The 144,179-nt window shown below is 45.9% G+C and overlaps 3 protein-coding genes and 2 long non-coding RNA genes across 7 annotated transcripts in view; 3 read left to right on the top strand and 2 right to left on the bottom strand.

Moving 5' to 3' along the window:
- LOC140460916 (uncharacterized) overlaps positions 1 to 4,590 on the top strand; it is an 8,568-nt gene extending 3,978 nt beyond the window's left edge. For both annotated transcript variants that reach the window (XM_072555637.1, XM_072555638.1), the window contains exon 2: positions 3,300 to 4,590. In XM_072555637.1, coding sequence (XP_072411738.1) covers positions 3,625 to 4,524 — 900 coding nt within the window. In that variant the 5' untranslated portion in view covers positions 3,300 to 3,624 and the 3' untranslated portion in view covers positions 4,525 to 4,590. The remainder of the gene's footprint in view (positions 1 to 3,299) is intronic.
- Positions 4,591 to 45,680: 41,090 nt separating this feature from the next.
- LOC140460930 (uncharacterized) lies at positions 45,681 to 56,428 on the bottom strand. The gene is made up of 3 exons (XR_011954397.1): positions 56,102 to 56,428; positions 54,580 to 55,356; positions 45,681 to 48,136 (listed from the first exon to the last, which is right to left on the bottom strand). It is a non-coding gene; the product is annotated as an uncharacterized lncRNA (long non-coding RNA).
- Positions 47,941 to 91,425, top strand: LOC140460924 (uncharacterized). The gene is made up of 4 exons (XM_072555653.1): positions 47,941 to 48,095; positions 49,166 to 50,565; positions 87,334 to 87,362; positions 90,003 to 91,425. Exons 2-4 carry the CDS (start codon positions 49,450 to 49,452, stop codon positions 90,781 to 90,783), a joined length of 1,926 nt encoding a protein of 641 aa, XP_072411754.1. The 5' UTR covers positions 47,941 to 48,095; positions 49,166 to 49,449; the 3' UTR covers positions 90,784 to 91,425.
- Positions 91,426 to 103,688: 12,263 nt separating this feature from the next.
- LOC140460911 (uncharacterized) lies at positions 103,689 to 109,513 on the bottom strand. 2 transcript variants are annotated; one of them, XM_072555620.1, is made up of 3 exons: positions 109,369 to 109,506; positions 106,055 to 106,166; positions 103,689 to 105,363 (listed from the first exon to the last, which is right to left on the bottom strand). In XM_072555620.1, the coding sequence occupies exon 3, from the start codon at positions 104,973 to 104,975 to the stop codon at positions 103,884 to 103,886; it is 1,092 nt and encodes a 363-aa protein (XP_072411721.1). In that variant the 5' UTR covers positions 104,976 to 105,363; positions 106,055 to 106,166; positions 109,369 to 109,506; the 3' UTR covers positions 103,689 to 103,883. The 2 variants fall into 2 exon arrangements, with proteins under 2 accessions (XP_072411721.1, XP_072411720.1); XM_072555619.1 differs by lacking the exon at positions 106,055 to 106,166 and having other exon boundaries at positions 109,369 to 109,513.
- Positions 109,514 to 109,596: 83 nt separating this feature from the next.
- Positions 109,597 to 143,251, top strand: LOC140460931 (uncharacterized). Its single transcript, XR_011954398.1, has 3 exons — positions 109,597 to 109,673; positions 112,663 to 112,792; positions 142,157 to 143,251. It is a non-coding gene; the product is annotated as an uncharacterized lncRNA (long non-coding RNA).
- Positions 143,252 to 144,179: the final 928 nt, after the last annotated feature.

The raw sequence follows: 144,179 nt of genomic DNA, 5'->3' as shown, positions 1-144,179 counted from the left end.
AACACCACCTTCACTATCCTGTCCACCTGCGACTCCACTGTCAAGAACTATGAACTTGCGATAGAGTCATGCAGCATGGAAACAGACCTTCGGTCTAACCAATCCATGCCAACAATAATCCCAAATTAAACTACTCTCCTGCCTGCTCCTGGCCTGTATCCCTCCAAACCTTTCCTATTCATGTACTTAAACAAAAGTCTTTTAACTGTACCTGCATCCACCACTTTCTCAGCAAGTCTATTCCACATGTGAACCACCCTCTGTGTAAAATTAGTATTTGAATGGCAAGGATTGAAAGGTTAGAAAAGATTTACAAGGACGTTTCCAGGGTTGAAGGGTTTGAGATACAGGGAGAGGCAGATTAGATTGGGCTGTTTTCCCTGGAGCATTGGAGGCTTATAGAAGTTTATAAAATCATGAGGTCTTTTCCCTGTTGTAGGGGAATCCATAACTCGAAAGCAGAGGTTGAGGATTAGAGGGGAAAGATTTAAGATTACCTAAGGGGCAACTTTTTCACGCAGAGGGTGGTGCGTATGTTGAATGAGCTGCCAGAGGGAAGTGGTGGAGGCTGGTACAATGACAACATTGAAAAGGCCTCTGTATAGGTGTTTGAATAGGAAGGGTTTAGAGGGACATGGGCCAAGTGCTGGTAAATGCGGCTAGATTAATTTTGCATATCAGGTCGGCATGGGTGAGTTGAACCGAAGGATCTGTTTCCGTGCTGTACATCTCTATGACACTGAGGTTGAATAAGTCCTGATCTGATTTGTATTTCCAAAATACAGCACCTTACATTTATCTGCCTTAAACTCCATCTGCCACTTTTCGGTACATTGGCCCATCTGGTCAAGATCCTGTTTTAATCAGAGGTAACCTTCTTCACTGTCCACTACCCTCAAAATTCGGTGTCATCTGCAAACTTACTAACTGTACCCACTGTGTTCACATCCAAATCAGTTATATAAATGATGAAAAGTAGAGGACCCAGCACCGGTCCTTGTGGCACTCCACTGGTCACAGGCCTCCAGTCTGAAAAGCAACTGTCCGGTACCCACGCTCTTTCCTCTACCTTCAAGCCAGTTCTGTATCCGGTTGACTAGTTCTCCTTGTATTTTGAGATCTTGCTAACTAATCTTCCACGAGGAACTTTGTTGAATGCCTTGAAGTCCATATAGATGACACCCACCACTCTGCTTCATCAATCCTCTTTGTTACTTCTTCAAAAAACTCAGTCAAATTTGTGAGATATGATTTCCCATGCACAAAGCCATGCTGACTATCCCTAATCAAACCTTGCCTTTTGAAATACATGGAAATCCTGTTTCACAGGATTCCCCCAACAACTTGCCTATCACCGGTGTCAGGCTCACTGGTCTATAGTTCCTTGGCTTTTCCTTACCACCTTTCTTAAATAGTGGCACCACATGAGCCAACCTCCAGTCTTTCGGAACCACTCCTGTGACCTTGTTTCCCTAGCTCAGGTCTTGGGGATTTATCCACTTTTCTGGTGTTTCAAGACATCCAGCACCACCACCTCTGTAATATGGACATTTTCCAAGATGTCACCATCTATGTCCCTGAATTCTATATCTTCCATGCCCTTCTCCATAGTAAACACAGTGATGCAAAATACTCATTTAGTATCTTCCCCCATCTCCTCTGGCTGCCTTGCTGATCTTTAAAGGGCCCTATTCTCTTCCTAGTTACCCTTTTGTCCTTAATGTATTTATAAAAACTCTTCTAATTCTCCTTTACCCTATTTGCCAAAGTTATTTCATGACCCCCTTTCACTCCTGATTTCCCTCTTAAGTATACTCCTACTGCCTTTATACTTTACTAAGGATTTATTTAATTTCTCCTATCCATACTTGTCATATGCTTCCATCTTTTTGTTAGCCAAAACCACAATTTTCTCTGGTCATCCAGTATTCCCTACACCTATCAGCCTTTTCTTTCACCCTAACAGGAATATACTGTCTCTGAACTCTCGTTATCTCATTTCTGAAAGCTTCCCATTTTCCAGCCGTCCTTTTACCTGTGAACATTTGCCCCAAATCAGCTTTTGGATGTTCTTGCCTAATACCATCAAAATTAGCCTTCCTCCAATTTAGAACTTCGACTTTTAGACCCTTTGTCATCACTATTTTAAATACAGTACAATTATGGTCACTGACCCCAAAGTGCTCCTGCATTGACACCTCAGTCACCTGCCCTGCCTTATTTCTCAACAGTAGATCAGGTTTTGCACCTTCTGTAGTAGGAACATCCACACAATGACTCGGAAAATTTTCTTGTCCACACTTAACAAATTCCACTTGATCTAAACCCTGAACTCTGGCAGTCTCAATCAATGTTTGTAAAGTTAAAATCCCCTACCATGACCATCCTATTATTCTTACAGATAGCGGAAATCTCCTTACAAGTTTGTTTCTCAATTTCCTGCTGACTATTAGAGGGCCTATATTATAATCCCATTAAAGTAATTATCCCTTTCTTATTTCTCAGTTCCACCCAAATAACTCCTCTGGATATATTCCTAAGAATATCCTCCCTAAGTACAGCAGTAATACTATCCCTTATCAAAACGCCACTCCCCCACCTCTCTTGCCCTCCCTCCCCCCTCCCCCCTCCCCCGACCTATCACCTTCATCCCCTCCCCCACTCACCCATTGTACTCTATGCTACTTTCTCCCCAGCCCCACCCTCCTCTCACTTATCTCTCCACGCTTCAGGCTCTCTGCCTGTATTCCTGATGATGGGCTTTTGCCCGAAACGTCGATTTTCCTGCTCCTCTGATGCTGCCTGAACTGCTGTGCTCTTCCAGCACCACTAATCCAGAACCTGGTTTCCAGCATCTGCAGTCATTGTTTTTACCTCGTTTAATTGGTCAGTCCTACCTTGTTCTCTGCTTTATTCCTTCCTGCCCTGACTGTTTGACTCACTCCCTTTCCCAACTGTAGGTTGATCTCTTTCCTCACTATTTTCCTGGGACCCATTCCCCAACTTGCTCATTCAGCAACTTTACTGGCTTTCTTTCTGCAAGCAGTCTTGATATTTTATTTTCATACCTTGTTTCAGCACCTTTGTAGGCAGCTTATTCCAGGTTATTGTCACCTAAATAAAATTTTCCTCCATACGCACTTAAGGCCATTTGGCTGCATGAGGGTTATCAGGCTTCTATGTCTTGGATAATGTGTGATCAGCAGGCAACTGGCTGCTGATCTACAGGAATTGCCACCAATGCTGTTTATTTAACTGTGTTGACAGTGATCACTTATTTTGTGAGTTTATTTTTGCAGGAAGCCATGTAGAAAGAAATTTGAAAGCACTTGATACATCAACTTCTGACAGAGCCCCTTGATTCATTGGGACTTGAATATCAGCAGCCATTCAGATTGAGAAGAAATGTTTGCTTTTGGCTGCTTGAGAGATTTTGAACACTGGTGTGGCAGGAAAAATACTGAGACAACTGAGTGAGAGAGATTCAGTGCACTGACTGGAAAGTACTTCAAACCATTTTGTCAGCTTGGGAGATCAAAATCTCCCCCCTCATGGTGGGGAAAGACCGTGTACCTGTTCTGTTTGTAATTTCAAACCCAGACTGACACAAGGAAAGCTCTCCCCATGGGGAAACCGTGGAAATGTGGGGACTGTGGGAAAGGATTCCCTTCCCCTTCGGTGCTGGAAATTCACAGGCGTGTTCACACCGGGGAGAGGCCGTTTGTCTGCCACCGTTGCGGGAAAGGATTCATTCAGTTGTCTCAGCTGCAGACACACCAGCGTGTTCACACCGGGGAGAAGCCGTTCACCTGCTCGGTGTGCGGGAAGGGGTTCGCGAATTCTTCCAACCTGCGGGCGCACCAGCGGGTCCACACGGGAGAGAAGCCCTTCACGTGCTTGGTGTGTGGGAAGGAATTTGCTCATTCATCTGCACTGCTGAGGCACCAGCGGATCCACACTGGGGAGAGGCCATTCACTTGCTCCGAGTGCGGGAAGGCTTTCCGTCGTACAAGCAACTTGCGGAGGCACGAGCGGGTCCACACGGGGGAGAGGCCCTTCAGGTGCTCTGAATGCGGGCAGGGGTTCAGTCAGATGAGTGACCTGCGTAATCACGAGCGGGTCCACACGGGGGAGAGGCCCTTCACCTGCCCAGAGTGCGGGAAGACCTTCGGTCGTGTTGGTAACCTGCGAATGCACCAGCGGGTTCACACCGGGGAGAGGCCATTCACCTGCCCCAAGTGTGAGAAGGCCTTCCGTCATGTGGGTGACCTGCGGAGGCACCAGCGGGTCCACACGGGGGAGAGGCTGTTCACCTGCACTGAGTGTGGGATTAGATTCCAACATGAACGCAACATACAGAATCACGAGTGGGAGAGGCCATTCACCTGCCCAGAGTGCGAGAAGGGATTCATTGATTCTTCCGGCCTGCTGACCCACCAGCAGGTCCACAAGGGGGAAGAGGCCGTTCACCTGCCCAGAGTGTGGGAAGGGACTCAGTCATGTGAGCAATTTACAGCAGCATGAGTGGGTCCATACGGGTGACTGAAGCTGTAATGAGGTTGGGTTGCAATAAAGGTTACCTGAATTCACCATCAGACTTGGACTCTCATTGAGAGCCGAGAGATCCAATGGGTTTTTGCTTTAAAGCTGCTCATTTCTTTCAACCTCCAGCACTAAGTTTCCAATGTCATGTGTCAGAAGTAGCAGAATTGTGAGGAATTATAAATTTTTCAGGAGTGTGGGTTCATTGATTCATCAGCATTGTAAGGTTTACTAGCAGCAGTGGGAGGTGTGGGCTGTATTCACTAGAAACAAAGATTAAAAGTCACACAACACCAAGTTATAGTTCAACAGGTTTATTTGGAAGTACTGCTCCTTCATCGCGTAGCTGTGGAACAGGATCATAAGACACGGAATTAAAACTTAAGTTTTTCATTTCTGCAGATACTGCATTGTTCCATCAGCATTATAAAGGTTACTGGCAGCAGCAGGAGGTGTAGGCTGTGTTCATGAGAAAAAAGTTAAAAATCACACAAAGGTTTTGGAATATAATCCAGTGTTGTTTGGAAGGACTAGCTTTTGGAGCGCTGCCGTGGAGTGCGATCACAAGACATTGTAATTTTTTGCTACAAATTCTGACATACAACTGAATTGAACAAACCTAGATTGCTGTTAAGTCTTTTATCTTTTAGAATGGGTTGCAGGTTTCAGCTCATTAATATGTAAATCCCAGAACTACATGTAAGGAATGTTCTCAATGTAACTTAAAGGTGACATCTCAGCTCTGACAATGTATTAAAGGTGTGAGGTCAGAGTCTGTCTGTATGCCAATCTTGAGTCAGACTGGTTCTACTTCTAAAATAGGAATTTATAAAATATTACATGGATTGACTCCATCTGCAAAATTTCTGCAAGTTCTGGCTTGAAGGTAGAAGACAGAGGGTGGTGGTGGAAGGGTACTTTTCATCATTTATGTAAATGGTTTGGCTGTGAACATAGGTATAGTAAGTTTGTAGTGGACAGCGAAGAAGGTTACTTCTGCTTAAAACAGGATCTTGGTCACATGGGCTAATCGGCTGAGGAGTGGTAGATGGAGTTTAGTTTAGATAAATGAGAGGCACTGCATTTTTGAAAAACAAATCCGAGCAGGACTTGGAGTTTTGCTGAACAAAGAGACCTTGAAGTACAGATTCATAATTCCTTCAGAGTCGTAGGTAGAGAGGATAGAGGTGGTGTTTGGTACACTTTCATTTATTTCCTTTCCGAATGAATCAAGTTGACCTATCATTTGGTTTCAGATTTCTTTCCCCATGTCTTCCTGCAAAGAAATTCACAAAATAAGTGATCGTGGTCAGTACAGTCAAATAAGTATAATGGAGATGACAATTCCTGTAGGTTGCTAGATACCTACTGATCACAGGTATGATTTAAAACAATATTTACATCAATGGAAATAAAGCATCTGTTATCAAATAGACTTATTTGACACACAAACCTGAAAACCCTCAGGCAGCTAGATAGCATTAAGTGTGTATGGAGGAAAACTTCATTTGGTGACAATGACCTGGAACAAGCTGCTGGAAATGAAGCTGAATCAAGGATATGAAAATAAAACATCAAGAATGCTTGAGAAAAGGAAGCTAGTAAAGTTGCTGAATGACTTCCTGCTGACCTGTTAAATTAAAACAATGACAAGAGATACAGCATGTTATTTCATTGCATAGCTATGATTTTTCACCTAATATAGCAGCTTGTACAACAGTGAATATCAGACTTACACCATATGAAGCAACTTATATTTTATATAAATCTATATTTTACATCAATTAAAATCAAAATCCCTGCAATGCAGAAAGAAGCCATTTGAGAAAGATTGAGAAGAATGAGAGACTGAAGAGGATGGGACTGTTGCCCTTGGACCATTACAGACTGAGAGTAAACTTGTAGAGATTCATAAAATCATGAGTGGCACAGATAGGGGAAATAGGTAAGGTCTTTTCCCCAGGGCAGAGGTAGAGGTTGAGAGGGGCAAGATCTAAAAGACATCTAAAGGTCAATGTTTTCACAGAGGGTGGTGCATGTATGGAATGAGCTGCCAGAGGAAGTGGCTGGTACAATTACATTTAAAAGGCATCTGGGTGGGTACGTGAATAGGAAGGACTTGGAGGGATATGGGCAAAATGCTGGAACTAGATTTACATAGGATATCTTGTCAGCTTGGATGTGTTAGATCAAAAGGTCTATTTCCGTGAAGTATATCTATGTCTATTTGATAACAGATGCTTTATTTTCATTGATGTAAATATTGTTATAAATCATACCTGGATACTAATACTTAGATAAATGAGAGAGAGCATTCTTCAATTAGGGTACCATAAGAATCTGGGAATACCCCTATTTCTGGAGGGGGGGTGGGTGATCAAGGCTTCAGCAGAAATCCAGTAGAGCTGAGAACAGATGACATCTTACTCCATGGGGGCAGGGAGATCAACAGAGGGCAGAGAAATCCGGACCTGAAATCCGAGCTGACACCAGACTACCATGTTATCAGTGCTTTGATTAGCAGTGCCAACCCTCTGCCTTTACCTAGCTTCCCATTGGACTTGACTGGCATGTACCCCCTAGTCCTGCTCTCACCCACCAGCAGAAATGACTGGATAGGGTAGGGAGGATCTGTGTGGCACTCTCTGAGGAGGAGCTGGCATGGACTTGATTGTCTGAATGGCTGATATAACCTCCCTGCTTTTAAACTCAATTCCTTTAGTAATGATGGACAAAATTCCATTTGTTGTCTGAATTGCCCGTTGCACCTACAGGCCAACCCTCTGATTCATGCACAAGCACACCCAGGTCCCTCTGCACAGCAGCATGCTGCAATATCTTACCATCAAGTCATTGTCCTTTTTACTGTTATTACTACAAAAATGGATGACTTCACATTTATTAATCTCTGATCGTGTTTTCCGGGTCCTTAAGGGGGAGGGGGAGCAGCCCGAAGTCGTGGTCCACATTGGCACCAATGACATAGGTAGGAGGAGTGCTGAGGATGTTAGACAGGCTTTTAGGGAGCTAGGTTGGAAGCTCAGAGTTAGAACGAACAGAGTTGTTGTCTCTGGTTTGTTACCCGTGCCACGTGATAGAGAGTCGAGGAATAGGGAGAGAGAAGAGTTAAATGCGTGGCTACAGGGATGGTGCAGGAGGGAGGGATTTCGGTACTTGGATAACTGGGGTTCTTTCTGGGGAAGGTGGGACCTCTATAAACAGGATGGTCTGCACCTGAACCTGAGGGGCACCAGTATCCTTGGGGGGAGGTTTGCTAGTGCTCTTGGGGGGAGTTTAAACTAACTCTGCAGGGGCATGGGAACCCAGACTGTAGCTTTAGGGTGCAGGACCTGGAGTGTAGGGAGGTTAGGAATATGGCATCAATCTTAAAGGAGGGTGCCTGTAAACAGAAGAGTGGCTTGAAGTGTGTGTACTTTAATGCCAGAAGTATACGAAATAAGGTAGGTGAACTCGCAGCGTGGGTTGGTACCTGGGACTTTGATGTTGTGGCTATTACGGAGACATGGCTAGATCAGGGACAGGATTGGCTGTTGCAGGTTCCAGGGTTTAAATGTTTTAGTAGGGTCAGAGGTGGGGGCAAAAGAGGGGGGGGGGGTGTGGCTTTGCTTGTCAAAGATAGTATTACAGCAGTGGAAAGGAAGATGGACGAAGATTTGCCATCTGAGGTAGTTTGGGTTGAGGTTAGGAATAGGAGAGGTGAGGTCACCCTGTTAGGAGTCTTTTACAGGCCTCCTAATAGTCCTAGAATCGTTGAAGAAAGGATTGCGTAGATGATTCAGGAGAAGAGTGACAGTAATAGGGTGATTGTTATGGGAGACTTTAACTTTCCTGATATTGATTGGGAAAGCTATAGCTCAAGTTCGTTAGATGGGTCAGTGTTTGTGCAATGTGTGCAGGAGAGTTTCCTGACACAATATGTAGATAAGCCAACAAGAGGTGAGGCCATACTGGATTTGGTTCTGGGTAACAAACCAGGCCAGGTATTAGAACTAGAGGTAGGTGAGCACTTTGGGGACAGTGACCACAATTCGGTGATTTTTACTCTAGTGATGGAGAGGGATAAGTGTGTACTACAGGGCAAGAGTTATAGCTGGGGGCAGGGAAATTATGATGCGTTGAGGCATGACTTAGGATGTGTGGATTGGAAAAGTAGATTCCAAGGCAAGAGCGTAATTGATATGTGGAACTTGTTCAAGGAGCAACTATTGAGTGTCCTTGATAAGTACGTACCTATCAGGCAGGGAGGAAAGGGTCGTGTGAGGGAGCCGTGGTTTAATAAGGAGTTGGAATCCCTGGTTAAATGGAAGAGGGCGGCCTTTGTAAAGATGAGGCGTGAAGGTTCAATAGGGGCGATTGAGGGTTATAAGGTAGCCCGGAAGGACCTGAAGAGAGAGCTAAGAGCAGCAAGGAGGGGACATGAAAGGTCCTTAGTTGGTAGGATTAGGGAAAACCCTAAGGCTTTCTATAGGTATGTTAGGAATAAAAGAATGACTAGGGAAGGAATAGGTCCAATCAAGGATAGTAATGGGAAGTTGCGTGTGGAGGCTGAAGAGATTGGGGAGGCGCTGAATGAATACTTTTCGTCAGTATTCACTCAGGAACAGGACATTGTTGTCGATATAAATACTGAGGCACGAATAAGTAGAATGGATGGCTTTGAGATATGTAGAGAAGAGGTGTTGGAAATTCTGGCAAGGGTGAAAATAGATAAGTCCCCTGGGCCTGATGGCATTTATCCTAGGATTCTCTGGGAAGCAAGGGAGGAGATTGCAGAGCCATTGGCCTTGATTTTTGTGTCCTCTTTGTCGACAGGAGTAGTGCCAGAGGACTGGAGGCTAGCAAACGTGGTTCCCTTGTTCAAGAAGGGGAGTAGGGATAATCCTAGTAACTATAGGCCAGTGAGTCTCACTTCTGTTGTGGGCAAAGTCTTAGAGAGAATTGTAAGGGATAGGATTTATGCACATCTGGATAAGAATGATGTGATCAAGGATAGTCAGCATGGTTTTGTGAAGGGCAGGTCGTGCCTCACAAACCTTATTGAATTCTTTGAAAAGGTGACTAAGGAGGTAGATGAGGGGAAAGCGGTAGATGTGGTATATATGGATTTTAGTAAGGCGTTTGATAAGGTCCCCCATGGTAGGCTACTGCAGAAAATACAGAGATATGGCATTGAGGGTGAGTTGGAGGTTTGGATTAGGAATTGGCTCTCTGGAAGAAGACAGAGGGTAGTAGTTGATGGCAAAGGTTCATCTTGGAGTGCCGTCACTAGCGGTGTTCCGCAAGGATCTGTTTTGGGACCATTGCTGTTTGTCATTTTTATAAATGACCTGGAGGAAGGGTTAGAAGGTTGGGTGAGCAAGTTTGCGGATGATACGAAAGTCGGAGGAGTTGTAGACAGTGAGGAAGGATATGGCAGGTTACAGCGGGATATAGAGAAGCTGCAGAGCTGGGCAGAAAGGTGGCAAATGGAGTTCAATGTAGCTAAGTGTGAAGTGATTCACTTTGGTAAGAGTAATAAAAAGATGGATTACTGGGCTAATGGTAGACTACTTGGTAGTGTGGAAGAGCAGAGGGATCTTGGTGTCCATGTACACAGATCTCTGAAAGTTGCCACCCAGGTAAATAGTGCAGTGAAGAAGGCATATGGCGTACTGGCTTTTATTGGTAGAGGAATTGAGTTCCGGAGTCCTGAGGTTATGCTGCAGTTGTATAAGACTCTGGTGCGGCCGCATCTGGAATATTGTGTGCAGTTTTGGTCGCCATACTATAGGAAGGATGTGGAGGCACTGGAACGGGTGCAGAGGAAGTTTACCAGGATGTTGCCTGGTATGGTAGGAAAATCCTATGAGGAAAGGCTGAGGCACTTGGGGTTGTTTTCATTGGAGAAAAGAAGGTTTAGGGGTGATTTGATAGAGGTGTACAAGATGATTAGGGGGTTAGATCGGGTTGACAGTGAGAACCTTTTTCCACGTATGGAGTCAGCTATTACAAGGGGGCATAGCTTTAAATTAAGGGGGGGTAGATATAGGACTGATGTTAGGGGTAGGTTCTTCACTCAGCGAGTCGTAAGTTCATGGAATGCCCTGCCAGTAGCAGTAGTGGACTCTCCCTCTTTATGGGTATTTAAGCGGGCATTGAATAGGTATATGGAGGATAGTGGGTTAGTGTAGGTTAGGTGGGCTTTGATCGGCGCAACATCGAGGGCTGAAGGGCCTGTACTGCGCTGTATTCTTCTATGTTCTATAACTTTCCATCTGCCAGACCGTTGCCCACTCACTCAAAATATTTAAATTCCTCTGCACACTTTGCTCTGCCCTCATCTTAGTGTCGTCTACAAACTTTGACCTGTGACCCATGGTCCCCTACTCCAAACCATCAGTATAAATTGTGAATAATAATACAACCAATGGGCAGCACGGTGGCACAGTGGTTAGCACTGCTGCCTCACAGCGCCAGAGACCCGGGTTCAATTCCTGCCTCAGGCGACTGACTGTGTGGAGTTTGCACATTCTCCCCGTGTCTGCATGGGTTCCCTCCGGGTGCTCCGGTTTCCTCCCACAGTCCAAAAATGTGCAGGTCAGGTGAATTGGCCATCCTAAATTGTCCGTAGTGTAGGTAAGGGGTAGACATAGGGGTATGGGTGGGTTGCGCTTCGGCGGGGCGGTGTGGACTTGTTGGGCCGAAGGGCCTGTTTCCACACTGTAAGTAATCTAATCTAATCTAATCTAATCTCTACAGTCCTGCCTAATCCAGTTGTGAATGGTGGTGGGCAATTAACAAACTCATTGGAGGTGGCGGCTCCACCAATATCCCCATCCTCACTGATGGAAGAGCCCAGCACATCAGCACAAAAGATCAGGCTGAAGCACTCACAGCAATCTTCAGCCAGAAATGCCAAGTGGATAGTCTATCTCCGCCTCTTCCAGTGATCCCCAGCATCACAGATACCAGTCTTCAGACAATTCCAGAAGATTATAAAATGATGAGGGGCACAGATAGGGTGGATAGCTAATGTTCTGACTGCCCATGACTGAGCAGGACACAGACAGCTAGCCATGGTTAATGCAGTGGAACATAGCTGACAGGAGTTAGACACCTTGGGAAAAATATTTGTTTAATATTATCCTGACAAGTAAAACAATAATAACTGTCGACTCTTGCATTATTTAATCAATCTGTTCTAATATTTAGGAGTAGGTTTTAGTTAGATCCTTCAAATAATTATAGAAATAGATTCTTTAGTAGTTACAGATCTAGCCCCACACAAAAGAAAATTAAAACATTAGAAGAAAAGATTCCAACCAGTTTCGGATAGTGAAAGCAGCCCTGTATCATTAGAGAGAGGAATGAATCATTGACACAGAAATTAGCAGACATTGGAATGTGAGGTGAATTAACACATTATAAGACACCAAAGGATTAAGATAGAGGTGTCTAGTAAATATGGGAAGCAACAAATTATTAGCTAAAGAATTCTAACAGTAGGTGTAACCATAAATTTGATGGAAATGATCAAAATTCATTTGGATCACCTTTAATGAGGAATTTAAAAGGTTCCCAAAGCAATGGGCAAGTATCCAATGAATTGGCAGTTAACACAGTGCAGCTGGTAAATGTTACTTGAATACAGGATCCATTGTGGAACAGCCTCAAGGAGGGAGATAAGATAGTCTGGGAAACGTCACAAAGGTCCTGGGGTGGATCACAAGCCTGTCCACCTGTCGTTCAGTGAAACGATTAGCTTCATTGGAAATACACTGAGGTCAGCTGAAACTGTACAAGATGCTGCACCAGAATCATAGAGGATTTGAGCTGCAGGGAGAGGCTGAATATGCTGGGGCTGTTTTCCCTGGAGCATCAGAGGCTGAGGGGTCACCTCATGGATAGGGTAAATAGACAAGGTCAGCAAGTCCAGAACTACAGGGCATAGGTATAGGGTGAGAGGGGAAAGGGACCAGAGGGGCAACTTTATCAAGCAGAGAGTGGTGAATGTATGGAATGAGCTGCCAGAGGAAGTGATGGAGGCTGATACAAGTGAAGCATTTAAAAGATGGGTATATGAATATAGGAAGGGCTTATAGGGATATAGGCTAAGTGCTGGCAAATGGGACGAGATTAGGTTAGGATATTTGGTCAGTATGGATGAGATAGACCAAAGGGTCTATTTCTGTGCTGTATATCTATATGACTCGAATTGGAACTAGCTGGATGGGCACCATGGACCAGTTTAGACTGAAGGACCTGGTGGGTCAAACCAGGGCAGGACGTACATGTCAATTGTAAGTGACCTAGAGGTGCAGGTGCATAGTTCTTTGAAAGTGGACTCATAGGTAGACAACAGACAATAGATGCAGGAGTAGGCCATTCTGCCCTTCGAGCCTGCACCGCCATTCAATATGATCATGGCTGATCATCCTTAATCAGTATCCTGTTCCTGCCTTATCTCCATAACCCTTGATTCCACTATCCTGGAGAGCTCTATCCAACTCTTTCTTAAATGAATCCAGAGACTGGGCCTCCACTGCCCTCTAGGGCAGAGCATTCCACACAGCCACCATTCTCTGGGTGAAAAAGTTTCTCCTCATCTCTGTCCTAAATGGTCTACCCCGTATTTTTAAGCTGTGTCCTCTGGTTCGGCACTCACCCATCAGCGGAAACATGTTTCCTGCCTCCAGAGTGTCCAATCCTTTTAATAATTTTATATGTCTCAATCAGATCCCCTCTCAGTCTTCTAAACTCAAGGATATACAAGCCCAGTCACTCCAGTCTATCAACGTAAGGTAGTCCCGCCATTCCAGGAATTGACCTCGTGAACCTACGCTGCACTCCCTCAATAGCCAGAATGTCTTTCCTCAAAGTTGGAGACCAGAACTGCACACAGTACTCCAGGTGTGGTCTCACCAGGGCCCTGTACAGCTGAAGAACCTCTTTGCTTCTATACCCAATCCCTCTTGTTATGAAGGCCAGCATGCTATTAGCCTTCTTCACTACCTGCTGTACCTGCATGCTTACCTTCATTGACTGGTGTACAAGAACACCCAGATCTCTTTGTACTGCCCCTTTACTTAAATTGATTCCATTTCGGTAGTAATCTGCTTTCCTGTTCTTGCCACCAAAGTGGATAACCATACATTTATCCACATTAAACTGCATCTGCCATGCATCTGACCACTCACCTAACCTGTCCAGGTCACCCTGTAATCTCCTAAAATCCTCCTCACATTTCACTCTGCCACCCAGCTTAGTATCATCAGCAAATTTGCTAATGTTATTACTAATAACATCTTCTTTATCATTAATATATATTGTAAAAAGCTGCGGTCCCAGCACTGATCCCTGCGGTACCCCACTGGTCACTGCCTGCCATTCCGAAATGGAGCCGTTTATCACTACTTTGTTTCCTGTCAGCCAACCAACTTTCAATCCAAGTTAGTACTTTGCCCCCGATACCATGCGCCCTAATGTTGCTCACTAACCTCCTATGTGGGACTTTATCATAAGCTTTCTGAAAGTCCAGGTCCACTACATCTACTGGATCTCCCTCATCCATCTTCAGAGTTACATCCACAAAAAATTCCAGAAGATTAGTCAAGCATGATTTCCCCTTCATAAATCCATACTGTCATGTTACTACTATCCAGATGTGTTGTAATTTCATTCTTTATAATACACTCCAGCATCTTTCCCACCACTGAGGTCAGACTAACTGGTCTATAATTTCCTGCACTTGGGACAGGAGAATGGCCTCTCCCCGGTGTGACTGCGCCGATGAATCTCCAGGTCAGACGGAGTACGGAAGCCTTTCCCACAGTTACCACACTTCCATGGTTTCTTCATGTCCGAAGCTTCAGCCACAAACACATGTACTGCCCCTCACTGCTGTGAATTCCTCTTTCCAGGCCGTATAGCTGTTTCAGGCTCCACAGTCAGTGCGCTGCAACAGTAGGGTCTCTCATCCAGTCCCACTGATACTGAAAACGTACTCAAACAGGAACCAAAAAGCTTTGCTCCTTCTCACAGAATTGTAGTCAAAAATCGTTGCGCTCCCAATCGACTGAGTGACTGTCAGATAGTGACGTGAAATTGAGGACCACAGACGTGGGAGAGTCAGTGTCGAAAAGTGCAGTGCTGGAAAAGCACAGCAGGTCAGGCAGCATCCGAGGAGCAGGAGAGTCATTGTTTCAGATCTTCAAATACTCTGTAGGAAGGGATTACAGAAGTCACCACTGTCAGTGCAGGGTAGAAATTCAGAACAAGCAATTCTACTTTCTACAGAATATTCTTTTCTTTTGTTAGTCGACAAAACTGAAAGCACCATCCCGCTCTCCCCCCTGTTCTCTCTCCATTCCAACTAATTCTCCTGAAGGTGCTGATTCAGCAGGGGCAGAAAAGCAAAAACGTCAAGACTGACATCTCTCTGCATATTGGATAGCTCCACCTGAAAGTTAATCTCTTTCACAACATTGGAATACTGCTGAGAATGAGCAGGTCTGATTTTGGGAAGCAAAACAAAATGCGTCAAGTCAGGATGAATTGGGAATGCAGCTTGAGGAATAACCCGACACATCAAGCCATTAACACAGACACAAGAGAGAAACTGCAGATAGAGACATGGCAAACGTTAGTGGAAAGCCAGAGTCATTGAGATATACTGCACAGAATTGGTACAATTCATCCATGCTGACCAGATATTGTAAATCAATTTAGTCCCATTTGCCAGCACTTAGCCCATATTCCTTGGCCAATCCACCCTAACTTGCTCATCCCTGGGCACTATGCATAATTTTCGAGGAGAAAGTGAGGACTGCAGATGCTGGAGATCAGAGCTGAAAATGTGTTGCTGGAAAAGCGCAGCAGGTCAGGCAGCATCCAAGGAACAGGAGAATCGACGTTTCGGCCTGAAGAAGGGCTTATGCCCGAAACGTCGATTCTCCTGTTCCTTGGATGCTGCCTGACCTGCTGTGCTTTTCCAGCAACACATTTTCAGCTCCACTATGCATAATTTAGCATGGTCAATCCACCCTCACCTGGACAAAGTTAAAAGTCACACAAACCTGGGTTATAGTCCAACAGGTTTATTTGGAAGGACTATCGTTCGGAGCACTGCTCCTTCATCAGGTGGTTGTGGAGAATAAAGATCATAAAGCACAGAATTTATGGAAAGACATTTGTGTCCTGCCACTGAAATGATAGATCGAACAAACCTGGATTGTTAAGTCTCTCATCTTTTAGAATGGATTGCAAGCATCAGAACTAAATCCCAGAACGTCCTGTAAGGCACCCTCTCAAGATAACATAAGGCTTTATAACAAAAGGTGACATCTCAGCTCAGACAATGCATTAAAGGTATGAGGTCAGCATTTGTCTGTATCCCAATCTGGAGTCAGACTGGTTCTATTTCCAAAGCAGGAATTTATAAAATATTATCTGGATTGACTGCCTGCATGAACTGCCGAGTCTCATCCACCAGCTGAAATGACTGGATAGGGAGGGCTTGATCCCCACAGTGCAATGAATTCCCACTTTCCACCAAAATCCCAAATGTCCACACTCACTCAGTTGCTGTCTCACAAATCAAAGATCTCATTGTAACTTCTTCTGCTCCCAGGAAGGGCAAAACATCTTTGAATGCTGCTGTGAAAGTTCAGTCTTCACAACCACACTTCTGCTTTCACCGAAGATGATTAGAGTCATACAGCACGGATACAGACTCTTTGGTCAAACAAGTCTGTGCCAAACAGATATCCGAAATTAATCTAGTCCCATTAGCCAGCATATGATTCTTATGGGTCTAAACCATAAGAATGTATCCAGCCACGTGCATTTTAAATATAATTGTACCAACCTCACCACTTCCTCTGGCAGCTCATTTCATACACGCACAACCCTCTGCGTGAAAAAGTTCTTTTAAATCATTCCTCTCTTACTTCAAACATATGCCCTCTAGTTTTGGACTCCCCTACCCCAGGATATTCACCCTCTCCATGCCCATTATAAACCTCTATAAGGCTGCCTCTCACCTCCGATGCTCCAGGGAAAATTTCCCTGATCTACTCAGCCTTTCCCTGTAGTCCTAACCCTCCAAGTCTAGCAACATCCTCACACATCCTTTCCGACCCCTCTCAAAGTTTCACAAGTTCTTTCCTGAAGCAGGGAGACCAGAGAACTGGTTGCACTATTCCAAAAGAGGCCTAACCAACGTACAGCCACAACATGACCTCCCAACACCTATACTCAATGCTCTGAACAATTAAGGAAAGCGTACCAAACACCTTCTTCAATGTCCTGTCTACACTTTCAAGGAACTATGGACCTGCACTCCAAGGTCTCTTTGTTCTGCAACACTCCCCCTAACTGTGCCAGTCCTGCCAGGATTGCTTGACCAAAATGCAAACCACACATTTCTGTAAATTAAACTCCATCTACCAGTCCTCAGCCCATTGGCCCATCTGATCAATATAGTGAATTATCCTTCCTCTTATTCCCTTGAAGCTAAAATCTCCATTCCACACACTTAATCCCTGCTGCACCTCGTCCTGAAGGGTCTGGTTCATGCTGATGAACAGGCCCACACTCAGGGGAGATCTAGATTAGATTAGATTACATTACAGTGTGGAAGCAGGCCCTTCGGCCCACACCACCCCACCGAAGCACAACCCACCCATTTACCCCTTACCTAACACTACGGGCAATTTAGCATGGCCAATTCACCTGACCTGCACATCTTTGGACTGTGGGAGGAAACCTGAGCACCCGGAGGAAACCCACGCAGACACGGGGAGAACGTGCAAACTCCACACAGTCAGTCGCCTGAGGCGAGAATTGAACCCAGGTCTCTGGTGCTGTGAGGCAGCAGTGCTAACCACTGTGCCACCGTGCCACCCACAAATTGAATCTAATTGAAACATACAGAATACTGAACAGCCTGGACAGAGTGGATGTTGGAAAGGTGTTTCCATTGGGAGGGGAGAGTAGGACCCGGAGGCACAGTCTTTAGAGTAAAGGGAAGACCCTTTAAAATGGAGATAAGGAGAATTATTTTCAGCCAGAGAGTGACGAATGTATGGAATTAACTGCTACAGAAGGCTGTGGAGGTCAGGTAACTGACGATATTTAAGACTGAGATAGATTAGTTCGAGTACAAGGGGATCGAGGATTAGGAGGAGAATGTGGTTGAGAAACTTATTAGACACAATTGAATGGTATGAGCAGATCAGATGGGCTGAATGGCCTAATTTCTGCTCCTATATCTGATGGTCGCTTGCTGTCCTGCACACAAAACTGTATGAATCCAGGTAAGATTTTGTTAATCCGTTTTTTAGATTAGAATCAGTCTGACCATTGTGGCACAGACAGCCTCACACAGGGAAACTCATACCTTCAATACGTTATCTGGGCTGATGTGACACCAATTGGGAATGTAACTTTTAAAAAAAAGGTCTTGCTATTTACATAAGAAAGAACTGAAACCATTCTAAAAGATGAGAGACTTAACAAACAATCCAGGTCATTTTCAATATGTAATTTTAGTTACATTACACTGTAAACGTTTGCTATAAATTGTGTCTTACAATCTTATTCTCCACAACCACCTGTGGAAGGAGCATTGGTCTGAAAGCTCGTGCTTCCAAATAAACATATTGGACTATGACCTGGTGTTGTGTGATTTTTAACTTTGGACACAGCTTGAGAATTGGCAGCAGGAGCTGGCCAATTGGTCTTTCGAGCCTGCACCAGCATATGGCAGACTTGAACTGGATATGAATCTACCGACATCTAGGTGGATAGGCTGGGACTTCCTTCACTGGAGCACAGGAGGTTGGGAGGTGACCTTATAGAGGTTTATAAATTCATGGCAGCTATACATGAGGCAGGTGTCGTTTCCCTCGGATGGGTGTTCCAAGATTAGGCAGCAACCTTTGAAAGGTGAGAGGAGAAAGGTTTTTAAAAGACAGGAGGGGCACCTTTTTATTTTATACAGTGGTTCATGTGTGGAATGAATGTCCAGAGGAAGTGGTGGATGCAGGTATAGCTACTTTTAATAGACATTTGGATACGTACAGGAATAGGAAAGGTTCAGAGGGATATGGACCAAACACTGGCAGGTGGGACTAGTTTAGTTTGTGAATATAGTCAGCATGGACTAGTTGGACTGAAGTGTCTGTTTCTGTGCTGTATGACTCTGTAACTGTTCTGTACTTATCTTAAAACCATTTTCTTGCTTTCCCCTATAAACATCCACTTCATTCTTGCTCAAAAATAAGATGAATTCAGCCTTTAATATATTTAATGACCCAAAACATTGACTGTCATACACCTCGGATACTGTCTGGCCTGCAGTGCTTTTCCAGCGCCTTTCCAGCGCCACACTTTTTGACTCTAATCTCCAGCATAGATAGTTCTCACTTTCTCCACATCCCAACATATCACAATTTAAATAACTGCTTTTTTCCACAGCAAAGGCCAGAACTTCACGTGGTGGTACTCTATTTCCCACGTGTTTTCCAATTGTGGTCTTCTCAACATTGGGAAGACCGAGCATTAACTTGGGGAACGGTTCGCCGAGCGTCGCAGGCGGGTCCACCCACAGAGGCTGACGGGACCTCACAGCCACCACCCATTCTCATTCCCCTTCCCAGTCCCTTTCTGACATGACCATCTTTGGCCTCCTCCATTGCCACAACGGACCAAACTGCAAATTGAAGGAACGGCACCCCATCTTTCGCCTGGGCGGCCTACCGCTCAGAGAACTCAACATTGAGTTCTCCAATTTCAAGTAACCTCACTTTCCATCCCCCGACTTCCTTCTCAGCCCCTCCCCCTCATTTCCACTCCTCCCTGCCACCCACCAGATCCATTCCTCCCATTGACCAACCAGGTAGTACACTCTACCTGTCTTCACCTATCCCCACTTTACCATCCTGCCTCCTTCTTTGGAAGGTCAAATTTGAATGCAGAATACAGTGTTAAAGGCAGGATTCTTGACACTGTGGAGGAACAGAGACATCTTGGGATCCATGTCCACAGATCCCTCAAAGTTGCCACCCAAGTTGATAGGGTTGTTCAGAAGCATATTGGCTTTCATTAGCAGGGGGATTGAGTTCAAGAGCCATGAGGTCTTGCTGCAACTCAATAGCATCTTGGTTAGACCACATTTGGAATATTGTGTTCAGTTCTTGTTGCCTCATTGTAGGAAAGATATGGAAGCCGAGACAGGGTGCAGAGATTTATCCGGATGCTGCCTGGACTGGAGGGCATGTCTTATGAAGAAAGGTTAAGGGAGCTAGGGCTTTTCTCATTGGAGCAAAGAAGGATGACTTGATAGAGGTGTACAATACGTTGCGAGGCATAGATAGAGTGGATAGCCTTGGCAGAAATGAGGGGATATACCTTTAAGGTAATTGGATGAAGGTTTAGGAGAGATGTCAGAGAGTGGTGGGTGAATAGAACGCACTGCTAGCAGTGGTAGTAGAGTCAGATATATTAGGGACATTTAAGCAACTCTTGGATGGGTACATGGAAGTTAGTACAATGAAGGGTATGGAGGTTAGTCTGATCTTAGGATAAAGGGCCGGCACAACATCAAGGGCCAACAGGCCTGTACAGTGCTGTTCTGTTCTATGTTCTATGTACCAGTACAGTCAAAGGTTATTTTGTGTACAGTCAGATCCTAGCAAACAAGGACATGCTTAGATGAATGAGGCATCTTGGGTTACGGCTGCACAGGCGGTGCACAAAAGCAAGGTCAGGATCAGATCTCAAATTGGAGAGGTGCATTCAGCAGTCTAATAATGGCAGGGAAGAAGCTATTCTCGAACCTGTTGGTGTTGTGTTCAAGCTTCTGTATCTTTTACCGGACGGGAGAGGGTGTAGGAGATCACTCCCGGGGTGGGAGGGGACTTTGTTGGCAGCCTTTCCACAACAACGAGATGTGTGGATGGATTCCACGGGTGGGAGGTTGGCTTCCGTGATGGACTGTGCTGTGCACACAACCTTCTGTAGTTTCTTCCGGTCCTGGACAGAGCAGTTGTTGTAGCAGGCCATGATGCACCCGGATACAATACTTTCTATGTAAATGTTGGTGAGGGTCCTTACGGACATGCCGAATTTCCTAAGCCTCCTGAGGAAGAAAAGGCATTGCTGTGCCTTCTTGACTGTTGCATGGGTAGGTTTAGATATTTAGCTGCTCCTTTCTCATTCTTACTAACTCCTTCATTTGATGCAGTCACACAGTCAGTTTCATACCTTGTGCTAATTTTTTTGAAGGTCTTCTTCAGAAGGAGGGGCAAAGATAGTGCACATACATAATATGAAATCTTTAAACTTGATTACATTTTAATGAACAGAAGAGCTTATTTATGATAAAATGAGTAAATTGAATAGACATTATGAAGGGTGAGAGTGCAGAGTATTTGTTGCATGGTAAAACAGAACTGAGTCTGCACAGCTTTGACAAGAAGAGGTCATGGCTGGCAAACCTGTGAGCAGGTAAAGAGTAAGTTAATCAAAGAGAGAGCCAGTGGGCATAGCGATAGCTCCTTGAAAGTGGAGTCGCAGGTAGATAGGATAGTGAAGAAGGCGTTTTGTATGCTTTGCTTTATTGGTCAAAGTATTGAGTACAGGTGTTGGGAGGTCATGTTGCTGCTGTACAGGACATTGGGTAGGCCTCTGTTGGAATAGAGGTTTACAAAACTGAGGGGCATGGATAGGGTAAATATGCAAAGTCTTTTCCCTGGGGTCGGGGAATCAGAACTAGAGGGCATAGATCTAGGGTGAGAGGGGAGAGATATAAAAGAGAGCCACGGGACAACCTTTTCACGCAGAGGGTGGTACGTGAATGGAATGAGCTGCCAGAGGAAGTGATGGAGGCTGGTACAATTGCAACATTTAAAAGGCATTTGGATGGCATATGAGTGGGAAGGGTTTGGAGGGATATGGGCCGGGTGCTGGCAAGTGGGACTAGATTGGGTTGGGATATCTGGTTGGCATGGACTGGTTGGACTGAAGGGTCTGTTTCCATGCTGTACATCTCTATCACTCTCTGACTCTAAGTGTTATTGACAAGGCATCGTGCAGGAAGCTGCAAAATAAGAGACCCCGGTGTTAGGCACAGAGGATTGGCTGACTGGCAGAAGGCAGAGAGTTGGCATAAAGGTGTCTTTTTCAGGACGGGGCAGGTGGAGTTCCAGAAGGGGCCCATGCTGGGAATGCTTGGACAGGCCAGGAGAATGGCCATGCTGGGAACACAAAGTGACTTGGGAGTCCCAGCTCAGGATTCCCAGGGGGAGGATTGTACCATTCTGGTGGGAATGGGGTCTGAGAAGGATCCTACCATTCATGGGGGTGGGTTGTGGGGGCTAGAAGGATTGTACAATTCGCATGGGAAGGGGACAATTATACAATTCAGACAGCAAGGGTTGTACCATTCATGCAGGAAGTGGGTAGGGGAGGAGTTTACCATTGAGAGAAGAGAGGATGGTAAAGAGAGGTGTTTGGGAAGATAGGATTGTGCCATTTAGTGTGGCAGGGAATGGGAGGATTCTACCATTCACATCAGAGGGTGTGGATTTTACGATTCACAGGGAGGATTACTTACTTTTACTTTCCAGAATTTCCAGGATACAGGACATATGCCAATTTTACCCACCAGAAATCTCCTGAAACTGGGTGAATTTTTTTTTTAAATCCAGCAGGAAGATTATCAGTTAAAAAGGTCTAGTTTTGGTCATAGAGTTATAGACTTACAGAGTCATACTGCACAGAAACAGACCCTTCGGTTCAACTCATTCATGCCGATCTGATGTCCCAATCTGACCCAGTTCCAAGTTCCAAAGTTTGGTCCATATCCCTCTAAATTCCAACCTTTTATCCAGACACCTTTTAAACATTGTAATTGTACCAGCCTGCACCATTTCCTCTGGCAGCTCATTCCATACATGCATCACCCTCTGTGTGAAAATGTTGCTGCTTAGGTCCTTTTTAAATCTTTCTCCTTCTCACCTTAAACTTCTGCCCACTAGTTTTGGACTCCCCACCCTGGGGAAAAAAAGACTTTGGTTATTTGCCTTATCCATGCCCCTCATGATTTTATAAACCTCATCCCTCAGGCTCTGACGCTCCAGGGTAAAAAAGGCCCCTGTAACTCAAACCTCCAGTCCCAGCAACATCCCTGTAAATCTTGTCTGCAGCCTCTCAAGTTTAACAGGGTCCTTCCAAATGAATGGCGATCAGACTTCTATGCCATGTTCTAAAAGTGGTCTCACCAATGTCCTGTACAGCCACAACATGACGTCTTATGTCCTGTACTCAATACTGTGAGCCATGAAAGCAATCACTTTCTTCACCACCCTGTCTACCCATGACTCTACTTTCAAGGAATTATGCGCCTGCACTCCTGGGAGTATTTGTTCAGCAACACTCCCCAGGGCGCTACCATTCACACCTCCATCCACCATGACCAGGGCCTCTAAGCCCTCCGTTTTTTCCTCTCCAGACGTCCCCAACAGTACCCTTCCACCGACACTCTCATTCGTTTGGCCGAACTGGTCCTCACCCTTAACAATTTCTCCTTTGAATCCTCCCACTTCCTCCAGACCAAAGGCGTAGCCATGGGCACACATATGGGCCCCAGCTATGCCCGTCTCTTTGTTGGCTATGTAGAACAGTTGATCTTCCGTAATTACACCGGCACCACTCCCCACCTCTTCCTCCGCTACATTGATGACTGCATTGGCTCCACCTCGTGCTCCCGCGAGGAGGTTGAGCAATTCATCAACTTCACCAACACATTCCACCCTGACCTTAAATTTACCTGGACCATCTCTGACACCTCCCTCCCCTTCCTGGACCTCTCCATCTCCATTAATGATGACTGACTTGACACTGACATTTTTTACAAACCCACCGACTCCCACAGCTACCTGGATTACACCTCTTCCCACCCTACCTCTTGCAAAAATGCCATCCCGTATTCCCAATTCCTCCACCTCCGCCGGATCTGCTCCCAGGAGGACCAGTTCCACCACAGAACACACCAGATGGCCTCCTTCTTTAGAGACCACAATTTCCCTTCCCACGTGGTTAAAGATGCCCTCCAATGCATCTCATCCACATCACGCACGTCCACCCTCAGACCCCACCCCTCCAACTGTAACAAGGACAGAACACCCCTGGTGCTCACCTTCCACCTTCGCATAAACCAAATCATCCGCCGACATTTCCACTACCTCCAAACAGACCCCACTACCAGGGATATATTTCCCTCCCCACCCCTTTCCGCCTTCCGCAAAGACCGTTCCCTCCGTGACTACCTGGTCAGGTCCACGCCCCCAAACAACCCACCCTCCAATCCTGGCACTTTCCCCTGCCACCGCAGGAACTGTAAAACCTGCGCCTACACCTCCTCCCTCACCTCTATCCAAGGCCCTAAAGGAGCCTTCCACATCCATCAAAGTTTTACTTGCACATCCACTAATAACATTTATTGTATCCGTTGCTCCCGATGCGGTCTCCTCTACATTGGGGAGACTGGGCGCCTCCTAGCAGAGCGCTTTAGGGAACATCTCCGGGACACCCGCACCAATCAACCACACCGCCCCGTGGCCCAACATTTCAACTCCCCCTCCCACTCTGCCGAGGACATGGAGGTCCTGGGCCTCCTTCACCGCCGCTCCCTCACCACCAGACGCCTGGAGGAAGAACGCCTCATCTTCCGCCTCGGAACACTTCAACCCCAGGGCATCAATGTGGACTTCAACAGCTTCCTCATTTCCCCTTCCCCCACCTCACCCTCGTTCTAAACTTCCAGCTCAGTAACTGTCCCCATGACTTGTCCTACCTGCCTATCTCCTTTTCCACCTATCCACTCCACCCTCTCCTCCTTGACCTATCACCTTCATCCCCTCCCCCACTCACCCATTGTACTCTATGCTACTCTCTCCCCACCCCCACCCTCCTCTAGCTTATATCTCCACGCTTCAGGCTCACTGCCTTTATTCCTGATGAAGGGCTTTTGCCCAAAACGTCGATTTCGAAGCTACTTGGATGCTGCCTGAACTGCTGTGCCCTTCCAGCACCACTAATCCAGAATCTGGTTTCCAGCATCTGCAGTAATTGTTTTTACCTCATTCACTGTATCAATCTGCCCTGCTTAGTCATCTTCAAGTTTGTTCCATTTGCCCACACAGGCGTTTCTTGTTGACTTTGTTCTGAGCAGTGTGGTTGCTTTCTCCCTTTCACAGCTTCATTAACACCCACATGATATCTCAATCGCTCCTTCACCATTGTTAACAATCTATGCTTTATGCTCTGGGAACTCTCACTGTGTGTTCCCCTTGCTCTTACTCTCCCCTCTGTCTATGACACAAAAATCAGCATTTTCCAGCCCCTTTCAGTTCTGAACAAGAGTGAAATCAGACTCTAGACATTAACTGTTTCTCACTCCACACATGTTTCTTGATATGAAAACTTCCTCCAGCACACACAAAGACAGAAATGCCAACACCTATTTCTCCATGTGATGTTTCATTTGCTCATGACACATTCCTTTGACTTGGAGAGTTCTAATGCAGCATTTAATAGGGATCCATCAAAAGCAACATCCAGTCTTGTCTGAGAACTGAATCAACTCAACTGACTGTACAAGCTGCACAATTCTTCTATATGCTGCGTAAGTGCGACATCCTCTCTCTTGTTAACCCAACAGGATTAGAGAGGCTTGGAGTACTATTCTCTCTAAACACGATTCCTAATCCACTGTTATTCCAGACTTCTATGCGTAACATCTAAACCTAAATAATTAAAGCTCCTCAGCCTGATCTCCCACAAACAACAGAATGGTTTCAGTACAGAAGGAGCCTGCTGTAATGAAACAATGTCTGTTCTTAAATTCCATGTTAAGGTTATTATTGCATTAATCTGTTATAAATGGTGTCTGTTTCTGAAAGGCACAAAATGCCTTTTGTGGAACCCTACTACGGGAGTTTTCTGATCACAGAATCATACAGTACAGAAAAGGCCCTTTGGCCCATCAAGTGTTTACCACCAATATAGTATCACTTACACTAGATTCATACAGCTGTACAGCATGGAACCAGACCCGTTGGTGTCCAAAACTAGAGGGCAGAGGTTTAAGGTGAGAGGGGAAGGGGGATCTAAGGGGTAATCGTTTCACACAGAAGGTGATGCATGTATGGAATGAGCTGCCAGAGGGAGTGGTGGGAATGGTACAATTATAATATTTCAAAGGCATCTGGATGGATACATTGGTTGAGAGAGATATGGGTCAAATGCTGGCAAATGGGACAAGATTAATTTCGGATATCTGGTCAGCATGGCCAAGTTGGATGGAAAGGTCAGTTTCCGTACTCTCCAGCTCAATGGTGGGGACATAACCTGTGTCCACATTCCCCCCTCCACCCTGCCACTTGTTCCCAGGCTCTGAGCTACACAACATCATTGGGTCACCCAGACCCTGACAATTTCCACATAGCTCCGGGCATTTCTCACAAGCACCACTCAGATTGTCAGCCGCTGTCAGAAACTTTAGTTTTCCTTTCTGTCCAACCTTCAGCACTGGGCGAGCATTCTCTGTTCCCGTTGTGGGATCGTGTTCAAATAGCGATCAAAATCAGCGACTGATGAAATTAGTCTCTTTATTCAGCAACTATAAATTGCACAAGTTTGAGGTGGTGATGGAATCCTGAAATACCGTCCTTACAGCAGCCTCTTTACACACAGTTCTTACAGAGATTAACACTCCGTCACTATGGTGTCTCATTGTTTTATCTATTGGACACAAACGCTGGCTGCTACTCCCAATGGGATTGAGATTGTTTGTATGGTCTGCTTGCAGAATTAACAGGTGACAGTCCTTTTGTCTTTTAAGTTAGCAAATGTCAGTAAAAATACTAGGCCTGTATGCCCCAAATAAGTTGGACATAGTACCTGCACTGAATAAAAGAATAAAGGATATTAAACTGCTTACCGCAGCTGGGTCGTGAGATTTCTTTAGTATTTGCCGGCGTGAGTTTCATTTATTCCTGCAATTTCACAGAAAAGCAGTCTAGATAGTCAGTTTCTTAAAGGGACAGTGGCTGCGAGTTGAGGAAACTGTTTGATTCTCTGTATCTGTGCAGGTCCCGAGAGGTGGTTGGTAAGGACTGATTAATATCATAATTTTTCATGGAGACAAGATGGCATGGGATGGTATTGTTTTGAATACATTACTGCGTTCAGAGTTAGCTTTTGATGTAGAAATAAGCCTAAACACTGCTTGTAACAAGAGCTGTTAAGGGTTGAAGGTGTGAAAAAGCAGGAATGACTTGAAAGGTGTTTTAATTTAGTCTATCTTGTAATAGTAAAATAGACTACAAAACCACGGTTTTATGAATGAATGAAGCCGCATTATAGGAAGGAATTATGAATGAATCAAACGGGAATGCAGTATTATTAGATATTAACAGGTTAGAAAAGATTTATGAATGAGTTGTGAGTGGGTTAGTAAAGAGACCACTTTATAATACAACATCTCACACCATATTATCGTCCTCACAGCCTCATGGAAAGGGAGAAAGCGGAGCCAATCTTTACACAGAGTAAACTTCTTCACAGAGATAAACATGACGCGTTTGCACCTCCCAACTCTACTGCATGTGTCTTAAATAGGTGTTCAATTCACCAAGGAATGTATGTCCTCTTGAATATTAATAGAAGTCACACCCACAAAGCTTCCAAACGTTCTCTACTCGGTGTGACTGGATCGGTCAGATCGACCGACGTCAAGCCGGTGTTCTTCTCTGACCACTGCCTCCTGCTGGCTGACTGTCACTTACAGGACGAGCAGCGGGCTGGTAAGGGAACGTGGAAGCTGAACACAAAGCTGTTGACCCCGGGAAACATTGAGGAGCTCAGGAGGCACTACGCAGGTTGGAGAACCGTGAAGCCCCTCTTTGAGTCCCCAGCGGACTGGTGGGAAACAGTAAAAGGGAACATCAAGAAGTTCTTCATCCTCAAAGGTGTCCAGGAGGCGAGAGAGAGGCGGGGAAAACTGTCCCAGCTCTAGGAAAGTATGCAGAACCTGCTCCTGCTGCAGACGATGGGGGTGGATGTCACGGAGGACCTCAAGGAGGTGAAGGGCCAGCAAGCCTCGCTCTTTGCCTCGGAGGCCTCCAGGATAATCTTCCGGTGCAGGGTCCGCTCGGTGGAGCAGGACGAGACATGCTCACGTTTCTTCTTCCAGAAGGTGCACAAAGAGAGCTCCGTGCTCAGCAGCCTGAAGGAAGAAGATGGCTCGGTAACGTCATCTCAGGCTGACGTCATGAAGATCAGCAAATCCTTCTACGCCAGTCTGTATGACTCGAAACCAACCGACAGCGCGGCCTCCCAGTCGTTCCTGTCCTCTATCACGGAGGTCCTAGATGACGGAACACGAGAGAGGCTGGACCAGCCACTATCTCTGGACGAGCTGACCAAGGCCCTCGAGTCCTTCGAAAAGAATAAAACTCCCGGAAGCGACGGCTTACCAGTCGAGCTCTATTCCGCTCGGTTGGGACTTGATTGGCCAGGACCTGCTGGAGGTGTATGTCAGTATGATTCGGGCAGGTACCGTGAGTGAATCCATGAGGAAAGGCATCATCACCCTCGTCTACAAGCGGAAGGGGGAGAGGGAGGAACTCAGAAATTGGAGACCAATCTCACTGTTGAATGTGGATTACAAGATTCTGTCAAAGGTCATTGCCAACCGGGTCAGGTCTGCTCTGGGATCGGTGATTCACCCTGACCAAACCTGTGCTGTACCAGGCAGGAAGATCGCTGAGAGTCTCGCACTCCTCAGGGATACGATCACCTACGTGCAGGACAGAGGGTTGGACACCTGCCTGATCAGCCTGGACCAGGAGAAAGCCTTTGACAGGATATCACACAGGTATATGAGAGATGTTCTCTCCAAAATGGGCTTTGGGGAGGGAATCTGCAACTGGATCAGACTGCTCTACACCAACATTGTCAGTGCAGTCTCAATCAATGGGTGGGAATCAGATAGCTTCCCTGTAAGATCTGGAGTCAGGCAGGGATGCCCCCTCTCACCCGCCTTGTTTGTGTGCTGCATAGAGCCATTTGCCGAGTCCATCAGGAAGGATGTGAGCCTGAGAGGGGTGACTATTCCTGGCAGCGGGGGCCTGCAGGTTAAGGCCTCCCTGTATATGGATGATGTCGCCATTTTCTGCTCGGATCCGCTGTCCATGCGCAGACTCGTGCAGATGTGACCAGTTCGAACGGGCCTCGGGGGCCAAGGTAAACCAAGGCAAGAGCGAGGCCATGCTCTTCGGGAACTGGGCCGACCAATCCTCGATCCCCTTCACCGTCAGGACCGACCACCTGAAGGTGCTGGGTATTTGGTTCGGGGAGGCTGGGGCATGCGCCAAGTCTTGGGAGGAGCGTATCAGCAAAGCGAGGCAGAAACTGGGCAGATGGAAGCTACGGTCGCTCTCCATCGCGGGAAAAAACCTGGTCATCAGGTGTGAGGCACTGTCATTGCTATTATACGTGGCACAGGTCTGGCCTATTCCCAGAATCTGTGCCACTGCAGTCACCCGGGCCATCTTCCAGTTTATATGGAGGTCAAAGATGGACCGGGTCCGAAGGGACTCACTGTACAAAGATCTGGGCAACGGGGGAAAAAAATACATCCAATGCCACCCTCACCCTGATGACCACCTTTGTGTGTGGCTGCATCAAGCTGTGCGTGGATCCCCGGTACGCGAACACCAAGTGTCACTACGTACTGAGGTTCTACCTGTCCCCGGTGTTGTGAAGGATGGACCTGACCGCGCTGCCGCGGAACGCTCCGAATAGTTGGACTGTTCCGTATCACCTGTCCTTCGTGGAGAAGTTTATGAAGAAAAACACCTTTGACCACAAGTCTATCAGGAAGTGGTCAGCACGTAGTGTCCTTGAGACCCTTTGGGAAAAGGAGAGGGCGGATCCTGTCGAGCGGTTCCCTGAGCAGACTGTCAAAGCCATTTGGCAGAATGCCTCATCGCCAGAACTTTCCAACAAGCACCAAGACGTGGCTTGGCTGGTGGTGAGAAGGGCTCTGTCTGTGAGATCCTTTATGCACGCCCGGACTCTCTGCCGCACCGCACGCTGCCCTCGAAGCGGCTGCGGGGAGGATGAGACTGTCACACACCTCCTTCTGGAATGTGCACACGCAGAGGAAGTCTGGAGAGGAAAGCAGTGGTGCTTGTCGAGGTTTGTCCCGAGCAGCGCCGTGACGTGGGACTCCGTGCTCTACGGCCTGTTCCCCGGGACTCACACCGAGATGAACATCAACAGTGCCTGGAGGATCATCACCTCAGTGAAAGACGCTCTCTGGGTGGTCCGAAACCTGTTGGTCTTCCAGCTGAAGGAGTTGACCCCAACTGAGTGTTGCAGACTGGCACATTCCAAGGTCCAGGACTACGTTTTGAAAGACCCGCTGAAGGTTGGGGAAGCTGCCGCCAAGGCGCGGTGGGGAAAGACCACCGTGTAACATCTGCCTGACTAAAGAAGAACAGGGGGCCCGCGCAGTCATTTGGGCTCTGCTAACACCTCAGCTAAAAATGTAATCGTACAGACCTGTAAATAGGAATGATTACTCTGTTTTCGGTATGCAAACAAACTGAATGTTTACATATGTATGGCATGTCCAACAGTACAGACCATTAAAGTATTTTATGAATAAAGTATATTTTTTTGAAATAAAAAAAACTGTGTGACTGGATCGGTGCCACCTTTGTGTGTGGCTGCATCAAGCTGCGCGTGGATCCCCGGTACGCAAACACTGAGTGTCACTACGTACTGAGGTTCTACCTGTCCCCGGTGTTGCGAAGGATGGGCCTGGCCTCACTGCTGCGGAACGCTCTGAGTAGTTGGACTGTTCCGTATCACCTGTCCTTCGTGGAGAAGTTTATGAAGAAAAACACCATTGACCACAAGTCCATCAGGAAGTGGTCAGCATGTAGTGTCCTTGAGACCCTTCGGGAAAAGGAGAGGGCGGATCCTGTCGAGCGGTTCCCTGAGCAGACTGTCAAAGCCATTTGGCAGAATGTCTCATCGCCAGAACTTTCCAACAAGCACCAAGACGTGGCTTGGCTGGTGGTGAGAAGGGCTCTGCCTGTGAGATCCTTTATGCATGCCCGGACTCTCAGCCGCACTGCACGCTGTCCTCAAAGCGACTGCAGGGGGGGGGACACGAACTGTCACACACCACCTTCTGGAATGCGCCTACGCAGAAGAAGTCTGGAGAGGAATGCAGTCGTGTTTGTCGAGGTTTGTCCCAAGTAGCTCCGTGACGCGAGACTCCGTGCTCTACGGTCTGTTCCCCGGGACGCACACCGAGACGAACATCAACTGTGCCTGGAGGATCATCAACTCAGTGAAAGACGCTCTCTGGGCAGTCCGAAACCTGTTGGTCTTCCAGCTGAAGGAGTTGACCCTGACTGAGTGTTGCAGACTGACACATTCCAAGGTCCAGGACTACGTGTTGAAGGACGCGCTGAAGGTTGGGGCAGCTGCCGCCAAGGCGCGGTGGGGAAAGACCACCGTGTAACAGCTGCCTGACTAAAGAAGGACAGGGGGCCCACGCAATCTTTTGGGCTCTGCTAACGCCTCAGCTAAATATATTGATAAACATACAGATCTGTATATACATATGATAAATTCTGATCTCTGTAAATGTTTATGTAAGTATGGCATGACCAATTGTACAGACCATCAAATTATTTTGTGAATAAAGTATATTTTTGAAATTAAAAAAAAGTGTGACTGGATTGTTGTCTGAACAGATGGGATGACTGACTGAATACCTTCCCGCACTCGGGGCAGGTGAACGGTCTCTTTCCCAGTGTGGACAGGCTGGTGTCTCCGCAGGGAAGACCAATCAGTGAATCCCTTCCCGCACACGGAGCAGGTGAATGGCCTCTCCCTGGTGTGGACCTGCTCCGTCACATGAAAGAAAACTAGATTTGCAATTTAAGGCCAAACATGCTATTCTGCTAAATTACTCCAATTAATTGTTTAAAAATGTGAAAACTTAGTGTACAGTTCTTCCATTTATTCTGGGTATTCAAATTTCTCTTCAGAATTAAATATCATAACAAAGCGGTGTCACTGTGGGATTTTAAATCTGTAGGGTGTGCTTAGTAAAGTTTGAATGAATAATATTTCAAATTGAATTTTATCGTGTTAAGTACCAATACTTTCTGGAGAGGAAAGATTTGCCCACAAAATAAGTGTTGGTTCTGTAGAAAATGAGTCTGGGGACTCAATAACAGAGAATAAAGAGATGACAGATGAATTGAAAAGAGCTTGAATGTCTTTACTAAAGAGGATACAAGAAACACCCTGGTACAAGCTGTAAATCAGGAATTGAAAGGGAGGGAGGAACTGAAGAAAAGTACAATTACCAGGGAAGTAGTACTGAGTAAACTGTTGGAACTACGGGTTGACAAGTTCCAGGTACGAAAGATTTCATCCTAGAATCTTACAGAAAAACTGGCTAGTGAAATAGTTAATGCATTGGTTTTAATTTTCCAAACCACATTAGTTTCAGGGAAGGTTTCTTTAGATTGGTAAACTGCTTTCTTCAAAAAGGGAGACCAAGAACAGGAAACTGTTTACCTATGTCATAGGGAAAATGTTCAAAGCTATTATTAAAGATGTTATGAACAGGGCACTTGTATAAGTTCAAGGTAATCAGGCAGCGTGAATGACAAAAACACAATGAGAAATAATGTTTTGAAGAACGGCCCCCGTACTGCGACTGAACTGTTGAATCTCCAGGACCGGCAGGGAATGGAATCCCTTCCCACAGTCCCCACATTTCCACGACTTCTCCGCAGTTCTGGTATCCTTTTGGCTCTCTGTTTCCGATTAACAATGGAAACTGTGATCACACTCAGGAAGCAAGCACTCCCTCCTGCGAAGAGTGTAAGGGCTCTTCAGTCTGTGTAACTGGTTGCAGCTCCTTCCCACAGTCAGCTCACTGGGACACTCTCTCTCAACAAGAGGAAAAGACATACAAACGTTGAGCAACGAGACAAAATGCAAAATGTCGAACCACTGGGGAAAAAATTGTGGCTCTGCCCCTTTTAATTCCTTTTGGTATTTACACTCTTAAAATTTGCCAGTAACACCATCCACACGTAGAGCATACTGCGCATGTTTGCCGGTGTCAGCAAAGCTGTGCGCATGCCCGCCGGTGTCAGCAAAACACTGGGCATGCTCATCGCTGTCAGGTTAAAATAAAGGCGCACGAACCTTTTCTTGATTGACCAATAGAGAAACCTGGAGGACCGGAAGGCGTCTGGTCCTCCTGCCAATCAGAGCCACCTAATTGTCTGAATGCGGACATTGGTCCATGAGCTTTTGAAGCTTCTACTCCTGTTCCTCTCTCTGAGTAAAGATTGAGCGTCACCCAGACGGCAAATTCCTTCCTCTGTTCAAGATCTATGAGCACGGCACTCTCTTTTCCATTCTGGGATTCAATTATTGACTTGCAGCAATTGAAAGGAAAAGGAGTGAATCCTGGAGGGGACAGACTCTGGAAACGTTGGTGCAGGTCTGTGTCTCAATTAGCAAAATAGACAGGCAGGAGACTTGAAGAACACACCAAGCCAGGCAGTATCAGGAGGTGGAGAAGTCGACATTTCGGGTGTAATCCTTCTTCAGGACTGGGGGCAGGTGTAGGGGGAGATGCAGATAAAGGGAGTGCAAGGGGCAGTGTGGTGAAGTGTGGATAGGTGAAGGCAGGCCGAGGGCACGATCTGGTTGGTGGCATGGACCAGTGGAAATGAGTGGTCCAGGCTCAGGAATGGGTAGGGAGATTATTTGAAAGTGGCGATAACAATGTTGAGTCCTCCGAGCTGTAGCTGCTCAGACGGAGGATGAAGTGTTGTTCCTCCAATGTGCGGTTTGGTTCGTTGTGACAATGGAGGAGACCAAAGATGGTCATGTCAGAAAGAGAGTGGGAAGGGGAATTAAAATGGGTGGTGACTGGGAGGTCTGTTCAGCCTCTGTGGATCCAGCTGCTACGCTCAGCGAATCGTTCCCCAAGTTTACGCTTAGTCTCCCCTTTGTACAGAAGACCACAATTTGCAAACACGTGGCAAATGCAGTACCACCATGTGAAGGTTTAGCCTTTGCTGTGGAAAAAAAAAACAAAAAGGAGGTGTATTATTTAAATGGTGATGTATTGGGATGTGGAGAAAGTGAGAATTGCAGATACTGGAGATCGGAGTCAAAAAGTGTGGTACTGGAAAAGCACAGTGGGTTAGGCAGAAGAGTCAACATTTTGGGCACGGGCCCTTCTTCAGGAATGATGTGCAGATGTACAAAGGGACCTCAGCGTCCTTTCTACACCAGTCAATGTCAGTTGTCAGACAGGTGCAGCAAGCAATCTGCAAGGCAAGTGATATATTAGCAAGAGGAGTTGAGTTCAGAAGTGGGGATGCCTTCCTGCAGTTAGGGGGTTGTTGAATATATTCAAGACCGTGTTCATCTGGTTTTTGAACAGCAAGGAAGTGGATGGTTATAGGGGAAGGCAAGAAAATGATTTTAAGACCAGTCTTGAACAGTTATAGTGTCAGACAGCACAGAAACAGACCCTTCAGTCCAACTGGTCCATGCTGAATATATTCATAAATTCAACTAATCCCACCTAGTGTGTGGCCCATATCCCTCTGAACCTTTCCTGTTCATGTACTTATCCAAATGTCTTTTAAATGTTGTTACTGGACCTGCATCCATCACTTCCTCTGGATATTCATTCCACACATCAACTATTCTCTGTGTAAAGAAATAAAGGTGCCTCTCATGTCTTTTAAAAATCTTTCTCCTCTCTCCTTCAAATTTGCTGCATGATCTTGATGCCCCCCCTCCTCTTGGGAAAGGATACCCGGTGGTCACCTCCTCGATGTCCCTCATGATTTTATACACCTCTGTAAGGTCACCTCTCAACCTCCTGTGCTCCAGTGAAAAAGTCCCAGCCTATCCACCGAGATGTTGGTTAATATCCCATTATGATCTGTTCAATGCTGGGGCAAGTTCAAAAGACCAAATGACCTACTCCTGCTCCCAATTCTCTCACTGTGTCCAGGACAGCAAGCGATCATAAGACATAGGAGCAGAAATTAGTCCATTCATCCCATCGGCTGTCATAGAGTCATAGAGATGTACAGCATGGAAACAGACACTTCGGTCCAACCCGTCCATGCCGACCAGATATCCCAACCCAATCTAGTCCCACCTGCTAGCACCCGGCCCATATCCCTCCAAACCCTTCCTATTCATATACCCATCCAAATGCCTCTTAAATGTTGCAATTGTACCAGCCTCCACCACATCCTCTGGCAGCTCATTCTATACAAGCACCACCCTCTGTGTGAAAAGGTTGCCCCTTCGGTCTCTTTTATATCTTTCCCCTCTCATCCTAAACCTATGCCCTCTAGTTCTGGACTCCCTGACCCCAGGGAAAAGACTTTGCCTATTTATCCTATCCATGCCCCTCATAATTTTGTAAACCTCTATAAGGCCACCCCTCAGCCTCCGATGCTCCAGGGAAAACAGCCCCAGCCTGTTCAACCACTCCCTATAGCTCAAATCCTCCAACACTGGCAACATCCTTGTAAATCTTTTCTGAAGCCTTTCAAATTTCATAACATCCTGCTGATAGGAAGGAGACCAGAATTGCACGCAATGCTCCAACTGTGGTCTAACCAATGTCCTGTTTGGCTGCAACATGACCCCCAACTCCTATACCTCAATACTCTGACCAATAAAGGAAAGCACCAAAGCCCTTCTTCACTATCCTATCTATCTGCAACTCCACTTTCAAGGAGCTATGAACCTGCACTCCAAGGTCTCTTAGTTCAGCAACATACCCGAGGACCTTACCGTTAAGTGTATAAGTCCTGCTAAGATTTGCTTTCCCAAAATGCAGCATCTCGCAACATCTGAATTAAACTCCATCTGCCACTTCTCAGCCCATTGGCCCATCTGGTCCAGATCCTGTTGTAATCTGAGGCAACCCTCTTCGCTGTCCACTACACCTCCAATTTTGGTGTCATCTGCAAACTTACTAACTGTACCTTTTATGCTCGCATCCAAATCATTTTTGTAAATGACAAAAAGTAGAGGACCCAGCACCAATCCTTGTGGCACTCCACTGGTCAAAGGCCTCCAGTCTGAAAAACAACCATCCTCCACCACCCTCTGTCTTCTACCTTTGAGCCAGTTCTGTATCCAAATGGCTAGTTCTCCCTGTATTCCATGAGATCTAACCTTGCTAATCAGTCTCCCATGGGGAACCTTGTCGAACGCCTTACTGAAGTCCATATAGATCACATCTACTGCTCTGCCCTCATCAATCTTCTTTGTTACTTCTTCAAAAAACTCAATCAAGTTTGTGAGACATGATTTCCCATGCACAAAGCCATGTTGACTATCCCTAATCAGTCTTTGCCTTTCCAAATACATGTACATCCTGTCCCTCAGGATTTCCCTCCAACAACTTACCCACCACCGAGGTCAGGCTCACTGGTCTATAGTTCCCTGGCTTGTCCTTACCACCCTTCTTAAACAGTGGCACCACGTTTACCAACCTCCCATCTTCTGGCACTCCACCTGTGACTATCGATGATACAAATATCTCAGCAAGAGGCCCAGCAATCACTTCTCTCTTAGATGTAACTGTTAGTGCTGTTGGGGCAAAGGAACTCGTGTGCCAAATCGTTTAAAGCAAAGTAGTCAGGAGAGGAGACCTTGAGCAATTAACTAGCTTTATTCATTGCTATGGGGAAGCCTTTTTTGTTCAAAACAGTGTTACAAGTTTTATGGTAAAACACAAGCCCGGTCTCTATTGATTATGCAACTGAGGGGCAGTCGTAAGGTTCACATACATTGCCCAAACCTACATTTCTTCATGTCTACAAAACTGAATGTTATCTCATACTACAGGTTTAGCTCAGCTCGAATTACTGATAAGGAACAGAGAGAAACAATACATCATTCTGAAGCAGCACAGTCTAATGGCCTGAGGAGCAGAGACAGCCTGCAGCTGCAAGGTCAGGCTATCAAAACAGAATTCCTTAGCCAGGGCTCAGACAGCATTACGTTAGCAGGCTACATTTTACTGCTAACATTGCTTTGTGACAAAATAACTTCCACAGAGTTTTGTCAACTTTGGTCAAATTCTCCCACATTCCCTCCTTTTTCATATATTAAAAAAAAGGAGATTGAGGGTGTCAGCAAAAGGGAGATTATATACCCAGAGCCAGGGGGTGGTGGTTGGAGATCGGACAGATAGTCTCCGGGTTCAGTAAGGACAGGGGCAGATGGTTCCAGGGATTGGGAATCATCATCAGGGAAAATCTCGGCATCTGGGAGATTGCCGGAGAGGAGGGCCACAACAGTGAACTGAACTGTCTGTGGGGTGACTTTGATTTTCAGTTGAGCAGTTCCAAAGGCAGGGGAAAGAAAGCTGCAAGTCGGTCAAATTCTATAAGGGCTCGCTTAGTGTGAGTTTGGGATGGATGGGGATATGGGCACATACCCAGCAGCAAGAGTGGTTGACCTTCTGTGTGTGAGAAATGCCACTCACTCTTCAATAATTTCAGTCTGAGTCAAGTTCCAAAGCAGATATTTATTAAAGCATTCTTATAAGAATGGGTGTCCTACAAGTAGGCACCACGATCAAAAGTTTACATCGCAGTTATACAGTTCAGCTGACTCTCTCAGTACTCCTCTTTTACCTTATTGGCTTACCATGCAAAGTGTCAAACCTATCACAAGTTACTCACTTCACTCCTCCTCTGTTGACTTCTCCCACTACTCTAAGCCTGTCACCCCCTTACTCTTGTTTGTTTCTTGTCTTATTTGGCCTATCCAATTCCTTGTTGTGACAAATTCCAGGTGTTAGCTTGACCGTTTTACCACATTCCTCTGTGGTCTGTTGTTAGCGTGCACGACTTCTGCATTAAGGCTTCTGCTAAAGCAGCTTTTCCTCCCTGGTAGCCCACACTGAATCTTATGACCGTTGATTGTGGTTTCTGCAGCACTGAGTCTTACATTTTCACAAACCTATTTTCCACAATTTTTCTGTAGAAGCAACACTTATATTTTTCACAAACATATTTTCCACATGTGTAAAAGAAAAGTATTAAACAGTAATTCCTGTTTACTAGAGGTTATCAGGCCCAATCAAACATAGTTCATGAAAGAAAGATAAGAGTTCAGTGAAAGGCAGAACGATCAAATTAAACACGCTTCAGCTTTTTAAAATTTGCTCGCTGCTTTCTGAAAATCTGGGTGCCACCAGTTTGTAACAGAGTATTAACCATTCCCTCTTTGCTCAAGTGTGTACAATAATGCGTATAATCATCTAAAATAGGCATCAGAAAGAACGAACACAAACCAGTCCATCAGGGGTCACCACATTTTGGTTTGGGTGTGGAGGGAGTACCGTATTTGAGGCCATAGTTTGTGCTGTTCTTCAGGGGCTTCCCCTGTGATTTCAGCCCCATACCCAGGCAAATGTGCATTCAAACCAGATTATGAAGTGTTAACCTTTCTGCAGGCTGCAGGCGCTGAGTCAGTCTCTCTCTCTGCCTGCCTGCGCACCACCCCACCCCTCTTTCTCTCTGTGCACCCCCCCCCTCGACCTGCCTGCACGCCCCCATCTCTCGACCTTCCTGCGCGCCCCCCTCTCTCTGTACCTGCCTGCACACCCCCTCAACCTGCTTGCGCACCCTCCTGCCTGTCTGCACGCCCCCTCTCTCTCTCCTCTCTCTTATTTTGGACTGACAAAAGCAGCAACCACCCTCTATATTTCATCTCTCAAAGGATATTGGCCAGTGACCTGGCAGGACCAGGGTGTCTCCTGCCTGACTCGCCAACTGTGGAGGATGGAAATAAAGTCCCATGCAAGGAAAGAATTTGTTTATCAGGGAGCAGCACAGCTGCAAGGCCAACAGTCTCCTCTGAGCCTGGGAAACATAAGCTTTAGCAAGTAGGCCCTAAGAAGAGATTCAAAATGGTTTCCAGGCTTTTAATATGTGACAAAACGGCTGACCCAAATCTAACAATTCTCCCACATCATCCCAGGGAATAAAACGAGAAAATTGTGAGAAACTAAACTCGCATATTAATAAATTTCAGTCCGAGTCAAATTCTGAAGCAGCGAATGTTATTGATACCTACTTGCAAGAATGGGTGTCTAATGAGTAAGCACCCTGATCTGAGGGTTACATTCTGATTTATTCTGTTCAGCTCCGTCTCTCGGTCCTCCCCTTTCACCTCATTGGCTACACGCTACAGCAAAAGTAACCAATCACAAGCTCTAGCTTCTCTCCGCCTCTGTTTACTTCTACCATTACTCTAAGCCTGTCTCCCCTTACTCTTTTTTTTATCTCATTCCTTATGTGTGACTATCCTGGCATAGTTTGCTGTCTTCATGCAGCAGAGAACAGCGGGTGCTGGGCGAAAGTGAAGTCGGAGCGCAAAGCCGGTCGGGAAGGTAAGTGATTGTTATTTGAGTGGGACATTGCACAGGGCTGTGGTAATAGGGGACTCCATAGTGAGAGGAACTGACTGGGGTTTTTGTGGCAGCAGGCAGGACTTAAGGATGGTGTGTTGCCTTCCTGGTGCTAGGGTTAAAGACATTACAGACAGAGTGCAGGAAATCCTCAAGGACGAAGGTGAAGAGCCAGAGGTGGTGGTACATGTCGGCACAAATGATGTCGGGGAGTTGAGGAGGAACATACTACAGCAGGACTTCGGAGAACTAGGAAGAAGGCTGAAAAGCAGGACATCCAGGGTGGTTATCTCCGGTTTGCTTCCAGTTCCTCAGGCTGGTGAGACCAGAAACAGGGGAATAATGGACTTGAACATGTGGATGGGGAACTGGTGCAGGAATCAAGGATTTAAATTCTGAAGGTTGATAAGTCCTCGGGGCCTGATGGTCTACATCCCAGGGTACTGAAGGAGGTGGCTCAAGAAATCGTAGATGCATTGGTGATTATTTTCCAGAGCTCGATAGATTCGAGATCAGTTCCTGCGGATTGGAGGGTGGCTAATGTTATCCCACTTTTTAAGAAAGTTGAGAGAGAGAAAGCAGGAAATTCTAGACCCGTTAGTCTGACCTCAGTGGTGGGAAAGATGCTGGAGTCTGTTATAAAGGATGAAATTACGACACATCTGGATAGTAGTAACAGGATAGGTCAGAGTCAGCATGGATTTATGAAGGGGAAATCATGCTTGACTAATCTTCTGGAATTTTTTGTGGATGTAACTCTGAAGATGAATGAGGGCGATCCAGTAGATGTAGTGGACCTGGACTTTCAGAAAGCTTTTGATAAAGTCCCACATAGGAGGTTAGTGAGCAACATTAGGGCGCATGGTATCGGGGGCAAAGTACTAACTTGGATTGAAAGTTGGTTGGCTGACAGGAAACAGAGTAGTGATAAACGGCTCCATTTCGGAATGGCAGGCTGTGACCAGTGGGGTACCGCAGGGATCAGTGCTGGGACCGCAGCTTTTTACAATATATGTTAATGATATAGAAGATGGTATCAGCAATAACATTAGCAAATTTGTTGATGAGACTAAGCTGGGTGGCAGGGTGAAATGTGAGGAGGATGTTAGGAGATTACAGGGTGACCTGGACAGGTTAGATGAGTGGACAGATGCATGGCAGATGCAGTTTAATGTGAATAAATGTATGGCTATCCACTTTGGTGGCAAGAACAGGAAGGCAGATTACTACCTAAATGGAATCAATTTAAGTAAAGGGGCAGTACAAAGAGATCTGGGTGTTCTTGTACACCAGTCAATGAAGGTAAGCATGCAGGTACAGCAGGTAGTGAAGAAGGCTAATAGCATGCTGGCCTTCATAACAAGAGGAATTGAGTATAGAAGCAAAGAGGTTCTTCTGCAGCTGTACAGGGCCCTGGTGAGACCATATTTGGAGAATTGTGTGCAGTTCTGGTCTCCGACTTTGAGGAAAGACATTCTGGCTATTGAGGGAGTGCAGCGTAGGTTCACAAGGTCAATTCCTGGAATGGCGGGACTACCTTACGCTGATAGACTGGAGTGACTGGGCTTGTATACCCTTGAGTTTGGAAGACTGAGAGGGGATCTGATTGAGACATATAAGATTATTAAAGGATTGGACACTCTCTGGAGGCAGGAAACATGTTTCCGCTGATGGGTGAGTCCCGAACCAGAGGACACAGCTTAAAAATACGGGTAGACCATTTAGGACAGAGATGAGGCGAAACTTCTTCACCCAGAGAATGGTGGCTGTGTGGAATGCTCTGCCCCAGAGGGCAGTGGAGGCCCAGTCTCTGGATTCATTTAAGAAAGAGTTGGATAGAGCTCTCGAGGATAAAACCATGTTGACTATCCCCAATCAGTCCTTGCCTTTCCAAATACGTGTACGTCCTGTCCCTCTGGATTCCCTCCAACAACTTGCCCACCACCGAGGTCAGGCTCACCGGTCTATAGTTCCCTGGCTTGTCTTTACCGCCCTTGTTAAAGAGCGGCACCACGTTTGTCAACCTCCAGTCTTCCGGCATCTCACCTTTGACTACCGATGATAAAAATATCTCAGCAAGAGGCGCAGCAATCACTTCTCTGGCTTCCCACAGAGTCCTCGGGTACACCTGATCAGGTCCTGGGGATTTATCCACCTTTAACCATTTCAAGATATCCAGCACTTCCTCCTCTGTAATCTGGACATTTTGCAAGATGTCACCATCTATTTCCCTACAGTCTATATCTTCCATATCCTTTTCCACAGTAAATACTGATGCAAAATATTCATTTAGTATCTCCCCCATTTTGTGTGAATCCACACAAAGGCTGCCTTGCTGATCTTTGAGGGGCCCTATTCTCTCCCTAGTTACCCTTTTGTCTTTAATATATTTGTAAAAACCCTTTGGATTCTCCTTAACTCTATTTGCCAAAGCCATCTCATGTCCCCTTTTTTCCCTCCTGATTTCCCTCTTCAGTTTACTCCTACTTCACTCGATCTATCCTATCTATACCTGACATATGCTTTTTTCTTAACCAAACCCTCAATTTCTTTAGACATCCAGCATTCCCTTTATCTACCAGCCTTTCCTTTCATCCTGACAGGAATATACTTTCTCTGGATTCTCGTTATCTCATTTCTGAAGGCTTCCCATTTTCCAGCCGTCCCTTTACCTGCGAACATCTGCCTCCAATCAGCTCTCGAAGGTTCTTGCCTAATACCATCAAAATTGGCCTTTCTCCAATTTAGAACTTTAACTTTTAGATCTGGTCCATCCTTTTCCATCACTATTTTAAAACGAATAGAATTATGGTCACTTGCCCCAAAGTGCTCCCCCACTGACCCTTCAGTTACCTGCCCTGCCTTATTTCCCAAGAGTAAGTCAAGTTTTGCACCTTCTCTAGTAGGTACATCCACACACTGAATCAGAAAATTGTCTTGTACACACTTAAGAAATTCCTCTCCATCTAAACCTTTAACACTACGGCAGTCCCAGTTGATGTTTGGAAAGTTAAAATCCCCTACCATAACTACCCTATTATTCTTACAGATAACTGAGATTTGTGAGCGGCACGGTGGCACAGTGGTTAGCACTGCTGCCTCACAGCGCCAGAGACCCGGGTTCAACTCCCACCTCAGGTGACTCTCTGTGTGGAGTTTGCATGTTCTCCCCGTGTGCGTGGGTTTCCTCTGGGTGCTCCGTTTTCCTCCCACAATCCAAAAATGTGCAGGTTAGGTGAATTGGCCATGCTAAATTCCTCGTAGTGTTAGGCGTAGGGGAATGGGTCTGGGTGGGTTGCGCTTCGGCAGGTCGGTTGGGCCAATGGGCCTGTTTCCACACTGTAAGTAAGTAAGTAATCTCCTTACAAGTTTGTTTCTCAATTTCCCTCTGACTATTAGGGGGTCTATAATATAATCCCAATAAGGTGATCGTCCCTTTCTTATTTCTCAGTTCCACCCAAATAACTTCCCTGGATGTATTTCGGGGAATATCCTCCCTCAGCACAGCTGTAATGCTATCCTTATCAAAAACACCACTCCCCCTCCTCTCTTGCCTCCCTTTCTATCCTTCCTGTAGCATTTGTATCCTGGAACATTAAGCTGTCAGTCCTGCCCATCCCTGAGCCATGTTTCTGTAATTGCTATTATCTCGAGAGGTTCTGGGGTTTATATTGTAATGATACCTGCAACCCATTCAAAACGGTGAAAGACTTAACGATCCAGGTTTGTTCAATATACCATTTCAGTGGCGGGACGCTGAAATGTTTTGCTATAAATCCTATGCCTTATGATACTTGATCTTGGGCGGCACAGTGGTTAGCACTGCTGCCTCACAGTGCCAGAGACCTGGGTTCAATTCCCGCCTCAGGCAATTGTCTGTGTGGAGTTTGCACATTCTCCCCGTGTCTGCGTGGGTTTCCTGCGGGTGCTCCAGTTTCCTCCCACAGTCCAGAAATGTGCAGGTTAGGTGAATTGGCCATGCTAAATTGCCCATAGTGTTAGGTGACGGGGTAAATGTAGGGGAATGGGTCTGGGTGGGTTGCTCTTCAGAGGGTTGGTGTGGACTTGTTGAGCTGAAGTCAGTAATGTAAGTATACTCCACAACCACCTGATGAAGAAGCAGCACTCCAGAAGTCACTGCTTCCAAAAAGCCTGTGGGACTACCACTTGGTAGTGTGTGATTTTAAACTTTTGTGCAAGTTAGGGTGGATTGGCCATGCTAAATTATGCATGATGTGCAGGTAAGGTGTATTACTCAGGGTTAAATGTCGAGCAATGGTGGTAGGGGATAGGTGGGTAACCCATTGGAGGGTCGGTGTGCACTTGTGGGGCTGAAGGGAAGAGGTTTTTGAAAAGTGTCATTTGCGCCCCTTGCGCTGTAGCACATGCGCAGTGCGGGCCCCGTTGACAGTGTCGCCCCGCCCCCTTTAGCATCACTTGGTTTCGCCCCACCCCTCGTTTCTTTATTAACGCCACAACGCGGAAGTGGCCATGTCAGTTTCAAAGTGAATCTCCCTCTCTCAGGGCAACTCTTCATAGAGTCATAAAGATGTACAGCATGGAAACAGACCCTTTGGTACAACCCGTCCCTGCCGACCAGATATCCCAACCCAATCTAGTCCCACCTGCCAGCACCTGGCCCATATCCCTCCAAACCCTTCCTATTCATATACCCATTGATGGCAATGACCAGGTGAGCGGCGAAGATGATGGTGCCACCCTAGAGGATGTTGATGGCTGGAACATCTTGAAGGGCATTCGTTTGGATCAGCCTTTCCTTTTAGTGATCGCGCTGCAATCAAAGGGGGAATGAGGAGGTGCGCATCTGGGAAATGTTGCAATTATACCAGCCCCCACCACTTCCTCTGGCAGCTCATTTGACACACGTACCACCCTGTGTGTGAAAAAGTTGCCCCTGAGACCTCTTTTATATCTTTGCCCTCTCACCCTCAACCGATGCCCTCTAGTTCTGGACTCCCTGACCCCAGGGGAAAGACTTTGTCTATTTATTTTATCCATGCCCCTCATGATTTTGTAAACTTCTATAAGGTCACCCCTCAACCTCCAATGCTCCAGGGAAAACAGTCCTAGCGTGTTCAGCCTCTCCCTAGAGCTCAAATCCTCCAACCCTGGCAACATCCTTGTACATCTTTTCTGAACTCTTTCAAGTTTCACAACATCTTTCCGATAGGAAGGAGACCAGATGCCATGCTAAATTGCCCGTAGTGTTTGATGAAGGGGTAAACGTAGGGGAATGGATTTGGTTGGGTTGCGCTTCGGTGGGTCGGTGTGGACTTGTTGGACTGAAGGACCTGTTTCCACACTGTAAGTAATCTAATCTAATTTAATCTAAACTGCACGCAATATTCCAACAGTGGCCTAACCAATGTCCTGTACAGCTGCAATAGCACTCAATACTCCGACCAATAAAAGAAAGCATACTACCTTCTGTCTTCTACTTTTGAGCCAGTTCTGTATCCAAATGGCTAGTTCTCCCTGTATTCCAAGAAAGGTTGGGAAGGGGGACAGTTAGATCCCTTTTCTGCTTTATTTTTAAAATGCACCCAATTCCCACAAGTAAATTCAACAGGTGCAAGTACAACACATGCAATATTCCTCATTGCAGCTTCACGCCGGCTTTGCATCCTCTGTTCTTCCTCAGCCTTGACTCCAGCACATTCGGCTTTCTTCCCTCATCCCCATCCCCCCCACCCTGAGGTCCAAGTTGACCCCAAAGTTTGGTTTATCCCTCCAATCTTTCCCGGTTGTCTTTGGTGGGGTTTGGAAACTTTCTAAATCCTCTGTGTATAAGAGTTGGGAAGTTATGTTGTAGCTGCACCAGACATTTGGTTAGGCCACTTTTCGAATGTTGTGTGCAGTTCTGGTCTCTCTGTTATAGGAAGGATGTTGTGAAGCTTGAAATGGTTCAGAAAAGATTGACAAGGATGTTGTCAGGGTTTGAGCTCAATAGGGTGGGGCTGTTTTCTTTTGTGCGCCGGAGGCTGAGGGGTGACCATATAAATTTTTATAAAGTCATGAGGGACATGGATAGGGTAAATAGACAAGGTCTTTTCCCTGGGATTGGGTCATAGGTTAAGAGTGAGGGTAGGGGGGAGATTTAAAAGGGACCTTAGGGGCAACGCCTATATTCAGAGGTTGGTGCGTGTGTGGCATGAGCTGCCAGAGGAAGCCATGGAGGCTGGTACAATTACAGTATTTAAAAGGCATCTGGCGGAGTATATGAATAGGAAGGGTTTAGAAGGATATGGGCCAAGTGCTAACAAATGGGACTAGATTGATTTAGGATATCTGGTTGGCATGGACGAGTTGGTCTGAACGGACTGTTTCTCTGCTGTGTATTTCTGTGACTCTGTCTTGCTACCAATGTTTGCCATGTCTATATGATCAGTTTCTCTCTGGTATTAATGCCTTGATGTTTCATTTTGCTCCCCACAGCTTGGGGACATTAACTATTTCCCGTCTGGTTGTTCTGATGATCCAGGTCATCGGGTTTTTGGGATTGGTCAATAAACACACCTGGAAATGACTCTTTGTCAATCACACAAGCAATCGTTTATTCTTTGGTACGGCCAGGTCGGTAGACTGTGATCAGCACAGAAGTATGAGTACTCCTCGAGTGCCAAAAGAATTGGACGACTTAGAGTTTACATAGAGTTTATGTACATTGTTTATAGTCAGACATGGAGTATGATCACATAGTAACAATCAATCAGATTTCCTGAGGTCCTCATGCTCTTTTGACTTGGCCTATCACGATTTCTTGTAGACAACCTGTTCTTGAAATCATATTTGTCCTGCCTTGTGGATAGGCTTAAACCGTAACTTCTGTGACTAATGGTTAGGTTCATATTGTTACTTCTGCATTTGCAATTTTTTCACCGGATTTACGTCAGTCTGTTGTTTCTTGTTTATTCTGAGTATCTGTCTGACTCGGTTCAGACCACGTTAGCCAAGCAGAAGCCATTTCCCAGATGCCCACCTCCTCATTCCCCCTTTGATTGCAGCGCGATCACTAAAAGGAAAGGCTGATCCAAACGAATGCCCTTCAAGGTGTTCCAGCCATCAACATCCTCTAGTGTGGCACCATCATCTTCGCCGCTCACCTGGTCATTGCCATCAACAGATGCGGGTGAGCCATCAAATCTATATCACTAAAGGAGCTTCATATGATTTGCAATTAAACACCTAACAATAGCAATACCGACATACAGAGGAAAATTATTCTGATATACATAGTTAAGTTGATAAGCCAATTGTATCAAGAGCCTGATCCCCAGTTTCCCCAACTGGTCCCTTCAAGGAACACCTGGATCTCATCTTTTTTCTTTGTAAAATTGCAAGTGCGATTGGGAATGCCCATAATGCATTTATGTTGGAAAGTATCACAGACCCTGCCTTCCCGGGCTAGTATATAGTCTAAGGCATACGGATTCTGCATAGAGTAAAAACGCAGATCTGATAATCCCAGGCTAATCTGTTCCAGAGCCTCTTTAGTCTTATTTCCTGAAGGGTTAGGCTGCAAAAGAGGTAACTGCAGTTCTTTTGACTTATCACCCCTCCCGATCTCCCAAACTCGGGGTACTCGGGATTCCCCAGCCTATTGAGTGTCCTGTATTGTTACTCAGTCCCTTGGGATCTTTCCAGTTGGAGCAAGGTCAGCTGAGACAGCCCGCTGCATCCTCATCAGATGAAGGTCCCATCGACTTGTCCACTGGTCTGTTCAAGGCACTGTTGTGGGAGCAAAGGCTCTGATGAAGAACATCTTTGCCATCATGGACAAGGAAATTGGTAGCTTTACTTTGACTGAAGAAATAGTAGACAGGTTTGGTGTATAATAGGGAGGATTTGTTAAAATAGTTAACTGAAATGTTATAGCAGGGGGGTCTGGTCAGGTCTACAAGAGTAAAGGGGAGTCACTTGAGCACCATAAAAAAATTGGCAAAGTGACTGTTGAGCGCTCACACTGTATGGTAGGCAATGGTCGTCTGAATTCTGTTCCCATTAGGCTCTCCCTTAGCTCTGTTGCACATGGTCTTGGCGACAGTATCAGATTCTGAAAAGAGAAAAGACCTATAAGTGCACTAGGGAAGGGTTCCGTTCTGGGTCTGTACATGGAGATGGGTATATTTACTTATGGCCTATTGTACCCCAGCCAGTGGAACGCAAGTTGTTTGTATACACGGGAAGGAGGTATAAGGCCCCTTTTGTCTTACACGTATGGGCGAGACAAGTCTCAAATAGGTGGGAGATGTTATGTGGAACATGAAGAATTGCACACTCATAGCCAATTCCATTAAAGCAATTCTCCTATGACCCTGCAGTAGAGTTAAAAGACTTCAGCAAACACGTGGCAGGAGGGCTAACACAGTACTGGAAAGTGATATTTCTCTTCGGAGGGTCGGCAGTAGGAAGTCTGACGAATAGATTGGGATTGGGGACTGAGGACAGGGCAAGTAAGTTATCTACCAACAGAGAAGAGTAACATACTACTGACTCTGGGTGAAGAGCGTTCTGTGGGTCTGTATAAATAAGTTGTTTGTGGATTGAGGAGTTTCCCCTATCAGGCTTCTCTTTTCTCAAGTTGGCCTGTCCTGCAAAAAGGGATAGTTTTCCGGGCATCCTTCAAACATTTATCATCATAACGGGGTTGATCATTTTTATCCTCACTAGGCTTGCGTCTGCAGGTAAAATCAAAAAGACAGGTTCGGTAACGACAAGGTAACTCTCACTGATTTCTACTGTCCAGATGGACCAAACATTTGATGTAAGAGTCCATTGCAATTATCAATCTTCATCACATTTCAAATGCCGAAGACGTCTGGTCCGGTGGACTGGATGACATCTCCTTGGCTAGGTGGTGGATAATCTCAGATCGTTCCGGATCACATCGATACTTAGTGTCTTTCCCCATCGTGGTGTCGTATGTGATCAAACAGGTCAGAAGGTAGGTGATCCCCCACATGTCCCTCTGCTTAGTTCAGGTATCTGTAATAAGAATAGCATTAGAACAACAGCAAAATTGAAAAACCCAAATGGAGAAGATTCCCTCTGTTTCCAGTATTCTCTCCTCCTCTCGCCCCTTTTGATTAGTGTGGTCAGTCAATTTACAATGATGCAGATGGACCCATGTCTAGCGCCCAGCGATTTTGAACGCCGTAGGGGTGGGAAGTAAAACCTGGTAGGGGCCATCCCAACAAGGTTGGAGACCTTTGAGAGGAAGGCATGCATAACGTTGGTTAGAACAAGTTCATAACCAATCATTGCTTTGGTCATGTGGTGGAAATGGACCAAGGAGAAAGCCAAATCGTTCCAAGGGGTAAGGAGCGGGCAACTGGAATAAGGCCACAGGGAGTAGCATAACTAATACATCTGTTAGAATACAGAAATGGCTCGATACGATAAGGAAGTATTAATCGCTATGACCGCTAGAATACCGAAGTAGCACAATAAGATAAGGAAATCTTAACCACACTGGCTGGCTCTCGGTGCAGGTGCAGTGGCACTGTATCACAAGACAAAAGTGACCTAACCGTTATGACCTAAGTTGTTTACCAGTTAATATAATTGGATCAAGTAACTGTAAAGAGTGATATCATGTACTGATTGGTAATTGTCTGAATATACAATGTGATCATGACCTATGTTCTCTGTACAAGTGAACAAGTGTCTCTGTATTAAGCCATATGGGTGCAGTTCTTCTGAGGAATTTAGAAGTGCATAACTTCTGTGTTTCTGGATGGTCTGCACCCGGCTGCATGAAGAAATAAAGAGTGAAGTCTAAAACAGCCAGACTGAATTTGAGGGTTAATTGACCAATTGCGGAACTGAGAGACCCCACCAGGGGTCCAGATCTTCACTTGCAAATTCAGTTATGTGTCTTAATTACCTGGGTGAGGAGGGATGGAAGGATCTAGATTGGGAAGGGGATGGGGTAGAGATCTTTTCTGTTATTATTTTATCTTTTCCTTTCTATCCTGGACTGACAGTGATGACCTTTGTAATCTCTTTTCACAGAGTATTTGAAGATGTGAAGACAAAAGTTTCAAAATCAACAGATGGAGGGCTTAGGCCCGAAATATCGACTCTCCTGGTCCTCAGATGCTGCCTGACCTGCTGTGCTTTTCCAGCGCCGCACTTTTTGATTCTAACTCTCCTGTGTCTGCAGTCCTCCCTTTGACGTCAATGTCTGACAGTCACTCAGTCCATCGGGACCACAACAAGTTTTGACTGTGGTTGTGTGAAAAGGAGCAAAGCTTTTTGGTTCCTGTTTGAGTACGTTTTCAGCATCAGTGGACTGGATGAGAGACCCTACTGTTGCAGCGCACTGTGTGTGGAGCCTGAAACAATTATACGGCCTGGAAAGAGGAACTGACAGCAGAGAGGGGCTATACACACATTTGTGTGTGGCTGAAGCCATGGAGAAGCCTGAGGAATCCTGCCCTCTGGAGAAACCGTGGAAGTGTGGCGACTGCGGGAAAGGCTTCTGTGCCCCATCTGTCCTGGAGATACATCGGCGCAGTCACACCGGGGAGAGGCCGTTCCCCTGCCCTGAGTGCGGGAAGGGCTGTTACCAGGCCTCTGCCCTGCTGACCCACCGGCGGATCCACACGGGAGAGAGGCCGTTCACCTGCTTTGAATGTGGGAAGAGGTTCAGTCAGGTGAGCCACCTGCGAAAACACGAGCAGCTCCACTCCGGGGAGAGGCCCTTCAGCTGCCCCAAGTGTGGGAAGGCCTTCCGCCATTCCTCCTCCCTGCTGACACATCAGCAGGTCCACACGGGGGAGAGGCCGTACACCTGCTCAGAGTGTGGGAAGAGGTTCAGTCGGGTGAGCCACCTGCGAAAACACGAGCTGCTCCACTCCAGGCAGAGGCCCTTTAGCTGCCCCGAATGCGAGAAGGCCTTCCGTGATTCCTCTGCCCTACTGAGGCACCAGCGGGTCCACATGGGGGAGAGGCCCTTCAGCTGCCCCGAGTGCGCGAAGGCCTTCAGCGAATCCTCTGCCCTACTGAGGCACCAGCGGGTCCACACGGGGGAGAGGCCCTTCAGCTGCCCCGAATGTGGGAAGGGCTGCACCCAGGCCTCTGACCTGCTGAAGCACCGGCTGATCCACACGGGGGCGAGGCCCTTCAGCTGTCCCGAGTGCGGGAAGGCCTTTCGCCATTCCTCTGCCCTGATGAGGCACCAGCGGGTCCACACTAAGGAGAGGCCCTTCAGCTGCCCCAAGTGCGGAAAGGCCTTCAGCGATTCCTCCTCCCTGCTCAGGCACCAGCGGGTCCACACGGGGGAGAGGCCCTTCAGCTGCCCCAAGTGCGGGAAGGCCTTCAGCAATTCCTCCTCCCTGCTGACCCACCGGCGAATCCACACGGGGGAGAGGCCATTCATCTGCTCAGAGTGTGGGAAGGGGTTCAGTCAGGTGAGCCACCTGCGAAAACACGAGCAGCTCCACTCTGGGGGGGGCTCTTCAAGTGTTCAGAGTGCGGGAAGGGGTTCACTTGCTCGGTTAAGCAGCTGACCCACCAGTGGGTCCCCACGGGGAGCTATTTGCCAGCTTTCAGTTTGAGAAGGGTTTCACACGCTGCTCCCACCTGTAGAGGTACCAGTTCACATAGGGTCAAGTGTTGTGCAGGTGAGGGTGGATTGGCCATGCTAAATTACCCATAGTGCACAGGAATGTGCAGGTTAGGTGTATTAGTCAGGGGTAAATGTAGAGGATGAGGGGTAGGGGAATGGGTGTGGGTGGGTTACCCTTCGGAAGGTCGGTGTGGACTCGTTAGGCCGCACGGCCTCTCTCCACACTGTGAGGATTTTCTGAAGGTAAAGGATTTTTGGAAACCATACAGGGCAGTGCGGGCCAGTGGCCGCTGGCCGTTCAGAGCAAGCGCAGTCCAGCAGCATGTTTTGGGCCTCGCTCCACTGATGACGTCATAACGTGGAAGTGTCTGTGTCAAGTTTGAATGAAACTGCCTCCCTCAGGGCAGTTGCCTCATCCTGGGAGGGAGAGGCAAAATCAATTTTTGTTTTAAGGTGGGTGGGTGGGGCGACTCCAGAACTAGACAGCATATGTTTCGGGTGAGAGGGGAAGGATATACCAAAAACCTCAGGGGCAACCTTTTCATGCAATGAAGGAAAAGCTCTGCATTTAAATTACATTCTTGAGATTTGATATTTAAAAGGAGTTCTGGGATTAACATAGAGGAGAAAGTGAGGACTGCAGATGCTGGAGATCAGAGCTGAAGATGTGTTGCTGGAAAAGCGCAGGAGGTCAGGCAGCATCCTGAGGAAGGGCTTGTGTCCGAAATGTCGATTCTCCTGCTCCTTGGATGCTGCCTGACCTGCTGCGCTTTTCCAGCAACACATTTTCAGCTGGGATTAACATACCAAAGAACAGAAACCCATTCTAAAAGATGAAAGATTTAATCTAAAATTGTTCAAGGTATGACATCTTCAAGACACTGGACTCGTTTAGCTATAAATTCTGTGATTGTGATCTTATTCTCCAAAACCACTGATGAAGGAGCAGTGGTCTGAACATGAGTGCTTCCACATAAACCTGTTAGACGATAACCTGGTGTTGTGTGGTTTTTAACTTTGTCCAGGATAGGGTGGATTGGCCGTGCTAAATTACCCATGGGGTTCTTAATCTGTATGTACCCTGTGAAGCCCCTTTTCAGAATTTTACTGGCTTCAATAAGATCACTTCTGGTTTTTAGTTCATAGAAGCATACAGCACAGAAACAGACCCTTTGGTCCAATTCATCTATGCTGACCAGGATTCTGAAACTAAACTAGTCCCTGCTTTCCTGCATTTGGCCCATATCCCTCTTAAAGCTTTCTATAGGTATGTGAGGAATAAAAGGATAACTAAGGTAGGAATAGGGCCAGTCAAAGAAAGAATTGGGAAGTTGTGTGCGGACCATGTGGAGATCGGAGAGGTGTTAACGAATATTTCTCATCGGTCTTCACTCAGGAAAAAGGAGAATATTGTACAGGAGATGAATGAGATACGAGATATTAGACTAGAAAGGATTGAGGTTAGTAAGGAGGAGATGCTATCAATTCTAGAAGGAGTGAAAGTAGACAAGTCTCCTGGGCTGGATGGGATTTATCCGAGGATTCTCTGGGAAGCAGGGGAGGAGATGGCAAGGCCTTTGGCCTTGATCTTTGAGTCATCATTGTCGACAGGTTTAGTACCAGAGGAGTGGAGGTGTGCAAATGTTGTGCCCTTGTTCAAGAAAGGCAGTAGAGATGACCCAGGTAATTATAGACCAGTGAGCCTTACGTCTGTTGTAGGGAAACTTTTGGAAAGGATTATAAGAGATAGGATTTATAATCTAGCAAGCAACAATTTGATTTTGGATAGTCAACATGGTTTTGTCAAAGGCAGGTCATGTCTCTCAAACCTCATGTGGATGTGGTTATGGCAGTTGACGTGGTGTACATGGACCTCAGTAAAGCCTTTGATAAGGTTTCATGTGGTAGGCTGTTGGAGAAAATGCAGAGGCATGGGATTGGGGGTGATTTAGCAGTTTAGATTAGAAACTGGCTTTCTGAAAGGCGGCAGCAAGTGGTGCTTGATGGAAAATATTAAGCCTGGAATCCACTTACTAGTGGTGTGCCACAAAGATCTGTTTTGTGACCACTGCTGTTTGTCATTTTTATAAATGACTTAGATGTAGGTGAATGGGTTAGTAAGTTTTGCAGTTGATACTAAAGTTGGTGGAGTAGTGAACAGTGTGGAAGAATGTTACAGGTTGCAGGGGGACTTAGATAATCTGCAGAATTGGGCTGAGAAGTAGCAAATGGAGTTGAATGCAGCTAAATGTGAGGTGATTCACTTTGGGAAGAATAACAGGAAGGCAAAATACTGGGTCAATGGAAAGATTCTTGATAGCGTGAGTCTTGGAGTCCATGTACATAGATCCCTGAAGGTTGCTACACAGGTTGAAAGTGCTGTTAAGAAGGCATATGGTGTGCTAGGTTTTGTTGGTAGAGAGATTGAGTTCCGGAGCCATAAGGTCATACAAAACACTAGTGTGGCTGCACTTGGAATATTGCGTACAGTTCTGGTCACCCCATTACAGGATGTGGAAGCATTGGAAAAGGAGCAGAGATTTACCAGGATGTTAACTGAACTGGAGTGAAGGTCTTAAGACAGAGAGACTTGGGTCTGTTCTCATTGGAAAGAAGGCACCTAAGAGGGGATTAGATAGAGTGGACAAGTGAAAGTTTTTTCCTAGGATGATGACGTCAGCTTCTACGAGGGGCATTGAGGGGTGATAGATGTAAGACCAATGTCAGAGACAATTTCTTTACTCAGAGTGGTAAGGGTGTGGAATGCCCTGCCTGTCAATGTAGTTAATTCAGCCACATTAAGGAGATTTACACAATCCTTGCATAAGCACATGGATGATGATGGGATAATGTAGGGGAATGAGCTTAGATTAGTTCAAGGCCAGCGCAACATTAAGGGCTGAAGGCCTGTTCTGCACTGTATAGTTCTACGATTCAAGATTGGGATACAGACAGACCTTTCATGCATTGTCGGGGCTGAGATGTCAACTATTTTTATAAAACCTAAAGTCATCTCGAGAATGTGACTTAAAAAGATGTTCTAGGATTCACATATTAATGAACCAAAACCTGCAAACCATTATAAAACATGGAAGACTTAACAGCAATCGAGGTTTGTTCAGTAAAGCATAGGAATTACATGACACTGTGAACTTTTGCTATAAATTCTGTCTCAAGATCCTGCCACACTGCTACCCGATGAAGGAGCAGCGCTCTGAAAGCTAGTGCTTCCAAATAAACCTGTTGGACTATAATCTGGTGTTGTGTGATTTTTAACTTTGCCCAGTCCAACACTGGCACCTCCACATAGTTTCTAGTGGACACAGCCCACACCTCCCAGTGCTGCCAGGAAACTGTACAATGCTGATGAAACAACATAGTACCTACACTCGCGAAAAACTTACAATTTCTAACAATACTAGCTCCTCATTCACTGCTCTGTCTGATACACAACATTGGAAACTTAGTGCAGGAGGCTGAAAGAAATGAGCAGCTTTAAAACCAAAACCTCTTGGAGCTCAAAGCCTTCAATGAGAGTCTGAGCCCAGCGGTAAGTTCTATTGTGACCCACCTTTGTTACAGCTTCAGATACCCCCAGCAAAAAGGCAGAGAAAAAGTAGCTTTTTAAAAAAAAATAGCCCAAGGTCAAAGCACACACACTCCCCCTCCACTGATTTACTATTGGTCAGCACCGAGTTGTCCTTTTTTAATTGGATGCTTGGTACAGCCTGAACCCAGCTGTTTCCTTCCCTAAAAGAGACATGAGTGAATCAGATGAGGGTTTCTCCACTCCACCCCACCCCACCCCAGCCCGAAAATGGTTTTATCGTTAGATTCTGAATTCCACATTTCTGACCGAATTCCAATTCCACCATCTGCTGTGGCAGGATTCAAACACGGGAGTCCCCGGAACTGGGCTGGTAGTCCAGTCGATAATGGTACTCGGCCATTGTTCCTTCAACCCCCCTGCGATGGCACATGAACTCGCTGCTGGCTCCATAGGAGGCAGGAGCAGGTGAAGCCCTTCCCGCACTGAAAGCAGGTGAAGGGCTACTCCCCAGTGTGATCCCGTCGGTACCTCAGCAGGGCAGAGGAATAACTGAAGGCCTTCCCACACTCAGGGCAGCTGAAGGGCCTCTCCCCAGTGTGGATGTGCTGATGAGTCTCCATGGCAGATGGGACACGAAAGTCTTTCCTGCAATCGCCACACTTCCATGGTTTCTCCACTGGGCAGAATTCCTCTGGTTTCTCCATCCTGCACACATCGCATGTAGAGCCCCTCTCTGTCGTGAATTCCTCTTTCCAGGCCGTATAACTGTTTCAGGCTCCATGCTCAGTGCGCTGCATAGTCAGGTCTCTCATCCAGTCCCACTGATACTGAAAACGCACACAAACAGGAACCAAAAAGCTTTGCTCCTTCTCACAGACTCAGTCGAAAATTGTTCCGGTCCCGATGGATTGAGTGACTGTCAGACATTAATGTGAAAGTGAGGACAGCAGTTACTGGACGGTCAGTGTCAAAAGGACCGGCGGTGGAAAAGCACAGCAGGTCAGGTGGCATCGGAGGAGTAGGAGATCGATATTTCATGGAGAAGCCCTTCATCTGTTGATTTTGAAACTTCCATCTTCAGATCTTCAAATAATCAGTAAAAATAGAAATTCAGAACAAGCAATTCTACTTTCTGCAGGATATTCTTTTGTTATTTCACAAAATTGAAAGCACCATCCCACTCCTCAGATTACTGACAATGTGGAAACAGGCCCTTCAGCCCAACAAGTCCACATCAACCCACCCTGACCCATTCCCCTACATTTACCCCTTCACCTAACACTATGTGCAATTTAGCATGGCCAATTCACCTAACCGGCACATTTTTGGACTGTGGGAGGAAACCCACGCAGACACAGGGAGAATGTGCAAACTCCACACAGTTAGTCACCTGAGGCAGGAATTGAACCCGGGTCTCTGGTGCTATGACCAGGTGCAGTGCTAACCACCGTGCCCACCCACACTCTCCCTCGGTTCTTATTCCACTCTAACTAATTCTCCTGAAGGTGCTAATTCAGGATCTTACAGGGGCAGAAGAGCAAAAATGTCATGAATGACATCTCTCTGTATTTTGGATAACTCCACCTTGAAAAAGTTAATATCTTTCACAACATTGGGATACTGCTGAGAGGGCAGCAAGTCTGATTGTGGGAAGCAAAATAAAAAACAATGTGTTTGCAATAACCCCTTCCCTTTCAGAGAATCGCCTCAGTATGGAAGCAGGCCACTCGGCCCAACGAGTCCACACTGACCCTCCAGAGGGTAACCCACCCACACCCAATACCCTACCCCTATTGCTCCACAGTTACCCCTGACTAATGCACCTAACCTGCACATCCCTGGGCACCGTGGGTAACTTAGCACTGTCAATCCACCCCAATCTGGACGAAGTTAAAAATCACACAACACCAGGTTAGAGTCCAACAGACCAGCGTTCGGAGCACTTCTTCATCAGTTGGTTGTGGAGAATAAGTTCATAAGACACAGGGGCCGCCCCACGACCAGTAGAACTCCACCACCCAGGCGGCCGACGGGTTCCCAAACAGGCCCTTAACCCCATCCGCCTCCAGAATGGTCACCGGCTCCTGCCTGCTGTACAGCCGGGCGGTGTGGCCCGTGACACAGCAGCTGCACCAGGAAGGCGGCGGTGCCCAGTGACGGGTTTTTTTTTTATTTCAAAAATATACTTTATTCATAAATGATTTGATGGTCTGTACATTGGATCATGCCATACATATGTCCATATTTACAAACACAGATTCGACTTTATTCTTGTCCTTTACAATCCTGTGCATTTTTTCAATCTTGTATATATACATATATTTGGCTGAGGCATCAGCAGAGCCCAAAAAAACGTCTGTATGGGCCCCCTGTTCTTCTTTCGGCAGGCCGATCTTACACGGTGGTCTTTCCCCACCGCGCCTTGGCGGCAGCTGCCCCAAGCTTCAGCGCGTCCCTCAACACGTAGTCTTGGACCTTGGAATGTGCCAGTCTGCAACACTCGGTCGGGGTCAACTCCTTCAGCTGGAAGATCAACAGGTTTCGGAACGCCCAGAGAGCGTCCTTCACCGAGTTGATGATCCTCCAGGCGCAGTTAATGTTCGTCTCGGTGTGAGTCCCGGGGAACAGGCCGTAGAGCACGGAGTCCCGCGTCACGGCGCTGCTCGGGACGAACCTCGACAAGCACCACTGCATTCCTCTCCAGACTTCCTCTGCATAGGCACATTCCAGAAGGAGGTGTGTGACAGTCTCGTCCCCCCCGCAGCCACTTCGAGGGCAGCGTGCGGTGCGGCAGAGAGTCCGGGCGTGCATAAAGGATCTCACAGGCAGAGCCCTTCTCACCACCAGCCAAGCCACGTCTTGGTGCTTGTTGGAAAGTTCTGGCGATGAGGCATTCTGCCAAATGGCTTTGACAGTCTGCTCAGGGAACCGCTCGACAGGATCCGCCCTCTCCTTTTCCCGAAGGGTCTCAAGGACGCTACGTGCTGACCACTTCCTGATGGACTTGTGGTCAAAGGTGTTTTTCCTCATAAATTTCTCCACGAAGGACAGGTGATACGGAACGGTCCAACTACTCGGAGCGTTCCGCGGCAGCGAGGCCAGGCCCATCCTTCGCAACACCGGGGACAGGTAGAACCTCAGTACGTAGTGACACTTGGTGTTTGCGTACCGGGGATCCACGCACAGCTTGATGCAGCCACACACAAAGGTGGCCATCAGGGTGAGGGTGGCATTGGGCGTGTTTTTTCCCCCATTGCACCGGTCTTTGTACATTGAGTCTCTTCGGACCCGGTCCATCTTTGATCTCCAAATGAATTGGAAGATGGCCCGGGTGACTGCGGCGGCACAGGTCCTGGGGATAGGCCAGACCTGTGCCACATATAGCAATACTGAGAGGACCTCACACCTGATGACCAGGTTTTTTCCCGCGATGGAGAGCGACCGTTGCCCCCATCTGCCTAGTTTCTGTCTCATCTTTCTGATCCGCTCCTCCCAGGTCTTGGCGCACGCCCCAGCCCCCCCGAACCAAATACCCAGCACCTTCAGGTGGTCAGTCCTGACGGTGAAGGGGATAGAGGATTGGTCGGCCCAGTTCCCGAAGAGCATGGCCTCGCTCTTGCCTCGGTTTACCTTGGCCCCCGAGGCCCGTTCGAACTGGTCGCAGATGCACACGAGTCTGTGCACGGACAGCGGATCCGAGCAGAAAACAGCGACGTCATCCATGTACAGGGAGGCCTTAACCTGCAGGCCCCCGCTGCCAGGAATAGTCACCCCTCTCAGGCTCGCATCCTTCCTGATGGATTCGGCAAATGGCTCTATGCAACACACAAACAAGGCGGGTGAGAGGGGGCATCCCTGCCTGACTCCAGATCTTACAGGGAAGCTATCTGATTCCCACCCATTGATTGAGACTGCACTGACAATGTTGGTGTAGAGCAGTCTGATCCAATTTCCGATTCCCTCCCCAAAGCCCATTTTGGAGAGGACATCCCTCATATATGTATGCGATATCCTGTCAAAGGCTTTCTCCTGGTCCAGGCTGATGAGGCAGGTGTCCACCCCCCTGTCCTGCACGTAGGCGATCGTATCCCTGAGGAGTGCGAGACTCTCAGAGATCTTCCTGCCCGGTACAGCACAGGTTTGGTCCGGGTGGATCACCGATCCCAGAGCAGACCTGACCCGGTTGGCGATGACCTTTGACAGGATTTTGTAGTCTGCATTTAACAGTGAGATCGGTCTCCAATTTCTAATTTCCTCCCTCTCCCCCTTCCGCTTGTAGGCGAGGGTGATGATGCCTTTCCTCATGGATTCACTCATGGTACCTGCCCGGAGCATACTGACATACACCTCCAGCAGGTCCTGGCCGATCAAGTCCCAAAGAGCGGAATAAACCTCGACCGGTAAGCCGTCGCTTCCGGGAGTTTTATTCTTTTCGAAGGACTCGAGGGCCTTGGTCAGTTCATCCAGAGATAGCGGCTGGTCCAGCCTCTCTCGTGTTCCGTCATCTAGGACCTCCGTGATAGAGGACAGGAACGACTGGGAGGCCGCGCTGTCGGTCGGCTTCGAGTCATACAGGCTGGCGTAGAAGGATTTGCTGATCCTCATGACGTCAGCCTGAGATGACGTTACCGAGCCATCTTCTTTCTTCAGGCTGCTGAGCACGGAGCTCTCTTTGTGCACCTTCTGGAAGAAGAAACGTGAGCACGTCTCGTCCTGCTCCACCGAGCGGACCCTGCACCGGAAGATTATCCTGGAGGCCTCCGAGGCAAAGAGCGAGGCTTGCTGGCCCTTCACCTCCTTGAGGTCCTCCGTGACATCCACCCCCATCGTCTGCAGCAGGAGCAGGTTCTGCATACTTTCCTGGAGCTGGGACAGTTTTCCCCGCCTCTCTCTCGCCTCCTGGACACCTTTGAGGATAAAGAACCTCTTGATGTTCCCTTTTACCGTTTCCCACCAGTCCGCTGGAGACTCAAAGAGGGGCTTCACGGTTCTCCAACCTGCGTAATCCCTCTTGAGCTCTTCGATGTTTCCCGGGGTCAACAGCTTAGTGTTCAGTTTCCACGTTCCCTTGCCCGCCCGCTGTTCGTCCTGTAGGTGACAGTCGGCCAGCAGGAGGCAGTGGTCAGAGAAGAACACCGGCTTGACGTCGGTGGATCTGACCGAGAGCGTTCGGGACACAAACAGGTAATCTATCCTTGAGCGGATAGACCCGTCTGCCCGTGACCAGGTGTATCTACGCTGCGCTCCGTCTGCAGGGGCGCTGAAGACGTCGTGTAGCCCAGTGACGGGTGTCTGCCCCGGGGCCGCACGGCGCCATTTTCCTAACGGCCGCCCCTTCCCCGCTCGAGCGACTTCTCCTCCCAACCGCCTTCACCCCCGCGTGACGTCAGCTCAGGGGGGGATGGGCGGGGCCGGGGAGCCTCACCGTCACCAAGTAACAGGCACCTCGCGCTACAACTGCTCATTCACAAAAACAAACTCTCCTGTCTCGCTCTGCAGCTGCAGGGGAATGGAGTCAGATCAACAGCCAATCAGAAGACAATCCCACCTCAGTCATTGCTTGATGTTCTGTACTGTATAAAAGACTGGGTCAGGGACAGGAATAGGTTGTACTTTGTGAATTGACACACTTTGCTGTTTGTCAGGGACGGGAAGACCCAGAGCTCTGTATACTTTATCCACTTACTGCTAAAATAAACTAAGAGTTTGAGACCGAATATTGCTTCATTGAAAGAACACGCAGGACTCGGTTCACACATAGAGGAAAGTAAGCTGGTAGATTGAGCCCAAGTCCAACTCTCCTGTCTCGCTCTGCAGCTGCAGGGGGACACTGCCACGTTTCGAGGAGCCCTGCCTGCATTGGGAAAGCTCACGGCTCAATTTAAATAGATATTCCTACATATAACAAAACATCGTCATATCTAAAGGGGGAAATCTGCATATTAAAGAGCATGGATATTTTAACGGGCTATTTCTGCAAATAAAGAGAATTAAACGGACAAGATTATATTTCAAACGGATGCGGGCATTCAAAGGAAGATCTTAATATGTAAAGTGATGCAGTCATATCTAAATGAATCTATATTTTGAGGAGATGTTGCCCTATTTATAAGCAGAAATATCCCTTTAAGAGACTCTGTGTCCCAATGTTGAGTCAGACTGATATTTTTCAATAAGATCACTTCTGGCTCGTAGAGACATATAGCACTGAAACAGACCCTTCGGTCCAACTCATCCATGCCGACCAGGATTCCCAAACTAAACTAGTTTCACTTGCCTGCATTTGGCCCGTATCCCTCTTTAACCTTTCTATTCATGTACCCATCCAAATGTCACTTAAACGTTGTAACTGTCCCTGCATCTACCACTTCCTCAGCAAGTTCATTCCACATGCAAACCACCCTCTGTCAAAACATTGCCCCTCAGGTTCCTTTTAAATCTCTTTCCTCTCACCTTAAAAAAAACGCCCCTAGTTTTGAGCTCCCCCTTTTGCTATTCACCCTACCTCCACTCCTTGTGATTTTATAAATCTCAATGAGGTCACCCCTCATCCTCCTGTGAAAAAAGTCCCAGCCTCTCCTTATAACTCAAACCCTCCAGTCCTGGCAACGTCCTGGTAAATCTTTACTGAACCCTCTTAATAGAATTCTTCCTATTACAGGGCCACCAGAAATGCACTCAGTACCCGGAAAGTGTCCTCACCAACATCCTGCACAACATAATGTTCCATCTCCTATAATCAACGGTGTGAACAGTGAAGGCAATGATGCTAGATGACTTCTTAGCCGCCATGTCTATCAGTGATGCAACTTTCAAAGAACTATATACCTGAACTTCCCACCCACGTCTCACTGTTTTGCAATATGACCCAAGGTCCTACCATTAATTGTACAAGTCCTGCCCTTCCTTGTTTTAGCAAAACGCAACCCCTCGCTTTTATTCATACCGCTCTCATACACACATACACCCCCCAGCACTCTCACAGGCTTATATTCCATCACACTCACAATTTTCCAAGCATGCAAACACTCTTATGTGCTCTGTCACGCACAAAATCACACTCTCTCATGCACGCTCATACATATAAGTCTATGGGGTGAATTTGTATTGGCAGAATTATATTTGCAGATACATTCAATTTTGCTCCAAAAGTGCACAGTCTACAGGCAGCCAATCCATGTAATATTTTATAAATTCCTACTTTGGAAATAGAACCAGTCTGATTCAAGATTGGGACACTGACAGACTCAAACCCAACACCTTTCATACATTGTCTGAGCTAAGATGTCACTTTTTTTATATGAATCCTTAAGTCATCTTGAGAACGTGACTTAAATGATGTTCTGGGATTTACAGATTAATGAACTGAAACCTGCAGCCCACTCTAAAAGGTGAAAGACTTAACAGCAATCTAGGTTTGTTCAATATATCCTATCAGTTGCATGACACTGAACTTTGGCTATAAAATCTGTGCCTTTTGATCCTGCTCCACAGCTACCTGATGAAGGAGCACTGCTCCAAAAGTTAGTGCTTCCAAATATACGTGTCGGACTATAACCTGGTGTTGTGTGATTTTTAACTTTATCCATCCCAGTCCAACACCAGCTCCTCCATATAATTTCTAATGAACACAGCCCACACCTTGGTGCTGCCAGTAAACTTTTCAATGCCGATGAAATGACGCACTCTGCACTCCTGAAACATTTACAGTTTCTAACAATATTAGCTACTCATTCACTGCTCCATCTGATACATGACATTGGAAACTTAGTGCAGGAGGCTGAAAGAAATGAGCAGCTCTAAAACAAAAACATCTTGGACCTCAAAGCTTTCAATGAGAGTCTGAGCCTGGCGGTAAGTCCAGGTAACCTTTATTGTGACCCAACTTTGTTACAGTTTTAGATCTCCCCAGCAAAAAGGTGTAGAAAAAATAGCTACTATTGGTCCAGTCAATAATGGATTTCGGCCTCGTTCCTTCAATCCCCCTGTGATGGCCCATGAACTCACTGGTGGCTCTGTAGGTGGGAGGAGTGGGTGAAGCCCTTCCTGCACTGAGAGTGGGTGAGTGGCCTCCCCCAGTGTGGACCCATTGGTCTTCAGCAGGGCAGAGGAATTTCTGAAGGCCCTCCCGCATTCGGTGCAGAAGAACGGCCTCTTCCCAGTGTGGACCCGCCTGTTCCGCAGGAGGTTGGAGGAATTGCTGAAGACCTTCCCGCACTCGGGGCAGCTGAAGGGTCTCTCCCCAGTGTGGGCCCGCAAGTGCTTAGCAGGGTGGAGGAATTGCTGAAGGCCTTCCCACACTTGGTGGAGGAGAACCTCCTCTCCCACATGTGGGCCCACCAGTGCTTCAGCAGGGTGGAGGAATCGCTGAAGACCTTCCCGCAGACGGAGCAGGAGAACGGCCTCTCTCCGGTGTGGCTGTGCCGACGATACTCCAGGGCAGATGGGACATGAAAGCCTTTCCTACAGTTGCCACACTTCCATGGTTTCTCCAAAGGGCAGGATTCCTCTGTTTTCTCCATGGCCGAAGCTTGCGCTGCACACAAACGTGTGTACAGTCCCTCTCTGCCGTGAATTCCTCTTTCCAGACCGTGTCGCTGTTACACGCTCCACACTCAGTGCGCTGCACCAGTAGGGTCTCTCATCCAGTCCCACTGATGCTGAAAATGTACCGAAACAGGAACCAAAAAGCTTTGCTCCTTCTCACAGAATCATAGTTGAAAATTGTTGCAGTCCCGATGGATTGAGTGACTGTCAGACATTGACGTCAAAGTGAGGACAGCAGACGCTGGAGAGTCAACGTCGAAAAGTGCGGCGCTGGAAAAGCACAGCAAGTCAGGCAGCATCTGAGGAACATAAGGCCTTCATCTGTTGATTTTGAAACTTCTGTCTTCAGACCTTCAAATAATCTGCAAAAAGAGAGATTACAAAAGTCATCACTGTCAGTCCAGGGTAGAAATTCAGAACAAGCAACTCTACTTTCTGCAGAACATTCTTTTCTTTTGTTATTCCACAAAATTGAAAGCATCATCCCACTCTCTGTTCTCACTCTGCTCTAACTAATCCTCCTGAAGGTGCTGATTCAGGATCTTACAGGGGCAGAAAAGCAAAAACGTCAAGACTGACATCTCACTGAATTTTGGGTAACTCCACCTGAAAGTTAATATCTTTCCCAACACTGGGCTCCTGCTGAGAGTGAGCAGGTCTGATTTTGGAAAGCAAAAAAAAAGTTTGTCAATTCAGGGTGAACCTGCAATGCAGTTTCTTGAGGAACAACCAGACACGAAATGGTTAACATCCCCAGGAAGGTGGGAGCAAAATGAGACATCAAGGCATTAACACCGACACACTTCAGTCAAACTCTTCTACTCCCAGTAAGGGCACAACATCCTCAAAAGCTGCTCTGAAAGTCCACTCTTCAAAATGACGATTAGAGTCATACAGCACGGAGAGAGACCCTTCGATCCAACTCGTCTGTGCCAAACAGATATCCTAAATTAATTTAGGACAATTTGCCTGCATGTGGTCCATATCCCTCTAAACCTTTCCTATTCATGTACCCTTTCAGATGCCTTTTAAAAGGCCCCTCTCATTTCAAATTTATGCCTTCTAGTTTTGAACTCCCCTACCCTGGGGTAAAGACCTTGGGTATTCACCCTATCCATGCTCCTTATGAACGTCTATAAGGTCACCCCTCAGCCTCTGATGCTCCAGGGAAAATTATCCCCAGCCTATTCAGCCTCTTCTTGTAGCTCAAACCCTCCAACTCTGGCAACAGCCTTGTAAATCTTTTCCGATCCCATTCAAAGTTTCACAATATCTTTCCTATAACAGGGAGACCAGAAATGAACGCAGTCTTCCAAATGTGGCCTAACCAATGTCCTCTACAGTCGCAACATGACCTCCCAACTCCTATACTAAATACTCTGGCCAATAAAGGAAAGCATACCAAATTCCTTCTTCACTGTCCTGTCTACCTGCGACTCCACTTTCAAGGAACTATGAACCTGCACTCCAAGGTCTCTTTGTTCTGCGACACTCCCCTTAACTGTGTCAGTCCTGCCTGGATTGCTTGACCAAAATGCAAACCACACATTTCTCTAAATTAAACACCATCTGCCACTTCTTGGCCCATCAGATCAATTCTAATTTATAGTGAACTCTCTTTCCTCTCTTATTCCTTTGAAGCTGAAAATCTCTATCCCACACACTCTCCCTCCATTCTCACTTTACTGAACCTAATCCCTGCTGTACCTCATTCTGAAGGGTCTGGTTCATGCTGATTAACAGGGCCACACTCAGGGTGGTTCTAATTAAAAGATACAGAATCCTGACTAGCCTGGACAGAGTGGACGTTGGAAAGATGTTTGCATTGGTTGGAGAGACTAGAACCAGTGGGCACAGCCTTAGGGTAAAGGGAAAACCTTTCAGAACAGAGATAAGGAGAAATCTCTTCAGCCAGAGAGTGGTGAATCAATGGAATTCATTGCCACAGAAGGCTGTGGAGGCCAGGTCATTGAGGATATTTAAGACTGAGATAGATAGGTTCTAAAGTATCAAGGAGATTAAGGGTTACGGAGACAGAGTGGGAGAATGGGGTTGAGAAAGCTATCAGCCATGATTAAATGGCAGAGCAGATGCGATGGGCTGAATGGCCTAACTTCTGCGCCTATGTCTTATGGTCTCTTGCTGTCCTGGACACAGATGGTGAGAGTTGGGAGCAAGAGTCAGCCATTTGGCCTTTCAAGCCTGCACCAGCTTTCAACAGATCATAACTCAACATGAATCTACCAACGTCTAGGTGGATAGGCTGGGACTTTTTCACTGGAGCACAGGAGGTTAAGAAGTGATCTTACAGAGGTTTATAAAACCATGAGGGGCATAGATGAGATGACCACTGGGTATATTTTCCCTAGGATGGGGGTTTCAAGATTAGGCAGCAAATTTGAAGGTGAGAGGAGAAAGATTTTAAAAAGGCAGGAGGGGCACTGTTTTCTTTTGTGTGTGGAATGAAGGTCCAGAGGAAGTGGTGGATGCAGGTACAGTAAGAACATTTAAAAGACATTTGGTTAATTCCATGAATAGGAAAGGTTCGGAGGGATATGGGCCAAACACTGGCAGGCAGGACTAGTTTAGTTTGTGAATATAGTCATGATGGACTAGTTGGACAGAAGGGTCTGTTTCTGTGCTGTCTGACTCTGTAACTGTTCTGTACTGGTCTTAAAACCATTTTATAGACAATAGACAATAGACAATAGATGCAGGAGTAGGCCATTCTGCCCTTCGAGCCTGCACCGCCATTCAATATGATCATGGCTGATCATTCCTAATTAGTATCCTGTTCCAGCCTTATCTCCATACCCCTTGACTCCACTATCTTTAAGAGCTCTATCCAATTCTTTCTTAAAAGAATCCAGAGACTGGGCCTCCACTGCCCTCTGGGGCAGAGCATTCCACACAGCCACCACTCTCTGTGTGAAGTAGTTTCTCCTCATCTCTGTCCTAAATGGTCTACCCCGTATTTTTAAGTTGTGTCCTCTGGTTCGGCACTCCCCCATCAACGGAAATATGTTCCCTCCTGCCAGAGTGTCCAATCCTTTCATAAGCCTATACGTTTCAATCAGATCCCCTCTCAGTCTTCTAAACTCAAGGGTATACAAGCCCAGTCGCTTCAGTCTTTCCGTGTAAGGCAATCCTGCCATTCCAGGAATTGACCTCGTGAACCTACGCTGCACTCCCTCAATAGCCAGAATGTCTTTCCTCAAATTTGGAGACCAGAACTGTACACAGTACTCCAGGTGTGGTCTCACCAGGGCCCTGTACAGCTGCAGAAGCACCTCTTTGCTTCTATACTCAATCCCTCTTGTTACGAAGGCCAGCATGCTATTAGCCTTCTTCACGACCTGCTGTACCTGCATGCTTGCCTTCATTGACTGGTGTACAAGAACACCCAGATCTCTCTGAACAGCCCCTTTACCTAATTTGATACCATTGAGGTAGTAATCTGCCTTCCTGTTCTTGCCACCAAAGTGGATAACCAGACATTTATCCACATTAAACTGCATCTGCCATGCATCTGCCCACTCACCTAACTTGTCCAGGTCACCCTGTAATCCCCTAACATCCTCATCACATTTCACCCTACCACCTAGCTTTGTGTCATCAGCAAATTTGCTAATGTTATTGCTGATACCATCTTCTATATCATTTACATATATTGTAAAAAGCTGCGGTCCCAGCACGGATCCCTGCGGTACCCCACTGGTCACTGCCTGCCATTTCGAAATGGAGCCGTTAATCACTACCCTTTGTTTCCTATTAGCCAACCAATTCTCTATCCAATCTAGTACTTTGCCCCCAATCCCGTGCGCCCTAATTTTACTCACTAACCTCTTGTGTGGGACTTTATCAAAAGCTTTCTGAAAGTCCAGGTACACTACATCCACTGGATCTCCCTCGTCCATCTTCCGAGTTACATCCTCAAAAAATTCAAGAAGATTAGTCAAGCATGATTTCCCCTTCATAAATCCATGCTGACTCTGTCCTATCCTGTTACTATTATCCAGATGTGCCGTAATTTCATCCTTTATAATAGACTCCAGCATCTTTCCCACCACTGAGGTCAGACTAACTGGTCTATAATTTCCTGCTTTCTCCCGCCCACCCTTCTTAAAAAGTGGCACAACATTAGCCGCCCTCCAATCCTCAGGAACCAACCCCGATTCTATTGAACTCTGGAAAATAATCACCAGCGCATCCACGATTTCCCGAGCCACCTCCTTCAGTACCCTGGGATGCAGGCCATCAGGTCCCGGAGACTTATCAACCTTCAGACCTAACAGTCTCTCCAACACCAAATCCTGGCAAATAGAAATTCCCTTAAGTTCAGGTCCTTCAGCCACTGTTACCTCAGGGAGATTGCTTGTGTCTTCCCCAGTGAACACAGATCTGAAGTACCCATTTAATTCCTCTGCCATTTCTTCGTTCCCAGTAATATATTCCCCTGCTTCTGTCTTCAAGGGCCCAATTTTTGTCCTAACCATTTTTTTGCCTTGGACATACCTAAAAAAGCTTTTACTATCCTCCTTTATATTCTTGGCCAGTTTACCTTCGTACCTCATTTTTTCTCTGCGTATTTCCTTCTTACTAATCCTCTGTTGTTCTTTAAAAGCTTCCCAGTCCTCCGTTTTCCCGCTTATCTTCGCTAAGTTATACTTTTTCTCTTTTAACCTTATATGTTTCTTTACTTCCCTTGTCAGCCACGGCCGCCCATGTCTCCTCCTGGGATCTTTCTTCCTTTTAGGAATGAACTGATCCTGCATCTTCTGCATTATACACAGAAATATCTGCCATTGTTCCTCCACGGTCTTCCCTGTTAAGGTATTAAACCATTGAACTTTGGCCAGTTGCTCCCTCATAGCTCCATATTTCCCTTTATTCAACTGAAATATTGTCACTTCAGATTGTACCCACTCCCTCTCAAATTGCAGATTGAAGCTTATTGTATTATGGTCACTACTTCCCAATGGCTCCTTCACTTCGAGGTCACTGACCAATTCTGGTTCGTTACACAATACCAGATCCAGAATCGCCTTATCCCTGGTCGGCTCCAGCACCAGCTGCACTAAAAATCCATCTCTGAGGCACTCCACAAAGTCTCTTTCTTGAGGCCCGATACCATCCTGATTCTCCCAGTCTACCTGCATGTTAAAATCCCCCATAACAACTGTAGTAACATCTTTGCGACAAGCCAATTTCAGCTCCTGATTCAACTTACCTCCAACATCCAGACTACTGTTTGGGGGCCTGTAGATGACTCCCATGAGGGTCTTTTTACCCTTAGTGTTTCGAAGCTCTATCCACACTGACTCTACATCCCCTGACTCTAGGTCCGCCCGCGCAAGGGACTGAATATCCCCCCTTACCAACAAGGCCACCCCACCCCCTTGCCTTTCTTGCCTTTCCCTATAAACATCCACTTCTTTGTTGTTCAAAAATCAGATGAACTCAGCCTTGAATATAGTCAATGTCCCCATAACTGCAGGAAGACATCCCCACTTCTGAACTCAATTCCTCTTGCTAAGATACCACTTGCCTTGCTGATTGCTTGCTGCACCCATCTGACAACTAGTATTGACTGGTTTCAAAGGACGTTGAGGCCTCTTTGTACATCCACACATCATTCCTGATGAAAGGCTTGTGCCCGAAACATCAACTCTCCTGCTCCTTGGATGCTGCCTGACGTGCTGTGTTTTTCCAGTACCACACTTTTGACTCTGATCTCCAGCATCTGCACATCCCAGTATATCACCATTTAAACAATACACCTCCTTTTTGCTTTGTTTTTTTCACATCAAAAGCTACAACTTCACATTGTGGTACTGCATTTGCCACCTGTTTGCAAATTGTGGTCTTCTCTACATCGGGGAGACAGAGCATAAACTTAGGGAACGGTTCACTGAGCGTCACAACTGAGTCCACAAAGTCCAACCAGACCTCCCAGTCGACACCCATTTTAATTCCCCTTTGTGGAAAATGTGCTTCTGTAAGTGTTGCTTCTGCAGAAGTCACATACTCTGAAGTCGGTGGGCTATCTGGGGAGGTAGTGCTGCTTCTGCAGAAGTCATAAGACTCAGCTATCAAGGGGAGGTGGGGGGGGGGAGAGGTGATGGTGCATGCTAACAATAGACCACAGAAGGGTGTGCAATTTGTCACAAATAAGGAACTGGATAGGATAAGGGTAACCAAATAAGGCAAGAAATAAACATGGATAAGGGGCGCTGAAGAAAGAGTAAGGAGAGAAGTAACCAAAGGCGGAAAGTTATGCATACTTGTGATAGGTTTGACGCTTTGCATGCTAAGCCAATAAAGTATAAGAGACTGACAGAAATTGTATAAAATGGCACTAATAGTGTTCAGGGGTGTGCCTACTTTGTGGACACGCGCTCTTGCAAGGACGTACAAATAAAGACTGCTTTGGAATTTGACTTAGACGAAAATTATTTGGCAGTGAGCTTCATCCCTCACACCTTCCCACTCCCTTTCTGACATGACCATCTTAAGCCTCCTCCATTGTCACAATGAACCAAACCACAAATTGGAGGAACAACACCTCATCTTCCACCTGGACAGCCTACTGCCCGGAGGACTCAACATTGAGTGCTCCAATTTCAAGAAAAAAATCTCCCTTCCCTTCCCATCCATTGACTCCATTCCCAGCCCCGCCCTCCTCCCTGCCACCAACCAGATTCATTCCTCCCATTGACAACCAGGTTGTACCCTCTACCTGTCTTCACCTATCCCCACTTCACCACCCTTTATCCGCATCTCTCCCCAAACCCACACCTCCGTCATGAAGAAACCGAAATGTTGACTTCTCCTCCTCCTGATGCTGCCTGGCTTGCTGTGTTCTTCCAGCCTCCTGCCTGTCTATTTTGCCCATTGCAACACAGACCTGGACCACATTTCCAAATGCCAAATGCCCTGTGGCTTGACATTTTATTGCTTTTGCATTTTTTCTGGCTGCTCAACTTTTCTATGTCTTTTCCCCATTGGCGGATGAATGTGGGGTAAAAACAAGGACTGCATATGCTGGAAACCATAGTCTAGATTAGAGTGGTGCTGGTAAAGCACAGCAGGTCAGGCAGCGTCTGAAGAGCAGTGGGGGGTTGAGGGGGGGTGGGGGTTGGAATTGGAGTCCAGAACTGGAGAGCATAGGTTTAGGGTCCGAAGTGGCCATGTTTTCGCACAGAGGGTGGTATGTGTATAGAATGATCTGGGTAAAAACAATGACTGCAGATGCTGGAAACCAGATTCTGGTACTGTCTGTACCGAAGATCATGGTGAAACCTCTGCATTCAGACAATGGGGGTGGCTCTGATTGGCAGGAGGGTCAATCACCTTCCGATCCTCCTGGGTTCTTTATTGGTCCATCAAAAGAAGGTCTCGTGCCCTTTTTGCGGACAGCGATGAGCATGCCCAGTGTCTTGCTGACACCAGCAAACATACATGGAATGCTCAATGGGGATGCTCGTGAAACTAACAGATTTTGAGTGTCCAAATACCAATAGGAAAAAAAGGGTAGAGCCACAAGTTTTTTTTTCCCCTGTGGCTTGACATTTTATTGCTTTTGCATTTTGATTGGCTGCTCACCTTTTGTGTGTCTTTTCCCCTATTGGCGGATGAATGTGGGGGGTGTTAGTGGAGTCCAGAACTGAAGGGCATAGGTTTAGGGTGAGAGGGAGAAGATTGTGTGGTTGTGTGCATGCTGGTAAATTGAGTGTGATGGAATATAAGCCTGTGAGAGTGCTGGGGGGTGTATGTGTGTATGAGAGCAGTATGAATAAAAATGAGGGGTTGCGTTTTGCTGAAACAAGGAAGTGCAAGACTTGTACAATTAATGGTAGGACCTTGGGTCGTATTGCAAAACAGTGAGACGTGGCCGGGGGGGGTGGTGGAATTCAGGTATATAGTTGAAAGATGTCCAAAGATGTGCAGGTCAGGTGAATTGGCCATGCTAAATTTCCCATAGTGTTAGGTGCATTAGTCAGAGAGTGGGTTACTCTTCGGAGAGTTGGTGTGGGCTGGCTGGGCCAAAGGGCCTGTTTCCACACTGTAGGGAATCTAACCCAGTTCTTTGAAAGTTGCATCAGTGGTAGACATGGTGGTTAAGAAGTCCTTTAACACCATTGCCTTCACTATTCACACCGTTGAGTATAGGAGTTTGGACATCCTGATGAGGCTGTACAGGATATTGTGGTGAGGACACTTTCCGGGTACTGAGTGCATTTCTGGTGGCCCTGTAATAGGAAGAATTCTATTAAGAGGGTTCGGTAAAGATTTACCAGGACGTTGCCAGGACTGGAGGGTTTGAGTTATAAGGAGAGGCTGGGACTTTTTTCACAGGAGGATGAGGGGTGACCTCATTAAGACTTATAAAATCACGGGGAGTGGAAGTAAGGTGAATAGCAAAAGGGGGAGCTCGAAACTAGGGGCCTTTTTTTTAAGGTGAGAGGAAAGAGATTTAAAAGGAACCTGAGGGGCAATGTTTTGACAGAGGGTGGTTTGCGTGTGGAATGAACTTACTGAGGAAGTGGTAGATGCAGGGACAGTTACAACGTTTAAGTGACATTTGGATGGGTACATGAATAGAAAGGTTTAAGATGGATATGGGCTAAATGCAGGATTAGTGGTGCTGGAAGAGCACAGCAGTTCAGGCAGCATCCAACGAGCAGCGAAATCGACGTTTCGGGCAAAAGCCCTTCATGGGCTAAATGCAGGCAAGTGGGACTAGTTTAGTTTGGGAATCTGAGTCGGCATAAATTAGTTGGACCGAAGGGGGTTGACAGGATAGATGCAGATAAAATGTTCCATTGGTGGGATTCTATGACTCCCCACACCCACAATGTGGAAGCAGGCCATTCAGCTCATCTATTCCACACTGGCATCCCACCCATACCCACCCCTTTACTCCGTATTTCCCATTGCCAATCCACCCGAACCTGCACATCCCTGGTCACTATGGGTAATATAGTACAGGCAATCCACCCTAACCTACACCCTTATCTATAAATTACCTTCTCCAGAACGTAATTTAAATGCAGAGCTTTTCGAAGAAAAATATCAGTCTGACTCAACATTGGGACACAGAGTCTCTTAAAGGGATAGTTCTGCTGATAAATAGGGCAACATCTCTTCGAAATACAGATTCATTTAGATATGACTGCGTCACTTTACATATTAAGATATTCCTTTGAATGCCCGCATCCGTTTGAAATGTAATCTTGTCCATTTAATTCTCTTTATTTGCAGAAATAGCCCGTTAAAATATCCATGCTCTTTAAAATGCAGATTTCCTCCTTTAGATATGACGACGTTCCGTTATTATGTCGGAATATCTGTTTAAGTTGAGCCGTGAGCTTTCCCAATGTAGACAGGGCTCCTCGAAACGTGGCAGTGTCCCCCCTGCAGCTGCAGAGCGAGACAGGAGAGTTTGTTTTTGTGAATGAGCAGTTGTAGCGCGAGGTGTCTGTTACTTGGTGACGGTGAGGCTCCCCCGGCCCCGCCCATCCCTCTGAGCTGACGTCACGCGGGGGTGAAGGCGGTTGGGAGGAGAAGTCGCTCGAGCGGGGAAGGGGCGGCCGTTAGGAAAATGGCGCCGTGCGGCCCCGGGGCAGACACCCGTCACTGGGCACCGCCGCCTTCCTGGTGCAGCTGCTGTGTCACGGGCCACACCGCCCGGCTGTACAGCAGGTAGGAGCCGGTGACCATTCTGGAGGCGGATGGGGTTAAGGGCCTGTTTGGGAACCCGTCGGCCGCCTGGGTGGTGGAGTTCTACTGGTCGTGGGGCGGCCCCTGTGTCAACTCTGGGGCCACCTGGAAGGTACTGGGCCCGGGAGGTGAAAGGTGAGGCAGGTTGGGGGGGGGGACGGAGGGGAAGGAATGTGGGGCCTGTCCTGTCATAGTCACATTTTACACTCACTTTACATCTGATTTTACTGGGGCTTGTGATTTTTACCCCCTCACTGTTTATTTAATCCTTGTGCTTTTTCCCCTTGATGTTACTTGTGCAATTGCTTAGGCTGGTGTGTAAATACTAGTGAAGGTGGTTATGCTCCAGTATGTATATGTTCCTCAGTCACTGAAAGGGCATGACCTATTGAGAGTGGTTAGTAAAGCATGTGGTATACTAAACCTTGTTAACGTGAGTCTAGTTTGTTATTTGTCAAAGTATTTAGAGTCAGAGATGTACAGCACAGAAACAGGCTCTTTGGTCTTATCCATTCATGCTGTCCAGGTATCTTAAATTAATCTAGTCCCAATTGCCAGCTCTTGACTCATGTTCCTCTAAACCCTTATGATTCATATACCCATCCAGATGCCTTTTAAATGCTGTAATTGTACCAGACTCCATCACTTTCTCTGGCAGATCACTCCATACATGCTCCACCCCATGCTCTGCATGGAAAAGTTGCTCCTTAAGTACCTCTCATATCTTTCCACTCTCACCTTAAACCTATGCTGTTCTGAGCTTCACCCCAGCACTGGGGAAAAGACATAACAATGTTGAAACAGACAAATGCAAAAGCAATAAAATATCAAGCTCTATGGCATTCTCTGATTGGCATTTAGACATTTAAAGGCAGTCAATGACACCAGCATGGCTACAGAGCAATTGTGTATGCTCCTCTGTGTCACCAAAACATGGCGCACATTCCTTGGTGGTGGCAGAAAAGGGGTGGGACCTACTTATGATGGACCAATAAAGAGGAGTGGAGGACCGGAAGGGCCCTTGTCATCCTGCCAGTCAGAGCTCCCTTATTGTCTGAATGCGGAAAGTGGGCCATGAGCTTCTGAAGTCTATCTCTTTATGTCTCTATCAAGATTGAGCTTCTCCTCCTTCCTCTGTCCAACATCTGAGAGTATGGCACTCTTTCCTCACCCCTTTTCCATTTATGTTTCATTTAGGGGTTCAGTTGTTGACTTGGACCAACTGAAAGGAAAAGGAGTGAATCCAGGAAGGGTCAGACACGGGGGGGAAAAGTTGTTCCAGGTCTGTGTCTCAATTGGCAAAATAGACAGGCAGGAGGCTGGAAGAACGCAGCAAGCCAGACAGCATCAGGGGGTGGCGAAGTTGTTGTTTTGGGTGTAACCCTTCTTCAGGACTGGGCCTGGGTGAGTGGGCGGGGGGAGAAAGGAGAGGGAGAGAGGCTGCAGAACGAGGGTATGTCAGGGGCCGAGTGCTGAAGTGGGGATAAATGGAAACAGGTGGAGGATGTGGCCTGATTGGTCATTGGGAGGAAGGAATCTGGTTGGTGGTCGGGAGGTTATTTGAATTTGGAGAACTCTATGTTGAGTCCTCCGGGCTGTCAGCTGCCTGGGCGGAAGATGAGATGTTTTTCCTCCAATTTGCGGTTTGGTTCATTATGGCAATTGAGGACACCTAAGGATGGTCATGTCAGAAAGGCTGTGGGAAGAGGAATTAAAATGTGTGGTGACTGGGAGGTCTGGTCAGGCTCTGCTGACCGACTGCGACACTCAGTGAACTGTTCCCCAGATTTATGCTCAATCTCCCCGATGTAGAGAAGACCAGTGACAAACACATGGCAAATACAGTACCGCAATGTGAAGTAATGGCTTTTGCTGTGAAAAAAAGCAGAAAGGAGGTGTATTGTTTAAATGGGGATATATTGGGATGTGGAAAAAGTGAGGACTGGACATCAGAATCAAAACGGGTGGTGCTGGAAAAGCACAGCAGGTCAAACAGCATCTGAGGAGCAGGAGAGTCAACGTTTTGGGCATGGGCCCTTCTTCAGGAATGATGTGTGGACGTACAAAGGGACCTCAGCGTCCTTCTACACCAGTCACTGCCAGTTGTCAGACAGGTGCAGCTAGCAATCAGCAAGGCAAGTGGTATATTAACAAGAGGAGTTGAGGTCTGAAGTGGGGATGTCTTCCTGCAGTTAGGGGGTCATTGAATATATTCAAGGTTGAGTTCATCTGACTTTTGAACAACAAAGAAGTAGATGGTTATGGGGGAAGGCAAGAACATGGTTTTAAGACCAGTATAGAACAGAACAGTTAGTGTCAGACAGCATAGAAACAGACCCTCCAGTCCAACTGGTGCAAGTTCACTGTGTTCTCAAACTAAACCAGTCCCACCTGCCTGTGTTTGGCTCATATCCCTCTGAACCTTTCCTATTCATGTACTTATCCAAATGTCTTTTAAATGTTACTGTACCTGCATCCACCACTTTCTCTAGACATTCATTCCACATGTGAACCACTCTCTGTATATAAAAAAAAAGTACCCTCCAAGTCTTTTTTAAAAATTGTTCTCCACTCATGATCAAAATTGGCTCCCTAATCTTGAAATCCACACCCTCGGGGAAAGACACCCGCTGTTCACCTCATCTCTCCCCTCATGATTTTATAAATCTCAGTAAGGTCACCTCTCAACCTCCTATGCTCCAGTGAAAAAGTCCCAGGTTGTCCACATAGATGTCGGTAGATCCATACCCAGTCATGATCTGTTCAATGCTGTTCCCAATTTTCTCCTCCTGTCCCCAGGACTGCATCAGACATAGGAGCAGAAATTTGGCCATTCAGCCCACCCGGTCTGCTCATACCATTCAGTCATGACTGATAAATTTCGCAACCCTATTCTTGCAGTTTCAGCAAAGTGAAGACGGAGGGAGAGAGTGTGGGCGATGGAGATTTTCAGCTTCTAGGCAGTAACAGAGGAAAGAAAGTTTGCTATAAATTAGAATTGATTGGATCGGCTGAGCCGAGGAGTAGCAGGTGGAGTTTAATTTGGAGAAATCAGAGGTTTGAGTTTTAGTCAAGCAATCGAGGCAGGATTGAAACAGTTAAGGGAAGTAGGTTAAAAACAATGACTGCAGGTGCTGGAAGAGCACAGCAGTTCAGGCAGCATCCGAGGAGCAGTAAAATTGACGTTTTGGGTAAAAGCCCTTCACCAGGAATATAGTTAAGGGGTGTGTTGTAGAACCAGACGACCTTGGAGTGCAGGTTCATAGTTCCTTGAAAGTGGAGTCTCAGGTTAACAGAATAGTGAAGGTGGCGTTTGGTATGCTTTCCTTCGTTTGTCAGAACATTGGGTATTGGAGTTGGGATGTCATATTATGACTGTACGTTGGTTGGGCCACTTCTGGAATAATGCGTTCAGTTCTGGTCTCCTTGGTATAGGAAAAAGCATGTGTAATTTTGAAGGGAGTCGGAAAAAATTGACAAAGCTGTTGCCAGAGTTGGCGGGTTTGAACTATAGGGAGAGGCTGAATAGGCCAGGGATATTTTCCCTAAAGCATCAGAGGCTGAGGGGTAATAAGGGGTGTGGATAGGGTGATTATCCAAGGTCTTTTGCCTCGTGTAGGGGAGTCCAGAACTAGAGGGCATATGTTTTGAGGTAAGTGAGGAATGATTTAACAGGGACCTGAGGGACAGGGGATGCATGTATGGATTGAGCTGCCAGAGGAAGTGGTGGAGGTACAATTACAACATTTTAAAAAGCATCTGAATGGGGATAAGGAATGAGAAGGATTTAGAGGGGTATGGGCCAAATGATAGCGAATGGGACTTGATTAATTTCTGATATCTGGCCGAATTGGGCCAAAGGGTATGACTCTAATCTTCTTCGGTGAAAGCAGAGGTATGGTTGTAAAGACTAGACTTCCAGAGTAGCTTTCAAGGATGTTTTGCCCTTACTGGGAGCAGAAGTTAGTGAAATCTTTCCTTTGTGAAACAGTGAGTGAGTACATCTGGGATTTTGGTGGAAAGTGGGAATTCATTGCACTGTGGGGATGAGGTGCTTTAAGATTTACCAGCAGGAAGTAAAGTGTGCTGAATGGGGAGCTGAGTGAAGGGTTAGGTGGGTCTTTATTTTAAACTGCTCATGACTTCCAGCCTCCAACATTGTATTTCCATCAGAAGGAGCGGTGAATCAGTAACTGGTATTGTTACTGGTTTTTCGGTTTTCAGTACCGCAGGTATTACATTGTTTCCTGATGTTAGCGCGGATGAAATGATATCAGTCCGAGCCCAGAGTGTGGTTCACCAATCGGTAACGTTTATTGATACAGTAACACCGGCGGAGACCAACCGAATCTCGGCTGTTCTGTTGTTCCTGCGCGCTGCTACACATTATATACCTTTCTTTGTCAGGATGTAAGGATTTTGATTATGAAAGGGATGATAGTTCCCCATCATCGCTGGAGTAGGTGCAAATGGTGGGTTTCCTGCCATCCCAGGAGAGTTGCAGTGTACACACAATAGGGTGCTAATTGGATTATGTAAACGGCTCCGGGTACTATCTGCTTGTCTCTCTCTGTGAGGGCTGGGGGCTAGCACCTCACTTTGTTCCCTTGGGGTGCTGGTGTGTATTAGTCTGTTTGTTCCTGTCTGGTGGATGCCTGTCCTTTGTGTCAGGATGGTTCTGTATTGATGAATATGGGTGTGTTTCAGTCAGTCTCTTGATTTGATTAGGAGATGGGTTTCCATATTAATTAGCTCTGGAGTTTCAGTCTATGAGTCATGGTTAGTGTCTGGACTAGTGTGGATTTGATCTGTCCTCTGGCTCCCATCTCCCGGTCACGTAGGCGGACCAGCAGCTGCTGAGTTCAGTGGGTTTAAGCTGCGGCTGCCGTTTAAAACACAAAATGAATTCTTATAGTTTTACTGATGTAGGCATAGTCCTGTGGCAAATGCGGGCGGCTCTGATGCCCGCTTGCACTGAGCATTGTAAAGTTTACTGTCAGCAGTGGGAGGTGTAGGCTGTATTCACAAGAAACAATCAAGCAGTTAGATAACACACATTCGAGAGGGAAGGTTGGCATTTGTCTTTCGATTTGCAGAAGGTGGGAGGTTCTAGGTGCTGTGATCCGGGGCAAACACAACTCCGAGTAATCATTGAATCTCGATAGTGGGGAGGCAGGACATTCTCCCCATCAAGTCCACACTGACCCCTCTGAAGAGTATGCCACCCAGAGCCACTCCCACCTGACCCCTACCCTATCCAGTCAAGTAAGTGGGTGAGACTCAGCTTCAGGATGAGGGGGAGTAGATTTAGGACAGGTGAGGAGGAACTGCTTTTCTCGGACAGTAGTGAATCTGTGGAATTCTCTGTCCAAGGAAGCAGTAGAGGCAGTTTCATGAAGTATATTCAAGACATAGTTGGATGGGTTTTTGCATGGTGGGGGAATGAAGGGCAGTTGGAACAATACAGGGAGGAGGAGCAGAGATGATAGATAGATCAGCCATGATCTTAATGAATGGTAGAACAGACTGGATGGGCCAAATAGCCTTCTCCTGCTTTGATTACTATGAAACTATAACCCTGCATTTCCCATGGCTAACCCACCTAACCTGCACATCCCTGGACACTGTGGGCAATTTAGCATGGCCATCCAAATCAAGGTCGATGACCAATGTAGTGATGTGGAAAATGAACATCAGAGAACAATAAAGAGGGACAAGGAGAGTAAATGTACCAGCAATCAAATTTGGATTCTAAAGATCATAAAAATCGAAATTAAGAATGGTGTTGCTGAATGTGTGCTGCATTGTAACAAAAGTGAATGGATTGACTGCACACATTGAAGAGAATAATTATGGTCTGAGACTCCTTAGAGACATGGCTTCAGGATGACAAGGATTGGATCCAAATGGGAAGCTAGACAAAAGCAGAGCTAATCAAGGCACTGATCACAGGATAGTCTGGTGTTAGCTGATTTTCAGGTCCTGATTTTTCTGTCCTCTGTTGATCTCGCTGTTCCCACTGACTAAGATGTCGGTCTGTTCTCAGCTCTGCTGAAGCTTTCTTTCCTCCCTGACCACCCGCCCCCACCTTTTACACCTTCCAGAACAATAAAACACTCAATCAAGACCCAACCCAGAACCTCCCAGCCTGTCAACCACCCAGCGTGTAGTCATAGCAGGAAATCAAACAAGAAAAATGAAACAAAATTACAAATAAATAGGTGCTGGTGCTTAATGTCTGTTCATCAGAAAGCAAACGAGAAATAGGAGTCTCCCAGGATTCTTATAGTGCCCTAATTGAGGAATTCTGTCTCCTTTGCATATAACTGTTAGTACCCAGCTATGATTTGCAGCAATATTTATTTCAATAGAAGTAAAGCATCTTATCAAATAGACACAGAAATCGTCTTTTTCTTTCTCTCATGTACACACACACATATACATATAAGTCTATGGGAGTGAATTTGAACTTGCAGAATGGTATTTGCAGATACATTCTAGTTTGCTCAAAAACTGCATAATCTGCAGGTAGTCAATCCATGTAATAGTTTGTAAATTCCACTTTGGGAATAGAACCAGGCTGACACAAGGTTGGGATACAGACGGACTCTGACCTCACACCTTTTAATACATTGTCTGAGCTGAGATGTCACCTTTTGTTATAAAACCATGCATGATCACAAAGGTTCTGGATTAGTGGTGCTGGAAGAGCACAGCAGTTCAGGCAGCATCCAAGTAGCTTCGAAATCGACGTTTCGGGCAAAAGCCCTTCATACCACAAAGGTGGCTTACAGGAAGTTCTGGGATTTAAATATAAATGGTACCTGTAACCCATTTTCAAAGATGAAAGACTTAACAATCTGGGTTTGTTCAATATATCATTTCAGTGACAGGACACTAATGTTTTGCTATAAATTCTGTGTTTATGATTGTAATCTCCACAACCACCTGAAGGAGCAGCACTCCGAATGCTAGTCCTTCCAAATAAACCTGGTGGACTCTAACCTGGATTTGTGAGATTTTTAACTTTGTCCAGGTTAGGATGGATTGGCCATGATAAATGATAAATTATCCATAGTACACAGGGATGTTCATGTTTGGGTGGGTTAGCCATGAGAAATGTGGGGTTGTTAGGGTGAGATAGTCTTTGGAGGGCCAGTATTTATTTGATGGGCCAAATAGCCTGCTTTCACATTGGTAGGGTTCTAGGACACCCCTCGCCCCCTCAAAAGGAGCATTTTTATGTGCATCTACTCTGTCAAGCCCCTTTCAGAATTCTACTGATTAGATTACTTACAGTGTGGAAACAGGCTCTTCGGCCCAACAAGTCCACACCGACCCGCCGAAGCATAACCCACCCAGACAGACTCTGACCTTCATCTAACCCTATGGGCAATTTAGCATGGCAAATTCACCAAACCTGCACATTTTTGGACTGTGGGAGGAAACCGGAGCACCCGCAGGGAACCCACGCAGACACTGGGAGAATGTGCAAACTCCACGCAGAGAGTCACCTGAGGCGGGAATTGAACCCGGGTCTCTGGCACTGAGAGGCAGCAGTGCTAACCACTGTGCCACCGTGCCGCCCACTGGCTTCAATAAGATCACTCTGGATCATAGAGGAATACAGCAGAGAAAGAGACCCTTCTGTCCAACTTGTCCATGCTGACCAGGATACCCAAACTAAACTAGTCCCACTTGCATGCGTTAGGCCCATATACCTCAACCTTTCTATTCATGTACCCATCCAAATGTCGTTTAAACATTGTAACTGTACCTGCATCTTCTACCACCTCAGGAGGTTCATTCCACACACAAACCACCCTCTGTGTCGAAACAGTTTTGTGCGGGTTCAGTTGAATTTGCCAAGCTAAATTACCCATTGCGTCCAGGGGTGTGCAGGTTGGGGTGGACTGACCATGCTAAATTACCCATGGTGCCCAGGGATGTGCAGGTTGGAGTGGATTAGCCATGCTAAATTACCCATAGCGCCCAGGGGTGTATAGGTTAGGTGTATCATTCAGGGGTGAATGTAGATCAATAGGGGTAGGGGAATGGGTGTGGGTGGGTTACTCTTCGGAGGGTTTGCATGGACTCGTTAATGGTAGGGCCCTGGGTTGTGATGTAGAACAGAGACATGAGAGGATTTAGGAATATAGTTCTTTGAAAGTTGCATCACTGGTAGACTGGTGGTTAAGAAGGCTTTTAGCACCATTGCCTTAATTGTTCACACCGTTGAGTGTAGGAGTTGGGACATGTTGAAGTTGTACGGGGTGTTGGTGAGGCCACTTTCAGAATATTGATTACACTTCTGGTGGCCCTGTAATTAGAAGATTGCTGACAATGTGGAAGTAAGCCATTCAGCCTATCGAGCCCACACTGGCCCTCCGAAGAGCATCCCACCTTCTTACCCTGTATTTCCCATGGTTATTCCACCCTAACCTGCACATCCCTAGGGACTATGGGTAATTTAGCATGGTTAATGCCCCTAACCTGTACAAAGTTTAAAAATCACACAACACCAGGTTTGAGTCCAACAGGTTTGTTTGGAAGCAGTAGCAGTAGGTGGTTGTGGAGAGTAAGGCCATGATCACACAATTTATTGCCAAACAAATCCAGTGTCATGGAGATGTGATACATTAAACCATTTAGAGAGAAATCTTTCATGTTTTGGAATGGGTTTCTGTTCTTTGGTATGTTAATCCCAGAACCTGTTTTTAAGTAACTTTCTCAAGAATGTAATTTAAATGCAGAGCTTTTCTAACAAAAATGTGAGACTGACTCGACATTGGGACCCAGACAGAATTCACACTTGTTGATGGATAGGCTGAGACTTTTTTCACTGGAGCATTGGAAGTTGAGAGGTGAAGATGTAGAGTGCGTCATTACCAAGTTTGCAGATGACACTCGGATTGGTGGAGTAGCAGATTATAGATTGGAGAGTTGGGAAGAGAAATGGCAGATGGAGTTCAATCCAGACAAATGCGAGTGATGCATTTGTGAAGATGCAATTCAAGAGTGAACTATACTGTAAATGGAAAAGTCCTGGTGAAAATTGATGTACAGAGAGATCAGGGTGTTCAGGTCTATTGTTCTCTGAAGGTGGCATCGCATGTCAGAGTGGTCAAGGTGGCATACAGCATACTTTCCGTCATCTGGCAGAGTACAAGAGTTGGCAGGTCATGTTAAAGTTATTTAAGATTTTGTTCAGCCATGTTTGGAATACTGCGTACAATTCCGGTCACCACATTTCCGGAAGGATGTGGATACTTTGGAGAGGGTGCAGAGGAGGTTCACCAGGATGTTGCCTGATATGGAGAGCGCGAGCTATGAGGAGAGGTTGAGGAGATTAGGATTATTTTCGTTGGAAATGAGGGGGGTGAATGAGGCCTACAAAACGGGTGAATAGGAAGAATTTTTTTTTCCCAGAGGAGAAGACTTAATTCCTAGGGGTCATGAGTTCAAAGTGAGAGGGGAAAGGTTTGAGGGCGATATACACGGAAAGTTCTTTTATGCAGAGGGTGGTGGGTGCCTCAAATGCATCTCCAGCGGAGGCAGTAGGGGCAGAAACGATAGTCATTTAAGATGTATCTATACAGATACATGAATGGGCAGGGAGCAAAGGGATACAGATCCTTTGAAAATAGGCGGCAAGTTTAGATGGAGGATCTGGATCAGCATAGCCTTGGAGGGCTGAAGGGCCTGTTCCTGTGCTGTAAGGTTCTTTGTTCTCTTTACAGCGATTTACAAAACCATGAGAGGCATAGATAAGGGAGCAAATTAAGGTGAGAGGAGAAAGATTTCAAAAAGACGTGAGCACCTTTTTTGTTTAAAGAGAGTGGTTTGCGTGTGGAATGAATGTCCAGAGGAAACGGTGGATGCAGGTACAGTTACAGCGTTTAAAAGGATGAGTACACAGAATAAGTTCTGAGGTCTATGGGCCAAACACTGGCAGGTGGGACTAGTTTAGTTTGTGAATATAGTCAACATGGCCTAGTTGGACTGAAGGGTCTGTTTCTGTGCTGTCTGATTCTGTAACTTCTGTACTGGTTATGGGGAAAATTATTTTCTTGCTTTCCCCCATAAACATCCACTTTGTTGTTCAAAAATCAGATGAGCTCAGCCTTGAATATATTCAATGATCCCCTAACTGCAGGAAGACATCCCCATTTCTGAACTCAATTCCTCTTGCTAATATACCACTTGCCTTGCTGATTGCTTGCTGCACCTGTCTGACAACTGGCATTGACTGGTGTAGAAGGACGCTGAGGCCCCTTTGTACGTCCATGCATCATTCCTGATGAAGGGCTCGTGCCCGAAACGTCGACTCTCCTACTTCTCAGATGCTACCTGATCTCCTGTGCTTCTCTAATGCCACACTTTTCAACTCTGATCTTCAGCATCTGCAGTTCATACTTTCTCCACATCCCAATATATCGCCATTTAAACAATGCACCTCCTTTTGGCAGTTTATTTTAACACAACAAGGGCTATAACTTCACATTGTGGTACTGTATTTGCCATGTGTTTGCCAATTGAGTCACAGATGTGGACCAACATTTCCCGACTCTGTCCCCTCCCTGGATTCACATGCTTTCTTTTCTTTGTTGCTGCAAGTCAAAAATTGAAGCCTAGAATGAAAAAAAGAAATGGAAAAATGGGTGAGAAAAGAGAATGCCATACTCACGATGGTGGTTAGAGGAAGGAAGTTGCAGTCTGGGGTGAAGCTCGATCTTCATTCAGAGAGAGAGGGAGGAGCAGCAGCTTCAAAAGCTCATGGTCCACCTTCCGCAGTCTGACAATAGGGGGGCTTTGATTGGCAGGAGGACCAGGCCCCTTGCAGTCCTCCCTGGCTTCTCATTGGTCCATTTGAAGAAGGATGAGGAGAAACTTCTTCACCCAGAGAGTGGTGACTGTGTGGAATGCTCTGCCCCAGAGGGCAGTGGAGGCCCAGTCTCTGGATTCATTTAAGAAAGAGTTGGATAGAGCTCTCAAGGATAGTGGAATCAAGGGTTATGGAGATAAGGCAGGATACTGATTAAGGATGATCAGCCATGATCATATTGAATGGTGGTGCAGGCTCGAAGGGCAGAATGGCCTACTTCTGCACCTAATGTCTATTGATTTGCGCAGTTTCTGCAGACAGCGAAGAGCATGTGACACCGGTGAACGTGCGCAGTATGCGCTATGGAGATGCTGCTCCTGACGGATTTGAAGTGTCCAAATGCTACAATTGCCCCCCCCCCCCACTCCTTCACTTGACATAACTGCATGCTCCTCACTATTTTTGATGTTCACCTTGCCTATACCCCTCATGATTTTATAAATCTCCAATGAGGTCACCCCTCAACCTCCTGTGCTCCAGTGAAAAGAGTCCCAGCCTCTGCTTATAACTCAAACCCTCCAGTCCTGGCAACATCCTGGTAAATCTTTACTGAACCCTCTCTAATAGAATTCTTCCTATTATAGGACCACTAGAATCATTCTCCATATTCTAAAAGTGGCCTCACCAACATCCTGTACAACCTCAACATGATGTCCCAACTCCAACACTCAACAATGTGAACAATTAAGGTAAGTGTGCTGAATGCCTCCTTAACCGACCTCCCAACCAGTGATGCAACTTTCAATGAACTATGTACCTGAACCAACTCCCCCACCATATCTCTCTGTTCTACAATATAACCCACTAACTGTACCAGTCCCGCCCGCCCTTATTTTAGCAAAATGCAACTCCTTGCTTTTATCTACCGTATACCTCTCTTGTACACCCGCGCTCTCTCTCTGACACACACACCTTCTCCCTTCTTTCCCCCCCAGCACACTACCCTCTCACAGGCTTACATTCCATCACACACACTTTACCAAGCATGCGCGCGCACACACACACACTCTCTCTCATGCACACACACATATATATAATGATGGGGTGTATTTGCAGATGTATTCAATTTTGCACAAAAAAGTGCACAATATGCAGGCAGTCAATCCATTTACTGTTTTATAAATTCCTACTTTGGAAATAGAACCAGTGAGATTTAAGGTTGGGATACTGACAGACTCGAACCTCACACCTTTCATGCATTGTCTGAGCTGAGATGTCACCTGTTTTTAAAAAAGACCTTAAGTCATCTCGAGAATATGACTTAATAATCGTTTTGGGATTTACACATTAATGAACTAAAACCTGCAACCTGTTCTAAAAGATGAAAGACTTAACTTAATCTAGGTTTGATCAATATATCCTCTCAGTTGCATAATACTGTGATCTTTTGCTATAAATTCTGTTGTCTTATGATCCTGCTCCACAGCTTCCTGATGAAGGGGCAGTGCTTCGAAAGTTAGTGCTTCCAGGTAAGCCTGTTGGTCTATAACCTGGTGTGTGATTTTTAACTTTGTCCAACCTTGTCCAACACCGGCACCTCCACGCCGTTCCTAGTGAAGACAGCCCACACCTTCCAGTGCTACCAGTAAATTTTATAATACTGATGAAACTATGCAGTACCTGCACTCCTGAAAAGTTTACAATTTCTAGCGAAACTAGCTACTCATTCACTTCTCAATCTGATACATGACTTTGGAAACTTAGTGCAGGAGGTTTAAAGAAATGAGCAGCTTTAAAACAAAAACCTCTTGGAGCTCAAAGCTTTCAATGAGAGTCTGAGCTCAACCGTAAGTTCAGGTAACCTTTGTGACCCAACTTTGTTACAGCTTCAGATTTCCACCCCCCCCCACCCAACAAAATGGCATAGAAAAAGTAGCTGATTTTTTTTTCTTTAAAACAACTCAAGGTCAAAGCGCCCACACTAGCCCCCTCCACTCACCACCTGGGAGGCAGTGTAGAGTCAACCACATGCTATGTGTCTGGAGTCACGTGCAGGCCATACCAGGTTAAGGCTGGGACAACTGAATGAATCCTTTCCCACAACAGCAGTTTCCTTCACTAAAAAGGGCATGACTAAATCAGCTGGGGGTTTTCTCCCACCACACCCCCCCCCCCCCCCCCGAAAATGGTTTCATCGTTAGATTCGGAACTCCAGATGGCTGACCAAATTCCAATTCCGCCATCTGCCATGGTGGGATTCAAACCCAGGAGTCCCTGGAACTGGTTTGATAGTCCAGTTGATTATGGCACTCTGCAGTCCCTCCTTCAGTTCCCCTGTGATGGCACATGAACCCGCAGGTGGGAGGGCTGGGTAAAGCCTTTCCTGCACTCAGGGCAACTAAAGGGACTCTCCCCGGTGTGGACCTGCTAGTGGGTCAGCAGGGCAGAAGAACTGCTGAAGATCTCCCCACACTTGGGGCAGCTGAAGGGCCTATTTCGTCCCCCCCCTCCGCGTGTTGATCCGCCTGTGGGTCAGCAGGTGAGATGAATTGCTGAAGCCCTTCTCGCACCTGGGGCAGAATGGCCTCTCCCCAGTGTGACTCCGCCGATGAGTCTCCAGGACAGATGGGGCTCAGAAGCCTTTCCCGCAGTCACGACACTTCCACGGTTTCTCCACGGGGCAGGATTCCTTGGGTTTCTCCATGGCTGAAGCTTCAGTTGCACACAAACACATGTAGAGCCCCTCCCTGCCGTGAATTCCTCTTTCCAGGCCGTATAACTGTTTCGGGCTCCACACTCGATGCACTGCAACAGTAGGGTCTCTCATCCAGTCCCACTGATGCTGAAGATATACTCAAACAGGAACCAAAAAGCTTTGCTGCTTCTCACAGAATCATAGTTGAAAATCCTTGCTGTCCCAGTGGTTTGAGTTGCTTTCGGGCATTGATGTCAAAGTGAGGACTGCAGACACTGGAGAGTCGGAGTCGGAAAGTGCAATGCTGGAAAAGCACAGCAGGTCAGGCAGCATCTGAGGAGCAAGCGAGTCAATGTTTCGGGCCTCAAAATCTCTTGATTTTGAAACTTCTGTCTTCACATCTTCAAATAAAAAGAGACTGTAAAAGTCATCACTGTCAGTCCAGGGTAGAAAAGAAAATGTAAAGTAAAAACAGAAAACTTCACCTCCTTCCCAATCTCTATCCTTCTCTCCCTCCTCACCCGGGTAATTAAGACACATACCTGAGTTTGCAGAGTCTGCTCTCTCCCTGGATTCACTCTAGTTGCTAAGGGCTTTTGCCCGAAACATCGATTTCGAAGCTACTTGGATGCTGCCTGAACTGCTGTGCTCTTCCAGCACCACTGATCCAGAATCTGGTTTCCAGCATCTGCAGTCATTGTTTTTACCTCGTTGCTTCAAGTAAACCAAACTTCATCCCACCTTTCCCCTGCTCTCTCCATCCCAGGATGAAGAGTTGCCAAAGGGAGCGAGCTTCACTCCGACATTGTTGACGTCACAATGGCCCTGTCAGTGTCACGGGGCGGATGAGGGGGGAGGAGCATGGGCAGTGCACGGCCAACAGCAGGCACCAGCACTACGCCTGCTCCAGTCAGCTGGCCCGCACTACGCCTGTGCTGCCTTGCACAGTTTGCAATAATCTCTTCCCCTTCAGAGAATCCCCACAGTATGGAAGCAGGCCACTCGGCGCAAAGACTCCACACCGACGCTCTGAAGGGTAATCCACCCATGCCCATTCCCCTACACCTATTGCTCTACAATTACCCTGACTAATACACCTAACCTGCACATCCATGGGCACTATGGGTAATTGCGTATGGTCAATCGCCCCTAAACTGGACAAAGCTAAAAATCTCACAACACCAGGTTAAAGTCCAGCAGTTTATTTGGAAACACTAGCATTCAGAGCACTGCCTCTTCATCAGGTGGTTGTGGAAAAGAAGGTCCTAAGGCACAGAGTTTATATAAAAACATTACAATGTCCTGCCACTGAAATGACATATTGACCAAATCTGGGATTGTTAAGTCATTCACTGTTTAGAATGGTTTGCAGCTTTCATTTAATATGTAAATCCCAGAACTTCCTGGAAGGGACCTTTGAGAAAGCTTAAGGTTTTCATAACAAAAAGTGACATGTCAGTTCAGACAAAGCATTAAAGGTATAAGGTCAGACAGAGTCTGACTGTTTCCCAATCTTGAGTCAGACTGGTTCTATTATCAAAGTGGAATTTACAAAATATTATATGTATTGACTGCCTGCAGATTGTGCATGTTTTTGAGGAAAATAGAATATATCTGCAAACATCATACTGCAAATACAAATTCACCCCCATGGACCTGTGTGTGTACAAGTTAGAGAAAAAGTCTATTTCTGTGTTGTATATCTCTGTTAGTTTATTTGATAACAGATGCTTTATTTCTGTTGGTGTAAATGTTGGGGTAAATCATAGGTGGGTACTAAGTAGTTAGATGTAAGGGGGAGAGAATTCCTCAAGTAGGGCACTATACGAATCCTGGGAGACCCCTATTTCTGATTTACTTCCTAACGAACAAACATTAAGCATGAGCACCTATTTATTTCTAATTTGGTTTCATTTTTCTTCGATTCCCTGCTATAACTACATTCTCTGTCTGGTTGACAGGCTGGGAGATTGTTGGTTGGATTTCGATTAACTGAATGTTTTATTGTTCTGGAAGATGTAAAAGAGGGGTTAAAGTTTCAGCAGAAAGCCAGCAGAGCTGAGAACAGGCCAACATGTTATCTGTGGGAACAGGGAGACCAACAGAAGACAGCGAAATCAGCATCTGAAATCCAAGCTGACACCAGACTACCCTGTGATCAGTGCTTTGATTAGCAGTGCCAACCCTCTACCTTTATCGAGTTTCCCATTTAACTATTCCTTTGATATTCAGAATCAAGTCCTTGTCATCCTGAAGCCATGTCTCTCTAAGGAGTCTTAGATCATAATTATTCTCTTCAATGTGTGCAGTCAATTAATTCACTTTTGTTACAATGCAGCACACATTCAGACACGCCATTTTTAGTTTCAATTGTTGTCATCTTTAGAATTCAGTTTTGATTGCTTGGACATTTACTCTCCTTGTCCCTTTCTATTGTTCTCTGAACACTTTCCACGTCATGACATTGCTCACTGGCCTTGATTTGGATTAGCCATGCTAAATTGCTCATAGTGTCCAGGAATGTGCAGGTCAGGGTGGATAGGCAATGTTGAATTGTCCCATAGTGCCCAGGGATGTGCAGGTTAGGTGCATTAGGCAGGGGTAATTGTAGAGCAATAGCTGTAGGGGAATGGGTATGGGTGTGTTAACCTTCAGGGGGTCAGTGTGGACTTGTTGGGCCGAATGGCCTGCTTCTACACTGTGGGGATTTTCTGAAAGGAAGAGATTTCTGCAAACTGTGCAGGGTGAATCTCCCTCCCTCTGGGAAACTCTTTATCCTGGGTGGGAAGGGAGTGGGGAAGGAAATCAGTTTACTTGTAGCAACCAGAGTGAATCCAGGGAGGGAGCCAACTCTGCAAACTAAGATATGTAAAAATAAGGACTGCAGATGCTGGAAACCAGAGTCTAGATTAGAGTGGTGTTGGAAAAGTACAGCAGGTCAGGCAGCATCTGAGGAGCAGGAAAATCAGTGTTTTGGGCAAAAGCCCTTCAAGATATGTGTCTTAATTACAGGGTGAGGAGGGACAGCAGGCTCGGGTGGGGCTGTTTCCCTAGTGCCAGAGACTGAGGGTGACCTTAGAGATTTTAAATCATGAAAAGAAAGGACCGTGTAAATAGACAAGGTATTTTCCCTGGGATGGTGGAGTCCAGAATTAGAGGGTAATAGGTTTAGGGTGAGAGTCGGGGTGTGGAGATTTAAGAGACCAAAAGAGTACCATTTTCATGGAGAGAGTGGTGCGGGGTATGGAATGAGCTGCCAGGAGAATTAGTTAGAGCAGAGTGAGAACAGAGGGGGGAAGAAAGAGTGGGATGATGCATTCGGTTTTGTGGAATAACGAAAGAAAAGAATGTTCCGCACAAAGAAGCTTGTTCTGAATTTCTCCCCTGGACTGACAGTGATGACTTTTGTAATCTCTTTTTCCAGAGTAATTGAAAATCTGAAGTCCAGAGTTTCAAAAACCACAGGTGAAGGGCTTATGCCTGAAGCATCGACTCTCTTCTGCTTCTCAGATGCTGTCTGACCTGCTGTATTTTTCCAGCTCCGCACTTTTCGACTCTGACTCTCCAATGTCTGCAATCCTCACTTTGACATCAATGTCTCACTGTCACTCGATCCATTGGGACCGCAACAATTTTCGACTATCCTTCTGTGAGAAGGTGCAAAGCTTTTTGGTTCCTGTTTCGAGTACGTTTTCAGTATCAGTGGGATTGGATGAGAAACCCTACTGTTGAAGCGCATTGAGTGTGGAGCCTGAAACCGTTATACGGCCTGGAAAGAGGAATTCACTGCAGGGAGGAGCTCTATACATGTTTGTTTGTTGCTGAAACTTTGGCCATGGAGAAACCTGAGGAATCCCGCCCTGTGGAGAAACCTTGGAAGTGTGGTGACTGTGGGAAAGGCTTCCGTGCCCCGTCTGATCTGGAGACTCATTGGCGCAGTCACACCGGGGAGAGGCCATTCTCCTGCACTGAGTGTGGAAAGGCCTTCAGCGATTCCTCCACCCTGCTGAGACACAGGCGGGTCCACACAGGGGAAAGGCCGTTTAGCTGCCCCGAGTGCAGGAAGGCCTTCAGCAATTCCACTGACCTGTTGACCCACCAGCGGGTCCATACGGGGGAGAGGCCCTTCAGCTGCCCTGAGTGCAAGAAGACCTTCAGCAATTCCTCCACCCTGCTGACTCATCGGCGGGTCCACTCTGGGGAGCGGCCCTTCATCTGCCCCGAGTGCGGAAAGGGCTTTACTCAGGCCTCTGCCCTGCTGACCCACCAGCGGCTCCACACAGGGGAGAAACCGTTAACCTGCCCTGAGTGCGGGAAGGCCTTCAGCAATTCCTCCGACAGGCTGAAGCACCAGCGGGTCCACACGGGGGAGAGGCCCTTCAGCTGCCCCAAGTGCAGAAAGGCATTCAGCAATTCCTCCAATCTCCAGACCCACCAGCGGGTCCACACAGGGGAGAGGCCCTTCATCTGCCCCGAGTGTGGGAAGGGCTTTACGCAGGCCTCCAGCCTCCAGATCCACTGGCGGGTCCACGTAGGGGAGAGGCCCTTCAGCTGCCCAGAGTGTGGGAAAGCCTTCAGCCATTCCTCCAACCTGCTGGCCCACCAGCGAGTCCACACTGGGGAGAGGCCGTTCATCTGCTCTCAATGTGGGAAGGGCTTCACTCGCTCCTCCCACCTGCAGAGGCACCAGCGAGTTCATGCCCCATCGCAGGGGGATTGAAGGAGCGAAGGCCGAGTGCCATTATTGACTGGACTATCAACCCAGTTCTGGGGAGACTCTGGTTCGAATCCCACCACGGCAGATGACTGAATTGGGATTCGGTCAGAAATCTGGAGTCAGAATTGAACAATGAAACCATTTTTGGTGTTGGGGTGGGAGAAAACCCTACCTGATTCACTCCTGCCCTTTTGTGGAAAGGAAACTGCCGTTGTGAGAAAGGATTTACTCAGCCATCCCAGCTGTATCCTTTACCTGGTCTGGCCTACACATGATTCCAGACCCACAACAGTGTGGTTGTCTCTACACTGTGCTCCTCTTCCCTCCCCCACTCCCCACCCCGACAGTTGAGTGGAAGAAACTTGGAGACAGGGTGTGGATCGAAATTGCTAAGTGAGGCAATACTTCCTATGGATTAAGGATGTACTAAGGATCCAATTACAAAGGGACAACTCTGTGCTGACCAATAATGAAGAAAGGTTTGGTGGGTGGGGGGGGTCGCACTGGTTGTTGGTAAGGGGACTGTGTGTGCTCAACTTTTAGTTGTTTAAAAGATATCAACTATTTTTTCTATGCCTTTTTCCTTGGTGGGGGAGATCTGAAGCTGTAACAACGTTGGGTCACAATAAAAGTTACCTGAACTTAGTGCTATGTTCAGACTCTCATTGAAACCAAGAGGTTTTTGTTTTAAAGCTGCTCATTTCTTTCAGTCTTCAGCACTAAGTTTTCAATGTCATGTATCAGATGGAGCAGTGAATAAGTAGCTGGTATCATTAGAACTTGTAAATTCTTTCAGGAGAGCAGGTACTGCGTCATTTCATTTACTGGCAGCAGTAAGGTGTATTCACTAGAAACAATGTTGGACTGGGGTGGGCAAAGTTAAAAATCACACATCAGGTTATAATCCAACAGGTTTATTTGGAAGCATTACCTTTTGGAGCACCACTCCTTCATCAGGTGTTTGTTCAGAATAAGGTTATTCAGAATTTATAGCCAAAGGTGTCCAGTGTCATGGAGATGTGATTCAGTAAACAAATTTAGATCAAATCTTTCATCTTTTAGAATGAGTTTCTGTTCTTTGGTATATTAATCCCAGAATTACTTGTAATTTAAATGCAGAGCTTTTCTAACAGGAATGTCATTCTGACTGGACATTGGGACCCAGACAGAATTCACACCTATTGTTAGAAAAGCTCTGCATTTAAATTACATTCTGAATTGGGTGATCTGCAACATTGAAAATAGCTACAATGATACATTCAGAAACATTATTAAAGTCCGAAAGCATCGTTAAAGTTTAAAAGAAATCTTTCTGAAACTTGTATTGAAATCTGCGCAGTTAGGCCACAGCTCAGGACAGGCTGTAAGGGGTGAATGGCCTTTTCCTAGTCTTGTGAAATTGGTTCCATCTATGTCGAAATAGAGCAAAGGAGTTGTAGAGTCCAGGCCAACCAGAGATCCTAAATTAATCTAGTGACCCATTTGCCAGCACTTGGCCCATAACCCTCTTAATCCTTCCTGTTCATGTTTCCATTTAGATGCATTTTAAATGTTGTAATTGTACCAGTCTCTGCCTCTTCCTTCGGCAGCTCATTCTATACACGTACCACCATATGTGTGAAAAGGTTGCCCCTTAGGTCCCACATAAATCTTTCTCCTCTCGCCCTAAACCTATGCCCTCTAGTTCTGGACTCACCCTCATCCCACCTTGGAGATAAGACATACAAAAGTTGAGTAGCCAGACAAAATGCAAAAGGAATAAAATGTCGAGCCGCAGGAGCAATACAAAATTGCGACTCTACCCTTTTTAACTCCTTTTGGCATTTGGACACTTAAAATCTGTCAGTGACACCATTCCCACAGAGTATACTGCACATGCTCCTCGGTGTCAACAAGCACTGCGCATAATTGCCGGTGTCAGCAAAAGACTGCGCATACTTGTTGCCCGCAGAAGAGGTGGGCGATTATATTCTGATGGACCAATAGGAACTCCTGGAGGACCACAAGGAGGATTGGTCCTCCTGCCAATCAGAAGCCCCCTATTGTCTGAATGTGGAAGTTGGACCATGAGCTTCAGAACCTGCTGCGGTTGCTCCTCTCTCTCTGAATGAAGATTGAACTTTAGCCCAGTCTGCAACTTCCGTCCTCTGTCCAACATCTGAGAGTATGGCACTCTTTTCTTGCCCTTTTTTTCCATTTATTTTTCAAATTGGGGTTTAATTATTGACTTGCAGTAACTGAAAGGAGAGGGAGTGAATCCGGGGCGAGGGGATGGGAGGACAGACTATGGAAAAGTTTGTCCAGCTCTGTGTCTCCATTGGCAAAATAGACAGGCTGGAGGCTGGAAGAACACAATGAGTCAGGCAGTCTCAGGAGGTGGAGAAGTTGACGTTTTGGTTCTAAGCTGCCTTCAGGACTGGGAGTGGGTGCAGGGGGAGCTGCAGAACAAGGGTATGATGGGGGCAGGACGGTGATTAGATTAGATTAGATTACATTACATTATGGAAACTGGCCCTTCGGCCCAACAAGTCCACACCGACCCGCCGAAGCGCAACCCACCCTTTCCCCTACATTTACCCCTTACCCTAACACTACGGGCAATTTAGCATGGCCAATTCACCTGACCTGCACATCTTTGTGATTGTGGGAGGAAACCAGAGCACCCGGAGGGGACCCACGCAAACACGGGGAGAACGTGCAAACTCAGTCGCCTGAGGCGGGAATTGAACCTGGGTCTCCGGCACTGTGAGGCAGCAGTGCTAACCACTGTGCCACCCATTATGTGGGGATTGGTGAAGACAGGTATATGACCTAATATAGCTTTTAGCTTTGACAAAGGGTCAGTTAGATTCGAAATGTCAGCTCTTTTCTCTCCTTACAGATGCTGCCAGACCTGCTGAGGTTTTCCAGCATTTCTTTTTTGGTAGACGGTATGACCTGGTTGGTCAATGGGAGGAATAAATCTGGTTGGTGGCAGGGGGAGGGGCCGTGAAGGGAAGTTACTTGAAATTGGAGAACTCAATGTTGAGTCTTCTGGGCTGTAGGCTGCCCAGGCGGAAGAGATGTTATTCCTCCAGTTTGTGGTTTGGTTTGTTGTGGCGATGGAGGAGGCCAAAGATGGTCATGTTAGAAAGGGAGTGGGAAGGGGAATTAAAATGGGTGGTGACTGGGAGGTCTGGTTGGCCTCTGCGGACCCAGCTGCAAGGCTTGGCAAACCGTTACCCAAGTTTGCACTCAGTCTGACGGAGGTAGAGGAGACCACAATTGGCAAACACGTGGCCTTTACTTAAGTATAGCCTTTGCTGTGAAAGAAGCAGCAGAAAGGGGGTGCATTGTTTCTACGGTGATATATTGGAATGTGGAGAAAGTGAGAACTGCAGATGCTGGAGATCAGAGTCGAAAAGTGCAGTAGGTCAGGCAGTATTCGAGGAGCAGGGTAGTCGACGTTTAAGTTAAGAGCCCTTCATCAGGAATGATGTGTGAATGTACAAAGGGCCCTCTATGTCCTTCTACATGAGTCAATGTCAGTTTCAGACCTGTGCAGCAAGCAATCAGCATGTAAAGTGGTATAAAGGGTATTGGCAAGAGGAATTGAGTTCAGAAGTGGGGATGTCTTCTTGCATTTAAGGTGTCATTGAATATATTCAAGGCTGAGTTCATCAGATTTTTGAACAACAAAGAAGTGGATGTTTTATGGGAGAAGGAAACAAAATGCTTTTAAGACTGGTATAGAGTCATACAGCACAAGAAACAGACCTGTCAGTCCAACTTGTCCATGCTGACTATATTCAAAAACTAAACTAGTCCCACCTAGTTTGGCCTATACCCCTCCAAACCTTTCCTATTCATGTACTTATCCAAGTGTATTTTAAACATTCTAACTGTACGTGCATCCTCCACTTCCTCTGGACATTTGTTCCACCCACACACCACTCTCCAAAAAAGAAGCCCCTCATATTTTTTTAAATCTTTCTCCTCATGTTAAGAATTGGCTCCCTAATCTTGAAACCCCCACCCAAAGGAAACAGCACCTGCTATTCACCTCACCTATACCCCTCGTGATTTTGTAAACCTCAGTCTCCTATGCTCCAGTGAAAAACGTCCTAGCCTAGCCATCTAAATGTTGGTATATTTGTATCCAGTTATTGATGCGTTCAATGCTGGTGCAGGCTGGAAATACTGAATGGCCTACTCCTGCTCCCAATTCTCTCATTCTGTGGCCAGGACAGCAAGAGACCATAAAACAAAGGAGCAAAAATTGGGTCATTCAGCCCATCAGGTCCGCTCATACCATTCAAATGTGGCTGATACACTTCTCAACCCCATTCTCCTGCTTTCTCCCTGTAATCCTCAATCCATTTGATACTCCAGAATTGTCTCCCTCAATCTGAAATATTGTGATCTGGCCTCCACAGCTTTCTGTAGCAATGAATTTCATCGATTTTCCCCACTCTCTGGCTGAAGATGTTTCTCCTTAGTTCCATTTTAACGGGTATTCACTTCACTCTAAGGCTGTGCCCTCGGTACCTAGTCTCTCCTACCAGTGGAGATATCTTCCAACGTTCAGTCTGTCCAGGCTGTTCAGTATTCTGTATGTTTCAATTAGATTTCCACCTGAGTGTGGGCCTGTTAATCAACATGAACCAGACCCTTCAGGGTGAGGTACAGTAGGGATTAGGTTCAGCAAAGTGAGAATTGGGGAAGTGTGTGGGATGGAGATTATCAGTTTCTAGAGAAGTGAGAAAAAGGAGAGTTCACTATAAATTAGAATTTATCCGGTGGCCAATGGGCTGGGAAGTGCCAGATGGAATTTGACTCAGAAATTTGTGCTGTTGCATTTTGGACAAGCAATCCAGGCAGGACTTACACAGTTAAGGCGAGTGTTGCAGAACAAAGGCATCTTGGAGGGCAGGTTCATAGTTACTTGAAAGTGGAGTCTCTGGTAAGACTAGTGAAGAAAGTATTTGGTATGCTTTTCCTTTTTGGTAAGAGCATTGAGTATAGGAGTTGACAGGTCATGTTGCGGTTATGTCACTTTTGGAATACAGCATTCCGTTCTGGTTTGCCTGATATAGGAAAGATGTTGTGAAACTTTGACAGGGGTTGGAAAAGATTTCCAAGGCTATTGCCAGAGTCGGAGGTTTTGAACTACATTGAGTGGCTGAATAGGCCAGTGAAGTTTTCCCTGGAGCATCGGAGGCTGAGGGGTGATGTTAAAGAAGTTTATAATGAGCATAAATCTTTTCCCCAGGGTAGGGGAGTCCAGAACTAGAGGACATATGTTTGAGGTCCGAGGGGAATGATTTAAAAGGGACCTGAGGGGCAAATATTTTGAGCAGAGTGGTGCATGTATGGAACAAGTTGCTAGAGGAAGTGGTGGAGGCAGGTACAATTACAACATTTAAAAGACATCTGGATAGGTACATGAATAGGAAGGGTTTAGAGGAATATAGGCCATATGCTGGCAAATGGGACTGGATTGATTTCGGATATCTGGTCGATATGGACGAGTTGAGCTCAAGGATCTGTTTGCATGCTTTTTGCTTTCACTGAAGATGATATTCAAAGTGTGGTTATGAAGACTGGATTTATAGAGCAGCTTTCAAAGGTGGTTTGCCCTTACTAGGAGCAGAAGACGTTGCAGTGAAATCTTTCATTTGGGAGACAGCAACTGAGTCAGTGATTAGATCTGGGATTTTGGAAAGTGGGAATTCATTGCACTGTGTGGATGAAGTCATACCCTATTCACTCATTTCTGCTGGCAGATGAGACTAGGTTTCCAGCATCTGCAGTCATTGTTTTGACCTAGTTGATTTTCACCTTACTGTGAATCCTCTTGCAAGGATGCCTGCCTTGAAGGAGTTTTCCTCCTCTCTACAAGAATCTCTGAGTCCATCTCCCACTGCAACTCGATGCTACTTTCTCCCCACCCCCACCCTCTCCTTTATCTCTCTCTACCCTGCAGGCATTCTGCTTGTATTCCTGATGAAGGGCTTTTGCCTGAAACATCCATTTATTTATTTATTTTCTTTCCTGCTCCTCTGATGCTGCCTGAACTGCTGTGCTTTTCCAGTGCCACTCTAATCTAGAATCTGGTTTCCAGCATCTGCAGTCATTGTTTTTACCTTCAAAATTAGGCGGAGTAGATTTAGGACAGAGATGAGGATCTCTCTCTGTGAGAATGTGAGATTCTCTGCCCAAAAAAGCATAGAGGCAGCTTCATTGAATACATACACGACACAGTTGCATGGGTTTTTGCGTGGTAAGGGAACTAAGGGTAGTTGGGATAACGCTGGGAGGAGGAGCTGGGACAATGGATAGATCAGCTCTGATCTAAATGAATGGCGGAGCAGGCTGGATGGGCCAAATGGCCTTCTGCTTCTATTACTATGAAACTATAACCCTGCATTTTCCATTGGCTAACCACCGAACCTGTACATCCCTGGACACTCTGTGCAAATTAGCATGACCACTCCAAATCAAGGCCGGTGAGTCATGCAGGGATGTGGAAAATGAAAATCAGAATGATAGAAAGGGACAAGGAGAGTAAATGTATCAGCAATAAAAACTGGATTCTAAAGATCACAAAAATTGAAACTAAAAAGGGTGTGTCTGAATGTGTGCCATATTGTAACAAAAGTGAATGAATTGACTGCACACATTGAATAAAATAAGTACAATCTGAGACTCCTTACAAAGACATGGCTTCAGGATGACAATGATTGGATCCTGAATATCGAGGGGCTAGTTAAATGGGAAGCTAGGTAAAGGTAGAGGGTTGGCACTGATCACAGGGTAGCCTGGTGTCAGCTCTGATTTCAAGTTTTAATTTCTCTGTCTTCTGTTGGACTCCCTGTTCCCAGAATAAGATGTCGGTCTGTTCTCAGCTCTATTAGATTTCTGCTGATGCGCAGACTCCCATTGTACACCTTCTGGAGAATAAAACATTCAATCAAGTGGGCGGCACGGTGGCACAGTGGTTAGCACTGTTGCCTCACAGCGCCAGAGACCCGGGTTCAATTCCCGACTCAGGCGACTGACTGTGTGGAGTTTGCACATTCTCCCCGTGTCTGCGTGGGTTTCCTCCGGGTATTCCGGTTTCCTCCCACAGTCCAAAAAATGTGCAGGTTAGGTGAATTGGTCATGCTAAATTGCCCTTAGTGTTAGGTGCAGGGGTAAATGTAGGGAAATGGGTCTGGGTGGGTACGCTTCGGCGGGTCGGTGTGGACTTGTTGTGCCGAAGGGCCTGTTTCCACACTGTAAGTAATCTAATCTTAAAAAAACCCCAACCCACGATCTCCCAGCCTGTCAGGGACAGTGCAGGGAATCAAACAAGAAAAATGAAACCAAATTAAAAATAAATAGATGCTTGTGCTTAATCTCTGTTCATTTGGAGGTAAACCAGAAATGGGGGTCTCCCAGGATTCTTACAGTTCCCTACTTGAGGAATTCTCTCTCCCTTAGAGTCATAGAGATGTACAGCATGGAAACAGACCCTTCGGTCCAACCCGTCCATGCCGACCAGATAACCCAACCTAATCTAGTCCCACCTGCTAGCACCCGCCCATATCCCTCCAAACCCTTCCTATTCATATACCTATCCAAATGCCTCTTAAATGTTGCAATTGTATCAGCATTCACAACATCCTCTGGCAGCTCATTCCATACCCATACCACCCTCTGTGTGAAAAAGTTGTCCCTTGCATCTCTTTTATATCTTTCCCCTCTCTCCCTAAACCTATGCCCTCTAGTTCTGCACTCCCTGACCCCAGGGAAAAGACTTTGCCTATTTATCCTATCCATGCCCATCATAATTTTGTAAACCTCTATAAGGTCACCCCTCAGCTTCCGACGCTCCAGGGAAAACAGCCCCAGCCTGTTCAGCCTCTCCCTGTAGCTCAGATCCTCCAACCCTGGCAACATCCTTGTAAATCTTTTCTGAACCCTTTCAAGTTTCATAACATCTTTCTGATAGGAAGGAGACCAGAATTGCACGCAATATTCCAACAGTGGCCTAACCAATGTCCTGTACAGCCGCAACATGATCTCCCAACTCCTGTACTCAATACTCTGACCAATAAAGGAAAGCATACCAAACTCCGCCTTCACTATCCTATCTACCTGTGACTCCACTTTCAAGGAGCTATGAACCTGCACTCCAAGGTCTCTTTGTTCAGCAACATACCCGAGGACCTTACCATTAAGTGTATAAATCCTGTTAAGATTTGCTTTCCCAAAATGCAGCACCTTGCATTTATCTGAATTAAACTCCATCTGCCACTTCTCAGCCCATTGGCCCATCTGGTCCAGATTCTGTTGCAATCTGAGGTAATTTAGGTATGACTGCGTCACTTTATATATTAAGATATCCCTTTGAATGTGCCCACATCCCTGTGAAACGTAATCTTGTCCATTTAAATCTTTTTCTTTGCAGAAATAGTTCGTTAAAATGTCCATGTCCCTTTAAAATGCAGATTTCCCCCTTTAGATATGTATCGTCATATGTCAGAATATCTGTTTAAATTGAGCCGTGAGCCGTGTGCACCTGACCTGCACAACTTTGGACTGTGGGAGGAAACCGGAGCACCCAGAGGAAACTCTCGCAGACATAGGGAGAATGTGCAAACTCCACACAGTCAGTCGCCTGAGTCGGGAATTGAACCCGGGTCTCTGGTGCTGTGAGGCAGCAGTGCTAACCACTGTGTCACCGTGCCGCCCGTGTACTTGTCCAAATGTCTTTTAAATGTTGTAACTGGACCTGCATTCACCACTTCCTCTGAATATTCATTCCACACATGAACCACTCTGTATAAAAACAAATGGACCCCTCAAGTCTTTTTAAAATCTTTCTCCACTCATGTTCAAAATTTGCTCCCTAACCTTGAAACCATTAAGGGAAACAACACCTGCAGTTCACCTCATCTATCCCCATCATGATTTTATAAATCTCTGTAAGGTCACCTCTTAACTGCCTACGCTCCACTGAAAAAGGCCCAGCCTATCCACTTAGATATAGGTAGATTCATATCCAGTTCTGAACTGTTCAATGCTGGGGCAGGTTTGAAAGATCAAATGGCCTACTCCTGCTCCCAATTCCCTCCCTCTGTGTCCAGGACAGCAAGTGACCATAAAACATAGGAGCAGAAATTAGGCCATTCAGCCCATCAGGTCTGCTCATACCACATAATTGTGGCTGATAAGTTTCAGCAAAGTGAAAACGGAAGGAGAGAAAATGTGGGATGGATATTTTCAGCTTCCAGGGAGTAAGAGAAGAAAGAGTTCCCTATAAATTAGAATTGGTCAGATGGGCTGAGGAGTGGCAGATGGAGTTTAATTTAGAGCAATGTCAGGTTTGCATTTTGGTCAGGACTGACTCAGTTAAGGGGAGTGTTGCAGCATAAAGAGTGCAGGTTTATAGTTCCTTGAAAGTGGAGTTGGAGGTAGAAACGATAATGAAGAAGGCGTTTGGTATGCTTTCTTTTATTGGTCAGAGCATTGAGTGTAGGAGTTGGGACTTCATGTTGTGGCAGGAGATTGGTTAGGCCACTTTTGGAATACTGCGTTCTGTTCTGGTCTCCCTGAAAGAACTTGTAAAACCTTGCAGGCCATCGGAAAAAGATTTGCAAGGTTGTTGCCAGAGTTGGATGGTGTGAACTACAGGGAGAGGCTGAATAGGCCATGGAAACATTCCCTGAAGCATCGGAGGCTGAGGGGTAACCTTATAGCCATTTATCAGGGGCATGGATAGGGTGGATACCCAAGGCCTTTTCCCCAGGTCAGTGGAGTCCAAACTAGAGGGCATATGTTTGAGGTGAGAGGGGGATGGTTTACAAGGGACCTGAGGGGCAACCTTTTCACACAGAGGGTGGTGCATGTGTGGAAGAGCTGCCAGAGGAAGTGGTGGAGGCTGGTACAATGACATTTAAAAGGCATCTTGATGGGTACGCGAATAGGAAGGGTTCAGAGGGATACGGGCCACATGCTGGCAAATGGGACTAGATTAATTTCTGGTCGGTATGGACGAGTTGGAATGAAGGGTCTGTTTCTGTGTTGTATGACTCTAGTTGTCTTCGGTGAAAGCAGAAGAGTAGTTGTGAAGACTGGACTTTCAGCGCAGCTTTCAAAGATGTTTTGCCCTTACTGAGAGCAGAAGACATTACAATGAAATCTTGCACTTGTGAGTACATACAGGATTTTGGTGCACAATGGGAATTCATTGCATGTGGGATGAAACCCTACCCTCTCCAGTCCTTTCTGCTGGTGGATGAGACCAGGCCTCAAGATTAGGGGGAGTAGATTTAGGACACAGATGAGGAAGAACTGCTCATCCTGGAGGGTAGTGAATCTGTGGAACTCTCTGCCCAAGGATACAGGAGAGAGAGGCAGCTTCATTAAGTATATTTAGAACACAGTTGGATGGGATTTTGCCTGGTAGGGGAGTTAAGAGTAGTTGGGACAATGGATAGATCAGCCATGATCCTAATGAATGACTGAGCAGGCTCCCGCTCTTTTACACAAACTATAATTCTGCATTTCCCATGGCTCACCCACCTAACCTGCACATCCCTGGACACTATGGGCAATTTAGCATGGCCAATCCAAGTCATGGGCAGTGAGTAATGTAGTGATGTGGAAAGTGAACATCAGAGAATGATAGAAAGGGACAAGGAGAGTAAATATACCAGCAATCAAAACTGGATTCTAAAGATCACAAAAATTGAAACTAAAAACTGTGTCTGAATGTGTGCTGCATTGTAACAAAAGTGAATGAATTGACTGCACACATTGAAGAGACTCCTTAGAGGTATGACTTCAGGATTACAAGGATTGGATCCTCAATATCAAGAGGGTAGTCAAATGGGAAGCTAGGTAATTTAAGGTGAAGGGTGGAAGGTATAGGAGGGATGTCAGGGGTAGGCTCTTTACCCAGAGAGTGGTGGGGGCATGGAATGCGCTGCCTGTGGGAGTGGCAGAATCAGAATCATTGGTGACCTTTAAGCGGCAATTGGATAGGTACATGGATAGGTGCTTAAGCTAGGACAAATGTTTGGCACAACATCGCGGGCTGAAGGGCCTGTTCTGTGCTGTATTGTTCTATAGGTATAGGTAAAGGTAGAGGTTTGGCACTGCTAATCAAAGCACTGATCACTGCATAGTCTGGTGTCAGCTCAGATTTCTGGGAACAGGGAGATCAACAGAGGACAAAGATGTCAGTGTGTTCTTGGCTCTGCTGGATTTCTGCTGAAGCTTTAACCTTCCACCCCCTCCCCAAACCTTCCAAAACAATGAAACATTTAATCAATCACAGCCCAGCCCACAGTCTCCCAGCTTGTCAACCAACCAGACATGTAGTCATAGCAGGGAATCAAACAAAAAAAACAAACAAAATTAGAAATAAATAGGTGCTTGTGCTTAATGTTTGTTCATTAGGAAGTAAACCAGAAATAGGTGTCCCCAAGAACTCTTGATAGTGCCCTACACAACTTTTTGCTGCAACATTTTGACAACTTCCACCTCTGTCCTGTACAGGACAATGTTAGAGAGAATATCTGGGCAAGATGGGGTTTAGGGTTCACCCCTATGTAGAACTCCAGGGAAAGTGTGGGAAGAGGGTCGGCGGTCAGTCATTTAGAGACAGTGGTGAGTGTGTTGCTGGAAAAGCACAATTAGTCAGGCAACATTCCTGATGAAGGATTCTGGCCCGAAATGTCGATTTTCCTACTCCACGTTTTCCAGCACTACACTCTCAACTCTGATCTCCAGCATCTGCAGACCTCTGTTTCCCATTTGGAGACAGTGCCTGGGCTCTCATCGATGTGCAGGACTGTTCTCGGCAGCATTTCAATGAGCCGAGATAGTTTTTAATTAGTGTAAACAAAAGGCGCGATCAGGGTTGAAACAGGTCTTTGATGTAATGTTTTTATTGGGACCTCGAGATATCAATTATCTGAATAATCAAAAGTTCCTCAGTATACAGCACAGAAATCAAATTTTTCTTTCTCATCCATGCGTGTGCACATTCACACATGTCATGAGGGTGAATTTGTATTTGCAGATAAATTCTATTTTGCTCAACAAATGCACAATCTGTAGACAGGCAATATAGGTAATATTTTGTAAATTTCACTTTGGAAATAGAACCAGTCTGACTCAAGATTGGGATACAGAGATTCTGACCTCACACCTTTAATGCATTGTCTGAGCTGAGATGTCACCTTTTGTTATAAAACCTTAAGTTATCTCAAGGAGGTGACTTCATATTTACATATGTAAATCCCATATTTACATGGGATTTACATATTAGTGATACCTGCAACCCAGTCTAAAAGATGAAAGATTGAACAATCCAGGTTTGTTCAATATATCATTTCAGGGGCAGGACACTATAATGTTTTGCAATAAATTCTGTGCCTCGTGATCTTAAACCCCACAAATACCCAATGAAGGAGCAGCGCTCTGAAAGATAGTGCTTCCAAATAAACTTGCTGGACTACAACCTGTTGTTGTGTGATTTTTAACTTTGTCCACCCTGCCCCAAATCTTAGTTCGTTTGTTCTGAATGGCATCAGGGTTCTTGACTGGTTGGAATGTACTCATCTCAGCAAATGCAAAGTATTCCATCATAACCAGCCTTGTGCAACATAGACAGTCGACAAGGGATTCCAACGATGGGTTACTCACCACAGAACACTTACCCACTACCGTGGTTACAAGACAAGATTTTTTGTATGGCTGTTCGGGAGATATGGTGGTGCTAAGATAACATGACTGGGCTAATAATCCAGACCCTCAGGCTGACATATTGAAGGTTGGGCTAAAATCCAACCAAAACAGTTGGAAGAATTTCAATTACATTAATAAAGTCAAATTATAGCCTCAGGAGTAGTTTAAATTATAACAAACAAAAATTAACAATTATGAATACTACAACTTTATTAGGGCAAAGTTAAACAAAATAGTTTAATTAATAGCAATAAGTTAAGCCCTTTGAAGAGGCCAACAGGAAGCAAAGATGGGGTGGGGGGGGATAGATGTGAGGGAGAGACCGTCGAGTCCCGCAGAAACCAAGTAAAAGCCCACCCACTGTCATAACAGGCAAGGGTTCAGTCCTGGGAGTGACCCACAGCAGCGTCACCAGGGGGATCTGATTGTTTGGAGCACTGATGCCCCCGCTGGTGCCTCCGCAAGTTGCTGGAACACGCAAACCTGCGCCCGCATTCTGCGCAGGGGAAGGGCCTCTCCCCAGTGTGAACCCGCTGGTGCTTCAGCAGGTCAGAGGAATCACTGAATGCTTTTCCACACTCAGGGCAGCTGAACGGCCTCTCCCTGGTGTGGATCCGCCAATGGGTCTGCAGGGTGGCAGCTTGGGTAAAGTCCTTCCCACATTCGGGGCAGCTGAAGGGCCTCTCCCCGCTGTGGACCCGCCGGTGGGTCAGCAGGTGGGAAGCCTGGGTAAAGCCCTCCCCGCACTCAGGGCAATTGAAGGGCCTCTCTCCCGTGTGGACCCGCCGATGGATCAGTAGATTGGAGGCCTGGGTAAAACCCTTCCCGCACTCGGGGCAGCTAAAGGGCCTCTCCCCGGTGTGGACCCGCCGGTGGGTCAGCAGTCTGGAGGCATAGGTAAAGCCCTTCCCGCACTCGGGGCAGCTGAAGGGTCTCTCCCCAGCGTGGACCTGCCGGTGGGCCAGCAGGTCAGAGAAACAGCTGCAGGCTTTCCTACACTCCGGACAGATGAATGGCCTCTCCCCATTGTGGACCCGCCGGTGCCTCAGGAGGGAGGAGGAATTGGTGAAGGTCTTCCTGCACTCGGGGCAGCTGAAGGGCCTCTCCCCGGTGTGGAGCCGCCGGTGGGCTAGCAGGGTGGAGGTCCGCGTAAAGCCCTTGCTACACTCTGGGCAGCTGAAGGGCCTCTCCCCTGTGTGGACCTGCTGGTGCTTCAGCAGGGTGGAGGAACTGCTGAATGCTTTCCCGCACTCAGGGCATGGAAACGGCCTCTCCCCAGTATGAACCCGCCGGTGAGTCTGGAGGTTGGAGGAATCACTGAAGGCCTTCCCGCACTCAGGGCAGGAGAATGGTCTCTCCCCGCTGTGACTGCGACGATGAATTTCCAGGGCAGATGGGACACAGAAACCTTTCCCACAGTCGCCACATTTCCACGGTTTCTCCACAAGGCGGGATCCTTCGGGTTTCTCCATGGCCGAAGCTTCAGCTGCACACAAACGTGTGTAGAGCTCCTCCTTGCCGTGAATTCCACTTTCCACACACTATAACTGATTCAGGCTCCACACTCAGTGCGCTGCAACATAGGGTCTCTCATCCAGTCTCACTGATGCTGAAAACATACTCAAACAGGAACCAAAGGGCTTTGCTCCTTCTCACAGAATCATAGTTGAAAATCGTTACTGTCCCAATGGATTGAGTGACTGTCAGACATTGACGTGAAAGTGAGGACTGCAGATGCTGGACAGTCAGAGTCAAAAAGCACAGCAGGTCAGGCAGCATCCGAGGAGGAGAGTCAGTGTTTCAGGCATAAGCCCTTCATCCATTGATTTTGAAACTTCAATCTTTAAATCTTTAAATAATCTGTAAAAAGCAATTACAAAAGTCATCATTGTCAGAACAGGGTAGAAATTCAGAACAAGTAATTCTACTTTCTGCAGAACATTCTTTTCTTTTATTAGTCCACAAAACTGAAAACACCATCCCACTATCTCTCCCCCTCTTGGCCCACGTCCCTTTAAACCTTTCCTATTCATATACCCATCCAGATGCCTTTCAAATGTTTTGATTTTACCAGCCTCCACCACTTCCACTGGCAGCTCATTCCTTACACACACCACCTTCTGAAAGAAAGAGTTGCCCCTTAGGTCCCTTTTAAATCTCCACCCCCACCCAAAACCTATTACAGTGTAATTCTGGACTCCCCCCAACCGATGGAAAAGACCTTGTCCATTTACCTTATCCATGTCCCTCACGATTTTATGGAAATCTATAAAAGGTCACCGTTTCCTTCTGACACTTGAAGGAAAATGGCCACACCTTATTCAGCTCAAATCCTGACAACATTGTTGTAAATCTTTTCTGAACCCTTTCAAGTTCAGACAACATCCTTCTGATAGGAGAGAGACCAGAATTGCACACAATTTTCCATATGTGGATGAACCAATGTCCTGTACAGGTACAACATAACCTCCCAAATCCTGTACTCAGAGGATTGGGAAAGTTTTCAAAACCCAGAAAAGACAACTGGGAAAGAATGGAGGGACTAACTGACCTTTTGAGACTCAGCTTGGAGGTATCAACATCTCTGGGAGAATAGGGGAAGGAAGCCAAATGTGCTGGAGCCAAGGCGGAGGAAGAACAGAGGATGCAAAGCTGGTTTGAAGCTGCAATGAGGAATAGTGCATGTGCTGTACTTGTACCTGTTGCATTTACTTGTGGGAATTAGGTGCATTTTGAAACGGAAAACAGGAACGGTATCTACCCCTCCCCCCTCCCAATTGTACCAGCCACCACCACTTCCTTTGGCAGTTTGTTCCATGCACACACCACCCTCTGCGTGAAGAGGTTGTCCCTCAGCCCCTTGTAAACCATGCCCCTCTCACCTCAAACATATACTGTCTAGTTTTGGACTCCCCTACCCTGGGGAAAAGACCTTGGGTGTTCATCCTATCCATGTCTCTTACCAAGATCTATACGGTCACCACTCAGCCTCTGATGCTGCAGGGAAATTATCCCTGGCCTATTCAGCCTCAAACCATCCAACTCTGGGAACAGCGTTAAGAAATTTTTTTAAGACTGCTTTCAAAGTTTCACAAAATGTTTCCTATACTAGGGAGATCAGAGCTGAACGCAATATTCGAAAACTGGCCTACAGCTGCAACATGATCTCCCAACTCCTGTAATGAATGCTCAGACCAATAAAGGCCAGCATGTGAAACACCTTCTTCACTATCCTGTCTACCCGCGACTGCACTTTCAAGGAACTATGAACCTGCACCCCAAGGTCTCTTTGTTCTGTAACACTCCCCTTAACTGTGTCAGTCCTGCCCGTATTGCTTGACCAAAACACACCACCTCACATTTCTCTAAATTAAACTCCATCTCCCACTCCTCGGCCCATTGGTCCATCTGATCAATTCTAATTTATAGCTAACTCTCTTTCCTTTCTTACTCCCTCAAAGCTGAAAATCTCCATCCCACACACTCTCCCTCCATTCTCACTTTGCTGAACCTAATCCCTGCTGTACCTTATCCAGAAGGGTCTGGTTCCCATTGACCAACCCTCAGTGCCTGTCTTCACCCATCCCCACTTCACCACCATGCCCCCGGCACCCCCTTTATCTGCAGCTCGCCTTACACTCTCCCCCCGCGCCATGAAGACTTTTCCAGAGTCTGTCCCCTTCCGGTTTCACTCCCTTTTCCTTTCAGTTGCTGCAAGTCAACAATTGAACCCCAGAATGAAAAATAAATGGAAAAGGGGACGAGTTAAGGGGATGGAAATTAACAGGCCTACACTGAGAGGAGATGGAATTGATACATACAGAATACTGAACAGCCTGGACAGAGTGGATGTTGGGAAGATGATTCTATTGGTAGAAGAGACGAGGACCCAAGGGCACAGCCTTAGATTAAAGGGAAGACCTTTTAGAATGGAGATAAGGAGAAACATCTTCACCCAGAGAGCAGTGAATTTATGGAATTCATTGCCATAGAAGGCTGTGGAAGTCAGGTTGCCAAGGATATTTAAGATTGAGACAGATGGGTTCTTGAGTATCAAGGGGATTGAGGTTTAGGGGGAGAAAGAGGGAAAAGAGGTCTGAGAAACTTATCAGCCATGATTGAATGGTATAAGCAGATATGATGGGTTGAATAGCCTAATTTCTGCTTCTACGTCTTATGGTCTCTTGCTGTACTGGACACAGAGGGTGAGCATTGGAAGCAGGAGTAAACAATTTGGAGTTTCGAGCATGCCCCAGCATTGAATAGATCATGGCTGCATATAAATATCCCATACCTAGGTGAATAGGCTGGGACTTTTTTCACTGGAGTGTAGGAGGTTGAGAGATACCTTTATAGAGGTTTATAAAATCATGAGGGGGATAGATAAGGTGAATGGCGGGTGTTCGTTCCCTAGGATAGGGGTTTCAAGATTTGGGAGAAAATTTTGAATGTGAATAGAGAAAGATTTAAGAGACTTGAGGAGGACTTTTTTTTTTTAAAAAAGTGTGATTTGTGTGTGGAATGTCCAGAGGGAGTGGTGCATGCAGGAATAGTTACAAAGTTTAAAAGATGTTTGAATAGGTACATGAATAGGAAAGGTTCAGATCCAAACACTGGCAGGTGGGACTAGTTTAGTTTGTGAACATAGTCAGCATGGACTAGTTGGACTAAAGTGTCTGTTTCTGTGCTGTGTGACTCTGTAACTGTTCTGTACTGATCTTAAAACCATTTTCTTGCCTTCCCCCAGAACCATCCATTTCTTTTTGTTCAACAATCAGATGAACTCAGCTTTGAATATATTCAGTGAGACATCCCCACTTCTGAACTCAATTCCTCTTGCTATTACACCACTTGCCTTGCTGATTGTTTGCTGCATCTGTCTGACAAACTGGCATTGACTGATGTAAAAGGATTCTGAGGCCCTTTTATACATCCACAAATCATTCCTGATGAAAGGGTTTGTGCCCGAAATGTTGACTCTCCTGTTCCTTGGATGCTACCTTGCCTGCTGTGCTTTTCCAACACCACACTTTTTGACTCTAATCTCCAGCATCTGCTGTCCTCACTTTCTCCACATTCCAATATATCACAATTTAAACAATACACCTCCTTTCTGTTTTTCATTCCACAGTAAAGGCTATAACTTCACATTGTGGTCTTCTCTACATCAGGGAGACTGAGTGTAAACTTGGTAATGGCTCACCAAACATTGCAGCTGGGTTCGCAGAGGCCGACCAGACTTTCCAGTCACTACCCATTTTAATTCCCCTTTCCACCCTCACCCTCTTCCTGACATGACCATCTTTGGCCTCCTCCATTGCCACAATGAACCAAACCGCAAGTTGGAGGAACAACACTTCACCTTCTGCCTGGGCAGCCTACAGCCCAGAAGACTCAACGCTGAGTTCTCCAATTTCAAGAATACTCCTTTCCCACAACCACCCCATGAAGGAGCGACGCTACGGAATCTAGTGCTTCCAATTAAACCTGTTGGACTATAACCTGGTGTGCTATTTGTAACTTCGTACATCCCAGTCCAACACCGACATCTCCAAATCCCTTCCCATCCCATCCCCCTCCCTTTCACTCCTCCCTGGCATCAACCAGATTCCATCCTCCCATTGACCAACCAGGTCGTACCCTCAGTACCTGTCTTCACCCATCCCCACTTCACCACCCTGCCCCCTGCACCCCCTTTATCTGCAGCTCGCCTTACACTCTCCCCCCGCGCCATGAAGACTTTTCCAGAGTCTGTCCCCTTCCGGATTCACTCCCTTTTCCTTTCAGTTGCTGCAAGTCAACAATTGAACCCCAGAATGAAAAATAAATGGAAAAGGGGACGAGTTAAGAGAGTGCAGTACTCACAGATCTTGCACAGTGGAAAGAATTTGTAGTCTGGGTGAAGCTCAAAGAGAGAAGGAGAGGAACAATTCATGGTCCAACTTCCACACTCAGACAATGGAGTGACTTTGGGGAGGACCAGTCTCCTTCCGGTCCTCCAGTGCTCCCTATTGGTCAATGAAAAGAAGGTCGCGCGCCTCTTTTTTGCGGACAGCGATGCGCATGCCCAGTGTTTTGCTGACACTGGCGAGCGTGCGCAATATGCTCTATCGGGATGATGGTCTTGCTGATAGATTTAAAGTGTCCAAATGTCAATAGAAAAGAAAAGGGTAGAGCCACAATTTTTTTTCCCTTTGGCTCGATAGTTTTTTCCTTTTGCATTTTGTCTGGTTGCTCAACTTTTGTATGTCTTTTCTCCTTGTTGGGTGGGCGGCATGGCGGGGAGACCAGAACTGGAGGGCGTAGGTTTAGGGTGAGAGAGGAAAGATTTCTGAGGGTCCTAAGGGGCAAGTGTATGGAATGAGCTGCCAAAGGAAGTGGTGGAGGCTGGTACAATTACAATATTTAAAATGCATCTGGATGGGGATACGAATAGGAAGATTCAGACGGATATGGACCAAATGCTGGCAAATGGGTTAATTAGGATATCTGGTCGGTGTGGACAGAAGAGTTTGTTTCTGTGTTCTACAACTCTATGACTCAATTTTTACATAATCAGAACCAATTTTATGAGACTAGGAATAGGCCATTCCCCCTTTCCAGCCTGTCCTGAGCTGTGGCCTATCTATGCATATTTCAGTGCAAGGTTCAGGAAGATTTCAGCAGCTCATTTAAAAAATTTAACATACTTTCAGACTTTAACGATGTTTCTGAATATATCATTTTAGCTAGTCTCATTTTTAAAGATCAGACGTTTGTCACCACTCCTGAATCCCAGTTTAGTCATCACCATGCATCGTCTCTCTCCCTTCTGAGAAGGGCTTGATACAGCAATCAAAGAGGGCTCGAGGCACAAGAAAGACCAGGGATGTGGTGCACTGGGGAGAAAAGAGAGAGAATACATACGGGACAGAAAATGGATGCAAGGTAGAGAAACAGAAAATGGACAGGTGTAGAGGGTGTGCTTAGAGAAAGACTGGGGTGGGGGGGAACAGAGGGTGGGGAGAAGAGGAGAACGACTTGCAGGCAGAGGATGTGGGTGGCAGAGAATGGGGCAATAGAGATTGGGGAAGGGGACCAAGAGAGAGAGAATGAGGAGCAGAGGGAGATAATAGGGTGCAGAGTGTGGGGAGAGAGAGAGAAAAAAATTGGCGGGGCAGTGGGTGGGGAGAGAATAGACAGGGGACAGAGGACGGGTGGAGAGAAAGAATAGATGGGGGACAGATGGAGAGCAGAGAGTGTGGGGGGGGAGAGGGAGAATGCATGAGGAGGCAAAGGGTGGGAAGAGGGACTGGACAGAGATGCAGAGGTTGGGGGGGAGAGAAAGAGAGAAAATGGACGGGGGCTGCTGTGGGTGGTGGGTGAAATGGATGGGGGCACTGTGGGTGGGGAGAAATCAACAGATGGCGCTGTGGGTTGAGAGGAATGGATGGGGCACTTTGGGTGGCGGTGGTGGAATGAATAGGGGGAAGCTGTGGTTGGGGGTGGGGAATGGACGGTGGTGCTGTGGGTGATGGGCAGAATAGGATGTTTGTGTCTTGGAGGTAGGGGCTGGTGGTGAAAGCATCCCAGCCACTCCCAGCATCCCCTTCTCTACGCTCATGCAGTGCAAAGTTTTGAGTCTGGGTGGGATGCTGTTCGGAGGGTCAGTGTGAACTCAATGGGCCGAATGGCCTGCTCCCACACTATGGGGATCCTATGATTACAAGAGCTGTAAAACCAGCAACTTCTATTTGGTGAAGTAAAAGACCAGGAACCGATCTTTAAGCAGTTTTCCATTTATTCACTCGATTTGTTCTTTCAACATGCTTGAATTTAAGGTGTTCCATTGTAATGTTTAATTATGATCCATGAAAAGCAGTATCCAGTCTCATCTGAGTGCAGAACCAACTCAACTGACTGAACAAGCGTAACAACTCTTCTGTCTACTCTTTAGATGTGACATTCTCTCCCTCCCTCTCTCTCTGTTGACCCGACAGGATTACCAAGGCTGGAAGTACCACTCTCGAAATACGATTACTGATCTACAGTTTGTTTGTGCTGCATAACATAAGGATTTAAATGCTTCTAGTCTGATCTCGCACAAAACACAACAACAGACTGTTCACCCGTGGCTGTGCAGAGGAGAAATTTCACAAAATAACACTTACCAGTCCCACTACTCTGTGTTACCCATAGGGGGAGGGGAAGTACAGTGTTTTACTCTCAGACGTTGGAGAGGACACAGTTTCAGGCAGTGTGTGCGGTTAAAATTAAACCCTGTGCTTTTTTTGTCTTAAAAAACTCAAACTGCATTGACTTGGGGGAATAAAAAAATGAAGAAAAGGGAGCTCAGAATGTGTCCTCCCCCCAACTGACACACACACACACACACATACACAATTCCCCCTGCTCAACCAGTGACACTGCTCCACCAAGTCCAGGAGTAAATGCTGTAAAGGTGGTGTTGATAGTGAGGAGGATGGTCTCCAGCTACACTCTGATATCGATTAGTTGGTAAGTGGGGCCAAGCGATGGAATTTAATCTCCAGGCATTCTGGGAAATTTAATAAGGAAGGAAATACCCAATAAATAGTAGGTCCCTACAGCGTGCTGAGCAACAAAGGGACCTTACTGTCCCAAGTCCAGAGATTCCTGAAGGTGTCAGTACAGGTAAAACAGTGGGGGGTGGGGAGGCGGGAGGTGAGGAAGGCATAGATTTGTACATTTTCTCACAGAGGGTGGTGCGTGTGTGGAATGAGCTGCTAGAAGAAGTGGTGGAGGCTGGTACAATTACAACATTTAAAAGGCATCTGTCTGTGTATGTGAATGGGTAGGGTTTAGAGGGACATGGGCCACATGCTGGCAAATGGGGTAGATTAATTTAGGATATCTGGTCAGCATGGACGAGATGGTCTGAAGGTCTAGTTTCTGTACAACTGTCTGATTCTGTACAACTCTGACCATCCACTTCATTCTGAAATATTTTCACTGCCCCTTGCAACACCCTGTCAGAGAGTTCCAGGTCCTGACACCTTCCTCACGTCTCCTGTGTATTTTAAATCAATAATACCTGTGGTATGTTACTGGGTTAGTACTTGAAACACACAGACACATACAATATAATCAGAATTTCTATTCAGTACAGACAGTAATGACTTCTTTCAACTTTGTTTACAGGGTATCAGAAGAGGAGGATCTGCAGACCAGAAATCTCGGAAGAAATTCCATAACAAGATCTGACAGGGTCACTCAATATCATTGGGGATTTGAATCTGGAAGGAGAAATCTATTCTACCTACTTCAAAAGGTACTGGACATCAGTGTGACTAGACAGACAGGAACACAACAGTGAACTAAGCTTTAACTGGTTACACAGACTGTGAGAGAGTGTGTCAGATTAGATTAGATTCCCTACAGTGTGGAAATAGACCCTTTGGCCAAAGAAGTCCACACCGACCCTCCAAAGAGTAACCCACCCAGTCTCATTTCCCTCTGACTAATGCACCTAACACTACGGGCAATTTAGCATGGCCAATTCACTTGGCCTGTTACATCTTTGGACTGTGGGAGGAAACCGGAGCACTCAGAGGAAACCCACACAAACATGGGGAGAATGTGCAAACTCCACACAGACAGTTGCCCGAGGCTGGAATCAGACCTGGGACCCTGGTGCTATGTGGCAGCAGTCTTAACCACTGAGCCACCATGCCACCCATAAGTGAGCTGACTGTGGAAAGGAGCTTTAACTAGTTACACAGACTGAGAGAGAGAGAGAGAGAGCTGGGGCTATTTTCTTTACCCTAGAGCATCAGAGTCTGAGGGGTGACCTTATCGAGGTTTATAAAATCATGAGGGACATGGATAGGGCAGATAACCTAGGTCTTTTTCCCCAGAGTGGGGGAGTAGAAAACTAGAAGGCATAGGTTTAAGGTGAGAAGGGCGAGATTTAAAAGGGACTTAAGGCACAACGTTTCATACAGAAGGTGGTGCATGTGTGGAATGAACTGCCAGATGAAGTGATGGAAGTGGATACAATTACAAAATTTAAAAGGTGTCTGGGTGAATACTTCGGGTTTAGAGGGATATAGGACAAATGCTGGAACTTGGGACTGGGTCAGATTGAGACATCTGCTCAGCATGGGTGAGTGAAACCAAAGGATCTGTTTCCATGCAGTGTGACTCTAAGTCTATAGCTCTATGACTGAAACCAATCTTTTTACTAATAATCTTGCTGCTGTTTTATTTAGTGCACCCAGTTTCAGGAGATTTGTGTTGGGTAAAAGTGGCATATGCCCCCTATTCTGGGAATTCTGGAAAATATAAAGGGGCTGTTAAAAAGTACTTTAACTTTGAGAATACTGGGTCTTGTGGAAGCAAGGCATTTTCAGAGAAATTCTTCACAACTGGCGGACTAGAGACAGTTTTCCCATGGAATGTTACACAGATATTGAAAATGTTACATTCCGTAAAACATTTTCCTGATAAATGGAGCAGAATTCAACTTGCTAATGTGAAAGGAGTGTTGGAGAGAAAGGAAACTGCCAAGATCAAAAAGGTTGATGAAAGTCAACACTCGTCAGATAGTTTTTCTGTTCTAGACACATTCACTGCAGACACCAGAAGAGGGGCATCTCATACCTAGTCCTTCAATTAGTTTTGAAATATTGTTTGTGTGTCTTAATTGTTAAGTCATACCTAGCACATAGAAAGATGGCTATGGTTGCTGGAGATCAGTCATCTCTGGTCCAGGATGTGTCTACAGGAGTTCATAGGGTAGTGTCCAAGGCCCAACCATCTTCATCAACGACCTTCATCCATCACAATAACTCACCTCCAAAAGAGATAATCTGACCACCGGCCTGTGATATTCAACAGTGTTACTGGCACTAAATATCCCACTATCAACATGCTTGGGGTTTACCATTGATCAGAAACTCAACTGGACTAACCACATACACAGAATGGCTACAAGAACATGTTAGAGACCAGGAATACTGCAGCGAGTAACTCACCTCTTCCTCACTACCCCCCCCCCCCCCCCCCCCCCCCCCCCCCCCACCACCCATCGTTCTGACAAACGGGGAGACCAATCTTTGGTCAACCCTGGAGGACCGGAAGAAGACTGGACCTCCTGCCAATGAGAGCCCTCCTATGCAGAAGGTGGGCCCTGAGCTTCTGAAGCTGTTGCTGCTCCTGTCTCTCTCTGAATGAAGATTAAGCTTCATTCCAGACTGCAAGTTTCTTCCTCTGTCTAACACCTGTGAGGACAACACTCTCTCTTTTCTCACCCTCCCCTCCTTCTCCACTTCTTTTCTCATCCTGCGGTTCAATTGTTGGTTTGTCGGAGCTGGAGGGAAAGCAAGTCAATCCAGGGGAAGGTACAGACTCTGGAAAAGGTTGCTCTCGATCTGTGTTTTTTAATGACATTGACAGGCTTTGTTTCCTCAGCTTGACACATTTATTTGTCTGGCAAAAAGGATGACCTCTTGGTCCGCTATCAGGACAGATGCGAGAATATTGGAATCTGCATGAGAAACAGGGGTCAGGGGTCAGATTCCCTCTAAGAGCTCTTTGTGAGAGCTTTTTGACTTGATTTATTGCCATATGTCCCACATTGAGTTGGTGGAGTTGTGGGTAGTGTGGAGGGCTGTTGTAATTTGCAATTAGACATTGACAAGATGCAGAACTGGGCTGATAAGTGGCAGATGGAGTTCAATGTGGAAAGGTGTGAAGTCATCCACTTTGGAAGGTTGAATCCAGAGTACAGGGTTAAAGGCAGGATTCTTGGCAGTGTGGAGGAACAGAGGGATGTTGGGGTCCATGTCTGCAGATCCCACAAAGTTGCCATGCAAGTTGATAAGGTTGTTAAGAAGGCGTGTTTGCTTTCATCTGCAGGGGGACTCGGTTTAAGAGCTTATTCTGTAGCTCTGTGTTAGACCACACTTGGAATATTCTGTTCAGTTCTGGTTGCCTCATTGTAGGAAAGATGTGGAATCTTAGAGAGGGTGCAGAGGAGATTTACTAGGGCCCTGCCTGGGCTGGAGGGCATGTCTTATGAAGAAAGGTTGAGGGAGCTAGGGCTTTTCACATTGGAGCAAAGAAGGGTGAGAGTTGTCTTGATAGAGGTGTACAGATGTTGAGAGGCATAGATAGAATGGATAGCCTTGGCAGAAATGAGGGGGCATAGTTTTATGATCTTTGGAGGAAGGTTTAGGGGAGCTGTCAGGGTAGGTTCTTTACTCAGTTAGTGGTTGGTGCATGGAATGCATTGTCAGCAGAGGTAGTGGAGTCACATACATTAGGGTCATTTTAAGCACCTCTTGGATAGGCATATGAAACCTATCTTAGTCTGATCTTAGAGTAGGATAAAAGGCCGGCACTACATCAAGTGCCAAAGAGCCTGTACTGAGCTGTACTGTTCTTTGTACCTAAGTACAGTCAAACGTTTCGATTTGTAAGCAGGACAGTCAGATCCTAGAAAACAAGGACATGCTGGTCATACTGTGCTTAGACAGAATGAGGTACACAGGGTTATGACTGCACAGGAGATGAACAAAAGCAAGATCAACATTAGATTTCAAATTTTAGAGGTCCATTCAGCAGTCTAATAATGGCAGGGAAGAAGCTATTCTTGAACCTGTTGGTGTTTGTGTTCAAGCTTCTGTATCTTCTTCCTGACAGAAGATGGTATAGGAGATCATTACCGGGGTGGGAGGGGACTTTGATGATGTTGCCAGCTTTTCCATGACAATGAGAAATGAAGATGGATTCCATGGATGGGAGGTCGGCTTCCATGATGGACTGTGCTGCGCCCGTGATGCACCCAAATACAATGCTTTCTGTGGTGTATCTGTAAATGTTGGTGAGGGCCCTAATGGCCATGCTGAATTTCGTAAGCCCCCTGAGGAAGAAAAGGCGTTGTTGTGCCTTCTTGACCATTGCGTGGGTAGATATTTCACCAATCTTTTCTCATTCTTTCTAACTTCTTTATTTGATGCAGTCACACAGTCGGTTTCATACCTTGTGCTAATACTTTTGAAGGACTTTTTCAGAAGGATAAAATGTGACGAGGGGCAAAGACAGTGTACGTATTAAATATTTAAACTTGATTATATTTTACTGAACAGAACAGCTTATATATGGTAAAATGGGTAAACTTAACAGGCATTATGAAGGGTGAGAGTGTGCAGTATTTTGAGGTGCATGGTAAAACAGGACTGAGTCTGCACAACTTTGACAAGAGGAGGTCATGTCTGACAGATCTATTAGGATTCTTTGAGCAGGTAATGAGTAAGTTAGACAAAGGGAGAGCCAGTGGACGTGAACGGTTTAGATTTCCAGAAGGCCTTTGACAAGGTGCCGTGCAGGAGGCTGCTAAAGACTCTGGTGCGGCCGCATCTGGAATATTGTGTGCAGTTTTGGTCGCCAGACTATAGGAAGGATGTGGAGGCACTGGAACGGGTGCAGAGGAAGTTTACCAGGATGTTGCCTGGTATAGTAGGAAGATCCTATGAGGAAAGGCTGAGGCACTTGGGGTTGTTTTCATTGGAGAAAAGAAGGTTTAGGGGTGACTTGATAGAGGTGTACAAGATGATTAGGGGGTTAGATAGGGTTGACAGTGAGAACCTTTTTCCACGTATGGAGTCAGCTATTACAAGGGGGCATAGCTTTAAATTAAGGGGGGGGTAGATATAGGACTGATGTTAGGGGTAGGTTCTTCACTCAGCGAGTCGTAAGTTCATGGAATGCCCTGCCAGTAGCAGTAGTGGACTCTCCCTCTTTATGGGTATTTAAGCGGGCATTGGATAGGTATATGGAGGATAGTGGGTTAGTGTAGGTTAGGTGGGCTTTGATCGGCGCAACATCGAGGGCCGAAGGGCCTGTACTGCGCTGTATTCTTCTATGTTCTATGTTCTAAATAAGAGTCCCTGGTGTTTGGGGCAAGCAACTGGCACGGACAGAGGATTGGCTGATTCTCAGGAGGCAGAGAGTTGGCATAAAGGGTCTTTTTCAGGACGGGGCAGGTGGCGTTCCGGAAGGGGGTCCATGCTGGGAAGGCTTGGACAGGCCAGGAGAATGGCCAGAGAAGAATTCAATGTGGTAGAGTCTGAGATTATGCATTTTGTGGGAAGACCAGAAGCAGAGACAGTTTTCAAAATGGGAAAGGCTTCGGAAATGTGAAACACAGAAGGACTTGGGAGTCCCAGCTCAGGATTGACAGATGACACTAAGGTCGGTGGAGTTGTGGATAGTGACGAAGGATGTTGTAGGTTACAGAGAGACATAGATAAGCTGCATCATCTCAACTCCTCCTCCCTGCATTGTCCCAACCATGCAAATATCCATCCAACTGTGTCTTGAATATATTTAATGAAGCTGCCTCTACAACTTCCTCGGGCAGAGAATTCCATAGATTCACTACTCTCCAGGAAAAGCAGTTCCTCCTCATCTCTGTCCTAAATCTACTCCCCCTAATCTTGAGGCCTAGTCTAATCCACCAGAAATGACTGGATAGAGTAGTGCTTCATCCCCACAGTGCAATGAATTCCCACTTTCCACCAAAATCCTGGATGTACTCACTCAGTTGCTGTCTCACAAATTAAAGATTTCATTGCAACTTATTCTGCTTCCAGTAAGGGCAAAACACCTTGGAAAGCTGCTCTCAAAGTCCAGTGTTCACAGTCACACTTCTGCTTTCACCGAAGACAATAGAGTCATCCAGTGTGGAAATAAACCATTGCGTCCGACTCGTCGTGCTGACCAGATATCCTAAATTAATAGAGTTCCTTTTGCCAGCATTTAGCCCATATCCTTCTCTTCATGTACCCATCTAGGTGCCTTTTAAATGTTGTCATTGTACCAGCCTCCACCACTTCCTCTGGCAGCTCTTTCCAGACATGCAACACCCACTGTATGAAAAGGTTGCCTCTCAGGTCCCTTTCCCTCCTTAAACCTATGCCTCTCTCGTTCTGGATTCCCCTAACCTGTGGAAAAGACCTTAGGTATTCAGCCTATCCATGCCCCTTATAAACTTCAATAAGGTTGTTAAAGTACAGATTTGAGATGCCCTGGGAATCCCTTGTGAATTGAACCTGTAAGCCTCTCTTGATTTGACCCGGAGATCGTACTCATTGGAAGTCTGGAATAAAAAAACTCTTACAGACAGTTTATTTTAATTTTAGTCACTTAAAGCATAACACTGATACTGAGAAGCTAAACTAACTGGGTTCTAATAACCCAGGAGAGTAGGATATTGGCTCTTTCAGACCCCTGGCAGGCTATTCTGCTGTACTGTCTCAAACAGGCTTCGTTTATACAAAACGTTTACAAAAAGCACTGCATGTTCTTAATTAGACAGATAACAGTAAAAGACAATAATTCATAAGGAAGAAAAGTGAATTGACAGATCTGTGCGTGCTTGACTGATCACTCCTACAGGCCTTGAGCTATCCGTCAGGTGGGAAAAACAAATCCAGCTGAGTTAGGTATTCCGCTGGCGAGATAAATTCCTATAAAGTAGTACCAGTCTAAATTAAGTGGGAGATGTCATAAGGTAACCTTGCATAGCTCACATATCTAAGTAAAAACAATGACTGCAGATGCTGGCAACCAGATTCTGGATTAGTGGTGCTGGAAGAGCACAGCAGTTCAGGCAGCATCCGAGGAGCAGTAAAATCGATGTTTTGGGCAAAAGCCCTTCATCAGGAATAAAAGCAATTAAAAGCAATTTATTCCTGATGAAGGGTATTTGCCCGAAACGTCGATTTTACTGCTCCTAGCTCACATATCTGATACACTGGTTTTACAAAATGGCTTCTTAGCAAGGAGGGCAAACATTTGACTATAAAATGACTTGCTGACAAGTCAATGTTAGGTTTAGACTAATTTTAAGTTGGGAGCAGACTCTTGCTTTTTATCTTAAGCACTGAATCATTTTATACCCGAGGCTGAAATGTTATCGTAAAGTTGCATTTAAACTGATTCATTAGTCTCAAATTAAACATGCTTTCTTTTCAGGGTTGTGATTCAAATTCAAAAAGACATAAGATCTGTCAATTAGTTAGAATTGACAGTGGGGCAGTCTGTGAGGTCTGTAGAGTGGTCTGCAAGAACAACAAGTAAGTTAAAGCTTCATCAATATTATCTTTTACAGAGTTTGCATTTCATAACCAGTAATGGCTACTCAAAATTATCAAAGTCTCAAATATACAATTAAATTCAATCCATAGCAAATAAACAGCAATTTTCTACTGGCTTCAGCAGTCCCAGCACTAAAATGGTCTCTCTGTCTGTCTCTCTCTCTTAGTGTCATTTTGAACTCTCAAGTCAGGGACTTGTAATAGAAAAGATGTTTTTCTCTCTGTGTCTGCCTAGCTTGCAAGGGGTTATAAGAATCTGTTATAATTGACAGGACCTGACGGTCAATTACAAAGCTTTTGATAGTACCGAGTTTCATTTCAGGGTCAGAATCAATCACTGTCGTGAATTTCACAAGGGAACAGCCGTGAATGTTATCACTCGGTGTCCTGTTTACACAGATTCACTGATGTGTTCTTAATTGCCTTTGAGCATCCTGTTGTCACTTGGTGAGAACAGATGTTTTTATCTTCTGCATAACTTGGGTACTCCCCTTTTTTTCCCGAGCCTCCCTGCCTGTCTATTTTATAGTGTGCAGCAAATATGTCCTATAATTCAACATTACATTTTAGTCTAAACATTTAAAGGACAAGTTTTAAGGCTACAGACTTGCTCAGCCTCATCTCAACCACCAGCAGAAATGACTGGATAGAGTAGGGCTTCATCCCCACAGTGCAATGAATTCCCACTTTCCACCAAAATCCCAGATGTACTCACTCACTCAGTTGCTGTCTCATGAAGGAAACATTTCATTGTAACTTCTGCTCGCAGGAAGGGCAAAACAGGAAGCTGCTCTGAAAGTCCAGTCTTCACAACCACACTTCTGCTTTCACCAAAGACGATTAGAGTCATGCAGCATGGAAACAAAATTCACATAATTTTGTAAAAATCTAACTACTATGTACTAACTAAAAAAAAAGAAAAAAATGTTAATTCTAAAGTTAACTAACCTTTTAATTACTTTGTTGGTGACTGGGTTTTGTAGGAAAGCATTTGAATATTTGGTTGCAGCATGGAGGTTTTAGCTGATCCTCTAGATTGGTATCCGTCATTTGTGACCTTAAGGGCGTCTTGATTTTGATTAAATAGGAGAATGTAGATTCACTGCAATAAGTGGTTGAAAAGCAAGAAAGCACTTTTTGTGCATGTTACCGAAAGCATGGGTATTCTATTGCATTTTTCCATATTTCAATTGGATCTTTCTTAGCGTCAAATAAGGACTTTAAAATGTCATCTTCTGAAAGATCAATCTGTAGTTCTTTAGGAGCCTTGGAGACATCAACTAGGTGAGGTTGAAATGCTAATTCGAGTGTGATTCTCAAAGTTAGAGAACCTTTCATTGTATTCTCCAATTAATAAGTCTATAACAGCTGCGTATTCTTCAAATGATTTGCAAGAATCCTCCTGTTCGTCAACGACCTTTGCTAACTGGGAAAAATGTTCATCCGAAAACAAAATAAATGTTGATACGGTTAGACTGTGTAACTATTCTCGAATTTCACTTCAAATGGAAAGCCACGTGCACTGTTGTCATAAGTTGATAAACACTGGCGTACTGGATACCCACAGACTCTCGCCAACCAGCCTTGGGCAGTAATAGCACCAAGGTAAAAACAATGACTGCAGATGCTGGAAACCAGATTCTGGATTAGTGGTGCTGGAAGAGCACAGCAGTTCAGGCAGCATCCAAGTAGCTTCGAAATCGACGTTTCGGGTAAAAGCCCTTCATCAGGAACCTGATGAAGGGCTTTTGCCCGAAACGTCGATTTCGAAGCTACTTGGATGCTGCCTGAACTGCTGTGCTCTTCCAGCACCACTAATCCAGTAATGGCACCAGTCAGGCGGGGAAGATAACGTACACTCTAGAGTTGCATTTTAACTAAATCATGAGCAAAGCAGGTGTCGAAATAGCCCTTGTGCCTTACCAATTTTTTAAGTGCGGCGGTCAGTCTGTGAGGGTTATTTCGTTGAATTTTCCTTTACTCTCTACTATTTTAAATACATCCATTTTAAGATTAAAATAGAACATAGAACATAGAACAGGCCCTTCGGCCCACGATGTTGTGCCGAACTTCCAACCTAGATTAAGCACCCATCCATGTACCTATCCAAATGCCGCTTAAAGGTCGCCAATGATTCTGACTCCACCACTCCCACGGGCAGCGCATTCCATGCCCCCACCACTCTCTGGGTAAAGAACCCACCCCTGACATCTCCCCTATACCTTCCACCCTTCACCTTAAATTTATGTCCCCTTGTAACACTCTGTTGTACCCGGGGAAAAAGTTTCTGACTGTCTACTCTATCTATTCCTCTGATCATCTTATAAATAAAAATAATAAAGGACGAAAAAACATAAAAGATTTATTCTGCAAAATTTTGGATTCATTCAAAAGGCCACACACAATGGTCGAGAAGGCCACAGGTTGCCCACCCTTGTTCTAAACCCTTCCTATTCATGGACCCATCCAGATGCCATTTAAATGTGATCATTGTACCAGCCTCCACCACTTCCTCTGGCAGCTCGTTCCATCACGCACCACTGTCTGTGTGAAAACATTGCCCCTCAGGTCCCTTTCCCCTTAAACCTCACCTTAAACCTTTGCCCCTCTAGTTCGGACACCCCCACCCTGGGAAAAAGACTTTGGGTATTCACCCGATTCATGCCCCTTAAAACTTCAATAAGATCACCCCTCAGCCTCCCGATGCTCCAGGGAAAATTATCCCTGGCCTATATACCTTTCCTTGTAGCTCAAACCCTCCAAATCTGGTAACCGCCTTGTAAATCTTTTCCGAGCACTTTCAAGATTTCACAACCTCCTTCTATAGGACAGAGACCAGAATTACATGCAACTTTCCAAAAGTGGGCTAACCAATGTCTTGTACAGCCACAACATGATATCCCAACTCCTTTACTCAATACTCTGATCACTGAAGGAAAGCATAGGAAATGCCTTCTTCACTGTCCTATCTACCTGCAACTCCACTTTCAAGGAACTATGAACCTGCACTCCAAGGTCTCTTTGTTCTGCAACATGCTCCTTAAGTGTGTTGGTCCTGCCTGGATTGCTGGATCAAAATGCAAACCTCACATATCTCTAAATTAAACTCCATCTGCCAGTCCTCGGCCCATTGGTCCATCCAATCAATTCTAATTGATAGTGAACTCTTTTTCCTGTCTAATTCCTGGAAGCTGAAAATCTCCATCTGACACACTTCCCCTCCATTCTCACTTTGCTGAACCTAATCCCTACTGTACCTCATCCTGAAGGATCTGGTTCAAGATAATTAACAGGCCCACACTCGGGGGGATCTAACTGAAACATACAGAACCCTGAACAGCCTGGATTGAGTGGACATTGAGAAGATGTTTCCATTGGTCGGAGAGACTAGGACCCGGGGACACAGCCTTAGAATAAAGGGAAGACCTTTCAGAACGGAGATAAGGAGGAATTTCAGCCAGAGAGTTGTGAATCCATGGAATCCATTGCCAACAAATGCTGTGCAGGCCAGACCACTGAGGATATTAAAGACTGAGCTGGATAGGTTCTTGAGTATCAAGGAGATTGAGGGTTACGGGGACCTGATGGGCTGAATGGCCTAATTTCTGCTCCTATGTCTTATGGTCTCTTGCTGTCCTGGACACAGTGGGAGAATTGGGAGCAGGAGTAGGCCATTTGGTCTTCCAAGCCTGCACCAGCACTGAACAGATCATAACTGGATATGAATATACTTACATCCCGGTGGATGGCTGAGACTTTTTCACTGGAGCACAGGAGGTTGAGAGGTGACCTGAAACAAGTTTAAAAAACCATGAGGAGTATCGATGAGGTGAATGGCAGGTGCCGTTTCCTTAGGGTGGGGGTTTAAAGATTAGGGAGCAAATTCTTCAGGTGAGAGGAGAAAGATTTTAAAAAGATTTCAAAATATATTTTAAAAAACAGACATGAGGAGCATTTTGTTTTTGAGAGTAGTTTGTGTGTGGAATGAATGTCCAGAGGAAGTGGTGGATGCAGGTATGGTTACAACGACATTTGGAGAATTACATGAATATGAAAGATTTAGAGGGACATGGGCCAAAAACTGGCAGGTGGGACAAGTTTAGTTTGAGAACACAGTCAGCATGGACTAGTTGGACTGAACGGTGTGTTTCTGTGCTGTATAACTCTGTAACTGTTCTAAACTCATCTTCAAACTATTTTCTTGCTTTCACCCATAAACTCCACTTTCAAGGAACTATGAACCTGTACTCCAAGGTCTCTTTATTCTGCAACATTCCCCTTATCTGTGTCAGTCCTGCCTGGATTGCTTGACCAAAATGCAACCCCTCACATTTCTCTAAATTAAACTCCATCTACCACTCTTTAGCCCATCACCTAATCTGATCAATTCTAATTTAGAGTGAACTCTCTTTCCTCTCTAATACCCCAGAAGGTGAAAATCTCCATCCCACAGACTCTCCCTCCATTCTCACTTTGTTGAACCTAATCCCTACTGTACCTCATCCTGAAAGGTCTGGTTCATGCTGATTAACAGGCCCACACTCAGGGGCGAGGGTGGGGGGTATCTAATTGAAACGTACAGAATACTGAATGGCCTGGACAGAGTGAAAGTTGGGAAGATGTTTTCATTCAAAGGAAAGACTAGAACCAGTGGGCACAGCCTTAGAGTAGATTAGATTGGATTCCCTACAATGTGAAAACTGGCCCTTTGGCCTAACTAGTCCACATTGACTCTCCAAAGAGTAATCCACCCAGACCCATTCTCCCATATTTACACCAATAGGCAATTTAACATGATCAATTCACCTAACCGGCACATCTTTGGTCTGTGGGAGGAAACCAGAGCACCTGGAGGAAACTCACGCAGACATAGGGAGAATGTGCAAACTCCACACAGACCGTCGCCCGAGTAAAGGGAAGATCTTTTAGAATGGAGATAAGGAGAAACTTCTTCAGCCAGAGAACAGTGAATCTGTGGATGTCACAGAAGACTGTGGAGGCCAGGTCAGTGAGGATATTTAAGACTGAGATGGAGATGTTCCTGAGTATCAAGGGGATCGAGGGTTATGGGGAGAAAGTGGGAAAATGGGGTGGAGAAACTTATCAGCCATGATTGAATGGTGGAGCAGACCTGATGGGCTGAATGGCCTAATTTCTGCTCCTATGTCTTATGGTCTCTTGCTGTCCTGGACACAGTGTGAGAATTGGGAGCAGGAGTAAGCCATTTGGTCTTTCGAGTCTGCACCAGCATTGAACAGATCATAACTGAATACATCTAGGTGGACAGTCTGGGACTTTTTCATTGGGAGGAGGTTGAGAGGTGACCTTGCAGAGGTTTATAAAATCATGAGGCACGGGAGTTTTCTGATCACAGAATCATACAGTACAGAAAAGGCCCTTTGGCCCATCAAGTGTGTTCAACCACTATATTACCACTTACACTAGATTCATAGAGCTTTACAACATGGAACCGGACTCTTTGGTGTCCAAAACTAGAGGGCATAGGTTTAAGGTGAGAGGGGAAGGGGGATCTAAGGGGTAACCTTTTCACACAGAAGGTGATGCATGTATGGAATGAGCTGCCAGAGGGAGTGGTGGGACTGGGACAATTATAATAATTCAAAGTTATTTGGATGGATACATGAGTTGAGAGATATGGTACAAATTCTGGCAAATCGGATGAGATTAATTTCAATTTAATCAGAGTGGCCATGTTGGATGGAAAGGTCAGTTTCCGTACTCTCCAGCTCAATGGTGGGGACATAACCTGTGTCCACATTCCCCCCTCCACCCTGCCACTTGTTCCCAGGCTCTGACCTACACAACATCATTGGGTCACCCAGACCCTGACAATTTCCACATAGCTCCGGGCATTTCTCACAAGCACCACTCAGATTGTCAGCCGCTGTCAGAAACTTTAGTTTTCCTTTTTGTCCAACCTTCAGCACTGGGCGAGCATTCTCTGTTCCCGTTGTGGGATCGTGTTCAAATAGCGACCAAAATCAGCGACTGGCGAAAATAGCCTCTTTATTCAGCAACTGCAAGTTGCACAAGTTTGAGGTGGTGATGGAATCCTGAAATACTGTCCTCACAGCAGCCTCTTTACACACAGTTCTTACAGAGATTAACACTCCGTCACTATGGTGTCTCATTGTTTTATCTATTGTACACAAACGCTGGCTGATACTCCTGATAGGATTGAGATTGTCTGTGTGGTCTGCTTGCTGAATTAAGAGGTGTTAGTCCTTTAGTCTTTTAATCTAGCAAATGTTAGCAAAAATACTATACCTGCATGCTATAGATAAGTTGGACATTGTACCTGCACTGAATAAAAGAATAAAGGATATTAAACTGCTTACCGCAGCTGGGTCGTGAGATTTGTTTAGTATTTGCCGGCGTGAGTTTCATTCATTCCTGCAATTTCACAGAAGTGCAGTCTAGATAGTCAGTTTCTTAAAGGGGACAGTGGCTGCGAGTCAGGGAAACTGTGACAGATAGTTGGTAAGGGATAGTTAATATTGTAACCTTTCATGGAGACAAGATGGCAGGGGATGGTATTGTTCTGAATATGTTACTATGTTGACAGTTATCCAGAAGGAGCTTTGGATGTAGAAATAAGCCTAAACACTGCTTATAGCAAGAGCCGGTAAGGGTTGAAGGTGTGAAAAAAACAGGAATGATTTGAAAAGGGTGTTTTAATTTAGTCTGACTTGTAATAGTAAAATTATACTGCAAAACTGCCGCTTTATGAATGAATGAATGAAGCTGCAATATAAGGAAGGGGTTATGAATGAATGAAATGGGAATGCAGTATTATTAGATATAGAGCTCTTGTGAGCAGGTTAGAAAAGACTTATGAATGAGTAAATAGAAAATATTTGTGAGTGGGTTAGTAAAGAGACCTATAATACAATATTTCACGCCATGTTATCATCCTGGCAGCCTTGTGGAGAAGGGAGAAACTGGAGCCAATCTTTACACAGGGTAGATTTCTTCACAGAGCCAAGCATGACACATATACAGCTCCCGACTCCACTGCATGTTCCAAATCAGTAATGTATCTTAAATAGATGCTCAACTCACCAACGAATGTAGTCCCTCTCGAATACTAATAGAAGTTACACCCACAAAGAATCCAAAGGTTCTATACTCAGTGTGACTGGACTGGTGTCTGAACAGATGGCATGACTGACTGAATCCCTTCCCACAGACAGAGCGGGTGAACAGTCTCTCCCCGCTGTGGACAGGCTGGTGTCTCTGCAGGGAAGGCCAATCAATGAATCCCTTCCTGCACACGAAGCAGGTGAACGGTCTCTCCCCAGTGAGACAGCGGCGATGGCTTTCAAGCAAGGACGGGAATTTGAATTCTTTCCTACTGTCCCCACATTTCCACGGTTTCTCCATAATGTGGAAATCCCCACTTCTCTCAAACTTTGACAATTCGTTGAAAGACCACTCACACATGTAACGTGTTCTGTCTCTCACTGCTGCGAATGGGGTGTTGCTATTTCAGGCTGCGTAGCCAGTTAAAGGTCTTCCTACAGTTGGTTCACTGGGACACTCTAATTGAGGTCTGCGTGCTTCAGTCTGACTGATGTTTGAAACCTTTCAAACAGACAGGACAGAAGAGAAATAAAAAAATCTTGTGAGATTCAAAGGCTGATGATATTCCCATGCCAATGAAATGATTGTCTCTATCAGACCTTGTTTTGATATTTCTGGCTGCAATTCCTTCCCTTCTCATATCCTGTAAAGGGTGATTACCTAAGCCATCACTGTGTACACAGGATAGAAATTCCAAACAGACAATTCTGGTTCCTCTGGAATATTCTTTCTTCTCACCTTTCCCCCCCAAAACGTGAATCTCAATGCCACAGTCTCCCTCCATTCTCACTCTGCTGTAGTTATTACTACACATGTTCCCAATTCTCCTAAAAATACTGATGGATCTATTCCCGCCTCTTCCTGCCCTGGACACAGGTTGTCACAGATTGAACCAGGAGTGAGCCATTCAGCTCCTGGGGTTTGCTCTGCTGTTCCATAAGATCATGTCTGTGCTGCTGTGGTCTTCACTCCTTTTCCTGCCTATTCTCCATAACCTTTCATATCCCTGTCACTCAAAATTCTCTTCAATTCAGCTTTGAATACATTCATGAACCAGTCTCTACTACTCTCTGTGGGGCAGCATTCCACAAACTAACAAGAGAGAATAAATTCCTCATTTCTGCCTGAAATGGGAGACCCCTTGTTTGTAATCTTGTCAGCGAGTTCTGGATTCTCTGACAAGGAAGTATTTTGTCCGAATCTGTCCTGACAAGCCCCCCTCAGAATTCTATTGGTTCAAATAAGGTCACCTCTCATTCTTCTAAACTCAGTGACTGAAGACCCAATCTGCCATAAGGAAAGGCTGGGACCGTTTTCACTGGAGATTGAGAAGGTACCTGATAGAAGTTTATAAAATAATAAGAGGTATAGATACAATTGATGGTAGCTGTCTCTTGCCTAGAATGGCTCATTTCAAGGCTCATTTCGAAGGTGAGAGGAGACTTAGCAAAATCTACTGGGCAATTTTTTTTTACAAAAAGGGTGGTTCACATACAAAGTGAACTTCCTGAGGAAGAAGTGGATGCGGGGACAATCCCAATGTTTAAAAGACATTTGGATGGGGAAGTGGTTAAGAAAGGATTGGTGGGTATGGGCCAGGAGCAGGCAGGTGGGGCCGAGTTAGTTTAGGATCATGTTCAACATGGACTGGTTGGATTAGTGTCTTTTTCCATGCTGCATAACTATGATTCTACAAGGGTACAACCAAGCAGCTAGTGAAAATGTGCAGTCCTGTTTAATGCTAACCATCTCCTGGTTAGCGTATATACATATATACTTCCAATTATGCTGTTATTGAAGGGGCTGGTAAGTGGGCATTGGACAGAGTTCCATAGAGATGTTCAGCATGGAAACAGGCTCTTCCGTCTAACTCGTTCATGCTGATCAGTTATTCTGATAAATTGCGTCCCATTTGCAAGCACGATACAAATCCCTCTAAACCCTTCCTAATTCATACACCCACCCAAATGCCTTTTAAATGTAATTGTTCCAGCCTCCACTCCTTCCTCTGGCAGGTCATTCCATGCGTACATAGAGAGTTCATTCATCAGTCTAACAAAGGCAGAGAAGAAATTCTTTCTGAATCTGTTGGTGCATGACTCAAGATTCAGTATCTTCTGCCTGACCAAAGAGGTTGTAAGAGAGCATAAGCAGGGTGGGAGGGCACTTTGATGATGTTGGCAGCCTTCCTGCAGCAATGGGAAGTGCAGATGGAGACCAGGGATGATAAGTTGGCTTCTGTGATTGTCTGGGCTGTGCATAAAACCTGTAGTTTCTTCCAGTCCTGGGCAGAGCAGTTGCCGTACCAGGCCATTATGCACTCAAATAGAATACTTTCTGTGGCACATCTGTAAAAGTTGGTGAGGGTAGTTAAGGACATGCTGAATTTCATAAACCTCCTGAGGGAAAGAGGTGTTGTTGTACTTTCTTGACTGAGATTGTTCCCATCGTAATTCCAGATGGTGAGAACACTCAAACAACCGATTGTGGAGTTTGCATTGCTGTCAGAAAGCAGTTTGTGTTCAGCAGCAGCATAGTCACTCAGGCACTTGGTGCTGTGAGACTAAAAGTACAGAGGACCATGAGGAACCAGGGTGTTTCCAACCAACATTCAAACTGATAGTATAAACCTTTGAAGTTTCAAATGAAAACTGGAAGGTCACTTAGCCAAAAGTTAATGGAGATATCCTGATAAAATGACCAGGAATACTTGGAATCCTGAGAAGGATTCAAGTGAATCCTAGAGAGATGTTGCATGCCTTTGACTATTCCCAGAAAGTGAATGAAAGATCAAGATTCACGCAAAGAGTTGTGGGAACTCTTGCAGGAAAGTAAAGAAAATTAAATTTACATTTGAGGCCATATATGCTATTCTGCTAAGTTACTCGTATTAATTTTGTCTTTGCTTAAAAACGTGAAAAATTAAAGAACAGTTCTTCGAGTTAATCACTGGGTATTCAAATTTCTCCTCAGAATGAATGATCATAACAAAACTGGTTGTCAATGTGGGATTTTGAATCTGTAGTGTGTGCTTGGTAATGTTTTAATGAACAATATTTCAAAGTGAATTTTATCATGTTAAGTGCTAAAGTTTTCTGGAGAGGAAAGATTTGCCCTTGTGTGTTTTGCAACACTTAACCAAGATCAGTTCTATAGAATAAGTGGACAATTTGATGCTAACAGTTGACAGCTGGGGTAAAATATCAGAAATAATGCAGGCAGGAGCAGAGCAATTAGAGTTAGAAAGTTAGCCAAAAATATAAAACAGATTGGAAAGTTTCATCAGCTTTTAAAAAAAATATTAACAAAATAAGTGTTTGTTCTGTAGAAAATGAGTCTGGGGATTCAATAACAGAGGATAAAGAGATGGTAGATGAATTGAAAAGAGCTTGAATCTGTCTTCACTCGAGAGGATACAAGTAATACCCTGGAACTAGCTGTAAATCAGGAATTTAAAGGCAAGGAGGAACTGAAGAAAATTACAATTACCAGGGAAGTAGTACTGAGTAAACTGTTGGAACTACGAGTTGACAAGTCCCAGGTGCCCGAAGGATTTCATCCTAGACTCTTAAAGAAAAACTGGCTAGTGAAATAGTTAATGCATTGGTTTTAATTTTCCATATCTCATTAGTTTCAGGGAAGGTTTCTTTACATTGGTAAACTCCTTTCTTCAAAAAGGGAGACAGAACAGGAAACTGCAGACCATTTATCTTAACATATGTCATAGGGAAAATGTTGAAAGCTATAATTAAAGATGGCACTTGGTATAAGTTCAAGGTAATCAGGCAGTGTGAATGTGTTTTTGTCAATGGGAAATAATGTAATAATTTTTTGAAGAACTGCCTCTCTCCACTGGGACTGAGCTGATGAATCTCCAGTGCTGACAGGGAATGAAATCTCTTCCCTCAGTCCCCACATTTTCACAACATCTCTAGTTCTGGTGTCCTTTTGGCTCTGTGTTTCTGATGAACAATTGAAAGTTTGACCACAATAAGAAAACCTGTACAGTCACCCTCTACTGTGAATAGTTTAATGTTTCTTCAGTCTGTGTAACTGGTTAAAGCTCTTTCCCACAGTCAGCTCACTAGGACACTCTCTTTCCCAACAAGGGGAAAAGTCATACAAAAGTTGAGCAGCCAGACAAAATGCAAAAGCAATAAAATGTCAAGGAACAGGGAAGAAAATTGTGGCTATACTCTTTTTTTTTTCCTATCCACGTTTGGACGTTTAAAATCTGTCAGTAATATCAATATCCTAAAGAACATACTGCGCATGTTTGTCGGTGTCAGCAATGCAGTGCGAATGCCCGTCGGTGTCAGCTAAATACTAGGCATGCTCTTCGCTGTCTGCAAAAAAGGCGCGAGACCTTCTTTTGATGAGCGATTAGGGAAGCCTGGAGGTCCACCTGCTAATCAGAGGCCCCCTTAGTGTCTAAATGTGGAAGGTGGACCATGAGCTTCTGAAACTGCTGCTGTTCCTCTCTCTCTGAATCAAGATTGAGCTTCACCCCTGACTGAAACTTCCTTCCTCTGTCCAACATCTGTGAGTACGGGACTCTATTTTCTCCCTCCCTTTTTCATTTATTTTTCATTCTGGGGTTCAATTGTTGACTTGCAGCAACTGAAAGGAAAGGGAGTGAATCCAGGGAGGGGACAGACTCTGGAAACGTTGGTCCAGGTCTGTGTCTCAATTGGCAAAGAACACCGTGAGCGGCACGGTGGCACAGTGGTTAGCACTGCTGCCTCACCGCGCCAGAGACCCGGGTTCAATTCCCGACTCAGGCGACTGACTGTGTGGAGTTTGCACATTCTCCCTGTGTCTGCGGTTTCCTCCGGGTGCTCCGGTTTCCTCCCACAGTCCAAAGATGTGCAGGTCAGGTGAATTGGCCATGCTAAATTGCCCGTAGTGTTAGGTAGGGGTATGGGTGGGTTGCGCTTTGGCGGGGAGGTGTGGACTTGTTGGGCCTGTTTCCACACTGTAAGTAATCTAATCTAATCTAATCCAACACAGCAAGACAGGCAGCATCAGAAGGTGGAGAGGTCGATGTTTCAGGTGTAACCCTTATTCAAGACTGGGGGTGGGTGTATGGAGAGATGCAAATAAAGATAATCTTGAAACCCCCACCCTAGGGAAAGGACACCCACCATTCACCTCTCATGATTTTATAAACCTCTATAAGGTCACCTCTGAACCTCCTGTGCTCCAGTGAAAAAGAGTGTGGTGCTGGAAAAGCACAGCAGGTCAGGCAGCATCTGAGGAGCAGGTAAATGGACGTTTCAGGCAGAAGCCCTTCATCAGGAACTGCTTTTCCCGGAGAGTAGTGAATCTATGGAATTCTCTGCCCAAGGAAGCAGTTGGATGGGTTTTGCATGGTAGGGGAATTAAGGGTAGTTTGGACAATGCAGAGGATGAACTGAGATGATGGATAGATCAGCCATGATCTTAATGGATGGGCCAAATGGCCTACTCCCGCTCTTTTACACTGAAATTGTAACCCTGTATTTCCCACGGCCAACTCACCTAACCTGCACATCCCTGGACACTATGAGCAATTTAACATGGACAACCCAAATCAAGGCCAGTGAGCAATGTAGTGATGTGGAAAATGAACATCAGAGAATGACAGAAAGGGACAAGGAGGATAAATGTACCAGAAATCAAACTGGATTTGAAAGATCACAAAAATTGAAACTAAAAACGGTGTGTCTGAATGGGTGCTGCATTGGAACAAAAGTGAATGAATTGACTGCACACATTGAAGAGAATAATTATGATCTGAAACTCCTTACAGTGACATGGCTTCAGGATGACAAGGATTGGATCCTGAATATCAAGGGGGTAATCAAATGGGAAGCTAGGTAAAGGTAGAGGATTGGCGTTGCTAATCAAAGCACTGATCACAGGGCAGACTGGTGTCAGCTCGGATTTCAGGTCCTGATTTCTCATCCTCCGTTGATCTTCCCAGAGAGTATGATGTCGATCTGTTCTCAGCTCTGTTGGTTTTCTGCTGAAGCTTTGACCTCCCCCTTTTACACTTTCCAGAACAATAAAACATTCAGTTAATCAAGCCCCAACTCACAATCTCCCAGCCTGTCAGCCATCCAGACACAGTGTATAGTCATAGCAGGGAATCAAACAATAAAAATGAAACAAAATTAAAAAAAGGTGCTCATGTTTAATGTTTGTTCATTAGGAAGTAAACCAGAAATAGGAGTCCCCCAGGATTCTTATACTACCCTACTTGAGGAATTCTCGCTCCCTTACATCTAACTATTCGTACCCAGCTATGATTTACAACAATATTTACACCAACAGAAGTAAGTCATCTGTTCTCAAATAGACATAGAAATGCACAGGATGGAAATAGACATTTTGTCTCTTGTCTCAAGAAGATGCCTTACAGGAAGTTCTGGGATTGACATATTAATGATACCCGCAACCCATTTGAAAAGATTAGATTACTTACAGTGTGGAAACAGGTCCTTCGGCCCAACAAGTCCACACCGACCCGTCGAAGCGCAACCCACCCAGACCCATTCCCCAACATCTAATACTACAGGCAATTTAGCATGGCCAATTCACCTGACCTGCACATTTTTGGACTGTGGGAGGAAACCGGAGGAAACCCACGCAGACACAAGAAGAATGTGCAACCTCCACAAAGAGGTGTAATTGAACCTGGATCTCTGGTGCTGTGAGGCAGCAGTGCTAACCACTGTGCCACTATGCTGCCCTTAAAAGACTTAACAATCCAGGTTTGTTCAATATGTCATTTCAGTGGCAGGACACTGTAATGTTTTTTCCATAAATTCTGTGTCTTATGATATTATTCTCTGCAACCACCCAATGAAGGAGCAGCACTCCAAAAGCTAGTGCTTCTAAATAAACCTGATGGACTATAACCTTGTGTTGTGTGATTTTTAACTTTATCCATGTTAGGGTGGATTTGCTATGCTAGTGCCCAGGGATGTGCAGTTTAGGTGTAGTACACAGGGAGTAAATGTAGAGCAATAGGAATAGGGGAATGGGTGTGGGTGGGTTACCCTTCGGATGGTCGATGTGGACTCGTTGGGCTGAGTGGCCTGCTTCCACACTTGTGGGGATTCTCTGAATGGAAGGGATTTCTACAAACGATACAAGGCAGTGCGGGCTAGCCGGCCAACCGTAGCATGCTCATTGTGGGGTCCTGCTTTCGGTGGAGCTCCGAGTCTCGCCCCGTCTCCCATTTCCTCCTGACCCCTGACCCATCGATGGCATCATAAGGCAGAAGTGGCCCTGTCAGTTTCAGAGTGAGATTCCCTCTGGGCAACTCTTCATCCTGGGTGGGAGAGAGAGGGGAGGGGGAAATCTATTCACTTGCAGAAACTGGAGCGAATCCAGAGAGGGAGCAGACTCTGTAAACTCAGGTATGTGTCTTAATTACCCGGGTGAAGAGGGACGGAAGGATGGGGTGGGGCTGTTTTCCCCATCGCGCCAGAGTCTGAGGGGTGATATCACTTTTATAAAATCATGAGGGTAAATAGACAAGGTTTTTTCCTTGGGATGCGGGAGTCCAGAATTCGAGGGTAATAGGTTTAGGGTGAGGACGGGGGGAGATATAAAATAGACCTCAGGGGCAACTTTTCACAGAGAGGGTGGTGCATATATGGAGTGAGCTGCGAGAGGAAGTGGTGGGGGCTGTTACAACTGCAATAGTTGAAAGGTATCTGGATGGGCATATGAATACAAAGGGTTCAGACGGATAGGGGCCAAGTGATGGCAAATGCAACTGGAGACATAGAGATGTATAGCATGGAAATAGACCATTCGGTCCAACTCATCTATACCATAAGACCATAAGACATAGGAGTGGAAGTAAGGCCATTCGGCCCATCGAGTCCACTCCGCCATTCAATCATGGCTGATGCGCATTTCAGCTCCACTTGCCAGCGTTCTCCCCGTAGCCCTTAATTCCTCTAGACAACAAGAACCTATCAATCTCGGCCTTGAAGACATTTAGCGTCCCGGCTTCCACTGCACTCCATGGCAATGAATTCCACAGGCCCACCACTCTCTGGCTGAAGAAATGTCTCCGCATTTCCGTTCTGAAATGACCCCCTCTAATTCTAAGGCTGTATCCATGGGTCCTAGTCTCCTCGCCTAACAGAAACAATTTTCTAGCATCCACCTTTTCAAAGCCATGTATTATTTTGTACGTCTCTATTAGATCTCCCCTTAATCTTCTAAACTCCAACAAATACAATCCCAGTATCCTCAGCCGTTCCTCATATGCTAGACCTGTCATTCCAGGGATCATCCGTGTGAATCTCCGCTGGACACGTTCCAGTGCCAGTATGTCCTTCCTGAGGTGTGGGGACCAAAACTGGACACAGTACTCCAAATGGGGCCTAACCAGAGCTTTATAAAGTCTTAGTAGTACATCTCTGCTTTTATATTCCAACCCTCTTGAGATAAGAGACAACATTGCATTCGCTTTCTTAATCACAGACTCAACCTGCATGTTTACCTTTAGAGAATCCTCGACTAGCACTCCCAGATCCCTTTGTGCTTTGGCTTTATTAAGTTTCTCACCATTTAGAAAGTAGTCCATTCCTATATTCTTTTTGCCAAAGTGCAAGACCTCACACTTGCTCACGTTAAATTCCATCAGCCATTTCCTGGACCACTCTCCCAACCTGTCTAGATCCTTCTGTAGCCTCCCCACTTCCTCAGTACTACCTGCCTGTCTACCTAACTTTGTATCATCGGCAAACTTCGCTAGAATGCCCCCGGTTCCCTCATCCAAATCATTAATATATAATGCGAATAGCTGTGGCCCCAGCGGGACACCGCTCGTCACCGGCTGCCATTCTGAAAAAGAACCTTTTATCCCAACTCTCTGCCTTCTGTTAGATAGCCAATCCTCAATCCATCCCAGCAGCTCACCTCGAACACCATGGGCCCTCACCTTGCTCAGCAGTCTCCCGTGTGGCACCTTATCAAAGGCCTTTTGAAAGTCCAGATAGACCACATCCACTGGGTTCCCCTGGTCTAACCTACTTGTTACCTCTTCAAAAAATTCCAACAGGTTTGTCAGGCATGACCTCCCTTTACTAAATCCATGTTGACTTGTTCTAATCAGACTCTGCTCTTCCAAGAATTTAGAAACCTCATCCTTAATGATGGATTCTAGAATTTTACCAACAACCGAGGTTAAGCTGATTGGCCTATAATTTTCCATCTTTTGCCTTGATCCTTTCTTGAACAAGGGGGTTACTACAGCCATCTTCCAATCGTCCGGGACCTTTCCTGACTCCAGTGACTCTTGAAAGATCTCAACCAATGCCTCTGCTATTTCCTCAGCAACCTCTCTCAGAACTCTAGGGTGTATCCCATCGGGGCCAGGAGATTTATCAATTTTAAGACTTTTTAACTTTTCTAGCACTATCTCTTTCGTAATGGCAACCATACTCAACTCAGCCCCGTGACACCCTTTAATTTTTGGGATATTACTCCTGTCTTCCACTGTGAAAACTGACGCAAAGTACTTGTTAAGTTCTCCTGCTATTTCCTTATCTCCCATCACTGGGCTCCCTGCATCAGTTTGAAGTGGCCCAATGTCTACTTTTGCCTGTCGTTTGTTTCTTATGTACTGAAAGAAACTTTTACTATTATTTCTAATATTACTGGCTAGCCTACCTTCATATTTGATCCTCTCATTTCTTATTACACTCTTTGTTATCCTCTGTTTGCTTTTGTATCCTTCCCAATCTTCTGATTTCCCACTGTTCTTAGCCACTTTATAGGATCTCTCTTTTTCTTTAATACATTTCCTGACTTCCTTTGTCAGCCAAGGTTGTCTAATCCCTCCCCGGTTAATCTTTCTTTTCTTGGGAATGAACCCAGTGTCCTCAATTATACCTACAAACTCCTGCCATTTTTGCTCTAGTGTCTTCCCGGTTAGCCTCTGCTTCCAGTCTATTTTAGTCAGTTCCTCTCTCATGCCCTCATAATTACCTTTATTCAACTGTAACACCATTACATCAGATTTCGCCTTCTCCCTTTCAAACTCCAGACTGAACTCTACCATATTATGGTCGCTACTTCCTAAGGGTTCCCTTACTTTAAGATCTTTTATAGAGTCTGGTTCATTGCAAAGCACTAGGTCCAGAATAGCCTGCTCTCTTGTGGGCTCCATGACTAGCTGTTCCAAAAAGCCATCCTGTAAGCATTCCATGAATTCCCTTTCTTTAGATCCACTAGCAACATTATTTACCCAGTCCACCTGCATATTGAAGTCACCCATGATCAATGTAACCTTGCCTTTCTGACATGCCTTCTCTATTTCCCGGTACATGTTGCGTCCCTGGTCCTGACCACTGTTAGGAGGTCTGTACACAACTCCAATTATGGTTTTTTTGCCTTTGTGGTTCCTCAATTCCACCCACACAGACTCCACATCATCCGACGCTATGTCATTCAATACCATAGATTTAATTTTGTTCTTAACTAACAAGGCAACCCCACCCCCTCTGCCCACCTCTCTGTCTTTTCGATAAGTCGAAAAACCATGGAGGTTTAACTGCCAGTCCTGACCCCCCTGTAACCAAGTCTCTGTGATGCCTACTACATCATAATCATTCACTATTATCTGTGCCATTAATTCATCGGCTTTGTTATGAATGCTACGAGCATTCAGGTAAAGTGCCTTAATGCTAACTTCCTTATTAGAGATGTTGTAAGTCATATGTCCTAAGTTATCCTTGCTTTTTTCTGCATTCTCAGTCTGCCTCAATTTTAAATCCGCCTGAAAACATGCTATCCTGCTGCTTATCTTTCCATTTACCTCCATACTCCCTGTCGCTTTCACTTTCCCTTCCCCCCAACTCAGAAGTTTAAAGTCCTACTGACCACCCTATTTATCCTCTTCGCCAGAACATTGGTACCTGATCGGTTCAGGTGGAGACCATCCCAACGGTACAGATCCCCCCTGTTCCAAAACTGATGCCAATGCCCCATGAAGTGGAATCCCTCTTTCCCACACCAATCCCTTAGCCACGTGTTTACTTGCCTAATTTTCTTGTCCCTATGCCAATTGGCACGTGGCTCGGGCAGTAATCCGGAGATTATGACCCTTGAGGACCTGTGCTTCAATTTCCTGCCTAGTGCTTCGTAATGCCCAAACAGGTCCTCCACCCTAGTCTTGCCTATGTTGTTGGTACCAACGTGGACCACAACAACTGGATCCTCCCCCTCCCGCTCCAATATCCTTTCAAGCCGGTCAGAGATGTCTCGCACCCTGGCACCGGGCAGGCAACACACCATGCGAGACTCCCGATCCGGCTTGCAAAGGATACTATCTGTCCCCCTAATTATACCGACCAGATAGCCAACCCAATCTTAATCCCACCTGCCAGCACCCGGCCCATATAGGGGCTAAGTGATGGCAAATGTGACTAGATTAATTGATGATATCTGGTCAGCTCAGACAAGTTGGGCCAGAGGGTCTGTTTCCATGCAGTTTGACTCTAAACGTCTTCGGTGAAAGCAGAACTGTGATTGTGAAGATTGGACTTTCAGAGCAGCTTTGACCTTACTGGGAGCAGAAGAGTTGACTGAAGTGTGTCGGTGTTAATGCCTTGATGTTTCATTTTCCTTCTACCTTCCTGGGGACGTTAACCATTTTGTGTCTGGTTGTTCCACAAGAAACTGCATTGCAGGTTCACCCTGAATTGACGCACTTTTTTTTGCTTCCCAAAATCAGACCTGCTCACTCTAAGCAGTATCTCAGTGTTGTGAAAGATATTAACTTTCAGATAGAGTTATCCAAAATTCAGTGAGATGTCAGACTTGATGTTTTTGCTTTTCTACCCCGATCTTGAATCAGCACCTTCAGGAGAATTAGTTAGAGCAGAGTGTGAACAGAGGGGAGAGAGTGGGATGGTGCTTTTTGTGGAATAACAAAAGAAAAGAATATTCTGCAGAAAGTAGAATTGCTTGTTCTGAATTTCCACCCTGCAATGATAGTGATGACTTTTGTAATCTCTTTTTGCCTGACCTGTTGTGCTTTTCCAATGCCACATTTTTCAACACTGACTCTCCAGCGTCTGCAGTCCTCACTTTGACGTCAATGTCTGACAGTCACTCAATCCATTGGGACTGCAACAATTTTCAACTATGATTCTGGGAGAAGGAGCAAAGCTTTTTGGTTCCTGTTTGAGTATGTTTTCAGCATCAGTGGGACTGGATGAGAGAGGCTACTGTTGCAGGGCATTGAATGTGGAGTGTGAAACAGATCTACGACCTGAAAAGAGGAATTCACAGCAGGGAGGAGGTATACACACGTTTGTGTGCAGCTGAGGCTTCAGCCATGGAGAAACTTGAGGAATCCCACACTGAGTTATCACAGCTGCAACCTTTACCCAAGTAGCTGTGGAGCAGGATCATAAGACACAGATTATCTCGCAAAAGATCACTGTGTCATGCAACTGATAGAATATATTAAACAAACCTAGATTGCTGTTAAGTCTTTCATCTTTTAGAATGCGTTGCAGGTTTTGGTTCATTAATCCGTAAATCCCAGAACATCTTTTAAGTCACGTTCTCAAAATGACTTAAGGTTTTCTTAAAAAAAAAGTTGACATCTCAGCTCAGAAAATGCATTAAAGGTGTGAGGTTCGTGTCTGTCAGTATCACGATCTTGACTCAGACTGGTTCTATTTCCAAAGTAGGAATTTGTAAAATATTACATGGATTGACTGCCTTTTGAGCAAAATTGAATGTATCTGCAAATATAATTCTGCCAATACAAATTCACCCCATAGAGTTATGCGTGTGTGTGTGTGCACGTTTGCGTGAGAGTGCGTGGAAGAGTCTTTGCATGCTTGGTAAAGTGAGTGTGTGTGTGTGTCTGTCTGTCTGAGAAAGAGCTGTCTATGAGAGAGGTACAAATAAAAGCAAGGGGTTACGTTTTGCTAAGTCAAGGAAGAGCAGGACTTGTACAGTTAGTGGCCTACCCTGGGTTGTGTTGTAGAACAGAGACATGGCAGGAGGGGGGTTCAGGTACATAGTTCTTTGAAAATTGCATCACTGGTAGACAGGGTGATTAAGAAGGCATTTATCACTATTGCCTTCACTGTTCACACCATTGAGTATAGGAGTTGGGACATCATGTTAAGGTTGTACAGGATGTTGGTGAAGCCACTTTCAGAGTACTGAGTCTGGTTCTGCTAGCCCTGTTATTCTATTAGAGAGGGTTCAGTAAAGATTTACAAGGATGTTGCCAGGACTGTAGGATTTGCATTATAAGGAGAGGCTGGGACCTTTTTCACTGGAGCACAGGAGGTCATAGTTCCGTAAAAGTGGAGTCTCAGGTGAACATGATAGTGAAGAAGGCACTTGGTATGCTTCCCTCTATTGGTCAGAACATTGAGAGGAGTTGGAAGGTCTTATTGTGGCTGTACTGGACCTTGCTTAGACCACTTTTGTTGAGGGGTGACCTCTTTGAGAGGGGGTGGCATGGTGGCTCAGTGGTCAGCACTGCTTTGATTCCTTCCTCAGGCGACTGTCTGTGTGGAGTTTGCACATTCCTCCGAGTGCTCCGGTTTCCTCCCACAATCCAAAGATGCACAGGCCAGGTGAATTGACCACACAAAATTGTCCATAGTGTTAGGTGCTTTAGTCAGGGGTAAATGTAGGAGAATGGGTCTGGGTGGGTTGCTCTTCAGAGGGCAACCTGTCGGGCCAAAGGCCCTGTTTCCATACTGTAGGGAACCTAACCTAATTTATAAAATCATGAGGAGTAAGGTAAATAGCAAAGGCCAATCCACCCTAAACTGCGCATCCCTGGGCATTATGGGTAATTTAGCATGGCCAATCCACCCTAATCTATAAATTACCTTCTCAAGAATGTAATCTAAATGCTGAGCTTTTCTAAGAAAATCGCTCTGTTTACCCTGTACCCTGACAAGTCAGTGACTTTGGGAGGAGAACAAAAATTGGAATTTCTCCTTAAATATTGATGCTCCTATTTATATCTCTCTCAAAAGGAGATTGTTTGATCCATCACATATGTAATGGCTCTTTTGCTGAATTATTTCCCTGCATCCACATATATCTGGAATTATTTCCTTTTCATGAATTTTGCAATTACCTTTACCAATTACTGGTTCCATCACCCCTTCAAGATCATTCCAAATCGTAATAACTTGCATATTTCTTAAAAATTAAATCACCTTACCCCCAGCTCAACCCTGATTTTAAAAGTGTCTGCACTATTTCCAACATGGTCATGCTTTCTAAATATTACCATGTATTTTTAATTACGACTAAGTCTCTTTAGATTTCAATATATCTTTTTAAATATAGAAATGCCCATTTACATGCAGCTAAGCCCTTTAAATGTGTTATGTTCCTCCAATCGCAATCTTGCCCCCTCGATAATGTATGACTCGTTAGATATGACTGTCTCTTCAAGGGATATTTCTGTTTATAAATAGGGCAGCGTCTCTTCGAAGTGTAGATTCATATATTTGGAGATGCAGATGTTGGACTGAGGTGTACAAAGTTAAAAATCACACAATACCAGGTTATAGTCCAACAGGTTAAACTGGAAGCACACTAGCTTTTGAATACCACAATAGTTTCACTTCTTTCATGTGTAAATCACAAAACTTTTTTTAAAAAGTTGCATGGTTAGCTGTAACAATTGATGTTAGCTAGACAATATGTTGAAGGTGTTAGCCCCCTGTGTTCTCTGTCTATGCCATGATGTTTAGATTGATTCTAATCTAAAAAGTGAGATAAGAGTTTTACATGAATTCATGCATTTTTTGAGCAAAGTACAATGTAACTCTGCAAGTACAAATTCACCCCACAAAATACGTGTGAGTGTGTGTGTGTCTGGGTTAGGGTTGTGAGTGTGAGAGAGTGTATATATATGTGTAGAGAGTTCTAAGTCTCTGAGAGGATGCCTGTGTGTGGGAGTATGTGTCTGTAAGGGTGTGTGGAAGTGTCTGCATGTGTGTGTGTGTGTATGGGAGTGCCAGTTCCGATGTGCCACAGCAAGGAACCATAATGACCTCCTCAGGAGACAGACATGTGCTGCAACAGACAGGATATCCTTCTTTGTTCAGTACTGGAGCTGGAAAACTATGCCATGTTCTTCGTGACCTGCAACACATTATGAATGAGGATGAGTATCTCGCCAAGACCTTCCCCACACCTCCACTGCTTGCCTTTAAACAACCGCCAAACCGCAAACAGATCATTGTTCATAGCAAGCTGTCCAGCTCTGAGGACAACGCCATACAACCCTATAATGGTAGGTGCTGCAAGATGTGTCAGAGTGTGGACATGGATACCACCATTACGCGTGGGGATACCTCCCACCTTGTACGTGGCAGGTACTCATGTGACTCAGCCAACGTTGTCTATCTTATACATTGCAGGCAAGGATGCCCTGAGGCATGGTACATTGGGGAAACCGAGCAAAGGCTACGACAATCGACAGTCAGGAGTGTTTCCTCCCAATTGGGGAACAATTCAGTGGTCCAGGACATTCGACTTCGGGTGACCATCCTCCAAGGTGGACTTAGGGACAGGCAGCAGCAGATGTGCTGCTCGTTGGATGCTGCCTGAACTGCTGTGCTCTTCCAGCACCACTAATCCAGCAGCGAAAAGTGGCTGAGCAGAGGCTGATAGCTAAGTTCGGTACCCATAGGGAGGCCTCAACCGGGACCTTGGGTTTATGTCACATTACACACACACACATATACACAGGGACACACTCCCACACTCAGACACCCTCTCAGAGACTTAGACGACTCTACACTCATGCACACACATAGACACTCTCTCTCACAGACACTCACACCCCCCCACCCCAGACACGCGCACACACTCCCACACTCATACATGCACCCCCTCACAGACTTAAGACACTCTACACTCACTACACACATATATACACTCTCTCTCGCACTCACAACCCCCAACCCAGACAGACACACACACACACAGACACAAAGACCCACATGCATACACATATTTTGTGGAGTGAATTTGTACTTACAGAGTTACATTGTACTTTGCTCAAAAAAAGCATGAATTCATGTAAAACTCTTATCTCACTTCTTAGATTAGAATCAATCTAAACATCATGGCATAGACAGAGAACACAGGGGGCTAACACCTTCAACATATTGTCTAGCTAACATCAATTGTTCCAGCTAACCGTGCAACTTTGAAAAAAAGGTTTTGTGATTTTCACATGAAAGAAGTGAAACTATCATGGTATTCGAACAGATGAAAGACTCAACAGACAATCAAGGTATTTTTCAATGTATAATTTCAGTTACATCACACTGTAAATTTTTGCTATAAATTCTGTGCTTTAGCATTGTGTCCTCCACAATCACCTGATGAAGGAGCGACGCTCTGAAAGCTAGTGTCCTTCCAATTAAACCTCTTGGACTATAACCTGGTGTTGTGTGATTTTTAACTAGATTCATATAGGTATGACTGCATCACTTTACGTATTAAGATATCCCATTGAATGTGCCCACATCCCTTTGAAATATAATCTTGTCCATTTAAATCTCTTTATTTGCAGAAATAGCCCGTTAAAATGTCCATGACCCTTTAAAATGCAGATTTCCCCCTTTAGATATGATGATGTTTGGTTATTATGTCGGAATACCTCTTTAAATTGAGCCGTGAGCTTTCCCAATGTAGACAGGGCTCCTCGAAACGTGGCAGTGTCCCCCCTGCAGCTGCAGAGCGAGACAGGAGAGTTTGTTTTTGTGAATGAGCAGTTGTAGCGCGAGGTGTCTGTTACTTGGTGACGGTGAGGCTCCCCCGGCCCCGCCCACCCCCCTGAGCTGACGTCACGCGGGGGTGAAGGTGGTTGGGAGGAGAAGTCGCTCGAGCGGGGAAGGGGCGGCCGTTAGGAAAATGGCGCCGTGCGGCCCCGGGGCAGACACCCGTCACTGGGCACCGCCGCCTTCCTGGTGCAGCTGCTGTGTCACGGCCACACCGCCCGGCTGTACAGCAGGTAGGAGCCGGTGACCATTCTGGAGGCGGATGGGGTTAAGGGCCTGTTTGGGAACCCGTCGGCCGCCTGGGTGGTGGAGTTCTACTGGTCGTGGGGCGGCCCCTGTGTCAACTCTGGGGCCACCTGGAAGGTACTGGGCCCGGGAGGTGAAAGGTGAGGCAGGTTGGGGGGGGGACGGAGGGGAAGGAATGTGGGGCCTGTCCTGTCATAGTCACATTTTACACTCACTTTACATCTGCTTTTACTGGGGCTTGTGATTTTTACCCCCTCACTGTTTGTTTAATCCTTGTGCTTTTTACCCTTGATGTTACTTGTACAATTGCTGAGGGTAGTGTGTAAATACTAGTGAAGGAGATTATGCACCAACATGTATATGTTCCTCAGTCATTGAAGGGGCAGGAGAAAGTGAGGACTGCAGA

This window comes from Chiloscyllium punctatum, chromosome 36, assembly GCF_047496795.1.
Source record: "Chiloscyllium punctatum isolate Juve2018m chromosome 36, sChiPun1.3, whole genome shotgun sequence".
Classification (NCBI taxonomy): Eukaryota; Metazoa; Chordata; class Chondrichthyes; order Orectolobiformes; family Hemiscylliidae; genus Chiloscyllium; species Chiloscyllium punctatum.
This window is presented reverse-complemented; position numbering and strand designations above follow the sequence as displayed.

Bases quoted from the DNA above. Each gene is read 5' to 3' on its own strand.
- LOC140460924 (XM_072555653.1), top strand. From the start codon at position 49,450: ATGAGAGACCCTACTGTTGCAGCGCACTGTGTGTGGAGCCTGAAACAA. The intron at 50,566-87,333 runs GTGAGCCACCTG...GAAGGTCCTAAG, and splicing joins GTGGGAAGGGGTTCAGTCAG to GCACAGAGTTTATATAAAAA. The intron at 87,363-90,002 runs GTCCTGCCACTG...TCATTGGCGCAG, and splicing joins TTATATAAAAACATTACAAT to TCACACCGGGGAGAGGCCAT.
- LOC140460911 (XM_072555619.1), bottom strand. From the start codon at position 104,975: ATGGAGAAACCCGAAGGATCCCGCCTTGTGGAGAAACCGTGGAAATGT.